Source organism: Chrysoperla carnea, chromosome 2, assembly GCF_905475395.1.
Source record: "Chrysoperla carnea chromosome 2, inChrCarn1.1, whole genome shotgun sequence".
NCBI lineage: Eukaryota > Metazoa > Arthropoda > Insecta > Neuroptera > Chrysopidae > Chrysoperla > Chrysoperla carnea.
Genome location: NC_058338.1, coordinates 13374753 through 13491191, shown reverse-complemented (window position 1 = coordinate 13491191; position 116439 = coordinate 13374753). Strand labels below are relative to the sequence as shown.

Here is a 116439-nt window from a genome sequence, read left to right as displayed (position 1 = left end):
TAATTACAATCATATTTACAATTACATTTTGATGTGGGTGGAGTCGTTTACTTCGTTCTTATCCAAGCGACGACAATGAGATCAATTCTGCACTCCCATTACTCATAAATTGTTCTCACTACCGCTGCCTGGATTCGAACCCGCAACCTAAGTCTAAATGGACAAACAGACAAAGGCAAAAGCCTTAGACCGCTCGGCCATTTAGGCTCTTTAATTATATTTAATATAATTTAAATCAAAATACTAAGGTAGGAATTGTTTTCTTTAAATTTAGGTAAATAAGAGCAACTATGGAAGTAGATACAAAAAGTCATGGCATTTCTCGATTTTTTCAAAGGGGTACCCCTTAAAAAAGTTGCAAAAAATCGAAAAATTTTTTTTATCTCCAATTTCGATAAAACTCAGTATATAAGGTAATTTTGACCCAAAAAGTTCAAAAATCGGGTGCATTTGATGACTGGTCGAATAGATTTTGAGATACGGACGAAAATCGATCCAATTATTGGGATATCTCAGAAATTATACATCCAATCATTAAATTATCCCGATTTTTATACTTTTTGGGTCAAAATTACCCCATCCACCGAGTTTCATCAAATTCCAAAACAAAATTTTTTTTTGCGTTTTTCTCGATTTTTTCAAAGGGGTACCCCTTAAAAAAATTGCAAAAAACCGAAAAATTTTTTTTATCTCCAATTTCGATAAAACTCAGTATATAAGGTAATTTTGACCCAAAAAGTTCAAAAATCGGGTGCATTTGATGACTGGTCGAATAGATTTTGAGATACGGACGAAAATCGATCCAATTATTGGGATATCTCAGAAATTATACATCCAATCATTAAATTATACCGATTTTTATACTTTTTGGGTCAAAATTACCCCATCCACCGAGTTTCATCAAATTCCAAATCAAAATTTTTTTTGCGTTTTTCTCGATTTTTTCGAAGGGGTACCCCTTAAAAAAAATGCAAAAAATCGATAAATTTTTTTTATCTCCAATTTCGATAAAACTCAGTATATAAGGTAATTTTGACCCAAAAAGTTCAAAAATCGGGTGCATTTGATGACTGGTCGAATAGATTTTGAGATACGGACGAAAATCGATCCAATTATTGGGATATCTCAGAAATTATACATCCAATCATTAAATTATACCGATTTTTATACTTTTTGGGTCAAAATTACCCCATCCACCGAGTTTCATCAAATTCCAAATCAAAATTTTTTTTGCGTTTTTCTCGATTTTTTCGAAGGGGTACCCCTTAAAAAAAATGCAAAAAATCGATAAATTTTTTGTATCTCCAAATTTGATAAAACTCAGTTTATAAGGTAATTTTGACCCAAAAAGTTCAAAAATCGGGTGCATTTGATGACTGGTCGAATAGATTTTGAGATACGGACTAAAATCGATCCAATTATTGCGATATCTCAGAAACTCTGCATCCAATCATTAAATTAACCTGATTTGTATACTTTTTAAAAATAATTCAAATTTCTAGACCCAGCGGTTTCAGCTGTGCGTTGATCGATCAGTCAGCTTCCATTCTTTTATATATATAGATAAGTCTATTTAGGTGCTGGGCATACCAATCATGCCTATATGGCTGGATTCTCGACAAATAAGGATTGGAAATATAATAAAAATAGACCATTTAATGCAAGAATAACGTAAATATATTTTAAAAATTTTTGCAGCTAAAAACAATATGACTGATCAAAACCATTTAGCAAATAATTTTATATAATTTATTTTAACATATATAATTATTTTAAATAAAAAAGTTATCACAATTCTAAGCAAAAAATTAATAAATACAAAAATTAAAATGATACATTTTAATAAAAACATTTCATTATATACAGAATATTGTTTAAAAAACATAAAATCATTTTTGAAATAAGAAAAATTAAAACATATCAAAAATATTTCTTGGAACATTCTGTACATAATAATGTAATACTGAATATAATTGAATAAATTAAGTTGGCTTGGAATAAATTAATAAAAAATGGATTAGTTTAATTGGATCTTCCATTAAAAATTTGTTTATTTTCCAACCTCATTTTTTCGTGCTTGAGAACAATTTGGTTGTGCTACCACTGCAATACCCATATCTAATGTATAAGTATCTATACAACCACTACACTTGTTTTTGACACACTGTAACTTTTCATTACAGACAATAACTGATTCTTCATTGTTGCAAAAGTCACCAGGTCCCTGAAGAAAAAATTAATGCAAATTGTTAAAATATAAGTCCTTCAGAAATTGTGAGAGTTTTTCTCATCACGAAAGTAAAAATGTACGCAAAAAAAAAACTTTTCGGGCCTGTTCATGTACTTTCGTTGGTTTAATATAAATCGCACTCAGTAGATTAAAAAAACTTGTGATAGAAATTTGGTGTAATTAATTCAGAGTTAAAATGAATTTTTTAACTATGTATTTCTTTCGTTAATCACGTAGCTAGTGCATTAATTAAGAAAATATGCAAGGATTGAATAATACTAGGGATTTCAATAAAACTTTATAAATACATTTTTTTGAATGTTAAAATGAATTTTTTAACTATTTCTTTCGTTAATCACGTAGCTAGTGCATTAATTAAGAAAATATGCAAGGATTGAATAATACTAGGGATTTCAATAAAACTTTATAAATACATTTTTTTGGATTAACAAAATTTCCAAAAATCACAAAAAAATTCCTAGGTCATCGGGCTGTTTTTTTTATTATTTTATCGTTCAAAGTTGACTGAAAAAATGATGAATCATATAGGTTATCCTTTTCAATTGGATATTTCTATATCAAAAAATCTAGAGAGTGTGATAAAAAACTATCTAAAATATTTAGACAATCTTGTAGTTTATAATAATACCATAAAAATATAAGGTTGTCGATGATATAACAACAAAAATTTAATTTTATTATGAGTTCATCGAAGATTCATCATTTGATGAACAGAGACGACTATAGTTACAGTATTGATGATTGAAAAGAGATAACTATATTATCAAAATTATAAGCAGTATTTGCACACAATATATTATATATTTTTGTGGTTGTGTGGTATTGTAAAGCTAAAAAGCTAAAAATAACACATTATTTGATTACAAAGCATGTACCGTGCAATAAAGGGCGCTAGGACTTAAAAAAATTGAACATTTTATGCAAGATTAACATATATATATATTTTCAATTTTTTTTTTGCAGTTACAATGATTTTTTTTGACAATATGTCTTCTAAAAATCAGTTAGCAAATAATTTTATATAATATATTTCAATATTTATAATTATTTTAAAAAAAGACGTAATAATTCATTAAAAAAATTAATAAATACAAAAATTAAAATGATACATTTTAATAAAAACATTTCATTATATACAGAATATTATTTTAAAATCATAAAATCATTTTTGATAAGAGTTTAAAAAAAAATTAAAACATATCACAGATATTGAAAACTGTTTTAAAAATAAATCTATTCAAAAATCTTTCATGGAACACTCTGTATATAATAATATAATACTGAATATAATTGAATAAATTAAGGTGGATTGGAATAAATTAAAAAAGAAAAATTGGAATAGTTTAAGCGCGTTTCTTCATTTAAAAATTATTTTTTCGTGGTATCGAACATGTTTCGACCATTCCAAAACCCAAATCTAATGTAATACATCCGGTACACTTGCGATCGACACATTGTAATTTTGAATTACATTTAATAACCGTATTACAGACGTCATCAGGGCCCTAAAATAAATAATACAAATTATTAATGAGATAAAAATAAACGACACGATAATAAACCGATAAGTATCGGGAAATACCGTTAGAATTGTTAAGGCGTTTTAAATAGAATGCGCCTTTCCACCAAATTTTAAACTAAATAAAAATAATACAAGTTATATTGAAGCAAGTTACTCTTGTCCATAATGCACTAAATTACAGGAGTTATTTTTTTATTTAAATAGGTTCAGTATCACGACATTCAGCCAATGCACAAAAACCTTACAAAAATAGGCGGGGGAAGTGCCTCCATTTTTAAGGAAAACCGTTGTAGGCTATATCTCCATAACCGTGCACTTTAGACCAAAAATGGTAATAGGCTTTATTGTAGATAATCAAATTACCTACCTTTTTTTGTAAAACAATTTTTTGTATCACTAACCCTTTATGACTAATACGACTATGACGATTTACTTATTGACTATTTGGCCGATTTCTCTTCTAATATTTCTTTAAACAAGAAAATGATAATAACTTAACTTTTCAATCTACAAATTTCCTAATATTTATATATACTCCAAAATTTTTGCAAGGGTGCAAGAAAAATCCGCTATATTATAAACAAATAGATTATCTTCACTCGGAGCATTGAATCGAGGGATAATAAATAAATAAAAACTTTAAAAAAAAAAATAGATCTACGTGGGTTTATCGGAACCGGAAATACAGACCTTATATTATGGGTTTATCGATATATACACGGCGTTTTATTTAAGAAACATTTATATTAATTCCTTAATTATTTACCTGATAACAAATATTTTTTCCACAAAGAATACTAAATTTCAAATTTTGGCCAAAAATACATTGTCCATTCATCATTTTCATGTCACTTTCATCGACTGCGTCACACATGTCTTTATAAAGCAATTTTTCACGCCTATGAAATAAATTATTTCACGTAATTATTTGTTTTTTTTTTTTTTTAAATTAAATTTTTGAAATACTTACAAACTAGTAAATGAATGCTGAGGTTGAGCCTGAAGCGTGGATATCAACATTACATTGAAAATAATTAAAATAGTTAAAAATTGATGCATAGTTTGGAATGTTAATTTAATTTCTGAAATAAAAAAATAAAATTCATTAATATTTTGCGAAATAATTTTAAAAAATACATTTTTTTTTAATCCAATTAAAAAATATCATTTTATAACTATTCAATGAAAAAATGAAATTTTTAACGATTTTTTTTTGATAATTTTACAATTTTTTTTTTTAGAAAGAATATAGAGTTCTTTAGGCCACCTGCAGTTTGTTTAGGTCAAATAAACAAACACATTTAACCTTGATCTTTTATCTTAAAATGCTGATTAAGGTGGCAGTATCTTTTTTCTTTTTTTTTTTGGAAATTTATGATAAAAATTCGATATCTAAAATTAGATGTAAAATAATTATTTAAATAAATCGGAGGTTGTTTGAATTTTGATTCTGAACTATTTCAGTAGCGTAGTAAACATTTTTATGCTGTATTCGAAAATGAAAGATATTACATCGAATAGATTTTTTGTTTAAATACCATATATATATTGAGATTAAAACTTCTTATCGGATTTGAATTACAGAAAATAAGCGTATATGCTGAATTATAAAACTTTGACTTTTTCTTTAATTTCTCATACTCTTTAAAAATGTAATTTTTAAGGCATAATCTTCGTCGTACAAAGAAAAGAATGTATTGAAATCGATAATTAGCTACGGTTTGACCCGATAAGTTTTAGAAAATACTTATTTGTATGTTTAGAAGATAATTTTGTATTACCTTCTTCAAAACTTGGCTATTGGATTTATCATAAATTATTCTCTGAGACAAAGCTGGAAATTATATTCAGAAATGTTTGTTAGAAATCTAGATTCAATGCGTTTAAAAAATAAATCTTTAATAGTTTTTGAGAGATTTGAAAAAAATATAAAGTAACCATTTGAGCAATTTTCATCTTATATAATTTCTGACAATTAGTTGAGATAAAACATAATTTAACAAGAAAGTTGGAGGGAAAATAAACAAAAAACTTTACAAATCTTTCACAGGGTTTCAAATGGTTAACGCGGACTGGATTACTTTTTAAATATTTTTGAAGTGAAAACTTCTTTAGCCGCGTTGAGAGATTTTTGAAAGAGGTTTAACTAATGGTTTCGCGTATCCTCAGAAGCGACATGCTCATCAATTAATAAAGTTCCTTGTTGAACAAATGAAGAAAAAAGGTTCACATCCGATCACTAAGTTAAGCAACACTTGGCATAGTCGTTACTCGGATGGGAGACCTCCTGTAAACACTATGTGCTATTGTCTTTTTATTATTTATAAGAGTATTTTAACATAATGTAAATATGTTAATAATTTCAATTTACAAATTATGAAATTTTAATTATTCTATAATAAATTCAAAAATTAGTATTCCAAAATTTTTAGTTTGCAATTCTGTCGGAACTCTCCATGACTTGATAGAAAATAATCATGATCTTTTTTTTTTCTAATAAGAAAATTTTAAAATCGAATTCGATTTTAAAATTAATAAGTTAACTTGAGAGCGGTTGATACTTACATATCGCTAAAAAAGAGCACCTGGTCAAAATTTGATTGATTTTTGTTTATTGATAGAAAAAAAAATTGGATAAACAATGAATTGTGTTATCCGAGATATTTACTATAAAATTTCCTCGTGTTAACAGATACCAGATATATTTACATAATTTAAAAAAAAAATACATTTATATCTTGTAAAAATATTTTTCATTCGACATATTTATTTAATCTTCATATTAAATAAATATAATAGCCTTTACAGATTAAAATAATAATTATAAGATATTTTTGTGCTCCAATTTTTTCTAATAAACACGTGTTTTATTGTAAATATTTATGTGAAGACTTTTTTTGAAAAACAGGATGAATTCTCCCGGTTTAATTAAAATCAAGATTAAATTTTTAATAATTTTTTCTTAATAATTAGTTTTCACTTAAGAATTTTAAAATGTTTTTTAAGGCGAAAATTACTAAAATATTGTGTTTATAATTTTAATACGATATAGTTGTGGAGATCCATACAATTCGGGAGTAAAAACTCCTTAGACTAAAAAGATAAACCATAAAATATCGAATCTTTAAGGTAATACTATCGGTAATAGACTTTGCATTCAAAATTTAATGAATCTTGGCATAGTTTTCCATTATTATATCATAATTAATCAGTTAAATTTTTAAGGGCCTTCAGAGAACTGAAAAAAAGATATTTTAACATTGATCCTTATGGGAAATCACAGATCTTATTTTATTTCACAAAACTGGACGTTCAGATTTTCAGTTCTCTGAAGGCCCCTAAAAAATTTAACTGGTTAATTATGATATAATAATGGACAACTATGCCAAGTTTCATTAAATTCTGAATACAAAGTCTATTACCGATAGTACTACCTTAAGGTAATAGCAATAATTTTTGTATATATAAGTATACGCAGGAGAATGGGAAAAATTACTTTCTGCCAAGGCAGAATTTGTAGAATAATAATTTTTCTAGAGGTTACAAGGGTGCATTTAAAAAAATTTAATTTACCTTGCGAAGTATTTTTGCATTGCAAATTTCCAAGAAACACAAAACACTTAATTATAAAAAAAAAAATAATTAAATTATTTACACCCCGAAAACAAATTTAATGTATCTCCACCAATAACTTAAACATAAAATGTTTGTGTAAAAGTCATTATTTATAAATCAAAGCACATGAAGATATAAGTCCAAAAATTATTAAAAAATTGGGTCAAAAATAATAAATAAAATAAAAAAACAAAAATTGATAATTATAATTTTGTTTGAATGTTTGAAGCTTTTGAGGAATCTCGAGTTGTTACCACGGCGTTCATAACATCCGTAATAATAAAAATTACTAAATAAAAAGATTAAATAAAAATTTTAAGAATTAAATTTTTATTTCATAAATATATTATCAGTGTATTTAGACCTTAAAAACCCAAACACTGTAATATATGTTAAAGCATCCACGGTCGGTATCCGTGGACATATAATATGTTATTTAAATAATTTCATATTTATCAGAATAAATATAAATAAAACTAGGGTTGCCTCATATAATAATTTCGAAAATCTGACAATTGAGTCCTTTTTAATAATAGTTTAACGAGTTTGCCTATTTCTAAAAAGTGTATAAATGTATTTGGAAAATCAATATTGTAAATTATTTTTTGAAACAAATGTATCTTTGTAATAACCAGTAAAATAAATCAGAATTTTCAAAGAATTTACCCAGTGGTGTTTTTACTGTATTAAATCAAAGCAGATAGAACATTACCGTCTATTTTATTTTTCTACGTCAAAATATTTCTACTGCACAATTTTTCTACTTAAACAAAACAACTATTAAATAATTATACGTTAAAATATTTCTATTTCTATACCATGTGTGTTTGTACCATCTAGGCATATACGTATCTGTAGTATGACAGAATACATCCGTTTAGTAATGCATCTAAGCGAGAGGTATTATATACATGTATTGAACATTAGTTGGAAGACGCTTGGAGAGTGGGAGTTTTTTAGTTAAAGATAACTAGTAAGTTCATCAATCCCACTCTTTGCATGCATACAACAGAAGATCTGTCGTATCGTATCTGTAGTCTTACAACACATGTATATAATACCTCTCGCTTAGATGCATTACTAAACGGATGTATTCTGTCATACTACAGATATGTATATGCCTAGATGGTACAAACACACATGGTATATTTCTACTTTTTAAGATTAAATTATACTCCTAGTAATATTAACAAGAAACCTATGATTTCATATTTTTCAATTTTCTATCTTAAATACTTCTATTCTCAAAGATCTATACTTTTATGCTAAAATTTCTTATTTTTTTTAAATAATTTAATTTTCAAAGAACACTACTCCTGTCATATTCAATTGTACGATGTCGAAAAATCGAAGGTACTCAAATATTTTGGAGAGAACGTGTATTAATTTCTCTTTATTATATTAGCCAACCTTTAAATTTTTCAGTTTACCCAACCCAAAAATTAAAATTTAGAGGTCAAATATATTGAAAATAAAAATAGTTTAATGAAAACTACTTAAAAGTAGTTTTATTTGAGTGGGAAAATTATGCTAATACAAGTGAAATTTACAAAATTGAAAAAAAACCCGACAAATGGGATTTATTCCTTGTCGATTTTTGGAAACTTAACTATGAAATGTTCTCAATCAAGTCGGTTCGACCGTTTAGGGGCTACGATGCCATTGAGAAACACACAAACGCACAAACACTTTAAACTTATAACATTCCTTAGTTAATCAATATCAAAGTGGTGGTCAAGGACATCAGATGAGATGAAAGGATACTTAGAGAGCTATCATTTTTTGGGACAAATTTTTGGAAATATTTTAATTGAAATTGAAATATTTGAGTTGACTTTGTTCTTTTGAATTAAGTAATTGTTTTACCATTTCACTTTTCAAAATGAATTGAGCCAGGTTTATTTGACCATTCATTTCCATAGTAATTATTTATATGCTAAACTTATACGTCATGCCTTTTCCAAACTGAATCGATTTTGAAGATCATCATCAATTTTTTAGTTTTTTCGAGAACGGAATTCTAATCAAGCACTTGAAACATAGCTAAGAACATTCTCCGTTAAATTACCATTAAAATGAGACCAAAAAAATTAAAATCGGTTCAACCGAAAAGACAGAAAAACACGCAGACACACACACATAGCGATCAAACTTATAACACCCATTTTTTTTTTTTTTAGTTCGGGGGTTAAAAATAAATCCTTATTAGAATATCTTTATGCCATTTTTTCATATCGCATTATTTGCTTAAATATCTTCAGCTATACATTTGTCAAATTTTTTGACTAGGAGAGAAATATACCCTTGGAAATTATATTAAATTAAAATCTTAAGCAATTTTAAAGTGAACGTTCTATCAAACAAAAGTTTTTGACCATTTAATGAAAACATGTGATGTGCCAACTATTTATTTCTATACAAAACGAGTATATTTTTTTCTTAAATTTAATTTTAAATAATTGTAATGATGTACTAATTATTACAAAATCTGGTGCAAAAAAATTTTCATTTTTAAATATAGACAAAATATTTACATTATAATGATTCCATTAAGTGTGGATCAAACCGTTTAATAAAAGATTCTAATCGAAATTTTATACAAAAACGAAAAGACTATGAACAAAGTAAACTTTTGAGTAATAAAATACAATTTTCCCCATTTTTGGAGGGAAATTTTAATAAATAGGAATTAAATTGAGCTTAGAGTACCACTAGCACATAATATAGCGAAGTCAGTTGAAATCTTAATGGATTTATGAAAATTTTTCAAATATTATTGAACTTAATTGAGAATCTAGAACCATTTATGAATAAATTTATAACCATCAGAAGTCTCTTCCTACCATTTATTTCGAAAACAGTAAGAGAAAATGTATATGAAAAATTTCAAAAAATGTGGGTATATTTCTAACAAAAATCTTCCATGATGTATCTCTCATTATAAAGCTTATCGTTCTGGATAACGACGTAAAATAGACTCGCGATCTAAAAATGTACCGCTTAGGAAGGAAAACAGACTAGAGAAATAATATTATTACTTTTGTTCGGTATGTAATTTGTATATCATATCTGTAATAAAATTGCTTATAAATAAAAATAAAAGTAAATTATTATATATTATTTCTATAGCCTGTTTTTACCCATACGGGTATCGTACTGCGGAATTCCTCACGGGTCGAGCTAGTATTCTAATATTTCAAAATGCTATGCAATGATTCAAAAATAATTTCTAAAATTCATTGGACAGTTCTCTCGGTTTTCGCTTTTCACTCATCACCTTCCGCAGCGATGTGCATTCAACATAGGCTTTGAACTCGACATCTGACTTATAGAAATGTGTGTGTCAACTTTGTTCCCAACAAAACGAAATAAAAACAAATTTTTGAGGCATTCCTATTTTGACCATGGAAAAAGAAATTATTCCGTATACCGCATACATAATGTAATATAAAAACGATAAAATATGTCTGGTATAATTGTTAATATTCCTTATTATCTACGGACCTTACAAAAAAATTTTTTAAATAAATAAATAATTTTTATAACTAAATATTACAATAATAACAATAACAATAATAATATTATATTAAATAAAATAAAAGTCTCTCTAGACAGTGTTCATAAGTGATAATTATGGTGTAAATTCCAAAAACACCACTTGTTTTTAAGATATTATACGACAGTGAGTAAATTCACCTATTTTTAACTATATCTATCCTGCACCTTTAAGATTTTTTGCTAGCCTATTACCCAAATAATAATTATCCAAATGTCCCGAAATTTGGCATGTAAAATCTTAAAATGAAAATACGTGCACATGTCACGCCTGCAAGATTAAAAAATTTAATTATTATGACATATTTATTAAATTTATACAAATAATAATGACACTATCTTCTTTTTATGCTTACCTTATGCATGATTTAGCTCAAAAATTCATAGAAATTAATTTAAAAATATTGAAACACAAGAAAAACAAATTAGTTAATAATTTTAAAAAAATTCGTAGAGCAGGAGCTGTGTTAGCTAAGTAAATTCCCTCAGAGATTGGAAATAAAATAACATATTTTTTTTTAAACGATTATTGGCGATTTAATTTTTCAAGAATTTTTATTACAAAAACTAAGCGCCTAGAAAAAAAAAAAAACAAGAGTATTTTTTTGCTTAAAACTGATATATAATTTTTTTTTGTCATCCCCCACCCCTTGTTTATCTGTCGATTTTTCTCAAATACCAAAATCCTTCTTCGCTAGAAAAGTCGTCAGAGAGGATAATCATGGATAACATTTTATTTCGAGTATCGTGGTATTCATTTCAATAACTAATGTATTGAATAGTTTAAAAAACGTTTTGAAGAGCTAAAAAAATGTACAAAATTAGATTGATGGTGATTCATCAAACATTCAAAATAATTTTATAAACTCATCTCCGTGCAGAAAGTGTCAACTTTCTTCGCGTTGTGCAAAACGAAATTCCCGCTTTCTGCCTCCGTCAAGGAGAAAAATAGTACACACACCACGACATTCTTTACTTTTGCTCTCTACATACTCTTTAGAATATATTTTAAAAGAATAGTGATTAAATTTTGAAGCCTTTTATAATCGTATGTATTTACCTTCGACGAATATTTTCCATTCGAAAAAAAAAAAATTTTTTTTTGTTAAAAGTACATTTACATTATTTTACATATTCATCAATTAGATATTTTATTATTACATTATCAATCGATAAATATATAATTTAATATTATAATGAATTATTGTATAATTAAACCGATAATATTATGTTGTATTTTATCTTTCTTTTTTATATAAAACCGTTTTATCTTTTTTACAATAAAACTGTAAATTTTAAACTCAAGAATAAAGAGAAATAAGTTGCTATAAAAAATTTATATTTATCAAAAATTATCTAAACATTGAAAACTATTATCAAACTTATTATATATTGTAATTTTCATACTAAAATTGAGAATTTCCTTACTAAAATCCAGTACGTACTTTTGACTAAATTTATAATACCTATATACAGAGCGTTCTGTTATTGACTGCAGATCGTCATCCTGCAGAATAAGCTCATAACAACGAAGGAAAAAGTTATTTTCCACTTTTGGATCTGAAGCCTACTTTGCGAGATAATAAATTAAATTAATATATCTTTAGCGAATAACAGTTCAATAACATTTTGAATGAAACCAATAAAACACTACTTAAATAGAGGATGTGTTTTATCATAGTGGAAGGCGTCTCTAAATGCAAAATTATTACAAAAAAAACTCTATTTGGCTACTTATGTTATTATAAAAACTAACCCAGTAAAACCTACACTGCTTTTCTTTGTAAATTAATGATGAGTGCCCCTCCTTCATGCATTTACCATGCACTAGACCAGCCCATCACAACTATTAATTAAAATTAATTTTGTTGTGACGGCGGGAATCGAACCCGCTACCCTAAGCATACCGCGGACGTAATTGGTTACTTAATCAACTGTGCTAATATAGCTTATATAGTTTAAGGAAAAACCCTAAACCATAAGTTAATAAATTTCCGAGAAATGGATATTATTCTTATTATTATAAGTTCACTTAATTATTATATAAGACAAGACAGAATTCAAAAATAGAAAACATATTCAGCAAATTTCTTTTAGAATACAGTACCAAATTACTTTTAGAAACTTTGAGTAAGGTTTACAAAGCTAATGTGAAGTTTTATGATACACCCTCTCCGAGCGACTTCCCAAGCGACTGTGCGAGCTACAATGAGCTACAGTCGCACATGAGCATTTATTTTTATTGATATTTAAAACAATTCCAAAATCTATTTATAGATTTACACATTTTTTTAAGAAATTGATATTTTAAGCAGACATGCATTAATATATAATTATTAGCATGAGATGATTATACTAATAATTAACTTATTATTATTTATAAATAATTATTAATTATTATTATAATTTGTACCATTTAGTAAAAGGTTAAGTTCAACAGTGCACGAGTTGAAGTCATCTCTAATTTATTATTATTGAATTTTATATATATGTATAGTAAGTATATAAAATAACAAATGGAATTTCCCGAAAAGTTTTTATTTTTGTGTATTTATTTTTAGATATACATAATAATTAATTTATATGACACTTTGTTTTAAAATACTTTTGATACTTAAAATCAATTTGGAAAAACATTTCAAATCCATAAATTATTTCAAAAATAAATCACATTTCAAATACTCAAATTACCTTCATAAATCAAACTTGACATAATATTTTATTGAAATTTTATTTTGAAGGATATCTGTAATTTTTGAGGGATGGCTCCTGTACGGAACAGACAGAAAATGGCATTAATTCGTATGGCTAAGCCACACCGCAAAGACTATAAAATAAAAATTGCATCGGGTACATGCTATTTTATTCACATATACAGACATGAATATAAAAGTGATATTTATACATTCTGCTTTGAATATGAAACGTAAAGATATATTGAAAATTTCGATTTTGATTTTCGGACACAGGAATACTCGAACACAGGAATACATCGAATACTGGAAAGTTAGGTATTTGGCTGCTTAAAAATTAAAGTATAAAAAGTAAATATTTTCTTGAACGACGAAATTTGCTACCATATTAAGAATTATTGTGTTAAGAAGATATTTTTTCTTCACTCAAAAATTGCAGACATTTGTCAAGTTGATTTATATTTCTCGTGATTAACGATCTCGAAATTGCGTCAATCGTTGAGTAACAAAACCAAGATGTGCTGAAAAGACGGCGTAAAGAAATTTTGCTATAATTAATAAGTGAAGTTATAGAAAATCACTTCAATATAATTTTATTTTGGCAAAAACCGGCGTCCGAAGAACAAATTTTCGTAAAATATCGTGCGCCGTACATAAGCTTTTGTATTTTAACATTTCTACGTCACGAACGTAGCACAGTATGCCTAATTAACCTTATATTTAATTATAAAAAAATATTTTTGCACGTGCTGGTTATTGATCTCAGTACACCTCTGTCTCAATATAATAATTAATATATCAATGTTTTAAGCAGTATATGGAAAGTTATTTTCATTATCTAGGAAATTGAATGTGGGGCCATAAGGGTCACACTCACATGAACTGCTTATCTTGAATTAAACACCTATTGAGATCGTTGACTGAAGAAATATTTACTTGTTATTAGAACATCTACTCAAGCAATATTTACTTGTTATGAGATCATCATATGACCCAAGGCACTAGGCACCAAAGAAAAGTGAAAAAGCTAAAACCCGATTAGGTTCACAAAAATTTTAAACAAGCACAAAGAGAACGTGGAGTAAAGGCTAAACATTATTAAAAAAACAACTCAATAAATTTCAAAAATAGAGGGAAACATTTCCGCACATAAATGTCTGTATGGCAGTAAAATTGCAATTAATTTTCCCCACGCTATTTATTGCAAATGTGAATAAACTAAATAAGTGCACTTACATTTAAATGCGTCATTTTTTATATACTTTTTTCAGTATAGCTAATGTGTAGGCGAGGACAGGTGTTATTTAAATGAAGTTGTATCGTTTTGATGGCAAACAAAATTGATTCATTTACTTTGAGATATAATTGATGACTTGCACGTGGTTCAAGGATTAGTTCACGTAAAATTTCAAAAAAAAAAAAGTAAATAGTAAATAGTAAGATTATATGCAATCAGGGATTTTATAAATTTATTGAAAAATATTGTATTAAGTGCACATATAGTTCAAGGAATTTTTTCAAAGAATTTAGCGAGACACTGTTTCGAAAAACTGCAAAAATTTTATATGATTCTTCAAAATATAATACTTGACAAATTTTTCGAAACATACTCTTCTTTTTCGAAACATTATGTAATAAATCTATAATATAAAAATGAATCGCTGAATATGTTGCTAAGCGCAAATCTCGAGAGCAGCTGAACTGATTTCGCTTTCGCTAATTATTTTTTTATAATATATTCTTGAAGTACGAGGATGGTTCTTACAGAGAGCAAAATTTAAAAAAATGCCTGAAAAAGTCTAAAAACAACACTTTTCTATATACCCAAGATTCGTAATAATCATTAAATTCAATTTGAACTTTAATTTACTATACCATAAAGTTTAAGTGTTAGAAGATGGGTTTCGGGAAAGCAAAACAATACAACGACTGCTTTCAAATGACTTTATTTGGAGCAAAAAAAGTAGTTCGGGAAAATTTCATGCCAACTTTTAAGGTTTGTAATAGTATTAAAAAATAAAAATAAAGAATCGACTATTAGGCGGTACGAAGTTTGCCGGGTCAGCTAGTAATAATATAACAAACAATTTAGTGTTTCGAGTATAAGGACGATCCCAAAAAAGTCAGGTGATGCAAATATTTGAGACTTACGTTTCAATTTTGAGGGTGGGTTCTGTTAGAATTTGGGAAGATTAGACGATAATTACGAGTAAAATTTTTCGATATATACCATAGTTTTTGAAATATTGATGCCTAATGACTTTGAGAAAATCACTTATAAAAGAAATTAACATAAATTCCATTCATTTCATCACTTTAAATGTAGATATTTTATGAAAAAAAGTGTCGCTTGTTTTTCTTTATAGGAAAATATTTAAGGCATACATTTAAAGATACTTCAATATAGGATTTATATTTTAAAAACGCTAAACTTTAACCGCTCAAATCTATAAATTTAACACCCTAAAGGATATTAAAAAATTAATTAAATAAAAATTATATAAACAATAATAAGCTTTTGACCACGAAGGGGTATCAGTATTTTAATTTCAATCTGTGTCTAAAGCTGGTGTTTCCAATTTGCGTTCAATATATTATACACACAAAGATGCATCAATTCCTATAACATTTCACTATATTGACCAAGACAGATATAGTATCAAGAATTATATTTTATCTATAAAGATTCAAGGTTTTGATCTCTATTAAACGTAATATCGAAAAATATATGTTTATGCCTACGTTCTAAATATTATTAATGAAAATATGATTACGTTTTTATTGTTTTCTTGTTTTCTCAGAAGTGGGCTGATCCCAATGGTGGTACCTAGATTTATGTAAACTTTTTTTCGTGTGCATAAATTAAAATAATCTGATAACGAATATTACTTATTGACAACATAAAACAAACATTTAAAGGTACTTATATGTAAAAGTGCGGCTTCACACAAAGAATATTTGCCTAAATATCATAATACCTACATCAAATATTTCTAAAATATATACACCATGTTCTGTTATGATTTGACCAAATCCAATTAAATAATTTTATACATTTTTTAAAATCCTTTCCATTATATTAAGAGAAATTTACTAATATCTACTGATTATCATTGGCTACTGGTTATCGAATAATAGTCAGTGAATGAACAAATTTATCAATTTGGCATACCCGTATGTACCAAATGAGGTCTCCAAATATGGAAAATGAGTTTTTTTTGTTTCTCTTGATGAGCTTATTTTGGTAAGGTATGTTTCTGCAGTCAATAACAGAACACGGTGTATAAGAAAAAATTTTTATATTTAAGGTTTTGTTCTATCTCTAACGATTTACAAGATGGATCCTACGAACCCAAGACCCAATTGACCTATATTGCACGCTATAAAAATTTCAGCTTGATATCATTTTTCGTTTTTGAGTTATCGTGTTGACAGACAGACAGACGAACAGACAATGGTTTAATTAGGTGATTTTGGAAGAGGTGGCAAACTTAATTTTTTATGTGATGTTTTCTATATCGCAAACATTCATTGTGTGTTGTTGGTCATCATGTGAAGCCGTACCTTAAACACTTACAATGTTCGAGAATGAACTGCGTCGTAACGTCAAATGGACGATTTATAAATAGAAATATTATTTACAATTTGATTTGAATGAAAACATGTTTTTCAAACGTTCACTTTAACGAATATCGCATACCATAACGATGACTTTCCTTTTGTCAAAATACTGAGAGGATTTTGTCAAAATCAGTTAGTTCATTTATTGAGCTTACCTATTCAAATATTTTTCAAAGGATTTTCAACAGGTAGTTAGGTTAAATGTCTGGTTTGTAAATTCAAATTTGGAAACTTTTCATTTTTTGAATGGAACTAGAGTTGTCACCTGCTCGGGTCCCGTCCGGTAGTGACGTGCCAAGGAGGTTTTGCCGGGCGGCTGGGATTTTGAAAATTTTGCTGGGCCACCGCGTTTTCAGGATCGAAAAAACAAAAATTAGCATTATGATTGCTGAATCGCTACCACGATGGATTTGACCTCAGCACTAGAGTAGTGAGAATTGATTTTTTTCATGATTTAGTGTTTACAGGACCCCCTCCCGCTTTTTACTGCAACTTTCCTCACCCACTTCACCATCTTTATAATGTGCCAGACGAGAGACCTGACCGAGGTGTAAATCCTAAATAGAACTCTGACTATGCAGTGTAAATGGAATAAAAAACAAGATAACTTATTGTCTGTAGCATTAGCGGAATATCATTCCTCCTATGACTTGAAAGATGCAAATAAGATAAAGATAGGTAAATTTAGAAATCAGAAAAGAGTAATCATGAAGCAGAGATAGCTCGTTTTCTAGAGTTCAAACTACCCTTAAAATTCACCGAAAATTCCTAAGTTTGTTTCTCGAAAATTCTGCTGCATAGTTGGTAGTTGTGGGAATGAGCCCCCTCCCTAAAAAAAGTCACTGCGAATTGACTGAAGATTGAATGTACAATATTAAAAATATAGTAAATTACTGTTGATATTTTGTATCACTTATATATTACTTTTCTACGTGTAGTTCCCCGCACGGGTCGACTAGTTTTACATTAAAATGTTCAATCCATGTTATTTTTTTCATGATTCATCATTGTAAATTTAAAAAATCTTGAAAACCAATTATAAATACTTAGAAATTAGTCGAACTGCAATCACATGACTGTCTCGTTGTACTCGTGATAGTCTACGTAAACTCGTGAGTAAAATAAATTCGGAAAATTCTTTGAAATGACCTGAATTATTCAGATCAGTAAAAATACATTGAGAAGCATGTATATTATTTATTATTCAAGAATCAAAATATTATTCAGTCGAAACATTTGACGTCAATTCAAAACAGCCACACACCTAATTCTAAAATGTGTACATATAGTCAATAATTGAGATATAAACAAAAAAAAATGTATTTTAGTACATCGAAATGTAAAAATTGAGTGGGTTTTTATATGATAATAATATGAAGATATTAAAATCAAAACTAAAAATTCAATTCAATTGATTTACTAGACATACCTAGAATTGACTAGCATGTACATGCATTTTATCAATTTTACCATCTATCTACAAATACTTCCGTTCAAAGAAATGCGACGGTCTACTAAAAGGTTAGGTTAGGTTAGGTTAGAGTGGCTGTCCTGGAGTGGTACACACTTAGACTACAGGCTCCGTTGTGATACCGAAAAAGGGTTGGCCCATCCTCGGCCACTTTTCCATGAACCATTTAGAGCTGTCTTAGAACAGCAGGAGAGCTTTGACGTCGACGGACTCCAGGTCGGAGAGGTCGTCAAAGAGAGGCTGCCTCAAGTAAGTCCATCTCCTCATGACAAGAGCTGGGCAGTGAAATCGAGCTTTTATAAAATAAAATTTTTTGTAGCATCAACATTTCTAAGCTTTACAAACTTGGGACTATACTTAGTACCTATACCTTGGTATATATATTACATATATACAGGGTATAACAACCCAAACTTTAACAGCTTAAATCTATCAATTTAATAATACTTTTCGCTACGGATTTATAAAAAACGAATCAATCCTGAATTAATATTCAATGTCAAATTAAAAAAAAGGTCACTCATCCAACGAAATAGACACGAATTTCTCAATCAAACAAAAATTTTGGAATGTTTTTTTTTCAACAAAGTCCGAATTTATTACAAAAAATATAACTAATCGTCAATATTAGTAAACCGCGGACTTTGTGCAATCAAAACAATCACACCAACACATCTGTAAACGATTGAAAAAGAAAAGCGGTTGTCTGTGTTTTTCAAATAAAAACAAAATAATTTTTATTTGTTAGTCATTATTAAACGAATCCATTCACCAATTTTAAATTCGTTAATTTCGTCATATTCGAAATAATCATCACACGACGACTTATTTACAAATATTATTTACGTTTTTATATGTTTGTTATTCGAAAACAAACCGTAGTTGACGAATAAAAAAAAATAAAAAATAAAAACATCTTTATTTTCGTATACAATTCAGTGATACGTTCTTCGATACCACCGCGATTATTTGATTTAGAATCGTTTAAGAAGTGAATCAGTACACAACAAACGCTTTATAAAATAATTAACTGTTTTTAATTAAAGAAATATTAATTTATTATATTGATATTACTATTTTTAAATAATTTTTTAATTTTTATTTGACACAATTTTTATTATTAGTAATGTGATTTTGAGTCCTCAATAAAATTATTTTTAATTTTGAATATTGCTATTTTAAAATAAAGTGTATTTATAAAATAATATATTCTATAATTATGGGTATGATAACCCGAGTTCGGGGTCGTTTGCATAGTATTAGTAAATTAAATCCTCAATATTATCAAGAAGAAAAAATTGCTCAAACAGGTAAAAAACAATTTTTTATTACGAATATAATTTTTTATGAATCTTATCCGAACGAGTACCTAGACATTTTTATCGAAATAATAAAAACTTTTAACAGTCTACTTTAATAACATTTTAAAATAATGTAGTGATCGTAAAAATTGGAGTCTTTTGGGAATACAAACACGGACTTTAGTTGCAATGAAAATGAAATAAATAAAATTTATAATCAAATGACTCCAACTGACTTGCAAGTTGCAACCTAATCTTTATCGTTGTGCAGGGTCTAAAAAGGCAGCATTAAGACTTTAACAAACAAGAAACATATTTTTGTGCCTTGGCGGAAAGTTTTGTTTAATTTTATTTTCCAAATTTGAGAACCTTCGAAAGTTTAGATTTATAGTTAATCTATAATTGGAAATATCTCAAAGATTACAAGATTTTTAGTAAATACGGTAAGGATCTAATTTACCATGCTTCCCAGATTTTTACATATAATCTGTAAACATTAAATTTAGGGAAAAAACTAATCAAAATTTAATTTCTGACGGACTATATCGATTGTAAATTATTATTATTATATTAATTCACAGTACGTAATAATTTCACTTTTGAGAAAAAAAAATCATTCGTAGTACCTCGCGACATTCTAATGAGGTCGCCTCTCCCCTCCCACTCTTCTACTCTCGTTATTCTCGTATTTTCTTTGTTATTATGTTGTTGTAAACATCGGTCAATGTCTTTGGTCAATGGCCTAATTCGCAAAAGTTTTCATGGTCGATTGTGAAATAAAGTCAAAACGTTTATTTAATTTATTGAAATTTATTTATTTTAATTTTTTTTTTATTCTGGAATTAACAACGATATTTAGGTCAATATTTAAAAATAAAAATAGAATTTATAAGAAATTATGCTTCGCTATAGTTGTTAGTTGAAATATATAGGTAACCAAATGCAAGTGAATCAAAATAAAAAAATATTATTTTTATTTTTTGGAACAACATTTCAAAACAAATTACGTTTTCATCAAAAACATAGTTTGGCTGTCATAGTTTTAACACTTTGCTTTTCGCATCTATAGTATCAAAACAAACAAAAAATAAAAAATAAAAATAAACAATCGTTTAACGGCTGTCAATAACTAATCAACATCTGTTTATTGTTTATCGAAATAGATACAGAATGTGTAAGTAGGTAGAGATACATACATTCTGATTTCTTTTCAAGCAAATGATTTCAAATTAAGTGTATTCTTTAATTGATAAAAAATTATTGTATAATAAATTTTATATCAGTCTGCGTATAATAAATTCGAGATATTTCGACAATTTTTTATTATATTTCGACAATGTTAAGATTTTTCAATTCCTGTGTTTTCCGAAATAATATCTAATTAAAAGGCAAACTAAATTATACACAAATAAACTTGCTACAAATCTTATGATTTCGTTAAAATTTGACAATAAATTGTCGAAATAAATTCAAAATATGAAAAATATGTTTGCGCCAAAGTTAGAGGTAGCCAATTGGACTGCGTCATATTCATATGTGACAGAACATTATAATCAATCAACATAAAATAAAAACATTAGCACCATCGCATCGATCTTATTGTATAATAAAACTTCCGGTGTAGGTACTACATCACACCGACAGTAGTAAGAAGAGTAGAATCAATAAAATTTAGTCTTTTTAGTTTTTGGAGCTTAAAAATCGTAAAAATCTATCTTAACAAGGGTATCGCAAGCGTATTGGTCAAGGAGAGGAGGCCAGAATGAAAATTTTTAGGACAAACACTTAAAACAAAGATTTATTAAGATGATATATTATAGGAAAAGCTTAGGCTAGACACTACAGATTCTAAGACGTTCTATAGATTCTAAGATTTTCCTGTGTAATTTGTATGTACTATTAATTTTTTTTAATTTTACGCTTCTTGGGGCCAGATATAAGAGAGCATTGGTGGTTGCGATACGTTACTTGATGCAAATTTTCTATTTCATCTCCCAGAATTAACCCTCACAACCATAATTCGATTTTCTTTAAGTTTTCCTGTAAACTTTGAATGAAGAGAATATTTCACGCTTTTCAAAGTAAAAAAAAAAGCTTCCGGCGGCGGAATAACTAACCCTTTTAATATGTCACATAGCACACTTGTCAGAATTTTCTTTAACTTTCTAACTTATCCTTAAAGTCAGAAGCGTTTATTTACAGAATACATTTATGATATCTAGCTCTATACGTATATAGGGGAAAGTGGTCTATAATGATCCCTCAGAGTAAAATTATCCCTAGTTGTTTTAAGTAAACCATTATAGCCTTCTAACATATTTATCGATAGATGGTTTCTGCGCGATTAAATTAATGGTTCAACAAATACTTTTACTTTACTTTTGAGAAATATTGAATAGTTCTAAAAATTTGAACACATCAAAAGAAATTTACATACCAACATTGTAACATTTGAATAAAGAACTCGAAAATATTTCGACGTTGTACATATGTAAAATATAGTTTGGCTGTAAATTACATTTTTTCTTAGATTGGTCATTTTAGACCACCTTCCCCTATTAAATCAAACTTTTCAACTATTTTCGTCAGATAGATTCTAAGAAGCTATCTGATGGCAGACGGACATACAGACAGACACGATAATGATCCAATGAATATGAACACCAAAATATATAAAAATGAATTATTAGATACAAATCGGTTTGTTTTTAAAATAAAAATTAGGACATGTTGTTTTTGAAGATATTGTACACAAAACCATACGTACATATTTATATTGTATTTAAATATTTATAAATTTCTTGGCTAAAATTCGAAAAAGAGTGGCGTGATATCAGAAAATATCATTGCTGTAGCCAACAACTACAACAATAATATTAATTTTTTTTTATAAGAATATACGTGAGTACACACACTGTCAAAAAAAAAGAATCAAAATCATTGAAAATAATCAAAGAAACGGTTGTTGAATTTATACTATACTTGTGTTAAAATTTCATATAAAAATCGCGAATATTATACTGATATTGACAAGATTTACAGCTTTTAATCACAAAATCATTTAAGATTGGTTGCAATTTTTGTTAATTCGTGTGTACATGTTCGAACGTAATAAAATGATTTGTTTTTGAGCAATATCATAAAATGCAATTAGTTTCCTTTCATTTCGAAATGAATATAGATTTAAAAAAAATTGTTTATTTTTGCTAAAAATATTAAATTACGAAATCAATTTTAATATTTGTGAAATAATTAAGTGATTTTGGTTTTTGAAAAATACTTGAAAATCAGATAGATAAGTATGTTATTGAATATATCCAAGCTCAAAATATATGAAATTTGTTATTTTATTTTTGATTCAAGTAACGATGTTTTTAAGTTTGAACATAGCTCGAAACATAAGAAAAATATTCTGTAATATTTATCTGACACAATTAGCATGAGTTACTTTTTGAAACGTAATTTGTATGTAATTGCGATTAAAAATGCTACAGTATTGTACAATAGTTACGAAATGTTGCCAAACGAGCACTTTTCATACGTTTCTTAATATATTCCCATTTTTGCAAAAAAATGGATAAATATAGAAGTTATTATAATCGATAAAGGAAAAAAAATTGTTATCCCCTATCAAATTTTCAAATTTTGAGGTTTTACGTTTCAAAGTGAGTAAGAGATAAAAAGTTGAATATAGATAAGTAGCTTCGAATTGTCTTGTCTATTAGTCTATTCGCTCCGTCCATGGCTTTTATATTATAAAGTTACCATAGAAACGACATACTACTTTATATATCTATATAATTTTATAGATGGACATAATATAAGTTTATGCACAGTAATTATGTTTGTTATTTAATTTCTAATGCAAGTACGATTTGACATTTACTATAACATTTACATGCAAATAATTGAGAATTACTCATTAATTAAATAGAACGCATGATTTATTGCAAATTTTATAAGATAAGAGCGCTGCAGTCCTACTATGCTCCCTGCCAATAGTTCCTTATTTCAGGTTATCATTAGCGTCTGCAGTACCAACTCTGTTTGATAATAATAAGGGGAAGAAAATGTTGAAAATCCATTTCTCAAAAAAACATTAACCACTTTCCCAACCCTTTAACATTATCGAATCAGGTTGGTCAGACACAATAAACCAATAACTTGAACCTTCCTATCAAGTGAAGATATTCTAAATTGCGTAATTCAGTTCCTATAGATATTTTTTACAATTTAATTTTTTTTTTTTTTTTGTTACAGTATGTCTTTTGTCAGTAGTATTTTTGATGCCATATGTGGGCCACAACAGTTTTATGGGTATGCCCATGTTACTCGCTTTTTGTAGTTGGTTAAACAATTACAGTTGTGTGGCCGCCCCATTATTGGTCACAGCGAAAGAAATATGTAATCCGGTTTCATCTATTGCAGTTACACATTTCAGAAAATTACTTATAACATTACAAGGTAAGTTTGATCTAAAATTATAAACAAATCCAAAAATTCCGGATATCGAATATTTGCGAAATCTAACTTGAAATTTCAAAAACTTCATGCAATAATTGTATTAGTTTCAACACTAGATCCTAAAAATATTATAAGCAAAAAAAAATAATGTATAAATAAGAAATATAATTTAACATTACCTGATAATGATGTGTAGAATGAAAAACTAAGTGAAGGAATGAAGGATTATGCTTTAAGCACAAGCCTTTTTATACAAAATACCTTTCAACTTACATATTATAATTAAAAAAAGCTCATCTCAAATGTAGGAGGACAATTTGATCGGATGAATTAATCGATATCAAAAGATAATAATTGAAATATAAATATACTTACTTCCACTAAAAATTATAAAAAATCATACTATATGCAAAACGAAGTTTACGCCTTTCGTTAATTGTTCAATTTCTCCCAAAATAACTAAGTTCGAAAACAGTTTATTCTATATTATTCAGTATATTATTAACTAGCGACCCGATCCGGCTTCGCACAGATGCAAACTATACATATAAACCTTCCGGGAAAAAAGTTCATGCATAATGTTCAAAGCAGCTTCAAAATCCCTTGCTTTGTTTAGAAAGTGTTAGTGGATAAACAGAGAGACGCGTAGGGCCACTTTCTGGTATACTATGTATAGATGTGAGTTCTTTACACAATAATTTCATCAGTTATGTAATAATTTTGCCTATATTTTTAATTATATAATATTTTTATAAAAAAATTATAGCAAAATTATAACTTACTTGATGAAATTATTATTTGAAAACTCATATAAATAATATAATGAAAAACAAGTGCAAATAAATATTTGACTGAGTTAATTGTTGAAATACCATGTATAGACGGTGTTGATTACAATTAACAAATATATACAATTTGCGCCCTCCCAGGTAAAAAGTGATGTTCTATCTCTAACGGTTTACAAGATAGGTCCTACGTTGGTTTTATTTTTCGCGAGATTTTAGATACGATTTTCATAATATTCAATGATGGAAGTTTTGTGATGTTTTATATTATTCTAACATCATTTTTATTTTTATAAAATTAACCCTTAACTTTAATAATTTCTATTATAATATACCAATTAATTATAAAACTGTTAAAGAAAATAATAATTTTTTTAAAACAGGGTGTTTTAGATTAGGTGTTACTAGTTGTATCATATACAGTGTGTCGCATTTAAGATGAAGACACCCTCACATTTTCGAGAGTCATACTCGTTAAAAAATTGCAAAAAATCGAAAAATTTTTTTATCTCCAATTTCGATAAAACTCAGTATATAAGGTAATTTTGACCCAAAAAGTTCAAAAATCGGGTGCATTTGATGACTGGTCGATTAGATTTTGAGATACGGACTAAAATCGATCCAATTATTGCGATATCTCAGAAACTATGCATCCAATCATTAAATTATCCCGATTTTTATACTTTTTGGGTCAAAATTACTCCATCCACCGAGTTTCATCAAATTCCAAAACAAAACTTTTTTTGCGTTTTTCTCGATTTTTTCAAAGGGGTACCCCTTAAAAAAATTGCAAAAAATATAACAATTTTTGTTATCTCCAATTTCGATAAAACTCAGTATATAAGGTAATTTTGACCCAAAAAGTTCAAAAATCGGGTGTATTTGATGACTGGTCGAATGGTTTTTGAGATACAGACTAAAATCTGCCTTCAGCGTAAATGGGACAAAATATAATTATTTTATTGGAAAATACCCTAAATAAATTGGTAAACATTGGTCAAAATACTAGGATTCAATTTATTATTTTGTTTCCTTTTTTGTAATAACTTTAAATCTTTAAAATTTAAGAAAAATTTTACATAGCTAAAATTGTAATTGAATAGCGACTGCCAGCTAAAAACCTTATATATTTTATTAATCATTCTGCTAATTGTTTCTAGAAGTTTATAAAGCGTTATCTCTGACCATATGTATTTTTCAAAAACTATCCTGTATTATCCTAGATTATAAATAATATTTTTAATCAATTATGTCAATCAAAATACGTCTTAATTAAAAAGCATAATATATTCGACATAACTTATGTTTAACAATTGACATTATAATTATCTTTTTATCTATTCAAGTGGAAACTAATAATAAAAGAAAATTGATATTGTTACAGAGTTAGCACAAGCCATGTGGGGTCCATTTTTAAATGTAATTCGTATGCTTTATGCACCAATTGATCGAACGGAGCGTGCATTTTTCCGAATGCAAAATTTATTCACTCTAATTAATCAGGTAATTATTATTATTTAAATTTTTTAACAAAATTGTAATTGTAATTACTTAATTTATCTTTCTTATTTTCGGTTTATTGTGATGGGATAAAGAGATGTTAACGTTTAAGGCATTTTAGATAAAGTTCAAATTTTCTTCGAATTTTTTAACTTTATGACGTCATCAGAATCCAAAAAATTTAATTTTGATCTATCACATCCAAATTTTATCCAATTTTGATAAACCAAGTATGTAATCCTACTAAATTTGGGCCGTACTTTTCAAATTTTTGATCAAAATTAACCTAGCTCTAATCGGTTTCAAGAATGTGGAGTCCTGGTCCCGAAATAAACCGCATTAGTGACAGCTAGCGAAAAATTGACATCACAGCTGAAAAGATTGACCCAAAATTAGTGGGTTTTAAAAAAAATTCCAATAAGATCGGATCAAATTTGCCTGTGTTATCAAAAAAATCAAATTTTTTAACCTAATGACGTCATCAGAATCCAAAAAATTTAATTTTGCTCTATCACATCCAAATTTTATCCAATTTTGATAAACCAAGTATGTAATCCTACTAAATTTGGGCCGTACTTTTCAAATTTTTGATCAAAATTAACCTAGCTCTAATCGGTTTCAAGAATGTGGAGTCCTGGTCCCGAAATAAGCCACATTAGTGACAGCTAGCGAAAAATTGACATCACAGCTGAAAAGAATGACCCAAAATTAGTGGGTTTTAAAAAAAATTCCAATAAGATCGGATCAAATTTGCCTGTGTTATCAAAAAAATCAAATTTTTTAACCTAATGACGTCATCAGAATCCAAAAAATTTAATTTTGCTCTATCACATCCAAATTTTATCCAATTTTGATAAACCAAGTATGTAATCCTACTAAATTTGGGCCGTACTTTTCAAATTTTTGATCAAAATTAACCTAGCTCTAATCGGTTTCAAGAATGTGGAGTCCTGGTCCCGAAATAAGCCACATTAGTGACAGCTAGCGAAAAATTGACATCACAGCTGAAAAGATTGACCCAAAATTAGTGGGTTTTAAAAAAAATTCCAATAAGATCGGATCAAATTTGCCTGTGTTATCAAAAAAATCAAATTTTTTAACCTAATGACGTCATCAGAATCCAAAAAAATTAATTTTGCTCTATCACATCCAAATTTTATCCAATTTTGATAAACCAAGTATGTAATTCTACTAAATTTGGGTCATATTTTTCAAATTTGTGATCAAAATTAACCTAGCTCTAATAGGTTTCAAGAATTTGGAGTCCTGGTCCAAGAATTAAGCATATAATTAATTCTTGGAACAGGCACACGATTCTGTTGCATTATACCCCCCTATACATAACCCAATCAATCCATAAGGAAATTTCGAAAAAACTAATTGAATCTGTTTGATTATTTTTCAGATTACGTTCTTTCTATTAGCCGATGCATTATTAAACACATACACGACATCGAAAAAAGCGGGACATGTAACATCATTATACTCGTTAATGTTCTATAATGTTATTTCGTATTGTACATGTTATATTAAAGAATTAATCGAAAAAGAAGACTGGTCACCATATGTACATATTACAAAAGCATCAAATGTTAAACATTTAGCAATGACAACAACGAAAATTGTTTTAGAATTTACAAAAGCTGTTACTTTCATTATAACTGTTATATTTATGTTGTTAGTATTTGGATTAGAACAAAAATTAGAAAATTATCAACCATCAACATGCTATACAATCATTACATGGCTGTTCTACATGTCCACAGAAAAAGTTTTCACAGATATATTCAAATCTGCAATTCAATTTTTACAATTAGATTATTTAGAATCATTAGAACTTTTATACACACCGGTATTCTTACAAAGTTTTACAATGGTGCTAACAGGAATCTTTATATTACCAGTGATGGTATTATATGGCAAATATAGAATTATATTAATGGCATTATATTTTAATATATATTTACGGTATAAACATTTAAATTTATTTGCATTAAATGATTTACGACAAGAACAAAAAGCATTGGTGCCATTTAGACATGCAACTAGTGAGGAATTAAATGGTTTCGATGATATTTGTGCGGTATGTTTAAGTCCAATGAAATTAGCAAGAATTACACCATGCCATCATTTATTTCATGCAGATTGTTTAAGACAATGTTTGAAAACATCAAATAATTGTCCTATTTGTAAACAAGAATATATTATTTTAAGATAATTTTTTATAGGTTTTAGTCAGTGAGTTTTTTTATTTTTACACAAAGTTAATTTTTACCTCGCTTAGTATTTGTTTCTATCACGTATGGCGCTAGTGTTTCAAACATTAATATGGTGGTCTGATTAACTCGCATATTTTTTTTATTGATTAAAGAAATGGAACACATATTAAGCGATACTATTGTACTGCTTGTTTTTAGATTATAAAGCAATTTATAAATGTTGATTTGATTAGAAATGAAAGTTTTGCATTGTTATGTGGTGAAAGATGAAAAGGTATGAGTTATTGTGAGGCAAGAGTTTAAAATTGTACATATTTAGTTTTAAGTGTTCTGCAAAGATCACATACCTGTTCTTTTTTCTAAATCTTACGGTTGGATGTGTCTTATAGACATATACCATCAATATTTCATCAGAGAAGTCCTCAATTAAAAAATGACCAGTGTGAAAATTTCTGGGTTCAGATGAGAATATTCATTGATAACCATGAATTTGATATTCAGAGTCATTTAAAAGAATGCATACGGTTTTTGAGAAATGTTTCCAAAAAAACGGTTGATTTTATTATGATGGATGACACTCTAATTTAATCTATTCCACTGTTTCTCGTCGTTTACGACCCCTTTTAAATTCAGTGACTCATTTTTCATTTGGTAATTTATTTGATGAAATATTGACACAGTTTATCCGATGTCATTCAGCATGAATAGTGGCACAGTTTATCCGATATCACTGTTATAGTGGCACAATTATCCGATGCCATTCAGCATTAAAAATGATCAATTCTAAACTATCGAGTTTTTTGAGCGAGCACGGTATAAGTCTCTTTCACATTCTTTGTTAGATGTATAATTTAAAGAATTTAAAATTATCCGAAAATTATTAATATTCAAGCAAAGTATACAATATAAAGTTTTAAAAATATTCATTTATACCTTACTCTGTTGATGACTCTTTGAATATAAGTCTATATTCCAAAGAACGAACGACATTTTATACTACCAACAAATGAGGCATGTCAGAGAACACCTCATCTTCAAGAACTTTCGAAGGTTAAAAAATTATTAGGCTAACCACAATTTAGCCACACACCAATTTCTAGAGCTGTATTTATCAATGACGTACTGTATGCTCATGGACACTCGGCTTGCCGCGAAATTAAAGATTTTTTAGGCTCCTTAAAAAAGAAATCCCCTTATGAAAATGGAGGGCGGTATGTTCTTAGAAGACAAATTTGTAGACAAGGTCATGACAACAGGCTCTCAAATAATATTCCTGACCATAGACCTACTAGCAAATTTTATATCTAATTGATAAAGGCGTTGAAAGGGATTTTTATCGCTAAGCTATTGGGCATTAAAGAATGATGGATAAAAGTTTTATTATCATTTGTAAATTGCTATTTTGTTAATGTACTTAGAGATATTTGTAATATCATGTATAAATGTGATTGAATTTATATTTTTTGTACTACATTGTATTAATAACTGTATTATATTAAAGAAATATTTATATACTAGTAATATAATGTATATTTGAGTTGAGAATTCCTAAATCTAATTCCCTAATGAACTTTTAATTACTCACGTAATTTTAACGCATTAGCAATGATTAGCTGTGAACTACCCGCTTCGCTGGGCAACTTCAATTTAAAAAACAAAGATTATTGTGCTATAAACTACACTTCATATGCCGTCACTTATGCTCCTTTTGTTCACAATTTCATCGATTTTATTATTTTGGCGAGGAATCCTGGCACGCTTTACTGTGGCACATTATGGTTGCTTAGAAACAGATGAGAAGTATCTAATAACTTTTATGAAATGGGATAAACCCTCGATAAAAGAGTTCACAACTTTTAAACGGTTGAAGTGACTTTCATGTAACTTACAGTTTTTTAATGTACACATCATGCCCTTTTATTTGATATCAGACTTGGGTATATCAAACGCCATATCCTCTCCCGCCATATCCTCTTGTGTCGGAGTTAAAGTTTTGTAGTGTGCACGTCATACTCTTTTATTGGATACGCCTCTTGGGTATACTTAATCCACCTTTTTTTCAGACAGATAGCTTAAATATGAAGTTCTTTCAAAAAAATCACTGAGAGAAAGTTTCATAGACTTGTTAAAAGGGAACCACTCACGAAGTTTCAAGTATATATTGATCATTTAACAAAAGGGGTGCTATCTCGCGAACTATGAACTTTTTGTCATTCTAATACCTTTAAACACTCCAAGGGATCAAAATCACTGAAATCACATATTTTATTCATTAATTTTAAATTCTGTTAAAGTAAAACTGTTGTTAACTAATTTTCTTTTTTATTTACATTTAAAACAGATTTTACAAATGAAATGACTACTGTAATAATACAAATCAACATCATAATCTGCAAATTAATCCCATTTTCTTGATATATCAATGTATTCACCATCCGGACTTTCATAAGACTTAATTGCTGGAGTGCGAACTGGACCTTTTGTTGTATACGGTAATAATGTTAAATCCATCTGTGAAAAAGAAAAATTATAAATCAAACTGTTGTGTTTCAAATTTAAGGACATTCTCCTTATATATACATGGATACATATAAGTATTTTGAGCAGGAGTAAACGTGCCACTTTTATTTTATGACCTGCAATAGAATCCTTTTTCAAATATTCTATTTACCTGTATAGCTTCTTGATAAAGTTCTTCTGATTCTTTACGTAATTCATCTAAAGCTTTTTGTTGCGATTGCATAATACGATCAAACATTTGAATATCTTTTAAATGTTGTTCCCGTTTGTAACGTGCCCATTGTTTTTCTAACAAAACTCTTTGTTCCAAAACTTCTGCAGATAACGGAGGCAGTTGTCGCTTATGTTGTCTAAACAAAAAAATAAAGAATATTAATAAGGCTTAAATTGTTAAAAACGCAGCCCATGCTTTTAATTGAAACTTAACAATGAATCTAATTCAGATATTTTAATAATTTCAGTTCGAACTAATTCTATGGAAGTTTTAAATTGAAGTCTTTTTGGAAATATTTATTCAATATGAATCAAATATGAAATGTATTAAAAATAAATAAGAGTGATTTAGTTAGAAGTGAGAGATGTACCCAATATCTCTTAAAAGTTCCCAATGTTATTTTTGCTTGAATATCAGTCGAATCTAAGAATTTAAAGCACGTGTCATCAGGCGCAAGGCTATTTTAAACAAAGATTAAATTAATTGTGTAAGTAAAAACTAACAAAAAAAGAAAACCGACTTCAAAAGAAAAACTTTTCCAAAACAAATTAATATGCACTAAAAAGTAAAAAAATAACGATAATATAATGTAGTTATTGTTATTTTTGGAGTCGGTGTCAGCCAAGGAAACAACTCTGACAGTTTGCTACATTAGCTTAGCTGACACCGACTCCAAAAATAACAATAACTACATTATATTATCGTTATTTTTTTACTTTTTAGTGCATTTTAATTTGTTTTGGAAAAGTTTTTCTTTTGATGTCGGTTTTCTTTTTGTTAAAAGTTTAACTTTAAAAGACTTTTATAGTTTTCTCATGGACGCCATTGTCAGAACTTGACCAAAATGAAATGGGACCACACGGGAAGCACCAGCTTTCAAATAGATAAAGAATCATTAAAATCGGTTCACCCAGTCGAAAGTTCTGAGGTAGCAAATATAAAAAAAAAAAATACAGTCGAATTGATAACCTCCTCCGTTTTTGTTTGAAAGCGGTTAAAAAAGAATATCTATTATTAGAATTTTACTACGGGAGGCGCTAATTTTTTAAACTACCTACGGGCCCAAAATGTCTTAATCCGCCTTTGATTATTTTAATATAATTAATATAAAAGTGTGTTGTAGACTGCTGAACTGGTGTATCTGATCGAGAATAGTCGAATTTTTAGGATTACGAAAGTGTTAATTTTCGTCCCGCTGTGCTAAACGAAGTTGCCGATTTCCGCTTTCGTCGAGCAGAAAAATAGCACACACACCACGGGAACGAATAAAGAATGTCTTAGATCTCATCTAGATGTATAATATACTACCCATTCCCTTTTAAATATTTGAAAAGGATATCCCGAAATCCGCTATAGAATCTGTACGAAGTTTAAGTTATTTTATTTCATCAATACTAAAGCAACTAACTTTTCATTATCGACCAAGTACAATGGAACTTCAAGTTCATCAATAGGTTTTAACTGACGAGCATTTTTTTCTAATCGACGAATTTGTTTTTCAATTTTCTTCTTCCTTCTTTCTTCTCTTGCTTTTATAATTGCTGGATCTAAACGTTTCTTCTTTTTTAAGGGTTCAGCACTAAAATCCACAGTAATATTTTAACTATTTTTGCTATTTATTGCTATGAAAGTAACTTACTATAATATTTGTGATACTTTAAAATAAAGTGGTGATGAATTTGTATGAATATGTCTGTTGGAAGAAAAATGTTGTTTTCCATTTGCAAGAGTTAACCTAAAAATTTTATTTTTACAAGATTAAATGAAAACAGAATTTTAATAATTTTTGAAGTAATACCTGGTTATACTTTGTATTAAGCTTTTCATGGACATTTTTATAATCAAATATTATACTCAATTAGTAATGAAGATCATTTGAAAAAGGAGCTCCGTCCTGCAAATTTTGATTGTAGTCCGGGAGCTCATTTATTCTATGCATATGGCTGGATTAGGTGCATGGAGGTTATAAAGAAGGAGAACGATCGCTACGCGCTAAAGCATTAGCGCGTCTGTCCCTGAAAATTTGTAGGATTTATAGTTCATTTTTCAGCCACCAGCCGCGCTGTCGTCGGTAAGTAGTATCTCCGAAGTTAGCTGTTTATAAGTAGAAGTAGATGAAGCTAGTACCATTCAAATTTATAAAGTAGTATAGATAAATTTATAAAGTAGAATAGATAATTTATAATTTATTCATTGGTAAATAATAATAATAATTAATATTAATTTCATTATTTGCTTTTTTTTCCTTTAAATGATATTATATACACGTATATTAAACGTTGATAGATCATTTGAAATTAGCGCACAACAGCCCGTTTTTAATGAGACAACGTAGCGATCCCAGCGCCTCACTTATTTTGTCCATATTTTGGGGACAATATTTTCTATAGCGATCGTTCTCCTTCTTTATAACCTCCATGATTAGGTGGTTGGCCAAACTGAGCGACCAGTTAGTTTCTGTCCGTGTAGCCAGCACCCCTGTCTGGTGTATTAATGTTTTTTCTTAAAGATACATAAGGTGCCATTGTTTGAGGATATAAACTAATCGAATTTTCTGTTCTGCCAAACACAGCCAATTGTCAACATCAGATGTTTACAAATCTAACCTAAAATTCTACACCAGCTTTTTAAAAATTGTCGAAAAGTACATAAAAATGATATAAAAAGCCTTAAAATTCGTAAATTCATTAAAAGTTCAAAAATTTTTAGAATTCTAAGATTAAGAAGCACGTTACTTTTTGGACATATTTTAAAACACTTCGAATATGGTGATCGAAAATAATGTATAACTATACCATAATTTTGAAAAATTCGTATTTAAAATGATATAATTCTATTTTTAAGATTTTCTTTTGGATTGTATTCTTTTGGAATTATGTCAATAATTAAGTTCGGATTTTTTAAAATAATGTATGTGTATTTTATGATTAAATATAAAGTCTAAAAAATTTTAGTTGCCTTTTGGATCACCTCCTATTTTACCAGACATAAAGGATCAATTGAAAGAATATTTATTACATCCCGATCGACTCCCAATTCATGATTATGAACGTTGTCAACAGTTTTGGCCTCGAGAACCAGATATTAACGATTTATTTTTCTTCGAAAACTCTCCCCTAGCCACCACTTTAAAGGTAAGTGGAAGTCATAAAAACGGATATAAATTGGCTTTAATACAGACATTTGCAAAAACTACCTAGACAGCAGAACAACTCCTTGAGTTAAACCGTGGAAATTTAAAAATACTCGAAGTCTATTTTATGCCTTCATCTTTTTTGTCTTTTTTACTATTAAAACTCCTTTACTATATTGCAATAGGATTAATTTAATTCGAAGTCATCAAGTAAATGCACTAACAGTTAACCTTTATGCATTAATTTAGGTCCAACGTCATCCCTTCACAGGAAAAATAATAGAATTCTGTGAAGTGACAGTAGATGAAGTTGGACTAACACCTAAAAATTCAACTTCTCTAAATCGTGCACCTGGTCCAATAACCGAACAAACTAGAGGTAATGCAGGAAACTATCCATTTTGGCCCGGTGGCTTTCCCGATCCGATTTCAGACATAACATTGGAGGAACAAATCGATTTGAGTAAAGGTACATTGTTTTGAGATTTCCAATAGAAAACAACTCTAAAGTTGAATAACTAGACTCTTTTATATACAGATTTATTATCAATACCACCTGGATTTTCACGCGGTTTACAATTTCGTGAAGATGGTTGCACTTTAGTAACCGATTCACCACCTGAACATGCTCCACATCAACAGCAAATCGAAAACGAAGAATCTCTTGAAGAATCGGTTGTAAATTTATTATCTGTTGTTCAAGAAGAAAATGATTTACTAGGTAAAATTCATTTAGCTGTTCATGGGATATTATAAGAGTCAATCTTTCGAAAGAGCAGGACTTTTTAAAATATAAATTTATAGTCTTAAAAGATAAATGTATTTTTCTCTCAGTCACATATAAGTGATTAGATTATCTTCTGAGACTTTGTGTGATTCATGATACACTCTGTATAGTATCACAAATTCTATAAAAATTTGTTCAATTTAGGTTTATGGACAGATAATAATCAAAATGTTGATAATACATCAACTAAACCAATTGATTCGTTGTCAAACTTTACTATTGATGATAAAAATGTTATACCAGAAGAGAGTTCAATCCCTGTATTAAATATAACTGGAACATCGTCACAATCATCTAGTACAAGACATTCACAATGGGCTGAAATGATTGACGTTAATAAACCAGTTACTGATTTTCATGAAAAAATACCTCATATGGCGCATAAATATAATTTTGAATTAGACACATTCCAGAAACAAGTACGTATTTCACTAGAAAAGGCGCTATAAAAACTATACGATTGAAAAGTTATACAAATGAATTCCTGCTTAATTTTAGGCAATTTTAAAATTAGAAGAACATTCGAATGTATTTGTAGCTGCTCATACTTCGGCAGGTAAAACTGTAGTTGCTGAGTATGCAATAGCATTGTCACAACAGCATATGACCCGAACAATATATACGTCACCAATAAAAGCGTTATCAAATCAAAAATATCGTGATTTTAAACATACTTTTAATGATGTTGGTCTAATTACTGGTGATTTCCAAATCAATGATACTGGATCATGTTTAATAATGACCACAGAAATTTTACGATCAATGCTTTATTGTGGTAGTGACGTTACAAGAGATTTGGAATATGTTATTTTTGATGAAGTTCATTATATAAATGATGCCGATGTAAGTTCAAATTTTTACCCATATAGAACTCTGCACTTTTCTTATAGTAAATGAAGTAAAGCAAAGGTCTCTACGGATATGAAGTCCAGGGAAGTCGAAGTTAAAACATAGGTATTAATAAACGCCTTCAAGAGCGTATACAATGACTTCCTAATAACTTTGTACCCGTTGATCTATTAATGAACGACTAGGTTACATAGATTCAGATAATTTAACTTAAAGTCATTTCCTACAAGGAAAGTGCAGTTTTTTGTTTTTAACTGTTTTTTTAATATCTGTTTTAAATTTCGAACGTATAATTTAAGCGTGGCCATGTTTGGGAAGAAGTATTAATATTATTACCAGATCATGTAACAATTGTAATGTTAAGCGCAACCGTCCCAAATACTTTCGAATTTGCCAGTTGGGTTGGCTATACAAAACAACGTAAGGTGTATGTGATTAGTACCCCCAAGCGTCCTATACCACTTGTACATTATTTATATACAGGATGTGGGGGAAGTACAAAAAATGATCGATTTATGATTGTTGATGCTGATGGTAATTTTAGTAAAATAGGGTAAGTAATACTCAAATTAATTTTTTACATCTATTTCGCTTGATTATTAACAGATGACATACGCTAAGCTACATACGTTTAGAAAGCCTTTGATCTGGACTCTCATTTATGACCTGTAAGAGCACTTATGGCGGCTCAGTTTGAACTGCCTCATTTTTTACCTCGTATAGCACAAGCAAAAAAATTAGTCCATACTTCAAAAAATTCTTTACATGCAAAAGAACAGATTAAAACCATTTTGAACTTTCCGTGATTTGATAAATCTACTACCATCTTTTTCTAGATATGACGCGGCTGTTGCAGCAAAATCAGCGAAATCAGGTAACGCAGCTAATCAGAAACAACAATATACCCAAAATCAAGAGAAAACAATGTGGATTGGTCTAATTGATCACTTAAAGCGAGGTGATAAGTTACCGTTAGTGGCGTTCACGTTATCACGAAAACGTTGTGATTTAAATGCGGATGCATTAAGTTCCATAGATTTAAACGACGCTACGGAAAAACATCGTGTTCACTCGTTTTTTAATAGGTGTATTAAAAGATTAAAAGCTGAAGATCAAAAATTACCACAGGTATTTTATTTGTTTATGTAAAGAATTTTTTTTCTTGAATAACCCAAAAAATTTATTACAGGTACTTAAATTACAAGAGTGTTTAGAAAAAGGAATTGGAGTTCATCACAGTGGAATATTACCAATTCTCAAAGAAATTGTGGAGATGTTATTCCAAAGTGGATTGGTTAAGGTAAAATTTGAATTATACAAAAACCTTCTTGATTGGAAGAAGGTTTAGTTTATTTCAGATTATAAGTAAAAATTATAAGCGAAATTTTTAAACAGTATAACGAAAATTTTTGTATATTTTAGATTTTGTTTGCAACTGAAACATTTGCAATGGGTGTTAACATGCCAACAAAAACAGTGTTATTTGATGCTGTTCGAAAATTTGATGGTAAACAAGCGCGTGATTTATGGCCGGCTGAATACATACAAATGGCTGGACGTGCAGGGCGTCGAGGCCATGATGATGAGGGTACTGTGATTATTATTTGTAAGGGGCAAGTTCCATCAATGGAACAATTGAAAGCTATGATGCTGGGTAAGTATTTAAAAAAATTATGTTTCATTATTTAAAAAAATATTAAAAATGTCTTTTTTAAAGGATAGACATTACATTAATTTAGCGTGCATTTTATTCAGTAGCGTATTTAGGATTTTTGTTTAACAAAATTTTAATAGTTTAGCGTTGATTAATGTTCTTAATATTTCTTGGTGTCAAAAGGGGTCCCTGGCTAAAGAGGGCAGAGGGAAAAACTAAGAGCAAAATCGTATAATTCTGAACTACTAAAAAATAATTCCTGAAAACTTCATGTTATGCTATCAAGAAAATTTTCTGAAATTACATTTGTTTCTTTTTGTTTAAGGTAAACCAGAAAAATTACAATCCCAATTTCGTCTAACTTACGGAATGTTATTAAATTTATTAAGAGTGGAATCATTAACTGTGGAAGGTATGTTATCGCATAGTTTTCGTGAAGTTGAGCATCGAACACGCGCTGTTATATTAAAGAAAGAACTGGAAAATACTGAAAAACAATTAGAAAATCTACCAAAAAATATTGCTGAACATTTACAAAAATTGGCATTATATTATGATGCTGCATCGAGCTATTTAGATCTTCGTAAATCTATTTGGGTTTGTATTAATTTAAATTTTTTTATTTTTTGCTTGGAAAATAAATTTATTTGTTTGATTGTAGCCTAATATATTGCAAAAATTTGCTTTAAAAGAATTAGTACCTGGACGATTATTGCTGATAAACTATAAACATCATATTAACAAATTAGCATTGTTGTTAAATGTTCAAAGTAAAAAAGATACGGCGTATGTGGTTCTGGTTTTAAATCACCAAAAAACTCAAGAAAATGATGATATACGATTAACAACGAAAATTTTACCCAATCAAGGTAAATTTTCCAATAGAGAAATTTTCATTTTGATCTTAAAGTTTTTATTTAGAGATGATCGAATGAATTATAGAAGGGTTTGCATGAAACACTGTTCTCTGAACCACGATTGAAGTACCCTTTGATATTCAAGGTCAGAGATCGTATACTTAGATATTAAAAAGTTATTTCATTTATTATATTAAATATTTTTCAATTTCCAAATAAATAAAACAGATTTTTGTTTATAAAAAAAGGCGGCTCTTTGATGCTTGCCTATGGGCGGCAAATTCGTAAATCCGCTCCTGTTCGAATTTAATTAAGTGTATGTAATTTTAGATACTAACAAGAATTTAAATAAAGAAGAAGAACCATCAGATGAATATTATAAAATGTTATCATTTGCATCTGAATCACTATTTCAACCAGATGGTGTGGGTGGTCACGAAGTAATAACAATTACATCAATTGATATATTTGAAATAGTTGCAAAAGTATTAAAAATAGACACAGATTTAGTGTTAAAGGATTGGGATAAAAGACAAATTGAACGATTCCGTAACGATCCAATTGGTAAAACATGCAATGAAGCAATACAAGAATTAACAAAATTAACACATAATACAAAAACAAAAAGTGCTATGAAATATTTAAATGTGATCACGGATTTAAAAGTGAAAAATTTAGAGATATTAATGAAAATGGATCAATTAACACAATTACAATCAAAATTAAATAAAATGATTGAATATACAAAAATTGCTAATTTTGATAAACAATTTGAAGAAGTTTATAAAAAGAAACATTTAGAGGATAAACGACGTAATTTAGAATATTGTATCTCACATCAAAGTATGTCATTGTATCCAGAATATGAGAGCCGTATTGCAACATTAATGGAATTGGATTATATTGATACACAACGCCGAAGTAAGTATGATTTGCTTTAATTGTGCCACTAGTTTAACAGTGACCATTGTTATTTTTTAAATCCTGACCCAAAAAAAAAGAGTGTTATAAGTTTGACCGCTATATTTATCAAATTTTGATAAACCTAGTATGTAATCCTACTTAATTTGGGACATACTTTTCAAATTTATGATCAAACTTAACCTAGCTCTAATAGATTTCCAGAATGTGGAATCCTAGTTACGGAAGTCAACACATAAATGATAACTACCGAAAAACTGGCACCACAGCTGAAAAGAATGACCCAAAATTAGTGGGTTTCAAAAAAAAATCCAATAAAATCGTATAAAATTTGCCTGTGTTAACAAAAAATCGAATTTTTTAAGTTTACGACTTTATGTATCAAACTTTTTACGTATAAATCATACGTTTTGTTTTGTTCCTCCTCTTTTTCTAATGCACCGGTGACGGGTGCCTCCTTTTGCCACGCCCTAGTTACAGACCTGCCTGTTTTAGTTGTGTTATAAGCTTGACAGCTAAGTGTGTGTGTGTGTGTGTGTGTGTATGTATATCTGTCTGTAGCATCGTAGCTTCTAAACGGATGAACCGATTTTGATTTTTTGTTTGTTTGAAATGTAATTTGATCGGCAGTGTTTTTAGCTATGTATTAAGTGCGACTTTAGAATTTCTAGAGAAACTGGAAAATATTAAAAACACTCGTGATCAAATTACCTTTCAAACAAAACAAAATCAAAATCGGTTCATTCGTTTAGTATCTGAGTTTGTGTCGAAGGTTTCATTAAATTTTAACTTTCGATCATATGTTATTAAGATTTTTTGAATTTATTGTCAGTTTTATTTTACAGTTAAATTGAAAGGAAAAGTTGCCTGCCAAATTGGTACAAATGAATTAATACTTACTGAATTAGTTTTACGTAATGTGCTAACGGGCTTACGTGCTGAAGAAGTAGCTGCATTATTATCATGTTTAGTGTTTCAAGCCAAAACAGATGTTGAACCAAATATGACAAAAACTCTATTAGAAGTAATTATTTAAAAAAAATACCAACTTCTTTTAAATTTTTTAACTTTTTTCTATTTTATTTCATAGGGAAAACAAGCAATTGAAAAAATTAAAGCTGATATTAAAGATGTAGAAAGAAAATATGCTATTAGTGATGATGAAATTTTAGCAAGTGAAGAATTAAATTTTGGACTAGTTGAAGTGGTTTATGATTGGGCAATGCAAGAAGTACGTTACTAAAAATTTGGTCCTTTCTTTTTAGTTTTGTGTTTTACATAATTTTTTTGTTTGTTTAGCCTTTTGGAAAAATTATGGAAAAAACTGATATACAAGAAGGTATTATTGTCCGTTGTATTCAACAATTAAACGAAACATTAAATGATGTTAAAGATGCAGCTGTTATTATTGGCGATCCAAAATTATTGACCAAAATGGAAGAAGCATCAAATTGTGTAAAACGTGATATTGTTTTTGCTGCCAGTTTATATACACAAGATGATACTACTATTAAAGTGTAAAAATGCTACATTATTTTGTATTTAATTATTTAATAAACTTGCTTTTGCTTAGCAAAATCATAAATCAGTATACTCTTATTTGTATAGAGATTATACTATAAAGCTGTATAAACATAGGAAACGCAAAAAGTAAATTCTTGATAGCAGCGAGAGAGGTAGAAAGAGGCAGAAATTGTAAACGTATTAGACATACGAAGGCATACTTTATCTGTCTCTCCCCAACTTTGCAGCTCTATGGTATTTGTGTAAAAAATTTAAATTATAAATACATTTAAAGTACGAATTTTTATTTTACTCAGGAGTAAAAGGTAAATTTTTTCCCATCAATCAGTATGTGATTAAATAGAATGTTCCAAAAATAGTGAACAGAAGAAAAATGACGGATATGGAATTTTTAATCTCCATGATGATCAAAAGTTCGAGCCCCCTTTTGAGTGATTTCTGTGCTCAGGCCAATCTCACACTATATATTTGTTTGTATCTAGGCGACGATTTTCTTTTACTAAATCTTAAAATTATTTATTAAATTTCTATTCAAAATAGTAATATTCTGTAAAAATTATTCGAATCATCGAGAGTCAGTCTTTATTCCTTACTTAAACATGGATGATCACGATGACGACAGTCGTAGTTTAACAGTTTTGCCAGCTGATGAAGAATATCTCGTTCCAATTTCAGACACTTTTGGTGTTTGGCCCCGGGTCAAGAAACAAGGGAAACCAGAATACGCATATAAAAGTCCTTCGGTAATACCAAATCTTACTGAAAAGGAACTGTCATTATTAAACTTCTATAAAAGAATCGGACTAACTACGAAACAAAAACGTGATTTACATGTGTTATTAATACGTATGTCATCAGTAAAGGATTTAATAGATGTATCAAAAGAAATTTTTAATGATGTTAAACATACTATTTGTTGTCCGGATAAACGATGTTTATGTGATCCGACTCATCAATTCAGGATATCAACTAAATACGCTTATCAAAATCACGTTGGCAAACGTACATTTGGTAAAGTATGTATTTGTATATATCTCTTAAGCAATTGTTTATATTTCAAAGCTCTAAATCAACTTATCAAAGAAAGTTCCAACACTGTCAGTCTGTCAACGGACCCATCAGCATCAACGGAATTATTTGAATTATGAATTTGGTTAGTCTTGTAATTAGGTATTTTGTTAAAGGCTGTCGATGATTTCGAAATTGAAAAATTAGCTGAATTAAAAAACACAGAAAATGAGTTAACTAAAATAAATAGAGAATTAACCAAACTGAGAGGAATAATTAAACATGAAGATGAAGATTTGAATAATTTTGTTGAATCATTACTGTTTAAAGATGTACAACATAATAAAGAAAAATTGCATTATTTAGAAGAAAAGTTACGTAGGTCTTATATGTAATAAGATTGATAACCACCTAAAACAGGGACCATATTCTTAAGTTTATGTGATACTTATTAGTCAATAGTTTATTCGAATGAAAAAGGCATAGCTATGTGTGACAGAAGAATTTTGAAAGAAACTTATGCGTACATCATACATTCGCCGCTATTTAGATGGACTATATACGCATACGCTTCCGTCAAAATAAATTTCTCTTGAAAAGGTTGTTAAACGAAGTTCAGTTGTCCACGTTCATATTGTCCATTTTATTAATTGGATAAGTTAGTATGTAATGAGCTCATTAAAAAACCTCTCATGAAATCATGAAAGATTTCAGATTATTATAAGAATATTATAATAATAGAATATTTTTTACTCCCTTATGTGACTTTGAGCACCGAGTTTTCCTAATTACATAAAAGAGGCTTTTATACATTATGAAAAGGGCAAATGACACTATTACCCCTTTTGGAACAGAACTTGGGTAAATATAATAATTAGATATTGAACATTTTTAAAGTTAAGAATACGTGTCATCCTGTTTTGTTTTTCTTTTTTGTACATTTAATAAAAATATATAAAATGGAATTAATGGTGTATCATTATTATTAATTATTTGGTCAATGGACACCGAAAGTAAAGCCAAACTCAGCTCTATAATTTATTTTTAGAAATGTTTGTTATATTGTTATATTTCACCAAAATAACCTTTGAAGGACCATAGCTCGGAAGGAAAGGATTTATGAAGGTTGAATCCACAAGACCTTTTGATCATCATGATCAAAACTAACTTAATCCATAGCTTTCAAAAAAATTTAACCGAAACCAAAAACTATGTATTGTGTCCGGGGTCCTCTGTTACTGGTGTAACCAATCTTGTGTGTATCTAGGCAACTACAGTTACCTGATAAAAAAAATTCGATTTCTTTGGTCTTTGTTGTGACACCGCATTAAATTAAACGTACCTATATATCAACTTTGCGTACAAAATTGTAATATCCAATAAAAATTATTCAAGTCATCCAGATTTAATTATGCCTTAATAACATGGATATGGCTCACAATGACGACAGTCTATCTAGTATCGATGTGATGTCAGTTAATGAAGATTTTATGATTTCAGAGACAGATATGGCAAAGAAATACAAACAAGAGTCATTGAAGCCAAAAGTTTTACCAGGTCTTAATAAAAAGGATTTGTTGTTTTTAAATTTATATAAAAGAATGGAAATGAATCCAGAACAAAAACGTGATTTTCATGCGCTATTAGTACGTTTGTCATCTGTGGCAGATTTTGTAAATTTATCAAAAGTTGTCTTTAATGATATTAAAGATACTGTTTGTTGTTCGGATAAATCGTGTTTATGTGATCCGACTCGTCAGTTCAGGATATCAACTAAAGATAGTTTTAAAACTGATGTTGCCAATCGTACATTTGATAATGTATGTATGTTCATATAATAATAAAAACTTCTTTCTATTTCAAAGATTTAAAGGCCCTGAATATTATAATCAGAGTTTTAAAATCCAAACTAAAAAATGTAAAATAAAAGAAATAAATTTAAAAATCTAAAACCCGACTGCGATAAATAAAAACTGAAAAGAATAAAACAAGTCTAGTAATTTACAAAGCGACTTTAACAGTCGGGCGCCATTATTAGGACCATTTGAGTCGGTATAAATTTTAATGGATCCCGACTGTTAGTCACTATTAAAAGTACTGGACTTGTTTTATTCTTTTCAGTTTTTATTTAACGCCGTTAGGTTTGTTGATTTTTTAAATTTAATGTTCCAATTCGTTTTGATAAAATTAGCTGAATATTTAAAAAAAATCACCTGTATGAATAGCATAGAATTTATTTTCAATTTACGATTTTCTCTCTGAAAATGGTGTGTTAAAGGATATGGATGATTTTAAATTAGATAAATTATCTGAATTAAAAGATACGCAAATGGAAATGGTTAGAATAAATAGAAAACTAAATAAACTGCGTGGAACAATTAAACATGAAGATGAGGATTTGAATAATTTTGTTAATTCATTATTGTTGCGTAAAGATGTGGCTTATAATAAAGAAATTTTATATTATTTAAAGGAAAAACTAAGCAAATATTTATAAGTTCATTTAAAATTTTCAAAATACTGTTTTATTCGAACGAAAAATATATTTTAAAAAACCCAGTTTGAGTATAGTTTTTTTTTTTGTTGATAAATTGATATATTGAAAATTTTATTTCAAATCAAAAATATGGTGGTTAGAATAAAAAGTTGAATGTTAATTATATGTTATTAAAATTTGAAAATTAAGTTATGAAAATTTGATTAAAAAAATTTAGCTATTTGATTATTCATTGATCAATATAATTGATAACTAAATGATATACATATTTCTCTAAAAAAAAATCCCCCATATAATTAAACGCATGTAATATATGTATAAGGGAGTTTTTAGTTTTCGATATGTAAAAAAACCTCATGCAATGTGTTTCTTAAAAAGGTAGTCAATAGGCAACTTGTATGACGTAAATGTTAAGTGTTTGTCAAATAATCAATAATTATTATATATGTATAACATAAACGTAATTCAAGTTGCCTAATTAATATTATTATCATAATTTTTTTTTGTCTATTTACAAGTTTCATTTTTTTGTTCATTTTCCAACTTTTATTTTATAAAATTCCAAGCTATAGTTGGGATGGAAGTTAAACAAAAACTTAATTATGTAAAAATAAAAAAAGCTAAATTATGTTATTATTACCTACATATTTAGTTATAAACTGATTATTTCGATTATTAAATACCTTCTTAATTAATTATTTATCATTTTGAAAGTTACACAATTATCTATGTATTTTGCTTTTTAAGTTTTGTTAAAATTTATTTTTCTCTTGGTATTGCGTTAGTAAGCACTTACTAGACGAAAAATGAAAATTTTAAAGAATCCATTATTATACTATTGTGTAACTGGAATGTATTATATGGGCATGTCATTCCCAGATATAAGTTTGGAACAAGATAAAGATGAAAAAAACAAATTAAAATCGTGTACTATTCAAAAATACACAATTTTTCCAATAGCAATTTCACTTTACATTTTAATGTTAATAACACAATTGGCTGATTTTTTTTTACATTTAGATAGCTTAACAAATATGACGTATAATGGAATTGTTACATTTTTTTTCCTGGTAAGTATCAAAAATATACCAAAGAACCTTCTCTTTTCTTATGTTTACAGTTAATAGTACAGGAAAAATAGCATATTTTGGCGACAAAACATGTACCACAATGAAACTTTGTTATTAAACTTTATCATGGCACTAGTAATGAAGATTTGCCGGGTTCTACCAAAATTTAGGCGTCCTACCCCCTCCCAGGGGAAAAATATCGATACATACAATTTATTTATACTCAAACTCACCTTCCTGAGCCTGCTATAAAAATTACAGTTTGATATCTCTTTTTGTTTTTGCGTTATCGTGCGCTCATGGGCGAGTGGACAGGCGGACAAACGGAAATATCTCATTAGGTGATTTTATGAACACCTATAAAACTTGGAACTATAATTAGTATTACTTGATATGTATTTCATAAATACAGGATAGAATATCTCCGTCAGTGGCATATAGTATAAAGCTTTTAATTTAAGACCGGCTTGTTGTTTAAGGTCAGCATAACTAAATTTCGAATTATTCGAAGTAATGGCTGTCAATATTTATTCAATGAAATTTACGAGAAAACAACATATGAAAATCAATTGGACCCAAATGAATTGGAAATTATTAAAAATGGTGTAGCTGATGCCAATAAAGCAAATCGATATCAATGGTTTCTGTATACTATGGCTTTCTCTTCTGCAAGTATACCAAATATTCTAAAAATACTTCTTACTGGTGAAGTTAATTTGCCAATGAAAATATGGTTGCCTTTTGATCCTAAAGAACATTTTCTATTATCAATGACTATCGAGATTGGTATGCATATTAATATTTAGGAAATGATTTAGGATACATGAAAATTAACTTATATGTGCTCATTCAGACATTCAGGCCTTCAGCAGTGCATTAAATACTAGATCTTTAAGCTAGGTTTATGTTTCTTTAACTTATTTAAAAATAAAATCATCTAAACAGCCAAAACTTAAAATTGCCCCAATACTTCAATCAATTTTCTGTGAGACTCATAGATGACTTTCTGTACGGAGGTGATAAGTATTTACTTTCTAGTGTTTGGCATACCATCGACAGTAATTGCTGGATTATTAGAGGCATTAGTATTAAATTTGATAATTCACGCTATTATTCAACTTCGTCTTATTCAGTTTAAATTTCGAGAGGCACTTTCGGAAAGAACATACGAAGAATCGAAAATGTATATTAAACTGTACAAATGTATTCAGTTACATCAAGATGTATCGCGGTAAGTTAGTATACTTACCAGTTGTGATGTACGTTGTCTAAGCAAATATTATCGATTTATCGCCTAAATTGTAGTGTTATGTACACAGTCGAGTAAATGAATGTAAAATAAAGGAGTTCAAGTTATTTTTTTATACTGAACAGATTTTAATCTAATACGGCTCTCATTTTGTTCATAATTAAATTTAGACAAACACTAATAATTTAATTTTTGACTTACCTCCCCCTCTTTTCGAGGGTTTGTCTTATAAGCCTCCGTGAAAATGTGAACATTGAAAACTGTTGCCGAAAAGTTCAGTTTTAAGCCAAAGGTCCTCAATATATTACGAATACTTTTAATGTTAAATAAATAGAATATGGTGTCCGGAAGTAGAGTATTTCTGTACCACTTTAAAGGCGTAAATCGAAAATTTACTGGCAAAAAGTCGATTCTTGGATCAGACTGTTTTTCCGATTAATATGTAGCTTAAAAGCAAACAGAAAACAATTTAAATTAAACTAATGTTTTTTTAGATATATTGAAGTTTTAAATGATTTGATCAGCCCAATAATGCTACTTGTGTTTTTATTCTATATGGTATTGTTTTGTGTCACAGGCTTTCAATTATTATTGGTATATATTTTTCATAAAACTCTTAAGAAACCACTGCCCAGAGCCGGTGTTTATAAGTGATTACTATCAGAATTTACTAATAGAATTACTTTTAAAAAGGCATTGAACTGTTGGGCTGTGGTTTATTATGAAAAATATTCAAAATATCTAAATATGTTTAAATTACAGACAGATCTTTTTACAATCGATTTTGCATGGATTTCGGTATTTTTAATGTCTAAAATTTTGGAGTTGTTTATCCTATATTATTATGGAGCAAAATTACATTTTGAGGTACGTATCTAAAATATCGCTTACCATAGTTAAAAACGCTTACCAGTTTTGTTTATTATATTTTTAACTATTATAAAATTTTAGAGTTTAAAAGTAGCAGACCAAGTCTGGGAAACTGATTGGTATATATTTCCTGCACAACATAATAAGAAACTACGCTCAATAATTATGTTTATTATATTACGAGCACAAAGACCGTTGCAAATTAAAGTTGGATCATTTTTTCCAATGTCCATGGCAGCGTATACATCGGTATTTATTCTTTTTATTTTGGAATATATCTACTTTTTCGAAAAATAATCTAAAAATTTTATTTACAGGCTATCAGAACAGCTTACTCCTTACTTACTTTTCTACGTAATTTTGTTTAAACTTCGAAACTTCAATCACTTATTAAACTAATTAATTACTAATATAAGTCTAACATCGTAGCATATACATTTAAAAAAATTAATGGTTCTATTGTATGTTATTGAAATGACAGTAGGTATCAGAGAATATATCGGTAAATTTACTGATATAGTCTCTGGTAGGTATTATATTAAACACGACACGGTCTATAGACAGCTTTAATAAAACCCATATATTTTATCTATGATAAAACCTTTGGCACATAACAAGCTTTAACACATAACAATTACAAAGCAAATTATGTACGTATTTACATCATCTGAAATTAAAGTCTATTTTCCTTTAACTTTCCCAAAATCTTTCTTGTTTCAGTACACCTCATTTACATATATCCACGTAATTTTTCTTCTATTAAAAATAAAATATTTTTTTGATAAGCCACATCTCTTTGTAAGAGCAATAAGTTAGAAAAATTACTGCTATCTTCGTCTTGATGTTGAATAATTCCTCGCATTTTGATTAATTGTTTGTTTATTCTCACTAACTCATTATTTGAAGCTTTTAATTCATTTAATCTTTTAACTTCATAATCTTCTGAGCTCTTAAACAAAATAATTCAAACAACCACATCAAAAAGTTGAAAACCATATCAACCATGTCAATGAGCTATAGGGTTGAAAATCGAAATGTCGATTGGATTAGTATCAAGGATGTGCCATTGGTTGCCAACCCCATTCTCCCTTATTTTATGGCGCGAAATAATGTTTTTGACTGTAAATGGCGGCATTGTCTCAACCATATGTGTAATACTCAAAGATTTTGTAAAAGTACTATTACTTTATCTATGGTAATACTCCTGTATAGCCAGCAGAGTGAGAGGTACGTGCAAAAACATCACGGTGCAGACGAAATATTCCTCTCACGCTCTAGATCACAATAAAAGAAAGTATGATTCCTGCGCATGCGCATAATATACAAAGTACTTTTGCTCTGTCTCGCTTGTTTTTGTCGGTCCCCCTCAAATTCTCATAGGAGACCATGGTCCGCTGGCGACATAGGAGTATTACATATATGGTCTTAACATATATGTAATACTTTGTAAGACAATGAACTTTTAAAGAACTTTTTATGTTCAAAATGTTTAGAGTACATACTTTACCAAATGTACGCTTAGAAACTCGTCTTTGTTGATTTTGACGACTAAACTTTGATGAGCGCCTGAATTGATTTGTTGGATCACATAAACATCGTTTATCCGGACAACATATAATGTCGCTAATATCATTGTATATATCTTTTGATAAATTTATTAAATCTTTTATAGATCCCATACGTATTAATAATGCATGGAAATCACGTTTCTGTTCTGTACCTAAATTTAATTGTTTGTATAAATCTAAAAATAACAATTCCTTTGTGTTAAGACTTGGAAATTTTTTTGGCTTTAATGCTTCCTGCTTGTATTCGAGTGTTTTTAATTCAACATCATATGTATGCACATTTGAAATTGCATGATCGTCTTGAGCTGGTATCAACGCAACGATAAACTATGCTCACTCTTGCCATCGTCATAATAATCCATATTTTGGCTAGAGATTTTTTAATGAAATTAAAAGTGACACATAATTTAAACTACACAAATCGTTAAACATTTTGTATATGGCAATAGTCGTTGCTTAGATACATTCATCTACAAAATTTATAGTCCGATCTAAAATTTATAACCGCACTATCGTAGATAAGTTTTAGGATTCCGTAGCCAAAAAGCAAAAGGAATTTTTATGTCTGCCTGTTACCCAGTAAATGAACCTCTAAATTCTTTCCTATAGCTTCGCTTGACCTAAAAATTTGGGATTAAGCTTTGTTCACCCTCTGGATCAAAAGTTATAAGGAGCCATTTAAATTTCAATATAAATTTTACAAGACCGAATTGATCTATGTTGCTCATTTACGAACTCGACCTCACTTTTTACGTCCTGATCAAGCTGTAAAAATTTCAGCAACCGGGAATGGACTAATTAATAATTAACATTAATAAATTTCGTCTTTTTTATTTTTAAATATATAAAATTTTTAAATACATTTTAATTATGTAATATTCATATGTTACCCGCCTCATCATAAACGTTTTCGACGCATGTGTATACAACAAAGAATAAACGTGGTGTTGACTGTTGTGTTATGTTTTATTTGTTTTTATCGAATTAGATTATTTAGTGGTTAACAAATTAAACATTTTTTATTTTAACAAAAAATTGTAATTATGAGCACAAAAACAGAAGATGACAAAAATTTAACCCTTGAGCCATTTCATTGTGAATTAAATATTCTCTCTCAATCGGATGGATCAGCTATGTTATGTGAAGGTACAAAGGATAAACCCAAAAATTTGTTTGAAATTTATAATTTCGTTACTCATTTTTATAGGAAAAACATCATTTATTGTGTCTGTTAATGGACCGGTCGATGTAAAATTACAAAAACTACAAATTGAAAAATCTACTGTTGAAATAATTTATCGACCGAAATTTGGTGTTCCAAGTGTGGATGATCGCTTTTTGGAAATGTTTTTACGGAATATTTGCGAAGCTGCATTGCATTCAAATTTATATCCACGAACAGCTATTACTGTTGTAGTTCAAGAAATGCACGATAATGGTGGTGTAAGTTTACAGTTTTTTGTATTTTTTAATTTTAGTTAGCGCCCAAATTTTCTTAACTCTGCTTTTTAGCATTCAAAATAATTTTATGAAACCAATTCGATTGCCAACCATTCTGAAACTATTTCAATGTCGAATGATTATTTCTTGGATCATTATTATTTATTTCATGAATTTGATTTTGTTTGGAATAATTAAAAACCAAATGTAATTTTTTTTATCTCCAGTAGAAATTAGCATGTGCCACAAATGCGTGTTGTTTAGCACTAATCAATTCTGGATTGTCAATGCGATTTCTGGTGGCGGCTGTGACGTGCATACTGGATAAAAAACAACAATTTTCATTGATTTCATCATCGCATCAATTACAACAACAATTCTACGACGAATATCCAATGGCAACATTTACATTTGTTTTTGAAAATATTAACTATAATATTGTGGCCTCCCATACTACGGGCACATTCACAGACGAACAATACACAGAGGCTGTTCATCGTTGTAAATTAGCTAGTGAGAAAATATTTGAATTCTATCGTAATATTGTTTGTAAATATGCGAAAAAGATTGGTAAACGGATGGATGTACAATAAAATTATATATAATTTTTCTAAATAATTGTTTCATTTATTATTTCGAGTTCCTTTTAACGTCATCTGTTTATGTAATCGAGTAATTTGTTTGAAATAAATATTTTTTGGCTGGTAGACATGCTTGGACCTTTTTTCTTTGCCGCAAATTAACTCTTCTCATCAACCTTCTCCAAAATTTGCTATACCCCGCTTATGTTTCCTCTAGCTATTTGGGCACTATCGAATCTACAATCTCCTTTGCAAAAAACAGGATAGAGCTCCATTTTAATTTGATAGATATCTGGTTCGGAACCTGCCACATTACTTGGAATTAATACCGTAGCAAAACTTGTTATAAACATCTCTTGCGTAAGACAGTTTTAAACATGATAATTTTTGTTTTTAATTTTCCATCCTATAATTCGAAAGCAGAATGGAAAGTAGTAAAAAAGGTATCAGTTCATTTCTAGGGCGAATGAGATGCAGTATCTAGTTTTTACATATGGGGATCTTTCGTGGTCAAACAGGGGTCATTTTTTCGTGCAGATTCTTCTTCCAGAAAAACAACTTTTGTTTGAAATATTTTTTCCTAGTTTCTGTAAGAATAGCATAGGAAAAAAAATTGCTTTTTCAGAAGACATTGGTAGACCGTGAAGACTTACTCATACAGCCTTTTAAATCTCCAATAACAGGTAAGCATTAAGGTGTTATTTTAAAAAAAGAAATATTTTTATTACGAAACTATTTGTTTTATTTCGAATTGTATAAAATACATAATCACTCATCACATTATTTACAGTTAATCCTTCAGGTTTAACAATGTCCGACAATATCAAAATATTCTGATATTTACTGTTAATAGCACTGTAGTATTTAAAAACCTTAATAAGGAATTTTCTTAAAAATATAACTAAATAATATTCAATTCTCAGTGGTTATCCATGAATTGTAAATCGGAAAGTAATAGTAAAGTGTTCGGTAACGGCCGAGGTTGTGGTGATAACACTGTAAACGTTTGTCTCTCTGTATCTACATTTGTTCTGAAAGAAAATATATTGTTTGCATTAAATTTTAAAAAAGTATTAATCTTTTTTATGAATTATGAAATTTAAACAACTAGGTAAACTTTTGGTAACATGTATAGTTTGATGCATAAAAATCTTAAACTTCAACTTACACGCAAACAAATCCAGCAACATTAGTTTGTACAACATCCTCTTCAAGTGATGCAGCAAAACTTACAGCTAATATATGATGTAGTATAGTTGGTCCAATTTGTACTGGTACCAATTTTAATTTATTATCTTCAGCTTTCATACCCAATGGCATACATGAGTCAGGTAAATCAGGTGCACCAATTTTAAATATTTTTGCTTCGTTCCATTTTACATCAAATGAATGTGGATAAAATGGTGTACGATTACCGTAGAAATATTCACGAACACGTGCATCACGGGCTTCAGCACGAACACTCATTATTCGCTCTACAACCTAAAATATATAAAATTTTGTTTTTATTAGGTCATGGGTTTCATCATAAGAGCCTGATCATTAATTTTAATTAACGTTAATACGTTTGATTAACGTCTACTCAAAACGTTAAGATATAATTATGGATGGTAGAGATAAGGAGAACCATCTGTGTATATAAAAAGTGTCCATCGAAAAGCAGCAAATAAGGGTGGCGCTGCTGAAAGTGTAAGTTTTAAAAGAAGTGCTCAAAATAATAAGAGTAAACAAGTTGTTCGAGAAGGATAAAGAATTTCACATAAAACACCTCCTTCTACACAAGCGCCATTCTGGTAAATTTTGTAACTGTTATTTGCTGTTTTTAGATGGACACTTTTGTACTTTAACTCCTATTTAAGATAGTTCTCCTTATCTCTACCCTCCATAGATATAATATTAAAAAATTTAACTTACACCACCACTTTTTGGTAAGAAAACTACTTTAACAAATGCAGGCATATCTCGTACTAGTTCATTATAAAGTCTTTCATGATCTAAAACTAATATTACGTCCACCTCAAATGCTTCAGCTGCATGAACGATTTGTGAATAACCCTGTGCTCTTACTGATCCACAAGTATTAATAATAACTCCAGACATTTTGGCTAAAAAACATGTAAAATTTCAATCATGCTAGTGCGCCATATGCTCTCACTATAGTTTAATATAGTTTAGATATAGTTTAATTTTTATAGTTTAATCACACATTAAAAATAATTATTTGGTTTTCTATCTAAGAGGTACTCTGGCGTTTTTAATAAGAACACACATCGTCCCTAAACAAATCAAAATTTTATTCCCAAAAATAGATAGAGCCGTGACGGAGCATAATTATCATGAATATTAATAGAGCCTTACCTTTTTTATGTGCTTGCATACGATCGGCAATAGTTTCAGCTAATCGAGTGACTAGGGAATTATATAAAATGGTATTTTGATGGGGCGAATTATAACCATAATGAAATACAAGAGGTGCTTCCTGAGAAAAACCATCTTCAACAGTTGCTGGTCGTTCAACTAGCAATGCACCTATTGTTCCGGGTATTGAAATTTGTCCTTGCCCCACATCTAAATCAACAAATATGGGACGCCTACCAGCACGTACAGCATAATTTAATAATAATCGGCATACGGTTGATTTACCTACATCGGTTGGTCCAACAACAATTGTAACTGGGCCTCGTTTACCACTTTTATCGGCTAACATTCGCATTTGTTCCAATGCCGCGTGACAATTTAAATACATTAACTGGAAAATTTTTTATTTAATTATTTGATATGAAACCTATACCGAAATAAGCGCCTGTGGCTGAATTTAAGGCGCCGATCTGGAGGGAGAGTGTGCAATGCAATGTTTGTCGATTATAGTTTTGAATTCTTACCATGGGCGTTTCTTTAGCTACATAGCTAACATCTGTTTTACCACGTAGTTCAACCGTACATCCATGCCATGTATAAACTGCAATTTTTGCTCCCGCGGTAAATTCATAAAATTTACCTTTAACAATTTCCGTACCAAAAATTTCTGCCATTCCATTTTTTAACTAAAAGAAATGTTTAATATTGAGATCTTACAAGGCAAATCACGAGTCCTTATTAATTTGTTACACAATTAAATGCAAAGAATAGCAACAAAATATTAATACTAACCTCTAAAATAACTTTTTCTTTTTTACTTTCTACTTCAAATCGTAATTCATGGTCAGGATCTAATTTAAATTCTTGTACAGGAGATGTTTTACTATCTTCTGTCATTTTTGTTAGCAAAATTCATCCAAACACTTGTAAATAAATTTATTTTACATATATATTTAATTCATTTGATGCTATAAATGTCAGTGCTTGTTCATGGGGGGGGGGTCATTTATATGGAGTATTCCTTTTGACACATAATTCACGGTGTATCACAATATTGTGGGTCAAGCAAACAAAAAAAAAAAACTTCTAAAACCGTCAACCTACTACTTTGTCATCGTAAGTCCGTGAAAAAAGTCGTAGCGAATTTTTCAAAATCCGTTGTATTTGTTTTGAAAAACATTTTCAAATATGCCATCACTCGATCTCCTGTTTTATTTATAAAAAAAGTTTTCCTGCGTTCCCAGACTCCCCTAAGATGACTGCGTGAGCGGCACTGTCGTCGAAAGGTTTATATTACAGCTCTCTTAAACTCATTAAAATTTCAGCCCTTTATCTTGAACCATTTGGAAGTAATTTGAGGGTTGCGAAATTTTTTTCTGTCATGACAGGAAAGGATAAGTGCACTAATCTGCAGAATTTCAGGATTATAAAAAAAAAATTTTTTTGCTTTTTTTTGTTAAAAAGTTACAAAGTTAACAATTTTGAGACCCTTAATATTATCCAACGAGTTTAATATGAAATTAGAATCAATAGACTCACTATTTGAAGCTCCTTCAAAGTTTCCACCTTCTATTTTATATAATATTGGAAAAAATGGAAACTAAAGCTTTGCCTTAATTTGCACCCTTATGGGAAAACTTTGATGTTTACGAATAAATGTTCAAAAAAAGTTACTTATTTTTCATAAGAAACATTTTTTGTGAACAGATATTTAGTTACATGCCATATGGAATTGAGTATCTTCGGTGAGCGCTCGTAAGTGCTCTGTGCTCAGTTTGTTTAAAACTTTAAACACACTAATGTTCAAAGGAAGGGAGAGCGCCCATGTCAAGTACATTTCCTTGGAGTTAAGTTTTCAAATAATTATTCATAAGTCATAACATCAAAACAAACAAGATTGTGGGTGTAATGTGTAAATGTAAAAAAGAAGGTGGGCCTCTCTGCTAATTGTAAAAATGACGCAAAATAAGATCTTTAAAGTAGAAATAAATGAAAATACAGCAAAACCTCCAGAATCGAATACAAGAGTGCCTTCAAGAATATTGCATTTTAGTGATGGGGACGTGGAAGTTTTCGACGAAGATGAACAAGAAACTCAAATAGCTCCACAAAACAAAGCTGTAATTGATCCAGTAAGTATCAATCATTTTAACATTACCTAGTGAAACGAGAAACGACTTCGTTATTTTCTTATGGGTACAACGTGCACAACCACAGTGATAGACTATATTATCTACAACAAATTTCATTATAAGCTTTCACCGTGGGCAAAACTTTCTTTCAAAATCACAATCAAAAATTGTTTTGCAAGATAATTAATTTTGATTAAAATTGTTTCATTTCGAATATTAATTTTACAGAGCAAATTGAAATGGGGTCCTTGGTTTGCACACAAAGCAATAAATACGGGCCAAACAGTATTAAGTGCCTGTGATTATGCTGGTGAAACGTTAGCATATTATTTAGGGATAACAAGTCCTAAATATCAATTTGAAATTGCGGAATATGAGAGAATGAAAGAACGCAAAAAACTAGAAGCTGAACAGAAGGAAAGGGAAGGATGGGTAAGCAATCAAGGCGAAGACGTTCAGACACAACAACCTCACCCACCAGACGCATTAGTTTAAAAATAACATGAAAATATCAAAACTGTAATTATCTATAGACAGAAATATTTGTTAACTTATTAAGCCGTTTTTTAATAAATTATTTATATAAATTTTTATTTTAATCAGACCATATTTTATAATCTTTGTTTCACCAGGTTTCATAATACAATCATTTGTTCTCAGCATGGTTGAAACTTTATAATAACAAAAAGAAAACCGACTTCAAAAGAAAAACTTTTCCAAAATAAATTAATATCTAAAAAGTAAAAAATAACGATAATATGATGTAGTTAAAATTATTGTTATTTTTGGAGTCGATGTCAGCCAAGCTAATGTAGTAGCAAACTGTTCTGTCAGAGTGTTTCCCTGGCTGACACCGACTCCAAAAATAACAATAATTTTAACTACAATAATTTATTTTGGAAAAGTTTTTCTTTTGAAGTCGGTTTTCTTTATGTTAAAAGTTTTTTTTATAGAGGAAATATTTTGACATCCTAAGAAAAAAGTCTGGGAAAGTTGAAAGGAATATAAAAAAAACATTACATAAAAATTAAATTGTTGAATTAGCGATGCAAGTATTTAAATATGATAAATAATTTATTTCAAGATATAAATATTAAGATATCCTATTTGACTTTTTCAATAATCAGCCAAATATTATTTATTTTACAGTATCATAAAATTGTTAAAGCTTTTAATTAGTATTTTAGGCACAAAATGTTCGAATACCCCCAGGACAAATTTTCGCAAAAGGAAAAATAACTTGATCAATAGCACTTCTCCTTAGCTATGAAGGAATCAATAAAGAATGATTAAAACAATTTTATTGATTCCCATATTCCTTTAATGTAGCCAATGTGTTTTCTAAAATTTTAATATTTTCAGTATTCACGTCATTTTCAGTCTTGATACCATTTTGAAGTTGTGTTACATTATCTTCCAATTGTTTCAAAAATTTTGCAGACTCGACCATCTGAAAATGCAAAGAACTTTTTAATTTATTTAAAAAAAAAATAGGTTGTTCAAATTTGAAGAAAATATTCCACTCTAAGATTTTAGGACAGAAAACTAAATTTAAGGAAAAATTCTTGGAAGTTAAAAATTTTTAATGACTTTGTTAATAAAGTCGCGAAGCACACCTCCCAATTTGACGAATTTTTATGATTTTATGAAGTACTAACCACGAACCCATATAACAAGGACGTGAAACTCGAGTGGAGAGGGTAGTAGGAAAAACGGCCCCTATCTGTGTGAGTCTAGTCCTCGGTCGTTGCGTACTTTGTACTGTGCTGTCTTTTGTTTTCAATCAATAGGGAATATTCATGAAATTTAAATTTGGTTCAAATATTTTTCTTCCGTAACTTTAATGACTGGAAATTTCAACTAAACCATTATTTTAGTAATTAATATCTTTTTAATTACTTAAAATTAATTAATAAAAGTACAAATTCAGTGAGGGCATTTAAAAATTTCTAAAACGGAAATTCAAATTTTTATACGGACGTGACATCAAAATACGTGCTTGTCAAATTTGTTGACATACTTTATGATATTAATTACTTACATTTTATATGGTATTTCATTAAATTATACGATTCTACAGCTTTTTATTAGAAAACATAATGATAACGAGTGTAAATTCTGTGTTGTAAATTCATTTTTTTAAAGTGTAATTTATACCTAGAACTGTCACCAATTGACAGATCACGTACTTATACGTCATCAACAGAGAGCGCCAAAAAACTGCGTAATTTTACTCTACTATATTAACAATAACCTACTTTTAACAAATCGTTTACATGATTTAAGGCATCATGAACAATGGATGACTGTTGAGTTAATTCATTAACATTCTGTGAAAAAACATTTGATTTATTCATCCTCTTAACCAACGTAAAATTACTAATACAATTTTCAAACTGCTCATTGTCCTCAAAATCGATCAGCTTTTGCTCAAGGTCTTCAATATTTGTATTCTGAGGTAAACTGAAATCTTCATTTGATGATAAGTCATTTTCCAATTCCCTAATTTTTTCTTCAAGATCACTATTTTCTTTCACAAATTCTTTGTAAAGTATTTGTTTCTTATCTTCAGAAAGTTGTCTTGGAGTTATATGAGTGGGTAGAACATTATGCTTCTTTTTGAAGACTTCTGAAAGTGTTTCTGATGAGAATGGTTTGATATCTGCATCTTCTTCACTTGTTTTAGAAAGTTGATTGCACGTTATAAAGAAAAATATCCGTTTTAAAATTTGGAACACTTCACTTGATTTAATACTGGATCCCGTGATAAAGTTTTCTGCTTCATTACTTCGGCAAAATCCATTTTCTATTAAAAACGGTTCGAGGATTGATTTTGTATCGTCTAATAAATCTCCCGAACCTGAATTATCGAATGAATTACCATTGCTTATTTGGTAGTAAGCCCATGTTAATAACTGAACCCTATTCTGTTTTGATAAGAGTGTTTTTACGAATTCGATGTCTTTATATTTAATTTCTGGATATCCTGCGGTAATTAGTACTTTTTGTAAAGATTCATATTGTTTCGAATTCATAGTAAAGTTACATTTGCTTCACGTTTTAAAATTTCAAAATAATAAATCTTGCATTTTAAACGTCATGTTTTACCAACTTTACTAATACCAACTTAAATTTAAAATATTTTCGTGTAAATTCTAGAGCAAAGATTCTAGAGCATTCCAGAAAATACAAATTATATTTCTAAAATAAAAATAATACATAGGTTCTAGAAGGTTCTTGTAGTACAAGTGAGAATTCGTTCCTCAAATTAAATATTACTGGCAATCATCAAAATTAGTCTGATTGGGTTCAAAAAAATAATATTTGAGAATGAACAATATTATGAATGTAAAAAGTTATTCAGAACCAAAATGAAAAGATCATTTGTTCTATATATTTTAATTTTGGAGAAGATTGGAAGAATTTAAAATCTTTAGACAAAAGAACTTAATTTTTTGGGTAAGTAATTTTGATCTTGCTAACAAAATCGTAAATTTTCTCACATATAAATAAATTGGTAATGAACGTACCCTAAATAATTAAAGTTGGGCGCAAAAACTACTACATTTAAACATGCAATGATGTAATTAGTGACATTTATTATAAAAAAAATATCGAGTCCATTTAAAAAACTGATAAAAATATATTTTTTGTAATTTTTTAGATTGATTTACAAGATCATAAATTTTATTTTCATTTAAAAATAATTACATACAGTCATTTATATAATTATTAGCCATCGCCTTGATTTGATGGCAGCTAATAATGCCATCATTTTCATAGACCTATGATATTATGATATGATGAATCGCGCAATATTAAAAAGAGAGAAGCATATTCATTGTACACCAAACACATACATGTTTACATCACAAAGAATAAAGAAATAATCATGTAAGAGGCACATTTAAGTTAATTTTGAAAACCACACAACTTTTGTTATCTACAGTTTATATTCTTGGTTTTTTTTTAACTCCTAATTTAAAAAATTTGGAGTGTTCATTCGTATTGAACGTATTTCTACAGTTTTGTATAGGGTGTCTTGAAAGAATGGAAATTTCTAATGTTAAAAAAATTAACACTCGCGATTTAAAAAAAATTTTGAATGATTCGTCCTGACTCGTGGATCTTGGAACCGGAGGAATTATATATACTCAACTACTATAAAGTTTTTCTACCATTGTAAAAAATCCCCAGAAAAAAATTTGGCTAAGATTTTATACATGCATAAAAATCCTTGGCAGACCTTATGGGGGGCTACGTTCCTTTCGAATCAAAGTCGGTGAAATATGTTGTAGATAGCGTCAAAATAAAAATTCCAATCCTTGTAAAGTAGCTTCAAACTTTCAAATAAAGCCCGGAAATTTGAAAACCAGAGACCTCCCAGACCAAAACCCTATTTCTATCGCCCTTAATGGAATATAAAAAATGCAATAAAAATTTATTATTGATAGATAATTTATTTCAAGATATAAATATTAATATATCCTATTTGAGTTTTTCAATAAACAGTCAAATATTATTTATTTTACAGTATCATAAAATTGTTAAAGCTCTTAATTAGTATTTTAGGCACAAAATGTTTGAATACCCCCAGGACAAATTTTCGCAAAAGGAAAAATAACTTGATCAATAGCACTTCTCCTTAGCTATGAGAAGTAATTTATTGAGAGAGACCTTTACTCTATCAAATTTCATTATTAGATTTTATAGAAATAAAATTTCGATGTGGTGATATACAAATATTCATAGTTAGAATTTAATTATTTTTAAAACATACAATATTGAAGAGTACATCCTGTATTTATAAAAACGCTTTAATGTGGCCGTGCATTCAGTATTGGTGATTGTGACTGTCGACTGAGGTGGGTCACTAGTTTGTTAATAAAATTACAGAAATGTATCTCTCTTTCTCGTACATGATACATTAGTTAAGTTATAAAACAGCACAGCAGTAAAAACATGTATATATGTCTATGATGCCAATGCTAATGCTATGTATGCTATGTGGTATGTGTTGTGTATGTATGTAGCACTGTAGCAGCTTGTGGAAGAATAAACCGTATTATATACAGAAATTGGGGTTATAATCTATGATGTGTCTACTATAGAAGCGAATATGAAATAATATGTCTGATGTCGCTTGTGTAAATTTCATAAAATGCAGTTAATATTTAAACAATTTAATGCTATGTATTATTTAGTTACAAATTACTTAAATTATTGTGCAAATAAGAATAAATTCAAAAGTGTTTAAATGCCTGTATGTGTAATTTTGGAAATAATGTGTGTTTTTTTAAACTATTAGAATTTGTATGGAAAAGACTGCCATTTTATAGTGTTTACTTGTGTGAATATTTTTATAAAATAATTTTTTACTCATACTTATAAACATTGAATTGAATGAATTTCATAAATAAAATACACTCAAGTGATTATTTATTTGCAATTATGTGTGACTTAAACAAAAGATCAATGATATTATAAAAAAAAACCGGGTAGCGTCAGTATCGAACTCAAACTAAAATCAATTGACCTGTCATTGTGTCGACTAAAGATATGTCTAATTAAACTTACATCAACTGTATTATTTTGGATATTTGATATTTTATTAATAAAATGGCAAGTCCGTCGCCACAGAGTAGTCCAATGCCACCGCCTCAGGCGCCTAGTCCTATGGGACCGCCATCACAAAGTCCAGCACCACCACAATCACCGCACAGTCCTTATCAAACGGGACCCGCACAACATGGAGGTCATATGAATGGACCACCACCACCGTCACATGGAATGCCACCATCAGGAGGACATATGGGTGGGTCAATGGGTCAAGGACCTCCTGGTAATAATCCGCAAGGTGGACATCCGGGTATGCAAGGATCCGGAGGACCACAACATCCATCTATTGGTGTTCCCCATTCACCTGGTGGACCACATATGAATGCTCAATCTCATCCAGGTAATTGTTTACATAAATTTTCAAACTAAGTAAATTACTAAATACAATTATTAGGATATGAAAGAAAATATTTCAAATTTTCAGTTTCACATTGGACGTAGGTTTGGCGTAATTAGAACCAATTAATAGAGCAGGCGGAATTTTAAAAATTTAAAAACAACTCATGCTAAATTTAAATAGTAATGAATTTACACGCAAGTCAGAGAAATAAACTTGACTCTAGTAATGAAAAGATTCCTTTGGCACTGTTTATTTACATTATACCAGAAGTTGATCATTTTTGAGTTAAGAAACAGTGGGTGTGGAAGGAGTGATTTTAAAATTGTGGGAAAAATATTTCGTAAAGCTTTGGTTAAATGAAACTATATGATCAAATATGCAAAAATGTTTTACCATGTTTGATCTAGTTCTACGGAATTTTTTTGCCGGTGTGTCAAGTGTATACTTAACTCGAAAATTCAACTCAGTTCCATGAAAATAACCCTTCTATTCCGCCCACCTCTTTTGTATCTTAAAATTGGTTAACTTTAATGTCTTCTATATTTTTGTTTTCACAACGGCATATTATTCTTGGTTATTGACGCATGATATCTATGGCTTTAGTTATAGTATTTACACTAAACTTAAACTATTATCTTAGGTATGCCACCTAATGGTCATCCACATGGGCCACAAGGACCTCCGCATCCTGGAATGCATGGACAACATGGCACTCCGCCACCAGGACACCACAATATGGGGCCAGGTAGTGGGCCCCCACCACATCATGTAGGCCCACAAATGCATGGTGGTCCGCCAGGTCACCCAGGGCCTGGACCACATCCGGGCCATCCCCCACAAGGTATGCAAGGACCTCCACATCCAGGAACACCACCACAGGGCCATCATGGTCCACCACCACCACAAGGACCACATGGACCACCACAAGGACCTCATGTAGGACAGCATGGACCGCCTCAAGGTCCACACGGAGGCCAACAAGGTCCACATGTTGGTCCTCCTGGCCCCCATGGTGGACCTCCCGGACCACATGGAGGTCCACCGGGGCCACATGGAGGACCACCAGGATCCCATGGAGGTCCACCGGGTTCACACTCAGGGCCTAGTGGCCCTGGACCACATGGTGCTCCACCAGGACCTCATGGACCTCCACATCAAGGTAAGATTACATATTCTGTACAAGTGTATTTAATTCGCAAGATTGGCTTTGTAATGGGGGACCCTAAATGCCAAGTGCCTAGGGGCTTCTGGGTCGTTAATTCTGAACATGTACTAAGTATTTATGGAAAATGTTAACGCATAATGTTATATAAATGCCCACGAAATAAGTTCCATTGAATTCTGAAACTTTAGTGACAATATATTCCAAAATTAAAATCTAGGAATAAATATCAAAATTTTGTTTATAATTGATTTATTTAAATAAATAACTTGTTCTAGGTCCACCTGGCAGTCATCCAATGCCACATCCTGGTCACCCAGGTACTCCACCACAATCGCATCCTGGCGGATTACCTTCACATCCTGGAATGCCAAGTCATATGCAACAAGGGCATCAAGGCGGTCCACCACAGAATCATCCAGGAATGCCGCCACAAGGACACCCTGGTGGTCCACCACCACAAGGGCATCCTGGTGGGCCACCTCCACCACAAGGACATCCAGGAATGCCTCCTGGGCCTGGTGGTCCACCACCACATGGTATGCCACCGGGTATGCCACAACAAGGAGGACAAAATTATCCGGGACATCCAATGACACCAATTGGTCATCCACCACAGGGACAGGTAAGAATGAAATTTTTTATACAGAAATTTTTATTTGGATATTATTAACAATTTTGTTGCTCACTTTCAATACAAATCTGAATAATCTTATCAGCTAGTATTTCGGTTCCTGCAGCCACACATGCAGGTTGTAGTAAATCAAAAGGTTCTCCTTTTATACTTTTAATAATCGCTCCAGCTTCATTAATTATCAATGAGGCAGCTGCTACGTCCCATATTTGAACATATTCAATTTCAAATGCATCCAAAGCACCACTTGCTACGTAACATAAACCTAATGTCGCTGAGCCTAACGAACGAACCCTGTAAGCGGAAAATAAAATGTATATTCATTATAGTTATTTAATTTATTTTAAACTTACCCTTGACAAGCGTTGATAATCTTATTTAAACGATAAGTATGTTTTTTATTAACTCGACATAAAAAAGCTTCACTACATATTAAAGCTGAAGTTATATCTACAAGAAAATATCGATATAAACATAAGATTAGCTGCGTGTTTGGTGTTAGCTGGGCGAATTAATCGTGCGAAGTCAAAATTCGAGCAATGAAAATGAAATATTTCAAAATCAGTGAAATTTTTAAACAAAAATTTTCTTCAAAGAGTAATTTAATCCGAGAGTGTCTTTAGATATGTTTCAAGAAAATCTGCTCAGCTGTTTGACGATTTTCACCTTTTTATACCATTTATATGAAATATATCAAGGTATATTAAGTTTAGTCCCAAGTTTGTAATTATACCATGTATATGAAATATATCAAAGTATACTAAGTTTAGTCTCAAGTTTGTAACGCTTAAAAATATTGATGCTATGAACAAAATTTTGGTATAGGTTTTAATAAAATCACCTAATTAGTCAATTTCCGGTTGTCTCGTCTGTCTGTCTGTCCATCTGTCATCACGATTACTCAAAAACGAAAAGAGGTATCAAGCAGAAATTTTTATAGCGTGCTGAGGACGTAAAAAGTGAGGTCGAGTTCGTATGACCCATCTTGTAAACCATTAGAGATAGAACAAAAGTTTAAATGTAAAAAATGTTCCTTATAAAAAATTAAACAACTTTAGTTTGAAACATTTTTTCGTAAACATCACTGTTTACCCGTGAAAGCGTAAATTATGCGCAAATTGTATAGTAAGTATTATATGGGTATATCAGTTATATGTGTGTCGCATGCATGTATGTGTAATGTGACAGACTAATCAACACTGTCTATACATGGTATTTCAACAATTAACTCACTCAATTGTTTGTTTTCACTTGTGTAGTTGATGAAGGTTTGTTTATACCTAGTTGATGTGACAATGTTCAAACGATTGAGCATATTTTCTTAAAACATAGCTAAGAACACTCTCAAATCAAATTAACTTTTAAAAAACCAAATGATTTCATCCGTTTAAGAGCTATGATGCCATAGACGAATCGATCAGACAACATCATATACCTGTAATTTTACTGCCTGTTATTGGTTTTTTATTTAAAAATGCGCCTTGATGTCGTATAGCAGAAAAGAATTCATTATGAAATGGATTATAAACAATTCCAATTTCTATTTGTTTATTAATTGCTAATGCCAATGATATACAACAATATGGAAATGTATGTGCTAAATTTAATGTTCCATCAATTGGATCCAATATCCATGTTGGTTCATTTGTTAGTACAATACTTGATTTTGTTTCAAATATTGTTTCTTCGCCAATAAATCTAAAAAAAACGAAACATTATTTTCTTCGAGTCAATAAAAGTCCTTTGGAATTTGGATCTGACGCACCGAAACGACGAGGGGTTCGTTATTTATCGTTATTAATTTTAGGTTTTTTTCGATTGATCTTAGACCATTTTTCGCCAAAGTAAACAAGCATTTACAGAGAGTTCTAAAATAGAGTTCTCTCTAAATTAAATAGAATTGAAATACTCGAATATTTTCGAAATTTTTGAAAACCAAATAAATGGCAACCGAAAGGTCGCCATAATTGTGGTGATTTTTTAAACTCTTTTAATTTAACAATTAATTCAGTTAATTGTTTGTTTTCACTTGTTTATTATTTGTGTTTAACGATACGTTTGATCGAAAATTAGAATTTCGTAAGGAATACATAGTTTCTGTTTGACCCGGTGATTTTGGGGCATCTTGTATAATGTCAAGATTGATAAGTAATCACACGTTGTTTCTTCGCTTTGGTTGTGGATAACTAATTGGAAACCGTGAAATTTAATGGGTAATATAACCAGAGATATTGACCTAACCTAGTTTCAATGAGTATATATAAAAATAAAACTACTATCTTCCTCAAATGAGTTATGATCGTAATAATCTAAAATCGAAAAATATATTTATTGAAAATGACGCATTATATTTATTTTCTGTCAAACTTTTTGATATCTTTTACTTTTTAAATTTCAAATTTGAAAAAAAAAAACCATTTACTTATGATTTGGATAGTGTTCCTTTAAAGCTCCAATTATAGTTCTTTCAATCTTTTTATCGTAGACTGTAACAATATCCGAATGTGATGTTTTTGCTGTAGTTGATTCCTTTGAAATAGTTCTTGTCGCATTTTGTAGTATCTATGGAGAAAATTAATATTTATTATAAATTTTCAAAGTAGATAACCTTAAACTAATTAAAAAATACTAAAAATCGGATGGACAAGCAAAATTTTCGTAAGTTCAGAAATTTCAGATAAAAAAATTTCTCGATTTTTTGCAATTTTTTTAAGGGGTACCCCTTTGAAAAAATTGAAAAGAACGCAAAATAAATTTTTGTTTTGGAATTTGATGAAACTCGACGGATGGGGTAATTTTGATCCAAAATTATAAAAATCAGGTTAATTTAATGATTGGATGCAGAATTTCTGAGATATCGCAATATTTTGATTGATTTTAGTCCGTATCTCAAAAATTATTCGACTAGTCATCAAATGCACCCGATTTTTGAACTTTTTGGGTCAAAATTACCTTATATACTGAATTTTATCGAAATTGGGCATAACAAAAATTTTTCTATTTTTTGCAATTTTTTTAAGGAGTGTACCCCTTTGAAAAAATCGAGAAAAACGCAAAAAAAAATTTGATTTGAAATTGGATGAAACTCGGTGGATGGGGTAATTTTGACCCAAAAAGTAATTTTTGATGTTATGAACGTCTTTTGAAGCAATAAAATAATAAATAAATTTTAGGACAAAGGCCCATTACAAGGAGTAACGAACTTTTTCTCATCACTGTATAACAATGGCACTGTATTAAAATAAAAATTTTATCTCATCATTCTGTACAAATAAATACAAATATTTTTTTATCTTTACAAACAAATATGCAATCAATTATTATCTTACTTTAGATTAAAAAAAAAACTATTTTTATTGTTAAGGTTCAATTTAGCTACTAAATTAAGAAAAATAGTTGATGATCGACCTGAAAAACTTGGAAAATCAGACAATTTTGAGAATCTGGGGATGTTAGAGAATTTTTATAACGGTTAGGGAAAATGATATAAAATACTAGCAGCCAATACAGAATAAATGATCTGATCATAAATTATAACAACATTTTTTTAAGCACAGCTTTGCTCATAGAAATTTTATTTGATTAATATAACTTCTAAGAATATCAGAAATTCTTATAATCTGTGATTACTCTCCTCAAAACTTTCTGCTTCATTCTGTAGATCTGACAGAAAGTTCAAAATAATGTTTTTTTGTTATCGTATACAGCGTGTTAATTAATCTCAACAAATTTATTTTAGTTAAACTAAAATTATTTACTGATCTTTTGTCAAAACCTAATTGATACTTCATTTATCGATAATCTTTTTTTTTTTCATCAAATCATCCTCAATAGATTAATAAAATAACATACCCTTAATCATTTTATGTTTAGGGATTCTCAATCGATCGGCTATTATTCAATATAGCTTAATTTTTGTTGCATCATAGATTTTATATTACATTACAAAAACAAAATTAAATTAAAGGAAAAACACTAATTGTGAAATAATTTTTTTTCTTTCTTACGCAAAAAAAGTATTTCACAAACTATACAAAAACGATCAAAGTTTTTTTAATCTTTTTTTTTTTATTAAAATTGATAATTCACTGATAATTTCACAATTGGCTACAAAAAAAATAACTTATATTGGATTTGTTTACTGGTAAACAACAAATTATTAAAAATATCTCCGAAAACAACATAAATAATTTGGAGAGTACCAATTACTTTAAAAGTTTGTCCTTCAATGGTAATTAGTTAATTTTTTTTTAATATAAGTAAATAAATATAGTAAATACCTCACCAGCTTCACGCACTAATCTTTCAGCAACTTGAAAATATTTTATTAAATTATCATTAGTACCCGCCATTTTTTTTTAATGAAAATGTTGTTTTAAATATACTTGTTTATAAAAAGATTGCAAAAATGAAACTGATGTTAAGTGTTTATTAATAAGTACCCTGTAGCTTGATCATCAATGAAAGCGTTACATATTTTTTAAACTTTGTCTATCTCACTCAGTTCGTCTAGACGGGGATGTACTAAAAAGTACAGGATGTTTCAAAAACTATTTGTAGGCATATTTCAGTGCTTTGTTTTTCTAATAATTCAAACATGGCGCCTCCAGTTTGCGAAATGTAATTATCAGAGAATTAAGCTTTTGCAGAATGCTTTCCACTTGCAATACCGAACGTATAATACAGTATTATGGAGGGTAGAGGTATGGAGGGCAATCTTAAATTGGGGTCAAAGTAAAAAGTATATAACTGAAAATAGAAAATAACAGTTCTAAAATTGACCAGAATGGCGCTTGTGTAGCAAAAGGAATTTAATGTGAACTTCGCTACCCTTCTCTAACAATTTGATTAGATTAGGATTTTGAAGAAATAAAACTTCTAATTTTCTTTGCTTAATCCACTATATTTTTTAATATTTTTATTAATCCTAATTATGGAATTCAAAATCCTAATTATGAAGTTCCGCAAAGTAAAGCTCTCTACAATTAATTAACTTGATTAGATCTTTATCTTACTACATATTTGCTTCCATTAAAAAAATTATGTTCAGCATCATATCAGTAATATTAAACCACTTCCGTTTTTAAGGTTATATTGTACAATATGAATCAAAATATTCAATCATATTTTCATTATATTGTGTGTATACTCTAGGGCATTTCTTCAATTGGGACAGTTTTATATTTTTTCTGTGAGTCCTTTTTTTGCTTGGCCCAAACACAAAAAATATCTGTTTGAGAAATTTTTTCCAACATTCTCAAAAAATTATAAAATTTATTAATGTTTATATAAGAACACAAACTACAAAGTTTATATAAAAAAAACTAGGAAAACTATTAGCAGGACTAGGGGAGTAAATATTGACACAGCACATTAAAATGTATAACGAAGTAGGTATCTTTTGTCTTTTCATTCAATGATAAAATCAGCTGAGTCTAACGGGTATAGTTTACATTTTTTTACTCGTAGCGCTGATACCTTAATAATATAAATTCAATATGATATAAAAATCTCCACGTAATTGTTTGGTACATTCTGTAAACATAAAAGGGTAATGTGTGATTGATTGTAATAAATCTTACATAATAATAATTATAACCAAATATTTATTATTTATACAATGATAATCGCGTAAATACAGTGTGAGTCACACTAAAAAATATTTAAGATACTTTATAGTACGTTTTGTTTACATATTTTTTATATTATTTTCTGTATTTATATAATATAGTTAAAAGGGAACTTTCGTTCGAACAATTTTTTTTAAACCAAACGAATTCGATACCTAAATTTTATTTCGAAAATCTTAAGTGATTAAAGCGTCTATATTTATAATCTTAAAAGATTCAAAATAAATTTTATTTAACTACAAATTTTCTTTTTGTTTTTAGAATCCATCTGGTCCAACAAGTGGCCCACCACAAGGACCACCTCCAATGCCAGGACAAAATCAAGGACAAGAAAATCTAAATGCACTGCAACGTGCAATTGATTCAATGGAAGAAAAAGGTTTACAAGAAGATCCTCGCTATTCACAGTTAATTGCGTTACGTGCTCGATCCAATGGAAATGGTCCACCTGATCCAAATAAACCACATTGTTTTAATTCCAATCAATTACAACAATTACGGTACATATTCAATTAATTATTCTTTAAATTTGAATTTTTTTTTATTGCACAGCACAAGTAAAATGAAGTAGGCATCTATTGTCTTTTCATTCCATGAAAAAATCAATTGAGTCTAACCGGTATGGTTTACATCATGGCGCTGACCATCTTAGCGTTAAAATCCCATTGCATATTTTATATTTTATGATATGCCTCAATCAACATATTTATTTAAAATTAATTTCAGTGTACAAATTATGGCGTACCGATTACTTGCCCGAAATCAACCACTTACACAACAATTAGCAATGGCTGTACAAGGAAAACGTCCTGATGGCCCCCCTCAATGTCCGACACCACCTCCATCGTCTCCGTTTCAACCAGGAAGTACACAAGTAAGTAATATGCATGGTTGATGTATGCTGACATTTCTTTCTCGAATGTAAGCTACATTTTGCGGTGTTTATTTTTCTCGAAAAATGATAGTTTTTTGATTTGTGTGAATGTGATTAAATATTTTTTTGGAGCGTGATTCAATATATATTTGAATGATTTATATAACGATTTAGAATGAAACCTTTTGTGGAATTTTCATGTCTTATATTTCGGTTATTATGAGTATGCATTGATTTGCCCTTTATTTCCACTCATGATGCCCTTAAGCAGAGACTAATAACTATAATTATACTCAGCTAATTTACCTGTAGATACGAGAAGGGAATAAAGCTGAAAAATTTAAATTTTACTAACTGCTAGTTAGCTACTAGTTAATTAGTATCTGCTTGTTAGATATTAGGCTTGGTTACATAGGATTAGTTGTTTAGTAGCAGCGAGTAAACTCGCCCAAAAGATGCTTCAAGTAGTAAACTCACCTAGTGTAATCCCCGCTTAAATGAGGCCCAACGATTGGTTACTTAATATATTCTAGTTCAACAGGCTGAGGAATTTAAAATCCATAATGCATTTTAGTCCGCAAGACAGTATCCTTTTTGTTAAATCATCTTGAAACTTCGTGAGTGGCTTCCTTTTGGCGAATCTACCAAACTCTCTACGACTTTTTTCGAAAGTGCTGAGTTTTCAAATGAGAATGATAACGTCATATCGTCGCTCTAAATAGTTTTAAGAAGTTTTTAGAAATTTAACGCTTTAACTTAAAACCTAATTACTGAAAATATTTTTTTAGAAGTGCAGATAGTCTATGGAGGTAGGATCCAGAAGAATATTCTTCTGGGGTTTTTGATTCGTAACGATTAAAAACTTCAAAAATGCTTAAACTCTCAAAATTTTCATTTAGAAAAAATGTATTGTGTACAACTAGTAGGGATATGGCAGCTGTTCTAAAAAAAAAAAGCAAAACATAATGTCTGTCGACTTTATAAGATAAGCAATTCCACACAGTGTGATCTCGCCTCGTATTGATTTTTGAATAGGCTACAAACAGTTTCATTTTTAATCGCTTAATGTATAAAAGGATTCCGCACATTTTTCATTTATTTTATGAAAAAATTTAAAGGTAACTTTGAAAATCATTTAATATGTGCGATATCCTTAGAAAGATCTATTCATTTTATTTTATTTATTTTATTATTAATTAATTTATTTTTGGGTACAATTACATGGTTAATTTGGTGGCCGGTTAATAAAAAAAATATTGTAGTTTTGATAATTAAAAAATATTCTTTTTGCATTTATAAAATTTTCAAATCGGCAATAATAATGTAATGCTTTTTAATATTTTGCTTTTTGAAAATTTCTTTTAGATCAATTCGGTTTTATTTTATTTTTATTTTTTTTAATTTGTAAACATTTGGATGCCCTAAATTATTTTATTTTATTATTTTTTGTAGTTGATGCTTAATTATTTTCAGGCATGGCTGTTTTTTCTAGGTATTAAAATTAAATAAATTTCTCTTTTATAAGTTATCAATGCTGTTATAAATTATTGTAATTTTGATTTTCTATTTGGCAGCTTCATTCAAATCTAATTTTTGGGTCGCGTTATACTCTTTATTAGATTTATATATTTTTGTATGGAAAATATGGCGTAATTATTATTTTATCGGAAATTGTCAGCCAAGAGAACGTACGCGATTTCAGATAAAGATTACGGTCCTCTTATAACTCTGCCGTCCTTGTTGAAACATATTGAAGTAAGTTAACGTTCTAAAACGGCATAACATCTTCCAAACTCATGTCAATTGACTCAATCTGTCTGACCTTTGCTTTAGTCAATTCTGTTTGACCTTTAATGTTCAATATTTTTGTCTGAAAATTAAAGCTAAGTTGAACTAATTAGTGCTGGAGTTTTAAGATTTTATCTAGTTATCGATATGCAAATAAAAAATCATTAAATCTTTGTATAAGGATATGAAAAAGGTTATAGAATTTTGCAGTCATGTTATCTTGAACAGGATCGTCATCTCAGTTTTTGCAATCAATGGTCTTTTAACTGAAAGTTTTTTAAATTCCAATTTAACCTCAAATTAAAAATATTTTGATTTGGTTTGATGTTTTGTTTTGAACTCTGCCTCCCTATACAATAATAATTACGCCATTCGACCATAAATTCATGGTCAAATCGATACAAATCTTTAAAACAAAATACATATTAAAATGAAAATCTCCATTTTTTTTTTTTTTGAAAGCGATTAATAATGACATAATTTGATTTGAATGAAGAGCATAGAATTCTTCTATTTTAGATTTCTAATAAAAATTTATTAAAATGATTTATAAAAATTTATTGTAATTTAAATTTATTTTGGTAATTAATTTGTTATGCTCATATCGAATGGCTTTTTTGAGAATTCAAAAATTTCTTTAAAATCGATTGAGCTTTGTATTATTCTATTTATTTTATACTATAGCTTTGCAGCTTTTTATTTTTTCATTATTCTATTAATCGATAAGCATTTTTTTAATTCTATTATATATATTTGGACTCTTGCTACAAGAGAAAAATTATGCTTGGCACTCATAGATATTTCATTAATTTTTGAACTTGTTGTTTTAATACATTTAAGGTCCTTGGATATGATTAAAGACCCGCTTTTAGTAAATGTGCAAAAGGGTAAAAAAAAAACAAATTTATTTTTCCGAAAAATACTCTTAATTTAACTATTTAAAATGAATGTAGGAAAAAATAACATTAAATAAATTTATTTTAAAAACGGAATCGAATTTCGTCTTACCTTTTTACATGTTTACTTTTAAGGATAGCGTATAGTAGACAAATTAAAAAATCTGTGATTTCCAAGTATTTTTCCTTGTTGATATTTTATGGTTGATATTATATTGCAGCCTCTTTTTTAAAATTGTATTTCATAATAAGAGTGCTTTGTAAAAGAACCAATTATGAAATACAACACATTATTTTTGATCAATTATCAATATTTATTTTTCCCCCAATGATTGCACAAAATTTCATTTATGTACGTGACCAGATGGTTAACTCGTTAACTGTATTAATCATAATCGAAGACTGTTGAAAATACAAAATTTCCGGTGCTTTTTGACCTTTGATTTTACGACTGAAACTTGAGCTATTGAAAATAAAAAACGATCTAAATGGAAATCTATCTATTCAACGAATATTTTGCTCCAAGTCTATAAAATTTGATAAAAATCGGTGACATTTTTTTCTAGATTTTGTTTAAGGAAATCACTAATTCTTTTAAAATGATTTCTAAAATGTTAATTTCAAATTAGCTATTGTTAAAATTAAATTAAAATTTTTGGATTAAATTTTTAATAAATCTTTTTTAATTCAGAATTTTTAAAGCTATACAAAGTTTTTAGATTTAAGCAAACAATGGCTAGTTGGACAGTATTTAACTTTGGTCAGTTTCAAAGTATGCTTCCCACTATACCCAAATAAACCAACACATTAGAATACTTTGTTTATTCTCGCGATATTTTCCATTGAGTACCTGTTAAATATCCAACACTTAAGAATTAATTTCACAAAAAGTTCAAAATTAATAACGTTTATAAACATTTTAAAACTGGAATATAAATTTAAAATCAATACTGCATGTCTGTCTTCCCTATTTGTTGCTCGAATCATTTTTATAAATCTAATTTGCTGCTCGAAATGAATTTTTTTTTGTATTTAATGTAAGAAATAAGATTATATCGTATAATTTGATTTTACTGTATTCGATTTTAAACTTTTTTTGGAAATTACACGTTATTGTATAGGTAAATAATAAAGACTCATCGCCAGCTAGTGGAGGTGCAGGCGGGCCTGGTCCAGGGCCTGGACCTGGAGAACCACCAATGAGTGGTAATAGTGGTAATGGCCCACCACCACCTGGTCCACCAGGAGGCCTTCCAGATGAACCAACATCAATGAGACCTCCAGGCCCCCCTGGTCCACAAGGTCCACCTACAGGACCACCAGGAGGTCCTCCTCAAGGTCCACCAGGTCCTCCAATGCAAGGACCATGTGGACCACCACCAATGCTACCACAACAATCTCAACAATTACCACCAACATCACAAGGACCGCCAATGTTGCCACATCCACCAAACGCAGGTCCTCCACCATCAATGCAACAATTACAACAACAACCACCTCTGCCACCACTTCAACAGCCACCACCGCAGGTACCATACTGTGTATCTGATGAAAGCATGAGTTGAATTTCCTTTTGAAATAATTATTGTGGAGATTTTTTTTTACAGAAAATAACAAATTTTTTTAAGGCATCCTTTTGTTTATAAATTTTTTGTACAAAAGTTTTTCAAATAAGAATTACATTGTGGGAGAATTTTCATAGGGCTTCCCATCCAAAACATTTTTGCATGTTTATTTTAAGCAGAGTAATTTTAAACTATATCGGAAAATCTAAAATTTACATTTAAAATTTTCTGCAAAAAAAGCTAGTGCATTAAAATTCAATCATGAGATTTCTAATAAAATTATTTCGACTCCGAACTACTGTTTAAAAAAAATGTTATATGTTTTTAATGACGTGAGTTCAATTTTTCTCGGCGATATGTGGTTTAAATTTTGGCTACGAGTAACTACCTTAAAATTTGAATATGCACTTCGTTTAGTGAGGTATCGGGTATCAGCCACTGTCGCCTTTGCTCATTCTGGCTAAAAATAAAGAATAAAAACGGATTACGATTAAAACCTATAGACCTTAGTTATCCTCATGTTATTGTTATAGTTATGAAAATTTTCTCTAATTAAACCTCATTTTTCCCCTTAAAATGTATTTTAAATGTTAAAGAAAAAAAAATTAGCATACTACATTTTAAATATTAATTATCATTCTAAACAGAATTCGCAAATGCCGAATCTCCCAATGGCACCAATGCAACAGCCAAATGGAGGGAAAATGCCACCACAAAATTTACCGCCAACGTCAATGGCTAGTGGTCCACAACAACGACCACAAGGACAACCACCCGCCACACAACCACAACCAAAACAAAATCGTATTACATCTGTACCAAAACCAGTTGGTATTGACCCATTAATTATATTACAAGAACGAGAACATCGAATACAAGCGCGCATTGCGCATCGGATACAATTCCTAGATCAATTACCAACAAATATGGCTGAAGATGTTCGATTACAAGCTGAAATTGAACTTAGAGCATTAAGATGTTTAAACTTTCAACGGCAGTTACGACAAGAGGTAAGAATATTTATTTTATTATTTAGTTTTTGGTGAATGATAGGGAAATTCTATTATAATTAGGTGTTTTTGTTTTTTAAAATTATTCAGACGTAATATTTCAATCTAAAAGCAGTATTACTTCTAAAACACTTGCCCAAAGTTAAACCTTCGGTCAACACTCTCGAAATCAGTTGAGGTGATTTACTCTCGATTAATCTTGATGGAAAGGAATTCGTGGTTCTCAGGTTGAATCTGGTTTTAGAAGTTATACACATCCAAAATCTGTTGATTACATTCTACCATCTTTGTAATAAAGATATCATCAAAAGAGAGAATTTGAAGAACAAGATCAAAACTATCAAAATAATTAAATGATTAAATAAAAGCAATAAACATACGAACATTAGAGAGTTAATAAATTTAAACTTGACCATAAAGCTTACAATGGCTTGAACAGCTTACGAAAGATCATAGAAGTTAACACTCATATTCTTCACCAAAATGTGTACAAAACCTCCATAACAGATATTGATTTTATTAGTTACCCGAAGGATTTCTTTGTTGTATCGGACAATCACTTTTTTACCGAAATATAAATAATTTTATTTATCTTTGTAGATTGTAAGTTGTACACGACGTGATACCACATTAGAAACCGCAATTAACGTAAAGGCATACAAGCGAACAAAACGACAAGGCTTACGAGAAGCACGTGCTACTGAAAAACTAGAAAAACAACAAAAATTAGAGGCAGAACGGAAAAGACGACAAAAACATCAAGAATTCTTATCTTCTGTGTTACAACATGGCAAAGATTTCAAAGAATTCCATCGTAATAATCAAGCTAAATTAGTACGATTAAATAAGGCCGTTATGAATTATCATGCAAATGCGGAACGTGAACAGAAGAAAGAACAGGAACGTATTGAAAAAGAACGTATGAGACGTTTAATGGCTGAAGATGAAGAAGGTTACCGAAAATTGATTGATCAAAAGAAAGATAAACGTTTAGCTTTCTTACTATCCCAAACTGACGAATATATCGGTAATTTAACTGAGATGGTGAAACAACATAAAATGGAACAGAAACGTAAGCAACAAGAAGAGCAAAAACGTAAGCGTAAACGTAAAAAATTGAATACTGGCGAAACAAATGGTGAACAACAAGCCGATGGCGAAGAGTCACAAGATAGTGATGGTCGTGTAACTGTACTTGAAACAGCCACTGGACGTACGCTAACTGGTGAAGAAGCACCTCTGCTCAGTCAACTACAATCTTGGCTTGAATCACATCCTGGATGGGAAGCTGTAGAAAGCGAAAGTGATAGTGACAGTGACGGTGAAGGTGATGGTGAAAATAATGAGGAAAATAGGAAAGGTGATGGTGAAGCTTCTACAGAGGAAGATAAAGCGAAAACTATTATTAAAAAAGCTAAAGTTGAAGATGATGAATATAAAAATCCAACTGAAGAGCAAACTTACTATAGGTGAGTAGCAGTAATATTCGTGTCAAATATTTATGGCTTGATTTCTTCCTTTAGATATTTCAATATCTGTACAACCAGTTCTAAACAATTTTTTTTTTCTTTTTTTAGTATTGCACACACTGTACATGAAATAGTAACTGAACAAGCCTCCATAATGGTAAATGGTAACCTAAAAGAATATCAAATTAAGGGTTTAGAATGGTTAGTTTCATTATTTAATAATAATTTAAATGGCATATTAGCGGATGAAATGGGTTTGGGTAAAACAATTCAAACAATTGCACTTGTAACATATTTAATGGAAAAGAAAAAAGTAAATGGTCCATTTTTAATTATTGTACCATTATCAACATTGTCGAATTGGGTATTGGAATTTGAAAAATGGGCACCCAGTGTCATTGTGGTATCATACAAAGGTTCACCAGCTGGTCGACGACAAATTCAAAGCCAAATGCGATCAACTAAATTTAATGTATTATTAACAACGTATGAATATGTAATTAAGGATAAAGGTGTTTTAGCTAAGGTAATTATTTAAAAAAAAATTTTTTTTAATTCAAATCGAAGTTTTTAGTTACTAAACTGAGCGAAAGAGTGAAATTGAACCTGCCTTTAGAACAGGATATTAAATTTAAGATCAACTCAGTCTCTTTCATACTTTCAAAGGGTAAAGATTGTATTATAAATTAGTCGCCATCGCGCGTGATAGTTATTCATTGATTGTTTTTTTATTTATCACTAAGTATCTTATTTTATAATTTTCTTTGTATAGTTACAATGGAAGTACATGATAATCGATGAAGGTCATCGTATGAAGAATCATCACTGTAAATTAACCCAAGTATTAAATACGCATTACTTAGCCCCACATCGATTGCTTTTAACCGGTACACCATTACAAAATAAATTACCAGAATTATGGGCTCTACTGAACTTTTTATTACCATCAATTTTCAAGTCATGTTCAACATTTGAACAATGGTTTAATGCTCCATTTGCTACCACCGGTGAAAAAGTGGAATTAAATGAAGAAGAAACTATACTTATTATCCGTCGTTTGCATAAAGTATTACGGCCATTCTTGTTACGACGTCTCAAGAAGGAAGTCGAATCTCAATTACCTGACAAAGTTGAATATATTGTTAAGTGTGATATGTCTGCATTACAACGTGTATTGTACAAACATATGCAAAGTAAAGGTGTACTATTAACAGACGGTTCGGAACGGGGTAACAAAGGAAAAGGTGGCGCTAAAGCGTTAATGAACACTATTGTGCAGCTACGTAAATTATGTAATCATCCGTTTATGTTCCAAGCAATTGAAGAGAAATATTGTGATCATTTGGGTATGCCATCGGGTGTTGTGACCGGTCCAGATTTGTTCCGTGCCTCTGGTAAATTTGAACTATTAGATCGAATATTACCAAAGTTAAAGGCCACAAACCATCGTGTTCTACTGTTTTGTCAAATGACACAACTAATGAGTATCATGGAAGACTATTTAAATTGGCGTGGTTTTATGTATTTAAGGTTGGACGGTATGACCAAAGCGGAAGATCGTGGTGACTTACTTAAAAAATTTAACGCTAAAGATAGTGAATACTTTTTGTTTGTGTTATCAACTCGTGCGGGTGGACTTGGTTTAAATTTACAATCGGCTGACACGGTTATTATATTTGATTCCGATTGGAATCCTCATCAAGATTTACAAGCGCAAGATCGTGCTCATCGTATTGGACAAAAGAATGAAGTGCGTGTGTTACGATTAATGACTGTGAACTCAGTGGAAGAACGTATTTTAGCAGCAGCTAGATATAAGTTGAATATGGATGAAAAAGTTATTCAAGCGGGTATGTTTGATCAAAAATCAACGGGTAGTGAACGGCAGCAATTCTTACAAAGTATCCTTCATCAGGACGATGCTGAAGAAGAAGAAGAAAATGAGGTAAGTTGAAATTAGTTTTTTCTCTTAAATATGTACAATATTTCCGTTTTCCTTCAATCGGCGCTTATGTATACTCCAATAAACGAGTAGGAAAAACAACGAAATCTCTAAATTTTGACCTATAGCACCGATTTCGATGAAAATTTGGTATTAAGCTTATTTCATCCTCGAGATCAAAAGTTATTTGGCTATATAAATAAAGCTCCAGCTACTGATAATTTTTAAATCTAACATTGATTATTTATAATAGCTCATGCTTCTGTTATCCAACAAGACCGTTTAATTTAAAAAATCAAACAAATTCAAGTTATTCAACAGCAAATCGAGCTAACGAAATTATGATTTAGGTGTTTGAAGACATAATAATACTATGAAAATTTTATGTTCAGGTTCCAGACGATGAGACTGTAAATCAAATGATTGCGAGAAGTGAAGAAGAATTTCAACAATTTCAAAGAATGGATTTGGAGCGACGGAGAGAGGATTCTAAATTGGGCTCAGCCCGAAAAGGGCGGTTATTGGAAGAAAGTGAACTGCCAGATTGGCTTGTTAAGGAAGAAGACGAAGTTGAACGATGGGCATATGAAGAGAGTCAAGATGAGACAAGTTTCTTGGGGCGTGGTACACGTCAACGGAAAGAAGTTGATTATACGGACAGTCTTACAGAGAAAGAATGGTTAAAAGTAAGCTTCTAAATTCGTAAGGAAATGCTTTATCAATATTTAACTAACTTTAATTATTCCTTAGGCAATAGACGAAGGTGGTGATTATGAAGAGGAAGAAGAAGAAGAGGAAGAGAAAGTGAAAAAGAAACGTGGCCGTAAACGAGGTCGTTCGAAGCGTGGTGATGATTCGGATCCAGAAGTATCTATTCCAAATTTAGCAAAGAAACGAAGGACAAATGATAAAAATTCTTCGTATTCTAATAAATCAGATCAAAGACTAAAGAAACAATTACGGAAAATTATGGATAATGTAGTTAAATATACAGATAGGTAAGTAAAATAATTTATTTGAAAATCGTCAACTTCATAAAATTTACAATATTTGTAAAATGAACACTCTGAAATCAGCTTAAAGTAAACGATTTTATCCATAAATATGAATCCATAGTTTCAAACAAAGTATGTATTAATAATTGTTTTTCCCTTACAGTAAAGAAGGCCGTTTACTAAGTGAACCTTTTATGAAGTTACCCTCTAGGGGAAAATTCCCAGACTATTATGAAATAATTAAGAAACCATTAGATATTAAAAAAATATTACAAAGAATAGATGAAGGGAAGGTGAGTAGCTCTAAGCATAGATGTGAATATATATATTGTAAGATTCAAAATTTAAAGAAAAATTTTTTTCTTTTAGTACTCAGACGTTGCTGAATTAGAAAAAGATTTTATGCAATTATGCCATAATGCACAAGTATATAATAAAGAAACATCCCTAATATATGAAGATAGTGTTGTACTGCAAACAGTATTTAAAAATGCCCGTCAAAATGTGGAATCAGAAGGTGAATCTGATAACGAGGAAGAAAATAAATCACGTATGTTATTAATCTTATTGATTTAATTTTACCCTATATCTATCACTATACCAGGAGATTGACACTGTACGTACTTGGCGGCAGGTACGCTGAACGCCAGCCTTTCTATGACGACCTCTCCAACCTTAAGCCCGGTGATTTCAAAGCACCCCTGCTACTCTTAAACAGCTCGTAATGGTTCATGGAGTTTTAACTGGGGATGGGTTAACTCTTTTTCAATATCACAACGGGCCTTTTGGTCTAAGTGTCTCACAGCCATTCTAACCTAACCTATGGATCTATTTTTTCACATGTTTAAATTTAAATTTTGTTATAAATTATAGGTGATGCAGTAGACGATGAAAATCAATCCGATGAAGATTCAACAGTAAAAATGAAAATAAAAATTTCCAAATCATCAAGTCGAAAATCAACAAGTAATCGTCGTAAACGAAACACGAAAAAGTACATATCGGATGATGATGATGATGATATAGATTAAAAAAAAAGAATCAAATAAAGAATCAAAGACAACCTCTGTGGTTTTTATTATTCAAAAATAATAATAATTGTACATGTATGTATGGAGAATGCTGGACTATTTTACTATATTCATTCTAATCTTCTTTAGAGAGAACTCGACTCGCTCATTTTCTGTCTACCCATTCTTTAATCCCATTACTATATTTCTATATTAAAATATATTTCCTTAATAAACTAAATCTTCTACTTCTGATGTTGATTAAAAAGATAATATGACGATATAATAAGATGTACTATATTGATGAATACAATTTTGTTTTCAATACTACGATTAATTCAATAATTCACTGTCTTTAGTTTCTTTTTATTTTCAATTAAAAACAACAACAAAAACAATTTAAAAAAAATGAATAAAATGTATATGTCAATAATAATCATATATTTATTTTTAAATAAATACAAATTTTTCTTTTATGTTCCAAAAATGACTTCGTTATTCATTTTTGAGAACATTTTTTGTTTTTATTTATCTTAATTTTAGATAATAATTATAATAATAAAACATAAGAGGAGTATCGTAAAAAGAGATTCTCTGGACCTCCTTGAGAACAAACAACCTGCCACCCGAAGGCGAGACGTCTTCGGGTAACAGATTCTATTTTAATCAGATGAAGCTATAGGATGCTGTCGATACTTTCCCAGGATTGATGGATCCAAGGTTCAGTCAGATCCGAACATTCTGAATCTGACACCCTGCAAATTCGTACAGATGCAACATGTACGAAAGTTTCATCGTTATAAGTGGGATCATCAGAGATCACCATGTTATGAAAGTGGTAATTCAATCGACAGTATCTTTCTCAACTGTGCTCTAGTAAATTTCAGGCGAGCACAGTCGAATAGCCTAGCTGTGGTATTAGTTTTAGATAGTAATAGTCAAGATTTAAAAACATCTATACATTTTTGAATTAACAATTTCCAAAATGGAGTATTTTTCTCTAACTAGAGGACTGCACAAAATCGTAAATTGATTTTGAAATGGGATTTGGCTTTGATTGTAGTAATCTAAAAAATTGACAAAATACAAAAACTAAATATCGATTGATTATCGGTGAGTGAACAATTTATACTTTTGGCAAATTGTGGCGTCGGCGAATCAGCTTCGATCAGGTGATTAGTGTTTGGTAAAGGTAAGTTTAATTATTAATTTATCCATTACTAGCTTTTGCCTCCGGTTTCGCCGCTCCGAGATTGCTTTTATCTACGAAATTTCTCTACTAAAATTCTTTTGGACTGGTGTAAGTAAATAATATCGGATTCTTTGAGAGCCAATGTTTTTGTTAAGATTTCATTTCTACTTGCAAAGTATTTCCATTTTATTTTCAAATAGAGGTGGTTCAGTATACCCCGCAAGTAGGGATACTGCGAAGAGTTGCTGTCTTTTTATATCAGTGGATGATAAAATTTTGGGGCGTCATAATAAAGGAAATATAGGCATATTATTATTACATAAATGATATCAATATGTTGAAATCGTGGAGATAATACCATAGAGCTGTATAGACATAGGAAGCGCATTAAGTGATTTTCAAAATATTTTAGACCGCCGAGTGAGAGAGGTAAAAAAGAGTCAAATTGTAGGCGTATAAGAAAGACGAATACAGCTGTACGCGTCTACTTCATTTGCCTGTCTACCGTCATACGCGCCTACTTTACCTGTGTCTCTCTGCTGGATCAACCGTTTGGGCGGCGGCTTTACAGCTCTCTTGTATTAACTCTATGGTGAAAACTAATATTTATAATATAATGAAAAGATTATAAATTAAAATATTTTTGGGTACGGCGCTAAATGCAGTTCTACACACAACAAATGGAAGTTATATTAATTTTTTAGTTTTAGGATAAAAAAACAACAATTGAAATTTTTTTAAAAACTTCACTTAGTTTTTTTATTTGATCGGTATTGTTGATTACATTAATGCATGGTCGTAGGTAATGATAAAATAATGTAAACCTATTATATAGGGTGTTATATAACACACATTTGATGTGCCCGATCATAATTAATTATATTTAAAACTCACAGGCATATGCCTATTAAAAATCCTTAAATTCATCAACATATTCTGACAGCTCAGTACTGCGTATTGGTCCTGATTCACTATTCTCCGTGGCTATCATATAATCATCCGGCATTCTGTTCGGTCTGTGAAATGGTTTTAATGTTTTATTAAATAATTCATTCCACTTGAAATGTTGAAACCATTCATGACATTTTATGTCTACTATACCGTTTTTTAAAAAACCGTATCTATGAAAAGACACATTAAAAGTAAAGACAAGGCTATAAACACTCAACATCAAAGCGTTAAATGAAAATAAATTGTAGAAATTCACCGTTTTGTAGTATCAATTTGTATGAGATGTTCTAAAAAATTTCTTAGACTTTTACTAAAATGTGATGGATATTGTATACGTCCTCGTAAAATGTTATCATATGTTTTTAATATCCGAAGGTCGTAAAATGGTGGCTGACCGTCTGCCATCTCATAAACAAGTACACCAAATGACCACCAATCAATAGCTTTTCCATATCCTTTATTTTTCAATACCTCGGGAGCCAAATAATCTGGTGTTCCTACTTAATTAAATTATTATTTTAGTGAATGGTAAAAATTTTTTGGATAGGTGGAAGCTTTTTTTGCGGATCACACTAAAGTCAGCGTGAACAGATTAGAACCAATAAAATGAGAAATCCAACTGACTTTCTCTATAGTATCGTTACCACGCAAGAACCACAGTGCAGAGCTAAGTTTTGAAAGGATAAGTTCCATAATAGATCAAGGATCCTCTAGGCAGTTGCCTAATCTGTTTAATGGTTAATCCGGCCTTGTGTACATCAAGGATAAGAGACAGTTGTTGTTGATGTTTTACCCATTCTGCCTGCTAACAATGTTTAAATTTTTACTTATTAACAAATTGTATCACTAATTCTTCAGAGGCTAATAATAGACGCTAACTTCTTCGTTAGATGTTATTTAGCAAATTTCACTTCCAGAACAAAACTATAGAAAATTCAAACTTTGCTATTCAAACAAATAGCAAATTCCATAGAAAAATCTTTCCTTCAATTTTGTTATCGATTTCAATAATTTGCAAGTAAATTACCGCATAAAGTATAGGTTCTACCATCATCAATTTTCTTAGCAAAACCAAAATCAACTAATTTTAGATAACCATCTTCAGAAAACATAATATTTTCCGGCTTTAAATCTCGATAGATAATTCCCATAAAATGTAAATATTCGAAAACCAATGCTATTTGGGCAGCGTAGAATTGTGTTTCTTGTTCTTCAAAATGTCCTTTTTTACGCAAATAGTTAAACATATCACCACCAGTAAAATATGGCATTCCTATTTTGTTAAATATAAAAGTTTAATTTACAATACCATTACTTACCATAATTGATAATGGGAATTATAATATTTAAAATTTGGGCTCATTTTAAATCAGCTGGAAATATGCAAAAATGTTAGTTTAGATACCCCAACGATAGGAAGAGAATCTATAAATTTTTCTCGATTTTTTGCAATTTTTTAAGAGCAAAAAAAATTTTTGTTTTGGAATTTGATGAAATTCGGTCTATAGGGTAATTTTAATCCAAAAAGTATAAAAATCAGATTAATTTTATGATTGGATTCAAAGTTTCCGAGATATCGCAATATTTGGATCGATTTTGGTCCGTATCTTAAAAACTATTCGACCAGTCAACAAATGCACCCGATTTTTGTCTTTTTTGGGTCAAAATTACCTAATATACTGAGTTTTATCGAAATTGGAGATAACAAAATTTTTTCGATTTTTTGCAATTTTTTTAAGGGGTACCCCTTTGAAAAAATCGAGAAAAACGCAAAAAAATTTTTTGTTTTGGAATTTGATGAAACTCGGTCTATGGGGTAATTTTGATCCAAAAAGTACAAAAATCAGGTTAATTTTATGATTGGATGCAAAGTTTCCGAGATATCGCAATATTTGGATCGATTTTGGTCCGTATCTCAAAAACTATTGGACCAGTCATCAAATGCACCCGATTTTTGTCTTTTTTGGGTCAAAATTACCTAATATACTGAGTTTTATCGAAATTGGAGATAACAAAATTTTTTTGATTTTTTTAAATTTTTTTAAGGGGTACCCCTTTGAAAAAATCGAGAAAAATGCAAAAAAATTTTTTGTTTTGGAATTTGATGAAACTCGGTCTAGGGGGTAATTTTGATCCAATAAGTATAAAAATCAGGTTAATTTTATGATTGGATGCACAGTTTCCGAGATATTGCAATATTTGGATCGATTTTGGTCCGTATCTGCTAGATAACTAATAAATAATTCGACTAAATTATAAATTGTAATTGTATCTTACCTATACCAATATATACACCTGACATAAAACAAAATAACATTTCGGTGATAAAGGGAAAATCAGCTGCAGATAATATTTCGATTTCGTTACGAACATGAAGGATTTGTTTGTATTTAACAATTTTTGCTTTATCTAACAATTTTATTGCATATTCAGATTCTAGCGACCTATAAAAATGTTTCGCCAACATTACTCGCCCGAATGTACCTTTACCTAAGGTTCTAATAAAATGAAAATCATCCATACGATATTCATCCATTTTTTTATGATCACTTAATCTAAAATGTAAAAATATAAAAGCATAATCAAGATCTATTATTGGGTTTTTCGTCTAAGATACTCTAATGTTTTTAATAAAAAAAACCCACATTGTCGCTAAACAACCTGTTTTTTTAAACGCACCACACTTAATTATAATTCGATTATGTTTGTTATTTTTTGTTTCGCCGAAATCATAATTGTATTATTTATATCATAGAAATACTTACTTGCTATAAAACTCTTTTTTAGCTTCAGCTAAATATTGTGAAAAGTCAACTAAATGCCTTAAAATACGCTCTTTTGAGCTTAGTAAATCTCCGTCGTTTGGTTGTTTCCATTTTTTTATGCCTGTATAAAAAATATTCTAAATATTATTTGTACTAAACATTTTGTAAATTATCTCACTGAGATATAATAGCCATTCTAAGTATAAAGCAGTATAATAATCCAGGGAATAAACAATAAATAAAGATCGAACTTCGGAAAATTAATCCGTATACATAAAGGTACCAAAGTTACCCGGGGTCAAAGATCAATACATTTTTTTTTGCGAATGTTTCATTAACGGTTACTGTTATATTAAAACTAAACTTTACAAATAGTATGCGTCTGGTTTAATGGAAAATATAGACAAAACCAAAATCTTTGTGTAAAACTTTATCGCAAATGTTTCATTAACTCTGCTGATTTCATCAGGGCCCAAAAAATATGTGTTTTACATTATAGTCGATGTCAAAAGAATTAAATTGAAAACATTTACAAATAATACATTAATTTCTTACTATATTCTCTGTAACGCTGCCATAATGGTGATTGAGACAGTGATTTAGGCGTATAAGATTGAAAATCTACACAAGAACTACTGTTTGTGTTCTGGGCTTTTTGTAGGCTTAGACTTTTTTGCAGGCTGGGGCTAGTCATCTCTTTTTAGTTGAAATATTAAAAATCGAAATTTTATTTATATATGTCTGTGTGACATTTAAAAATTGAAAAAAAATTTGGAAATTCTTAACTTTCTGATGGTTGCTAGTTGCAGATCAAACAAGACTTTTGTTTCCTCTACACATGGCTTAGCAATCAAATATTTTCGAAATATTCGGTTTTCGGCTATTGGCAGGAGTTAAATTAAAAAATTTTGTTTGATCTCCTAACTGCATGTTATCGAGTACTAAAACATCTTCAGAAAAAATTTCAATCCTTTCCGGCAACCCTTAGTTCAGTAAAGATTTCATGCGTGCATTTGGTACTCGTTAACACCCAGTTAGAGATTCAGACAAATTTTTTTAATTTAATCTCTTCCTGAAATTCAAAACCGAATATCTCGAAAACGTCAATTTTAGAGAAAACTACAGGTATTATCTTATTACCATCTATCAACCTACCAAACATCATGACAGTTAGGATTTTTATATACAAAAGCAAATGAGGCTTAGCTATTTAATTAATATTTTGCATAAAGAAAAGATAAAACTCACTCGTTAAGACTCTTTTTTTAAAAGATGGGGATCTTTTAATGGTAGTCATTAAAATTTGCGGAGAAAATTACCATTTCCAGATAATTTTCATATATATCGATAAATTTAAAGCTTTTTATATAGTTCCAAAATTTTTTATTTATTTTGGGTTGACATATTTCAATTTGCCATAAATGAGGACTGTTACCGTAGTTACATTTAAAACATAAATTTTATACTTCTATACTAAGCAAGGTGACCCAAAACTGTCGTATTAAAAGAACAGAGAATTTAAGACTTCACTATTTATCGTTTGTAAAATTCGCTGAGTATATTTTGTATACATTAACAGGTCCTACCGAACAAGGAGTGTATTGTATTTTGACCCGCTGAATCTGAATTTTCAGCTTGCTCATAGCTCAAAGTGGAGGAAATTTGTTATAAACAAATAAATTGTTTATACGGCTCTAGCTCGTAAGTTATTGAAAATTTAGTATACAAATACTGTACCATATTATTTTACATATAAAGACAAATATTTCCTTTTTTTCGCCTTGATAGGACCAATAGAACCGGAGATATGATTAAAATTGTAAACAAAAATGATAATGTATAAGATCGGCGCGAAGGGCTTCGTTTGAAACGTTCGTAGATTGGCCAATTAATAATATTTTTGTGCTTTAAGGTACTCATTTTAAAGGTATGAGTCTATATTTTAATGTTATGCACATAATAATACGTTTGATTAAATAACAAAGAAGCTAGCACGATTGTAAGGATTAAGTTTTATTATTTTTTCGGTACATTATTAGTTTATAAGTCGATAGCGAACCCTGAGCGAAAGAAAATCCCACATAATTATATATGAGAAAATTGCAAAGTTGTTCTAGTTTAATAATCTTTTTGTAGGCACTCAGCGCCTTCGCTATTCTATTCGAGCTGTCAAATTGGTCAATGTATTGTTTACATATTAAAAATTGAAAAAATCCATTAATCATTAATTATTTATTCATTGTCAGGAACTATTTTTCACACAAGGATTGTTCACACAAAAAGTATTCATGTTTTTTACAACATTTGAATCAAGAAGCGGGAAAAAGGTAAAATGGCGTCGACTGGGTACATGCGCCTACTGAACCAAAACTCGTCCTACATCGAGCATACCTTGTCTAGTTCTACCAAGGATCCAATGTACTCTTAAGGAGATAGACTTTAAATTACCATTTTTAATTTAATAAAACAAACAAATTTTTTAAATATAAAATATTTATTTTCCTTTTTTTATTAAAACAATATTCTTTAATGATTAGATTCTACATTAAATTATTTCGCAGTTTTGAATAGTTACATTGTGACGCATAAAATCTGACAACACTGAAATGTTTATGATGTTTATTTGACATTTTTGTTTCATTGTTTTGTAAATTATAAATTCTTCAAATTTGTTCTCTTAATTATTTATTCCTTTGCACTTTTTTGTAGATATTTAAAATCAAAGTTTTCCTGGGCATTCAGCGCGAGTCGCACGCGAGCATCGATTAATAACTCTGTGGATCTTATATTTGCTGGATACCGTTCGAACTAAGTATAGTCTTCAATCACCAATTATTCACTATTGGGGTAATAAACTTAAAACTATTCATCCAAAGGTTTCCATGTGACAACACCCATTTTTCTATTTAATTCAGCTAAAATAATCATGCATTGCAGTTGTTTATCGCCACTTAAATTTTGTATGGGTTCCTCTTCTTCTTCTTCCTCTTTTTTTACTTTACGCTTCTTCGGTTTTGGCTTAATAAGGACTGCATCATCATCGTCACATTCACTAACTCGTGATGACGTTCGGGTTTTTTTCACTTGTTTTTCGAACTCTAAAGAATCGTAGTAATTAGGTTTTTCACGTCGCACACGCGAGGTTCGCCGTCGTGTATCTGTTGATTGTGCGGGCGTATTTGACCCCTTTTTCGCTTTGAAAAACGAATGTCCACAACGACATGCTTTGCAAGCAACTGGAACTTGTTGCTCACATTTTGGGCATCCTTTCGATATCATTTGTTTCTTGGGCATAGTTTTTCTTAAAGATAATATGCCATTATTGAAATAACACTAATTAAAAAAATATTTTCTGTAAAAACTATAATGAAATATTATATTTTTCAATTTTATAAATAAAATATCTGACAGATTAATAAAAATTGTAAATTGGTAATTTCAAGTTGTTTGGCATATAAAGGTTCCGTTCAAAACAGGTCTATTTCTGAAATTAAATAAGGGTGTGTTCATTCTTTTTTAAATCTGCTCGATCGTTTTTATTATTGGCAAATTTGTATGCTCACTCTTAAGCCGGAGTTAATATACGGGTTTAGTAATTCTTGGCATTGATAAATTTTATGAACGATTGAACAGTATCAAAGATGATTATGCCGTAGAAAAAGTCATTATTTGAATTTAACTGGCAAAAATCCTTAAAACTTTTGAGTCGCAAAAATGATTTATGAGAGCTTGAAACTCACCTTGAGTTTAAAAAATCACGCAATACTTCATTAATTATTTTGCCGTTGCGGTTGTGACTTAAGAAACCTTCAAATACGAGTACTATAGTCTTGTTAATATATGAAAATCACAACGTCTTTGTTTTAATAGCGTGTGGCTTCTAATTACTTAATATTTCGATATTTCCTTTGTCGATTCCAACACAAATGGTGTCCAAACACCATTACTGCTCGAAATTGTGGCAAATGCAAAAATTTGGATTTCATTACTATTCTAAACCATAAAAATACGAATCAAAGAAAAGGAAGATCTAAAGAGAAATAATTCTTAAAGACTTAAACCGGGCGGTTAAAGGCAGAAAGCATATACAAATTCGGGAAATGAATGAATAATTTTTTTTTAAACGCTCTTATAATCGTTAAGAGTAATGGTATAATAATTTTGCCGTTCGAAAAACGTTTCATATCTGCGGCTTTCTTTTGTGGAGGGTCATAGACCTATGCCTAGTCATCTAGGCCTTAATTCGGGTTTAATTACTTGCATCGGACACAATTTTGATTTGTTTTCTATTACGACAAATTATTTTTATAATTTCATACACTCTGTATTTAATGAAGGTTAAGTACATAAAATACTTTTTTCAAATTTTCTCGCAAGAAAAAGATACCATTTCAATAAATCAATGTGCAATTTTAAAAATTATTATATTTAATCTAATCAGCTTTTATGTAATAATGTATAAAAAAATTTTTGATATTAAAACGTCACCTAAAAGTAATGTTTTCAAATATACCTTGGACTTTATTTTACGATTGAGTTTACAAGAAGCGTAAATTTAATATAAATTTTTTTTTATCAGAATAAGATAATTTTTTATAAATGGTTTTATAATCAAAAATTAACTGATTTACGGGAAAACCATGTGCAAAGTGACTATTAAAACGATGAATAAAAATTTTGTTAAATAAAAATTTTTCTTAATTAACCTATAAAATATATGTTAATTGTAAATGACTTGCAATAGCTGAAGTTGTTTAGTATTCGTTACAAAAATAAGAAAAACACAATGTTTGCATCAACTCGAGCATTCTTAAGTCGTCACAGACGGAAAATCATAACAGGTGGTTTAATAGCCGGTGGTATAATATTACTATCAAAATATGCACGAAATAAAATCGAAGAATGGCAAGAACGTAAAACTAAAGAATTTTTGGAACGTACAAGAAAATGTCAACATTTTGAATCAACCGAACGTACTTGTAACACCACAATTTTATCATTATTTAAACATTTAAGTGATTCCATTGTTAAACAATTATCCACGGATGAACTTGTTGCAAAATTAAAATCATCACCGGAAAATCGTGTCGAAATTTGGAATGAAATTAAAGTGATTGCATTCACACGAGTTACAGCATTTGTATATGGTGCTGTATTATTAGTCGCTATATCTCGAGTTCAATTGAATTTAATCGGTGGTTATATGTTTAAAAACACGGATAAAGTTACCTTGGCCGTTCAAGAAAAATATTTTTCGCTGTGTCAACGATATTTAAATGAAGGTACACAAGAAATGATACAAAACATTCAACAAAAAGTGAAAAATGTTGTAAATAAATTCGATTTAAAACAAAAAATGTCCTTACAAGATGTCGAGCTATTATTTTGGTCAATCCAATCACAATTAAGTAGTGATTTAAACGATCCCTTGTTGCGAATATCAGATTTTTTAATTGGTTCCGATGATAAAACGTTCGAAAATGACGAGATTTATAAGAAAATTATTAACGAAACATGCGATTTATTAGAAAGTGATGAATTACGAAATGTATGTAGTTCAAATGTTAGTCGAAGTTTTTCATGTTTAATCGATTGTATATCAGAGTATTATACAACGACATCGAACGAAACATCGACATCGAGTGAAAGTTCTGGATTTATTAATCCAAATAAAGTTCAAGTACCAATGGCGAAATTAATACCAATTATAAATGGTATTATTTTAACGCCACATTCAACGAGTGATGGTAAAAATTTTTCGTTTAATATTATACATGAGTTAGTGTTAAATGATCAATTTAAAATATTAGGTGCAAATATTTATGAGGCTTTCTGTGAGGATTGTAACGTTATTACGTCATAATTTATTTATATTTTATTTATATAAATTGTATCATAACAATAATTCTAGATTAATTGAGTTTTCGTAGAAAATCATGGAGGCTATAAAGAAGGAGAACGGTCGCTATAGAAAATATTGTCCCCAAAATATGGACAAAATAAGTGAGGCGCTGGGATTGCTAAGTTGTCTCATTAAAAGCGGGCTGTTGTGCGCTAATTTCAAATGATCTATCAACGTTTAATATACGTCTATAAATATCATTCAAAGGAAAAAAAGCAAATAATGAAATTATTATTAATTATTATTATTATTTACTAATGAAGAAAATTATAAATTATCTATTCTACTTTATAAATTTATCTATACTACTTTATAAATTTGAATGGTACTAACTTCATCTACTTGTACTCATAAACAGCTAACTTCACAGATACTATTTACCGACGACAGCGAGGCTGGTGGCTGAAAAATGATCTATAAATTTTACAAATTTTCAGGGATGGACGCGCTAATGCTTTAGCGCGTAGCGATCGTTCTCCTTCTTTATAACCTACATGTAGAAAATATTAACAATTGGTTATACACACTGATAATTAGGTACTCACTTTATTTTTAATAGGGTATTCCACTATTTTTGAAAAAGTACTTCAAAATGTTGATTTTGCTAATAAAAAGCTATCAATAATTTATTTCGGAAAAATACACAAGCTTTCTTGCCAAAAACTTAAATTAAATTTTAAACCTTTTTCAAACTGTCAAAAAAGCGGGCATCCAATTTGATGACGTAATATGGGTATCACTATACGAAATAACACAAATAATTTTGACAGATATGTTCATAGACATCTGATTATAATATAAATATAAATACTTATCTATGTATATATTATACCCAACTGTCTACACTGAACTAATTGATGGTCTATGACTCATACCGCTATGACATCACAGCAGGGCTTGCCCGCGTTTTAGGTCACGTGATATACAGTTTAAAAATTACGATTTTTAATTTTAAAATTTTAAAAGAAAAATGTGTTTTTATGATACGAAATCAGATTATTTTTGACTAACGATAATACCCTATTGCCTTTTTCTAGAATTTCTACCGACTTATAGAAAAGAGACGGTCAATTTTGTGTGGGTGTTCTCGAGTCTAATAATCTTATTTATAAACGTTTTATTTAACAACTCAATTAATTTAGAATTTTCTTATTGTAATTAATTTTAAGTTCCTAATTTTAAGAAGATCTTGTTTTCGATACCTTGGGTGGTTGTTCTTTTAATTTGTGGTTAAAAAAAAGTGTTGAAATATGATTTTAATAAAGTAGAAAACTTTTTTTATGTTTCTGTTTATGTTCGAATTTTTTTTATTCTTTCTAATAACTTTCAGATGCTTGGCGGTTCCAAATTCTTTTTCTAAAATTGCAAACTAACACATAATGTGCTCGAATTTAAATTTTGGAGTTTTACTATATCCAAGAAGAGGCATGCATGAACTAAGTGCATGCTTTCATACACGGTTGTTTGTCTACTACATCTATCTTCTCCCATTTTCATTTATGTGCAGAATGATAAACCTAAAATTTTTTCTCCAATTATTTCAAATTACGCAACATGTATATATTTTACCAGCCAGGTGAAATGTAATCGATCGAAGGTAAGTATTGAAGTTGTTTGAACTCTGCAGAATTTAGGCACTAAATGACAAAGCTTGATACTATTCCATTGACATTAGGTGCTTGGATGTTTTGTTGTCAATGTACATGCTGACATTGTATATTAAAGTTAAGTTGATTCCGATGATTTTGAAGCTATTTCAATCCCAAAACCAAAATTAAATTAAAATAAATCAAAATTAAATCTTTTGGTTACTTCGAAATCCAAAATAAAATCTATTTTTTTCTATTTTACACATCAAAATACAAATCTTAGTCACAATTGCGTCTTGTTCAAGAGCGTTGCGAGCCAATTGGTCAGGAGGAAGGTATGATCAACAGCTAAAATTTATAGTTGTAAAATTTAGTATGATGGGGTATTCATTCGAGTCTTCGTTGGCCTTGTTAATCTTTTTTTCAAAACAATATGGTAAAATTCTAAGATTACAAAGATTTTTTGTGAAAATTAATGATTAGAAAGTTGGCGTTGTTTGTGAAAATACGCAAGAGCCATCCGCAAGTCGTTCATCGAAATCAGGATTCAACATTTGATCGGCTTTTCCTTGAATCGTTAAAAAAAAACACGGAAATTATGTGGAATAGAAAAAAGTTTTATTTGTAAAAAATGATCTTATATAAGATGGTCTTAAAAAATTGTGTTCCATTACTTTTTTTTCGCCGGATAAGGATTAGTAGGATCTGGTGTTAATATTGTTGATGCTGGTGATGTATTTTTACTCTGTTTTTGTGTAGTTGTTATCGTTACAGGCGTTTTCGTATCTTTCTTTTTCATCATCACAAATTTATAAACTAAAAATGCCATGAATAAAGATCCAACTGTAGCTTTGGCAACCTAGAAATAAAAAATTTAATTTAATTTAATTTAATTTCATTTGAACTTTCAATAAGCTTAAAAAATATAGTACATTGGCACGCCCAGTAGTTGTATTGTTATTAAATAGTTTTGACAATCCTGCAAATTTAGATTTAGAAGTTTCTGTGCTGGTTTCATTTGCAGTGAATTTAGCTTCGTTTTCAGTGGATTTACTTTCATTTGTAGAGGTTTTGGCAGATTCATTTGCGGGGGATTTTACGTCGTCCGAGCGATTTGATGGATCCATATTTTAATCAAAAAAATTATTTTTGGATATTATTTTTAGGATGTTATACAAAAAATCATTTGGTGTCAAATGACATTTAAATAAAAAACGAATTGTATTTATTAAATTTTTTGTTGCTAGGTAATTTCATTTGTTGAAAATTTACTTACGTCCATAAAGTTATAAGCAGCAAAGAGTACTATATTAGATTCTTCCAATTGGGAATTTTATTTTATCTTGGTGATCATCGTTACTTTTGGTATATTTTTCATCATTGACAGTAGAAATTTCTGCTTTCTCCAACTTATCCTACAACAAATTATTTATAAAACTGTGCAGACGAATCTTTTCAAAGTTTTAAACAATTGTTTAAACAATTGTTCTTAAGAAAAGCCATTTTTTGTTTATATCAAAACAGAAGCAGTCATTTTCTCCCCTTCGAAAGAGCATTGTCAACTTTCGCCCTTCGTCCCTGTGTTAAACAAGATGCCACCTTCCGCCTCCGTCAAGCAGATAAATGTATACGCATCACGGGAGCAAGTAAAGATTGTCTCGACAGATCTCATGTGCATTGTCGCCCGGGGCGAAGGCGCTTGTGACTATTATTCTGTTTTTGTAAAAATAATGAAACGATAAAAAATTCTTTATAATAACTACTCGAAAACTCAGTCATAATAGGATGTGCATACCCTAACATAGGATGTGATTCGGATAACTTTAATTTAACAAGTGAAATTTACAAAAATTAAAAAAACTACTATAGTGTGAATTTTGTGGCTGTGAAGAACTAGTGGCTGAGAAGACACAGCTGGTACAATTAATAAATCATTCTTACATCGTCGTTGATACCATCTCGAGCATTTATCATTTCTGTAATCATCTTTTCAGCATCCAATTGGTTATCATCACTCTGAGATTCACTCAATATATTTGATACATCATTGGTTTTATCATTAATAAATGGTTGTAATGTATTTACAGTGGCGTCATCTAATACTTTGTTCTTTTCTAATGCTTGCATTTTTGGATCTGGATCTAAATTGGGCGGTTGAGTTGCTTTCGCAGGACTTGAAGTTGTACCAGAATCCATTGGCATAATTTTTGTTTTATTAAATAGACTAAATGTGTTTGCTTCTTTCATTTTTAAATAAGCATTGTAACCGACGAAGCCCATTACTCCTGCTATAAGAACCTGATAAAAGAAAAAAAAATTCGTTAAGAGTATTTATTAGGAGGACTTTGACAAAAGACAACTACTCGTTGTTCTAGGAAACAATCTCTTAAGAGCTATTTTATGGAATGACTACAACTGTACTGATGTAGAACTTATGATAATTTTGTTAAATTTGTGATTGGTAATTTCCTACATTCTGGAATTTGGTGTTGCTTTTGGTACATACAGTACCCATTTAGTATTTATAATTTAGGAAGATTTATAGTTTTTTTTTTTTTGTAAAATTTTATTCCGGTGGTCTATCAAACTGATTGATGAATGCGAATATAAAAAGAGCTAAAAACAAATCGGATAAAAGCAACAGTACTGCTAGAAAAATTCTACCACAAACCATCCTAAATTATTAACACTACATTATTACTTAAAAAACTTAGTCCATGCCTACTTAATTTCATGAAAAATGAAAGTTTTTAATTAAAAAATGTCATACCTTTTTATAATGAGTTTTTACGACTACAGGTAAATTTGCCAATTTGAATCCAAAAGGTGCCTTATTATCTCCCATAGGGTCATCGGGATTTTCTTTAGCCATAACGAAAAATTATGTAAAAAATTGACGTTTAAATTTATTGTTCCATTGTTGATCGAAATGGTCACTACGAAATATGTTAACAAATTAATGTGATTAATTTTTGGAAAAATTAATTTTTTAATTTGTCAACATATGTATGGAACTTTGTCCAAAAATTTATTGAAACGTTACTATGACAGTGAAAATGAAATGTATCATATACTTCTAAGATATTAATTCTAGATTTGATTGATAGCTAATTGTTCTATAGTAATACAATGAATAAGCCGGAAAAAAGTGTCGAAAGTGGGGAAACAGGGTAACGTGTTTTGTAACGTGTTTATAGGACTCCAAGGAACATTCAGCCAATTGAACCAAGTCTTAAGGTGGCATAGGGTTCCAAAGGGCGGACCAATTGGCGCCGTTTGTGAGTAGCGTCTGGGGCATGATGCCCTCCTTTGCCCGCCCCTCACTACAACACTGAGGTAAGGCTTAGTTATAACCGTTTAGGTCAAAAAAATCTAAGAAATAACAGGAAAAGGGGAAATGCAGTGGAAGTGGTAATTATGGTCTGATATAGAAACATTTTGCCACATTTTTTAAAATTGGTTAATAATTTGTGAACCACTGTTACAAGATGGTCACTTATTTTGCAATTTTAAACATATTTTTCCAGTCTCCTAAAATATTCCTTGAATTTACAGCCTTGTGATATTCAAGTTTTATATTAATAGAGCAACACTAAGACTAAAGCCGAAAGGGAAATGCATTTGATTTCAGAATGTGAAGGCCAATACTGCGAAAATAATAGGTAATGATTTGATTTTTGTAGGGTATATGATTTGATTTTTGTGGTATAGAGGAGTTATGGGGTCAAAGTTCTGAAATTTAGGGAGAAAAGCTAGAACAAAATAGGGACAATTATTCTTTTAAAATATCTTTTTCTTATTTATACATTTCTTTTTAACAATGTATGAATTTTTTATCGTTGGTTAGGTAAAATGTTGTTGAACAATCTTCCCAAGAGATGCAGCATGACATTTTATACACCCTGTAAAAAAATTGTGTGAAAGCTGGTTTAAATAGTTCAGGATGTAATCTGTGCTATATATAACTCATTGTTACAAATTTTACTATAATTATTCTTCCGGTAAACGAAATTGAATTGCTATTAAAAAGTACGTTAATACATTATGACATATCTAAAAACAAGGCAGTTTTATTATTTTCAATATCTTATTCTAGGAATATTCTTTACGAAAAGCTTCAATAGCTTTCTTGTAATTTTTAGCTTAGCTTACCGAAGTGTATTTACTTATTGTGTAATCATCAATGCCTTTACAATCACGAAAATCACAATGCTCTATAATATCCACTAAAAATCGTAATTGTAACTTTTCTCTACGATCTGTAATTTCTGCTGAATGTATCAATAATATATCTTTTAATCGTTTCAACTGCAAACAAAAATTACAACAAAGTACGGAAATCGCATTTAAAAAATACCGAATGAGGTACTTTTTAGGTGCTAAAATTAGTGTTATCAAAAAAATCGAATTTTTTAACTTTATGACGTCATCAGAATCAAAAAAAGTAATGTTGCACTATCACATCCAAATTTTATCCAATTTTGATAAACCAAGTATGTAATCCTACTAAATTTGGGTCATACTTTTCAAATTTGTTATCAAAATTAACCTAGCTCTAATGTGTTTCAAGAATGTGGAGTCCTGGTACCAGAATTATGCACATAAGAGATAGCTAAGGAAAAATTGTCATCACAGCTGAAAAGAATGACCCAAAATTAGTGGGATTCAAAAAAAATTCCAATAAGATCGGATCAAATTTGCCGGTGTTATCAAAAAAATCGAATTTTTGAACTTTATGACGTCATCAGAATCCAAAAAATTTAATTTTGCTCTATCACATCCAAATTTTATCCAATTTTGATAAACCAAGTATGTAATCCTACTAAAATTGGGTCATATTTTTCAAATTTGTGATCAAAATTAACCTAGCTCTAATGGGTTTCAAGAATGTGGAGTCCTGGTACCAGAATTATGCATATAAGTGATAGCTAGGGGAAAATTGACATCACAGCTGAAAAGAATGACCCAAAATTAGTAGGTTTCAAAAAAAATTCCAATAAGATCAGATAAAATTTTCCTGTGTTATCTAAAAAATAGAATTTTTTAACTTTTTGACTTTCTGTAAATAAATCTGCGTCTTTACATGATTCTTTACTAACTTTCTTTTTACGTATAAAACATAGTTTTGTTTTGCGCCTTATTTCTTATGAGCCGATGGCGGGTGCCTCTTTTACCACGCCTTAGTTTTGGACCTGCACTTTATAATTATTGGGCTCTTTAGAGTTAAAGAGTACAATTATGGCCACTCTCTACTTAGATGGGCACAGTTAACCTGTGGATGTACAAATCGATACAGAACCAATTAAAAAATCTTACCTCTGTTTTAAAGCTTGTAATAAAAATCAATGTTCCCGATAAGAACAAAATAGATTGAAACGTTGTAAATAAATTTGTAAAAAATTCCCGTATAAAATCACTTCGAATATCTGCATCAAACTGCCACATAATGACCATTATATAAACAATAATTATAAGATTAATTACAATGGATATGTAACATATATGAAAAAATGGATAATCGGTGACACAGCATAATTTAAATGTTGCAATTTTTAAGCCCAATAAATGTCTTAAAATATCATACTTTTCATCTATATTACGACAATCATTGAACATTTGATTAATTTTGTGATGCCCTTCAATTTTGCACCAAAAAATTGAATTCGATACCTCATTGTTTGTCCTAGAAAAAATTATCAAGTCATCAGAATCCAAAAAATTTAATTTTGCTCTATTACATCCAAATTTTATCCAATTTTGATAAACCAAGCATGTAATCCTACTAAATTTGGATCATACTTTTCAAATTTATAATCAAAATTAATCTAGCTCTAATGGATTTTAAGAATGTGGAGCCCTGGTCCCGGAATTCAGCACATAAGTGATAGGTAGGGAAAAACTGGCATCACAGCTGAAAAGAATGTCCTAAAATTAGTGGGTTTCAAAAAAATTACAATTACATCGGATTAAATTTGCCTGTGTTATCAAAAAAATCGAATTTTTTAACTTTATGACGTCATCAGAATCCAAAAAATTTAATTTTGCTCTATTACATCCAAATTTTATCCAATTTTGATAAACTAAGTATGTAATCCTACTAAATTTGGGCCATACTTTTCAAATTTGTAATCAAAATTAACCTAGCTCTTATAAGTTTCAAAAATTTGGAATCCTGGTTCCGGAATTCAGCACATAAGTGATTACTAGCGAAACACTGGTATCTTAGCTGAAAAAATGACCCAAAATTAGTTTGTTTCAAAAAAAATTCCAATAAGATCGGATCAAATTTGCCTGTGTTATCAAAAAATTGAATTGCTCATTATAAAAATTTCTGTTTTCCTAACATTAATCGAGAAATTCTTAAAAATAAAAATGATACTAACGAAGTTCTAACAAATTATTAATAGATTATTATAGATCGACACACGTTGTGATAATCGGGAGTTTCATTTCTGCCGACGTTTCAACTTACTTAATTTTTGCATCGCTCAGAATCATTTGATGATGCTTTAAATTCTCCGTTTGAAATACGCGTATAAAAACTGTTTGAAAACATTTAATCAATAACGAACAATATAGAAATTTCGTTGATGCACTTGTAAAAAAGACACCACTAATCGAACAAATAATTTTCAATGGTAATTGATCCATAAATAAAATCCAATCTGTTAAAGGATTTATTGAAAACCATATAATAAATTGTAAAACTGTTGTTACAGCATATAAAATAGCTGATATCTTTGTAAATTTCATCACATAATATGCATGCTCTTGACAGTAAATTTGCCCTTTACAATTATGAATGTACACAAATATATTAAACACATCGATAGTTAATTCTTGCGTTTGCAACATACATAAACATTGTAAGAGCATTGTAAGAATTGAGTTTAATGTGAATATGTAACCACTAAAACATAAAAAAAAGTTCAGTAAAATAAACTAACTAGTTATTTTCGGAAAATGGAAAAGCGACATATAGTATAATTTCAACCCAGTGGCGTAGCTCGCCTTGGAGGGACCCTGTATGAAAATTAGTTGGGGGCCCCAATGAAGCTTTGGGCTCCCTATCGATGGTATTTTCTTGTAATCAATTATTATAAGATAGGGATGTATTAATATGTTGCTGTGAGTTTACATGGTCAAATATACATTGCGTATGACCGGGAGACTCTGTAGCTCGGGGGCCCCGTATTATTGATACGGCTGACTCGACGGTAGCTACGCCTCTACTTAGACCTAGGTCTAGGTCTCCAAACTAAGGGCTGCAATACTACCCGATGCTTGACAAACCAAAGCTTCACGAGTCTTTAACTGTTTAATAACGGATGTTTAATAATAGCTATTATATGTATTCAACGGGCAAACTATTAACAATATACGTTATACCGACGATACGGTTTTAATTGCGGACTCAGAAGAAAACCTACAAATTATCTACAAATTATAATGTTGATAACTATAGTGAACGTGCGGGCTTAGAAATAAACACTAGCAAAACAGTAACAATGGTATTTACGAGAAACACTGAAAAAAGTAAATTAAACATAAAATATAAAAATACATCCGTTATTAAACAGTTAAAGACTCGTGAAGCTTTGGTTTGTCAAGCATATGGTCGTATTGCAGCCTTTAGTTTGGAGTCCTTGATCAAGGCTAATAAATCAAGTCTTGGTACCTAAACCTTGGTGAACTAGTAAACCAAAGTAGACAAGCGGAAGCTTGCCAACCTTTGTTCAAGGCTTGATTTGTTAGCCTTGGCCAAGGTTTGCCTTAGTTTACCAACCCTTGCCCAATCCCTGATTAAGGCTTGATTTATTATCCTTAATCAAGGCTTGAGCAAGGGCTGGTAAGCCAAAACTGGCACCACCTGATTCCACCCAATACTGAATCCACCTTAATTCCATCGACAAACTTGGCTTTTCCACATGGTTTGATCAAGATTACCAAGCAGTCAAATCTCTTGGCAAAATGACATTGATCAGAACAGAGCCGGTTTGAACCGACTAGCTAGATTCAATTATCTATCAATAATTTCCAATTAATGCAGTAGTGACATATGGCGGAAAAACATGGACGCTGGCCGAGGATGATAAAGAAAGATCGAGAAGATTCGAAGGGAAGGTAATCAGGAAGATATACGGAGGAGTGAAAGACATTGTCCGTTTTATCCAAGATCGCAGAATTGAATGGTTTGGCCTCATACAACGCATGGACGACTCCAAATACCTAAAAAGGTACTTAATGCCAAAATATACTACACATGGAGAAGAGGGGAGCCCCAAAAAGAGATTGATTATGAAGATCAAAGGATGGTGTTCTAAGGTTAAAAAAGATACTGAAAAGACTGCAATTTCCAATTAATCTACGAAAGGCCCCTTAGCCTCTTAGCTACATGAGAGTTTTATCAACCTGAAAAACCTCGATTTTATTATGTAGTTTTTATTTAATTGTCTGTATGTACTGATTTGATTATGTGGAATCATTTTTTCTGTTTTTATTTGCCTTTCTTTTGGGTTTACGCACTAACCTTAAATGTAATATAGACTTAATATCATCGAAACGATTGAAAATTTGTTCATACAATTGCCATAGTAAAATCAAAATTAAAGTATATTGATATAATTTCCACTTTATACTTTTACGATATAAACAATTACCAACGATATTATTAATATTATCCCATTTTATGGGTAACAGCCCAAAGATTCGTATCATCCATAAGACAATATGTAATGATTCACATAAACATGTTTTCTCAGTTACATCAATTTTGATATATTTTTTACATTTTTTAATGTAATTTTTTGAATATACCATAAATTTTTCTAAAAGACCCATGCCCAATTTAATTATCCGTGTTAGTCTTGTTCGAATTTATTCACGAAATAATATTTTTCGTTTAATTTCAATGTCGGTTTCGTTTCACATTTATTTGGTAATTAAAATTTAATCTAATGTCGTAATTAAAAATATTAAAACACTCTTAATTATTAATTAGATATAAGTGTAATTAATAGTACATTAACTAAGGATACACTGATATTATCGATTGAATTAATTACTCAAAAATATTGGAAATTAAAACCCTTACAGTATCTTATCATCAAAAACTAGCCGTTCCTAGGCAATTCTCTGAAGTTCTCTGAAGTTTTTGAGGAATGGATACCAAAACTAGAAAATACAAGTTTTCAAACGAGCTATTGCGGTTCTAAATTCAATAAACTGCGAAAATAGTCAGCGGGAGAAAGCAGTAAAAAAAAACAAAAGTCGATCGATCAGAATAAATTTTTCATTTTATTCTTAATATTTTTAATGGCAGTGTCATACAAAAGTTGTTTATCTGTTTAACATTTATGGTAAAATAATATTTGTACAAATATTATTTTTATAAATTTTAAAAACGAAATTATCCTTAAATTAATTATCTAAAAATTATATTTACAAGTTGTCACAAATTTTTATTTTAAAAGTATTTACAAGTTTTATGTACACACATTCATACTTTTCAACAATTTTCATCCATACTTCATTTTTTTGGAATGCTCATATTAATATAAGTACATAATAACACACTAATTGACAAGATTTAAAAAACTACAGGTAACGGCTCAAATTGCACATTCTTATCATGTTTCCTTTGACTTCCTGCAGTTTTTTTTTAAAAGTTAGTACCTACTAAAAACTAAAAGAAACGCTAAAAGTTACTACTACAATAATTGATGTTTTGGTTGATTCGTTGATAAAATTCATGTGCAGAGTTCAATGTGTACTTATGTGTTACTGTTATCTAAAGCAAACCGGTCCAACCAAAAATCCAAAGGCTTGATTGGGATTACCGTAGTCTACTGGATAAAAATCTATAATTGGTACCTCATGTAAACGTTTCGTACGGATTTCAAAAACTGTTTCACTTTTTGATTTTCCATTCTGGAAAAGAAAAGATAAAGGTTTTATTATATTTCAATGTATGTAAACGTTACGTCCTTATAAAGAAAAACAGAAATCTTATGATTGGATAGAAATGATTATCTCACAGCCCGATACGAGATTATGTCATAACCAGAGACTGATAGTAGTCGAACAAAGTGACTATAATACAGGATTATTATTTATAAGAAGTTTGGAAGAAACTTTTGAATTCACTGTCAAATAAGACTTACCTTACATCCATCAACCAATATATTTGGTTTATTACCAGATGAATATGAAAATTCTTCTTCATTCCCACTTAAAATTTTAATGGCTGAATTATAATTTTTTGCTTTGGAATTATACCATGCTGCGCTATTAATACAAGTATAAGTGAAATTTTGATGGGCACTCTGTGCAAGTAATCTTAAAAAGGTCATTTGAACAACACCAACTGTTTCGTATGTTATCTGAAAAACACCACAGTTAAATTTGGAAATATTTTTTAATATATTCTAGTTGAAAATATTTACCCTGAAACCACCACGTAAATTTGAGTACCAATCTGTCTGATCATCATGCTCTTTACGCCAGGGAATATTTGGCATTTGAGAACTGTGAATGTCAGGATATATGCAAGTTTCACCTTCGTTTGTCATATTACAATACACATAGATCGAATCATCTGGCATTCCTAAATTTGGATCAATCCAAAACCAACCTAAAAGAAATCAATTGTTAAAAGTAAAATTTTGTATTTAATTTCATCGTTTTCTTTCTGTTCAACAAACCATCTTTGTATTGCGGATGTCCATAATACAGATCTTTGCACGTACGGGCCGGATTATCTCTTGATCCCACTGGTTTACGTACACGATCCAGCTCCTGTCGCATTGCATAAATTGAACTGTACATATCCAAAAATTTGGGACCAACATCCTCTTTTGGATACGTTAAATTTTCTTCGGGATTGATGTCATCACCTTTCTTTTTGTTTATTGCATCCGCATAATCATTGTCCTCTTCCCTAAAATGAAAAAATCTGAAACATTGTACCTTAAACTTGTTTATGAATGCTTACGGTTCGGAACTACGCTTGGATCGTTGAAGAATGTCATGTTGGAACAGTAATTCGGGTGGAAGTAATGGCATTTCAGCAGGTGGACCTGGTGGTCCAGGTGGGCCAGCAGGGCCAGGTTCTCCTTTGATTCCAGTTGGGCCTTCAGAACCCTTAAGACCTTGCGGTCCCTCAGGCCCTACCGGGCCCATAGGTCCTTCATTTCCTTTTAAACCAATAGGACCAGGTGGACCCTAAAGAAACGAACAATTATACATTAATGAAACATAAACTGAGAAAAGTATATACATACAATTTCTCCTTTAACACCTTCTGGACCTTGATTTCCTGGAGGACCTTGATGTCCTTTTTCGCCTATATCGCCTTTTTTACCAGTAGGCCCCATATCTCCTCGATGTCCTTTTTGACCTCTTTTACCTCTATCGCCTTTACTACCCTTTAAACCTATCTCGCCATTTTTACCAGGATTACCAACTGGCCCTACTTTTCCCGGTGGTCCAACGTCACCCTATTAAATAAATTCTAGATAAAAATTGCTTCAATTAAAATAATTGCTTTAATCAAGTACGTACAGCTGGTCCTGGAGAACCACGTAATCCAGGTAAGCCTTGTGGGCCGGGGACACCTTGAACTCCACTGGGACCTTGAATTCCTGGTGGGCCTGGAGCTCCTTTATCACCAGATTCTCCGGGTAAACCAGTACTTCCTTGCATGCCTGCTGGACCTTCGGGTCCCTGAAAAACATTTATGTATATATTTTTCAAATACAACGTATTGAAGAATAAAGCATACAGGTTTGCCGGGTAAACCGGGTTGTCCCATTTTTCCTGGGGAGCCTGGTTCGCCAGGTGGACCAGTGGCACCAGGGCTTCCATCAGCGCCATCTTTTCCCGTGTCTCCCTTTGGTCCTTGTGTTCCAGGTTCACCAACACTTCCAGGGAAACCTGGAGCACCGGCAGATCCTTTTGGACCTTCCGGGCCAACAGGTCCTCGGGGTCCAGGAGAACCAGGAGTTCCCGGTTTTCCTTCTTCTCCTTTTTGCCCTTGTGCTCCACGCTCACCCTAAAATCAAGTTAATAATCGATGTGTATAAATTTTTTGTTAATTCTAAACTAAAATGATAATTACGTCTTTGCCATCTGCACCTGGTGGTCCAATGGGTCCTGGTGGACCTGGTTCACCTCTTTGTCCTTGAAGTCCTTCAGCACCAGGAGGCCCTTGAATACCTTGTACTCCTTTGACACCACGTGGTCCTTGTTCACCAGGTGAACCGGCCGGACCAAGAGGACCTAGTATATAACGTTTATTATATCGTTTTCTGAAGAAATTTGATAATAATTACTAAATTGTAATATTGTACCTTTCTGTCCGATATCACCCATGTCACCTTTAAGACCTGGTGGACCAGGTAAACCTTGTGGCCCTGCTGGGCCAGCAGGTCCGGATACACCCTTTGGACCATCTTCACCCTTTTGTCCTTGGCGACCGATTTCTCCTGGTGGTCCTGGTTCTCCGGGGGCTCCTGAGGGTCCTGGTTCACCTCGCAAACCTTGAGATCCAATTGGTCCAACAGGTCCCTAAGGAAGATTTTAAATTAGGTACAACAATTTGCTTTTTAGTAATAGTGAATAACTTACAGTTTCTCCTCTGGAACCTTTAAATCCTTTTTCACCGGGGGGTCCAGCATCGCCTTTGTCTCCATCTTCACCAGGAGATCCCATTGGCCCAGGAGGACCATCCAATCCTCTTGCTCCGGGAAGACCGTCTCTTCCAACAGGTCCAGGTGGGCCGATATCACCACGTTCACCTTTAAGTCCGGTAGCGCCTGCTGGACCAACGGGCCCTACTCGTCCTTCAGGGCCAGGTGGTCCATCTTTACCAGGTTCCCCTTGCTGGCCTTTGTCACCCGCAGGCCCCATAAGCCCCGGAGAGCCTACTTCTCCTTTTAAACCAGGTATTCCTGGCACACCTGCATGCCCCCGTTCTCCTGGAAAACCAGGTGGGCCAGAAGTACCTGGAGGGCCTGGCTTCCCTTGTGGTCCAGGGGGGCCCGGCGGTCCTTCTTTTCCTTGTTCACCAGCAATTCCTGGTTCTCCAGGCAATCCTGGATTACCTGGTATACCGGGTTCTCCAATTGGTCCTGGTTCTCCAGAAGGTCCTGCTGGACCTATAACACCAGGTGCTCCTACAGGTCCCACCGGACCAGTTTCTCCCTATCATGCAATAATAATTAAAAAAAAAGATATTATTAATTTAGACCTTTTGTAATACTTGAAAGTAACGAATATTTTTCCTGTTATGTAAAAAATTGCTTACTTAGACTTAGAAGGCTCTTAGAATAAGACGAAAATGAACACTAAAATATTTTTAGATATATTGACGGTTCGAGATATTGACAACTTGAAATGAGAGTATTTTTATATCGTTTGCGTATAGAAGAGAATTTTTCAACGAAATAAAACGAAAATCAATGCTATAGCATATTCGCATATTAACGATTTGACCCTAGACTTGAAAGTTGAATTTGCTGGCGTGTGTTAAAGTTGAAGAATGAGCCTTTATATCATATACGCAAGGGCATCTAAAATACATTTTCTAGCACGATAGTTTCGGATCACTATGATAATGTGCAGTTTAGTGATTTAAATTCCTGATATGACAAAGTTTAACGATGAATTTATGGCTGCGGAATCGTTCTTGTAGGTTATTTGGTTATAATTCGTTACAGTCACAGTTGCTATCATCTAATAAATAATTGGACGTATCTTAATCAAGAAAAAGGTGAAGCTGCATTGGAAGCAATACTCACAGGAGGTCCTCTTTCTCCAGGTGGACCTGGTAAACCATCTTTTCCATTAGTTCCTGGTGGCCCGGGAGGCCCAATAAATCCTCGAGGTCCATCTGGTCCTTGTAATCCTCTCTCACCTGTTGGGCCTGGAGGGCCCGGTTGGCCTGTGTCTCCTTTTGGTCCTGGAGTGCCTTCAGATCCACGTCTTCCACGGGATCCACGGAAACCCTAATATTATATTTTGTTGAATTATTAATATACTTATATTATAATTGTTTAATTGTACTTACTCGTGGCCCACTTTCACCGCGTTCTCCTGGTAGGCCGGTATTTCCCTTTTTAACGAGAAAAAGTAAGTAAGAAATATGTACAGTTATATTTTTTTTGGCATAATTATGTGATAAACTTACTCGATCGCCTTTTTCACCTATAGGTCCCATTTTTCCCGTAGCACCTTTATCACCTTTGTCGCCTGGATTTCCAGGATAGCCAGGAAAACCTTGTAAGCCTTGTTTGCCTTTTTCTCCCGGCATTCCTAACGGACCAGTTTCTCCACGAGGGCCATCAAAACCCTAAATATAGGAAATTTTTAAAATCTGCATATTTAACTATAATTCTTTCTTACTTTTGGTCCTTCCACTCCTTCCAGCCCAGGCATGCCTGTCGGTCCTACTGCACCTTTGTCTCCCTTTGGGCCATATTCACCTTTATCACCGTCTACTCCACGATCTCCTTTATCTCCTTTCTCCCCAAGGGGACCTCTTTTTCCTTCATCACCTTTGGATCCACGGTTACCCGGGAATCCTACAGTACCTTGTGGGCCTTGCGGTCCAGTTTCACCTTTAGCTCCAGGCATTCCTGGATTGCCTGGATGTCCTGGTAATCCTTCAGATCCTGGTAAACCCGGTAATCCAGGTTTCCCTTGTGGTCCCTAAAAGATTTGAGATTTAAAACAATCTGGTATTATTATTTATTTTAAATATATGTACCACTATACCCGTCGGACCCAATAAACCTTGAGGTCCTGGTGGACCAACTGGGCCTAGCGGGCCGGTTTGACCTGGTGGTCCTGGTTGACCAGGAGGTCCGTTATTTCCTTTGGATCCAGGAAGGCCTTCACTTCCAGGAACTCCTGGATTGCCTTGTAAGCCTGGGAATCCTCTTGGCCCCATGAATCCTCTTGGTCCCTAATATAATAACGTTTTGGTTAAGAACAAAATTGATAACTAAAATTGATTACACAAAAATCTTACCAATTCACCAGGCATTCCTGGTAACCCTGGTGGACCTTCCTCTCCTTGAATACCATCGTGGCCAGGCAAACCTCTTTCTCCTGTGCTCCCTGTAGCTCCCCGTTCACCTTTTTCGCCAGGGAGTCCAGGTACACCTCTTGGTCCTGGTTCCCCTTTGGCTCCGGGGGGACCAGTTGTACCCCGTTCGCCATCTCGACCAGAACGGCCTCTTCTTCCTTCTCGGCCAGGACTGCCAACTGGACCAGGTAAACCTGGTTGGCCCTAAATATTAAGCTATTACTTGCCAATTGAATGTATTAAATAGGAAATATATTCATACCGGTTCACCAACTTCTCCTGACTCTCCTTTTAAACCTACAAGCCCAGGAGGACCTTCTGGTCCTGGTACACCCGTTAATCCTCTTGGCCCTTCAGTTCCTCTCATTGCCATCTGTAAACCAACATTTTTTTCAATTTGTGTTTTAATAAAGAACGGTAATTTATATTACCATATGTTGTGACAGCATTTGTCGGAATGTTTCTGTATTTGGATCTGGACCTTTATCATTGCCTGAATTCAACTAAAATATTTAAGAATAAGTGGATTTGCTTTCTTTATAAACAAATTTAACAACTTACTGGAATTATAAAAACATGCCCTGGGGGTCCTTGTATTCCTGAGGTGCCAGCTAAACCGTCTTTACCAATGTCACCTTTTGGTCCTGGAGGACCAGGAGGCCCTGGTGGCCCTGGATAACCTCTAGGTCCTGGAATACCTCCATTTATTGAATATATACCATTATCACCATCTGGCTGAAAAATAGATACCGAATAAAAATTTTTTGTTTCTATTAATTAATATGAAAATATTTTGAAAATACATAAAAATTTGCTGGTGTTGTTTCATAAAGATCGTAATCAATATCTGGATAAATACTACTTGTGGCATTTAATGTACTTGAAGTTGTTGTTAAAGGTGTTCCATAACTAGATGTTAAACCAAATCGATTCACATCATATTCAGTAGTTTCAAAGCGTCCATTATTATTTTCTAGAACAAAAAATCATTTAATTAGAAATGTTTCTGAATATTTATGAATCTTTTTAACTTACCTGTTGAGGTGTAAACAAATACATTAGTATGGTTTATTGCATTACGGTCAAAATTTTCACTATTTTCTCCAGAATAAATGCCCCTCGAGTCTTCTTCAAATGATGTTCTAGACCCACCAGCTCTATTGTCTTCTCCATATCCATTGGAAGACGATTCCCCTAAAGTATATATTCTTCTTCGATCACTTTCGCCTCCTAATGAAACACTACCGCTCCCAGATACTCTGGAACCTTCATTTCTTTCACCTGTTGCAAATCCTCTTGAACTTGAACTTCCAAATGTTTGTATTCGTCTTCGATCATTATCTTCGCCCGATGAAGCACTTCCATTTCGAAATCCTCTATAACTATACGACCATGTTGCACCAGAACCTTGGGCACTGCCATAATCACAATATGGTGAGTACACATTACAAATTTCAAATGCAACGTCGGGAGTGTTCCCTAGTAACAGAGTTTCTACATCCCCCTGAAACATGTATGGCAAAAATTAAAAATTTACTTCAATAAGTTGGTATGTATTGTTAAATAATCTTACAGTAAAAAAATCTTCTTGTAACAATTTTTGACCAACTAAAATAATACCCTCGGAATTAATTTGTGAATCACTCTCTCGATATAACATTTTGGTTACTTGTGTGTCACAATCTAAAATAAGCGTAACTGCATTTCCTTTTACGCTAAACGCCAATCTGTGCCATCTGAAAATATTTCAAAATATCATAAATCTGAATAAATGAATAACACAAACTTCAAAAAGAATCAAATGCTATTAATTGTAAAAATAAAGAAGGGAAGCATTGATTTTTCTAAAACCTTTTGATATCATTTTAACATAACTTTAGATAAAAAGGCAGTACATAGTTGGTGTGGTATTGAAGTCGTGTGAGTGCGACCCCTGTAGTCCACACGACTAACCCCCAAGAGGGGGAAAAATGCCAATTACTTATAAAAAAGGTCTTGTTAACATTTATAGATCAGGTTTCGAACATGTTGAACATAAAAGTGAATTTTCCTCTTAACTTACTGTCCATCATTAATACTTTGATTGAAAAATATCAAATTATCTTCTGGTGGATTTCCATCAATGTCCTCATAAAAAAATGTGATGTCATTACCAATCGCTACCGAAATATGTTCATCGCCACTATTACTATAAATTGTAAATAAACTTTGGATATCAGCACCTGAAAAACAAAAGCAAAATCAATACCGAAAACTAGTTTTATGAAAAGTTTTAAAGCAGGAAAATAATTTACCTTCAGCTGCTTTTACTGTAGCTAATATTGAAAAATCTTGTGGAAATCCTGTTGGGTACAAATCCGCAGTGTTCAATGTTAGCAAAGCTGTTTCAGATAATCTATATGCAGATTTAGTTATAGTATAATTTCGTTTGATTTCTTCGCTAATGTTGTATTCACATATTCCGTATGCACGTGACACACCCGCTGGTAAATTTTCAATTTGTAGTTTTTCCAAAATATCCACAATACCATCTGCAAATAAAATAGATTACATAAAATTAGTTCTTTTCGCTTAGTGTAGAATTAAAATAAACGCTGCCCGTAGAAATATTTATAACATGACGCTGAATTACTAGATAAATTTTTTTATGTTCTTTATATAATAACCAGGTAAAATGTTTTTTAATAATAGCTTATAACATTTAATTAATAGTTTATTATTTAAATAGGTTTTGTAGGAATTGTTTTCAATGTTTATGCATCTGTTGTCGAAATATTCTAACCACCTTGAGCTCGTAGCTGGTAAAACTTGAATGTTAAAATCTAACTGTATATGAAAGAGATAAAACTAGAAGGCAATAAAAGCGAAATTCTTTTAAGGGTATTATCAAATATATTATGTGTCCCAAGGCCCAAACCCAATGCTTACTTGGAACTCAAACACGAGTCCCTTTTCGAGAAATACTAGAAAATAGAAAATTGAATTGTAATTAAAATCATGATTCCTAAATTCATAAACTGTTGATAGAGTTTCACTAGTTCATATACCTTTTAAACATTCATAAATATAACTTGAATATAAAATTGAAGTGCTTGGTAATTCAATTAAAATATTTTCAACCCGGAAGAATTGTAAAAAATATTGGAATATTAATTAATGTTACAAAAATAAAATATATTTATAATAATTGCATGTGACATCATTTGTATTAATTTATGAATGATTTATTATTTTAATTAATGCCATTATTAAATCGTACGCATAAAAAATTTGTTCATTCAAATTTTTGAAATTCACTTAGTAGGTTCCTTTTTAAAAGATTATATGTGCATTTATTTGTATATACCAGCTATGAATGAGGCTCCTTTTGCATGGATATTTTTATAATGATATGAGTCAATACCAGGCATGGGCAAACGTGACTCAGACAAGTCCCTCAGACTTCTGTAGCTATAATAAGAGTAAGACAGTGACAACCTAATCAGTGACAACCAAAAATACGAGTAAGGCAGAGAGACAACATATTTTTTTCTACCTATCTTATTACTATTAGAGAAACTGAGATAGGTAGAACAGTCGTATACCCGTCTCGCTATGAGCAATGCGGACTTGGATAAAGAGACACAGAATAAAGTTTATGGCACACAATAAAGTTATAACAATGGTGACTTCGACTTAAAATAACTCGCCCATGCCTGGCCAATACTTGAGTTTTTTTACCGAGGTCAACCTTGGGAATTGGAAAGTGTGTTTTCGAGCCTAATAGTTTATATTTTTGTTAAATATAAGTTATTTTAAAGCAGAATTAAAAGATCGAACTACTTAAATTTAAACTGTTCGCTTAAAAAACGTACTTTGTTTTTTTTTCAAGCTTGGCCTCGGTTAAATAACTCAAATGCCTTAGTATATTCCGCGTGCACATTTTCGAAAACACGCACAGAATAATGCATTTACATTTAAAAATACTCTAGTTTTTTTGAATTATTCTCATTTAATATCCATTTATATTAATTAATAACATTTTAAAAATTGAAATAGACTTAATACGAAAAGATTCAGTAGTATGACTATGATTTAAATCTGTGCATGTATTATGTGACCTTTAACCAACTGAGAAATTACTTTATAATTGTTCTAAATAAAACATTGCGTTGGAAAATGTTTTTAAATATAAATTCTTCATATTTATCCCGGTAAAAGGAAGCAGCGAATAGACATGATTCTCAGAATTTTGGATTTTTCATTCTAGAAAGTTATGAAAAATGAGTCAAGACTCTGACCTAGACGCTACTCGCATCAATTATTAGAATCCCTCGTCAAATTACTGTAGAAATATAGTAACTTTTTTAATGTTCTATTTTTTTTTAATAAAGACCAATTTTAAATCAAATTATCGCTTATTTTCACATTTTAGAGCCGTCGATAAGGTTTTTTAGCGATACACGTATGGTAACGCATTATTAACGTACTTCTGCGATTGCCCAATTCGGGCTGTGTACCCGCAGTGCAAATTTCGCAAGAGTACGTTAATAATGCTGTTATCCTATCAGTATCGTAAATAACTATTGTGTGATGACTAGCAGATACCCGCCCACTTAGCTGAGCAATTTCTCCTATAGACTATCACGTTATGGCTCTCACTTATCCACTCTTTTGTTCACAATTTTATGGATTTTAACTTTTTTGAAAAGAAAGTTTTGCCCATGATACTCGCTGACATTGTAACTTTCTATAGGTCCAATCAGTAAATTAACCTGATTTTTAAACTTTTTGGATCCAAATTACCCCATCCACCGAGTTTCATCAAATTCCAAAACAAAATTTTTTTTGCGATTTTCTCGATTTTATCAAAGGGGTATCCCTTAAAAAAATTGCAAAAAAATCTAGAAATTTTTTTGTCTCCAATTTCGATAAAACTCAGTATATAAGGTCATTTTGACCCAAAAAGTTCAAAAATCGGGTGCATTTGACGACTGGTCGAATAGATTTTGAGATACAGACTAAAATCGATCCAAATATTGCGATATCTCAGAAACTCTGCATCCAATCATTAAATTAACCTGATTTTTATACTTTTTGGATCAAAATTACCCCATTCACCAAGTTTCATCAAATTCCAAAACAAATTTTTTTTTGCGATTTTCTCGATTTTAGCAAAGGGGTACCCCTTAAAAAAATTGCAAAAAAATCGAGAAATTTTGTTATCTCCAATTTCGATAAAACTCAGTATATACGGTAATTTTGATCCAAAAAGTACAAAAATCGGGTGCATTTGACAACTGGTCGAATAAATTTTGAGATACGAACTAAAATCGATCCAAATATTGCGATATCTCAGAAACTCTGCATCCAATCATTAAATTAAGATTTTTTTTATCTCCAATTTCGATAAAACTCAGTATATAAGGTAAATTTGATCCAAAAAGTACAAAAATCAGCCTTCTAGACCCAGCGGTTTGAGATGTGCGTTGATCGATCAGTCAGCTTGAATTCTTATATATATATAGATATAGATTGAGTTTATCAATAAAACAATATATGCGTTTAATCATAATGTATAAATTATTTCCCTAATTAATGAATAATTTTAAATATGCAATTAATTAAAATCTGTAGTTAATAAGACTGCACGAAACAGTATGTCAAAATATTATAATAAAATGATTTGCTTTTTGACGCCATTATTTTTTTAAATTCATCGCCTGCAATTATTTTAATAGTTATGAGAAAAGTGCCCGGTACGATTTAAGCACTGGTATGTAACAGACCATGAATACACAGTCAATACATTTTAATTTTATTAATTATATTATATTTTATTATTTAAATATTATATTAGAAGCACTTATATATATATGAATTATGATAAATAAATCAAAATATGTGTCGTGCTTAACAACTAGGAAGGAGCCATCTAATATTGTGTCCTATTTAGGAATACATAGATCTTAAACAAGAGTTCAATGAACAAAATATTTTTATAACGATATTCACAGTGTTTAATAAAAAAGTAATTTAATATAATATGTAAATCATATATTGATTATTAGAGAGAGAATTTGGAGAGATATGATTTAGTTAATTGAATTGAAGTATGCGATATATATAGCAATTTAATTTAGAATTTCAATATAACGTCTTAATTATCTATTTATTACTAAATTAAGGATGTATGAGCATGACAACAATGTTTGATTTAAAGGCTCAAAATTTGTTTGTAGGTAGTCTTTTACTCAAAGAATATGTGGTTAAAATTTCAGCTTAGGTATCCGTGCAAATTTTTAAGAAAAAAGTCATTAAAAATCAATATAAAATACATTGGCTCTTATGGAGGAATCTCAAAAAACGACATATTTTGGAAGTTTTTGATAATTTTCATTTGGAATGAATGAAAGCAAATTTAAAAAGACTTTTTAATAGAAAGTAAACATATTAGCAATGAATTAGAAAAGAAAAAAACTAAGTGTCACCGTCCATATAAGGGATGTAAGAGCAGGGTAGATTAAGGGTTGAAATTATTTTTATCTTATTTTCAACTTTGATGATGAATTTTGTTATAACTTCATGAATGTAGACGAAAAATAAGAATAAAATTTTTCGATATGTGTCTTGGTTTTCGAAATATCGAAAGCTAAATAATTAAACAAAATTTTCAATTTTCGATATTTTGAAAGTTAAGCCAGATATCGAAAAATTTTCTTCTTACTTTTCGTCTTATATCGTCAAGTAATAATATAAATTTATCATCAAAATTGAAAATATCTATTTTTAAATTTGTGCCCCCACTACCATGCTCATACATCCTTAAGACTTGACAAGTGAAATTTATGAAATTTAATAAAATTAAAAAATCTTTTTCGAGTGAAAATTTCTATCGGCCCGTTAGATGATGTAATATATGTATAGTAAATAATATTTGGTTGGGTAAAATTTTATAGTTTCGCATCATCAACATGCTGTGAATATAAGCTACAGATATAACACCGTAACTACACCTATTCAATAATAAATAATGCTGTACAATTAAATATCAATTAAGTGATTCTGGTCTTTAACAACTTCTGATTAATGTTAATAAATGACGTTAATAATATCAATTAAAAAAACACAGTTATTCCAAAGTTTTAAGTTTTGACGAGTCTTCATGCCTATCTTTTTTTAAAGAAGAAACGTTGGTGAATATTTGAATTTATTTAATCCTATCCGCCCTCGTTACTGGGGAATTTCAATTTTAAAAACAACGGCCACCATTTTATCGACTTCATTTTCTTGGCCCTCATTTATTTCTCTTTTTGTTCACAATTTCAAGGGTTGAATTTTTTGATAGGGAATCCTATTTTTTGAAGATATAATACAGCACCTGTTACTTACTGATATTGTAGCATTCTATAGGTGAAATAATTTTTTTAATTGGATGAGTAGGGAATTCAAAAATAACAGATTGTCAAATAACTTTTTTTCCCTTTTTCACCACCAAAATTTCCAAAAATCCGTTCTTATGAAGCGTCTATATCGCAAAATGAGCAACTATGCTAAATTTGAATTTAATCGGGTGTATAGTTTTAGAGATCTCGTGATGAGTTAGTCAGTCAGTCAGTGAGTTAAATAGTTTTCTCAACGAAATTATCATTGTTTGGCTGAGATTCCTATACTTAGTACTCTCAACTTAAACTACAGGACAGATATCCGACCGATGAATACACTTTCAAACCATTGTATACAATTTAATGAGTTCGAATTAATGATTTGGCTTGACGTAGCTTATTTTTAAACCAAATTAGAATTTCAA

At 30.4% G+C, this 116439-nt stretch overlaps 15 protein-coding genes across 18 annotated transcripts in view; 6 read left to right on the top strand and 9 right to left on the bottom strand.

The window, feature by feature from the left end:
• Window positions 1-3560: 3560 nt before the first annotated feature.
• On the bottom strand, window positions 3561-24696 carry LOC123292412. Its single transcript, XM_044873062.1, has 4 exons — window positions 24673-24696; window positions 4744-4855; window positions 4540-4672; window positions 3561-3756 (listed from the first exon to the last, which is right to left on the bottom strand). Exons 2-4 carry the CDS (start codon window positions 4830-4832, stop codon window positions 3613-3615), a joined length of 366 nt encoding a protein of 121 aa, XP_044728997.1. The 5' UTR covers window positions 4833-4855; window positions 24673-24696; the 3' UTR covers window positions 3561-3612.
• On the top strand, window positions 19893-30470 carry LOC123292411 (E3 ubiquitin-protein ligase RNF139-like). Of its 2 annotated transcripts, none has more exons than XM_044873058.1 (4): window positions 19893-20038; window positions 24290-24493; window positions 26663-26781; window positions 28184-30470. In XM_044873058.1, the coding sequence occupies exons 1-4, from the start codon at window positions 19948-19950 to the stop codon at window positions 28994-28996; spliced, it is 1227 nt and encodes a 408-aa protein (XP_044728993.1). In that variant the 5' UTR covers window positions 19893-19947; the 3' UTR covers window positions 28997-30470. The 2 variants fall into 2 exon arrangements, with proteins under 2 accessions (XP_044728993.1, XP_044728994.1); XM_044873059.1 differs by lacking the exon at window positions 19893-20038 and adding an exon at window positions 23281-23328.
• An 827-nt stretch (window positions 30471-31297) lies between these two features.
• LOC123293318 (39S ribosomal protein L40, mitochondrial) lies at window positions 31298-33693 on the bottom strand. The gene is made up of 5 exons (XM_044874094.1): window positions 33530-33693; window positions 33371-33466; window positions 33140-33310; window positions 31669-31867; window positions 31298-31508 (listed from the first exon to the last, which is right to left on the bottom strand). Exons 1-5 carry the CDS (start codon window positions 33562-33564, stop codon window positions 31395-31397), a joined length of 615 nt encoding a protein of 204 aa, XP_044730029.1. The 5' UTR covers window positions 33565-33693; the 3' UTR covers window positions 31298-31394.
• Window positions 33694-34342: 649 nt separating this feature from the next.
• Window positions 34343-41454, top strand: LOC123291381 (helicase SKI2W). Its single transcript, XM_044871651.1, has 16 exons — window positions 34343-34514; window positions 34686-34865; window positions 35114-35333; window positions 35403-35585; window positions 35796-36070; window positions 36150-36494; window positions 36800-37053; window positions 37337-37628; window positions 37690-37800; window positions 37923-38154; window positions 38480-38751; window positions 38816-39023; window positions 39342-39932; window positions 40778-40956; window positions 41023-41163; window positions 41232-41454. Exons 1-16 carry the CDS (start codon window positions 34497-34499, stop codon window positions 41451-41453), a joined length of 3723 nt encoding a protein of 1240 aa, XP_044727586.1. The 5' UTR covers window positions 34343-34496; the 3' UTR covers window position 41454.
• Window positions 41455-48880: 7426 nt separating this feature from the next.
• LOC123291517 lies at window positions 48881-50134 on the bottom strand. Its single transcript, XM_044871827.1, has 2 exons — window positions 49653-50134; window positions 48881-49099 (listed from the first exon to the last, which is right to left on the bottom strand). The coding sequence occupies exons 1-2, from the start codon at window positions 49827-49829 to the stop codon at window positions 48881-48883; spliced, it is 396 nt and encodes a 131-aa protein (XP_044727762.1). The 5' UTR covers window positions 49830-50134.
• A 536-nt stretch (window positions 50135-50670) lies between these two features.
• On the top strand, window positions 50671-51773 carry LOC123293491 (exosome complex component RRP46). Its single transcript, XM_044874337.1, has 3 exons — window positions 50671-50864; window positions 50926-51161; window positions 51389-51773. The coding sequence occupies exons 1-3, from the start codon at window positions 50762-50764 to the stop codon at window positions 51749-51751; spliced, it is 702 nt and encodes a 233-aa protein (XP_044730272.1). The 5' UTR covers window positions 50671-50761; the 3' UTR covers window positions 51752-51773.
• A 724-nt stretch (window positions 51774-52497) lies between these two features.
• LOC123292132 (protein CLP1 homolog) lies at window positions 52498-55075 on the bottom strand. The gene is made up of 6 exons (XM_044872687.1): window positions 54890-55075; window positions 54622-54783; window positions 54098-54488; window positions 53654-53844; window positions 52908-53221; window positions 52498-52770 (listed from the first exon to the last, which is right to left on the bottom strand). Exons 1-6 carry the CDS (start codon window positions 54992-54994, stop codon window positions 52659-52661), a joined length of 1275 nt encoding a protein of 424 aa, XP_044728622.1. The 5' UTR covers window positions 54995-55075; the 3' UTR covers window positions 52498-52658.
• An 857-nt stretch (window positions 55076-55932) lies between these two features.
• On the top strand, window positions 55933-56828 carry LOC123293501 (protein FAM177A1-like). Its single transcript, XM_044874349.1, has 2 exons — window positions 55933-56229; window positions 56458-56828. The coding sequence occupies exons 1-2, from the start codon at window positions 56053-56055 to the stop codon at window positions 56722-56724; spliced, it is 444 nt and encodes a 147-aa protein (XP_044730284.1). The 5' UTR covers window positions 55933-56052; the 3' UTR covers window positions 56725-56828.
• Window positions 56829-57420: 592 nt separating this feature from the next.
• LOC123293493 lies at window positions 57421-59319 on the bottom strand. The gene is made up of 2 exons (XM_044874339.1): window positions 58488-59319; window positions 57421-57679 (listed from the first exon to the last, which is right to left on the bottom strand). Exons 1-2 carry the CDS (start codon window positions 59262-59264, stop codon window positions 57530-57532), a joined length of 927 nt encoding a protein of 308 aa, XP_044730274.1. The 5' UTR covers window positions 59265-59319; the 3' UTR covers window positions 57421-57529.
• A 2312-nt stretch (window positions 59320-61631) lies between these two features.
• Window positions 61632-81427, top strand: LOC123293922 (ATP-dependent helicase brm). Of its 2 annotated transcripts, XM_044874915.1 has the most exons (15): window positions 61632-62188; window positions 62829-63347; window positions 63629-63975; window positions 69876-70114; window positions 70341-70488; window positions 74294-74701; window positions 75385-75747; window positions 76348-77216; window positions 77325-77742; window positions 77989-79161; window positions 79551-79844; window positions 79909-80156; window positions 80317-80446; window positions 80523-80703; window positions 81027-81427. In XM_044874915.1, exons 1-15 carry the CDS (start codon window positions 61849-61851, stop codon window positions 81182-81184), a joined length of 5835 nt encoding a protein of 1944 aa, XP_044730850.1. In that variant the 5' UTR covers window positions 61632-61848; the 3' UTR covers window positions 81185-81427. The 2 variants fall into 2 exon arrangements, with proteins under 2 accessions (XP_044730850.1, XP_044730851.1); XM_044874916.1 differs by lacking the exon at window positions 74294-74701 and having other exon boundaries at window positions 61633-62188; window positions 81027-81425.
• Window positions 81428-83156: 1729 nt separating this feature from the next.
• Window positions 83157-86765, bottom strand: LOC123291515 (cAMP-dependent protein kinase catalytic subunit alpha-like). The gene is made up of 6 exons (XM_044871824.1): window positions 86627-86765; window positions 86072-86192; window positions 85584-85861; window positions 84334-84579; window positions 83563-83803; window positions 83157-83476 (listed from the first exon to the last, which is right to left on the bottom strand). The coding sequence occupies exons 1-6, from the start codon at window positions 86763-86765 to the stop codon at window positions 83263-83265; spliced, it is 1239 nt and encodes a 412-aa protein (XP_044727759.1). The 3' UTR covers window positions 83157-83262.
• A 1994-nt stretch (window positions 86766-88759) lies between these two features.
• LOC123293172 (UPF0547 protein C16orf87 homolog) lies at window positions 88760-89514 on the bottom strand. The gene has a single exon (XM_044873899.1). It carries the CDS (start codon window positions 89363-89365, stop codon window positions 88934-88936), a length of 432 nt encoding a protein of 143 aa, XP_044729834.1. The 5' UTR covers window positions 89366-89514; the 3' UTR covers window positions 88760-88933.
• A 1076-nt stretch (window positions 89515-90590) lies between these two features.
• On the top strand, window positions 90591-92091 carry LOC123293170 (peroxisomal biogenesis factor 3). The gene has a single exon (XM_044873896.1). The coding sequence runs from the start codon at window positions 90858-90860 to the stop codon at window positions 91932-91934; it is 1077 nt and encodes a 358-aa protein (XP_044729831.1). The 5' UTR covers window positions 90591-90857; the 3' UTR covers window positions 91935-92091.
• Window positions 92092-94284: 2193 nt separating this feature from the next.
• LOC123293171 lies at window positions 94285-96554 on the bottom strand. 2 transcript variants are annotated; one of them, XM_044873897.1, is made up of 4 exons: window positions 96333-96554; window positions 95504-95860; window positions 94839-94977; window positions 94285-94421 (listed from the first exon to the last, which is right to left on the bottom strand). In XM_044873897.1, the coding sequence occupies exons 1-3, from the start codon at window positions 96432-96434 to the stop codon at window positions 94873-94875; spliced, it is 564 nt and encodes a 187-aa protein (XP_044729832.1). In that variant the 5' UTR covers window positions 96435-96554; the 3' UTR covers window positions 94285-94421; window positions 94839-94872. The 2 variants fall into 2 exon arrangements, with proteins under 2 accessions (XP_044729832.1, XP_044729833.1); XM_044873898.1 differs by having other exon boundaries at window positions 94289-94421; window positions 94843-94977.
• A 6547-nt stretch (window positions 96555-103101) lies between these two features.
• LOC123292304 (collagen alpha-1(XI) chain-like) overlaps window positions 103102-116439 on the bottom strand; it is a 14227-nt gene continuing 889 nt past the window's right edge. The window contains exons 3-27 of the mRNA XM_044872899.1: window positions 110945-111181; window positions 110713-110872; window positions 110224-110386; window positions 109686-110154; window positions 109454-109623; window positions 109212-109385; window positions 109082-109153; window positions 108913-109023; window positions 108594-108854; window positions 108330-108527; window positions 107966-108271; window positions 107751-107912; window positions 107631-107675; window positions 107362-107568; window positions 106190-106765; window positions 105913-106129; window positions 105681-105841; window positions 105345-105614; window positions 105125-105286; window positions 104845-105060; window positions 104556-104785; window positions 104266-104501; window positions 104008-104195; window positions 103726-103944; window positions 103102-103492 (exon numbers count right to left, since the gene is read on the bottom strand). Coding sequence (XP_044728834.1) covers window positions 103349-103492; window positions 103726-103944; window positions 104008-104195; window positions 104266-104501; window positions 104556-104785; window positions 104845-105060; window positions 105125-105286; window positions 105345-105614; window positions 105681-105841; window positions 105913-106129; window positions 106190-106765; window positions 107362-107568; window positions 107631-107675; window positions 107751-107912; window positions 107966-108271; window positions 108330-108527; window positions 108594-108854; window positions 108913-109023; window positions 109082-109153; window positions 109212-109385; window positions 109454-109623; window positions 109686-110154; window positions 110224-110386; window positions 110713-110872; window positions 110945-111181 — 5354 coding nt within the window. The 3' untranslated portion in view covers window positions 103102-103348. The remainder of the gene's footprint in view (window positions 103493-103725; window positions 103945-104007; window positions 104196-104265; window positions 104502-104555; window positions 104786-104844; window positions 105061-105124; window positions 105287-105344; window positions 105615-105680; window positions 105842-105912; window positions 106130-106189; window positions 106766-107361; window positions 107569-107630; window positions 107676-107750; window positions 107913-107965; window positions 108272-108329; window positions 108528-108593; window positions 108855-108912; window positions 109024-109081; window positions 109154-109211; window positions 109386-109453; window positions 109624-109685; window positions 110155-110223; window positions 110387-110712; window positions 110873-110944; window positions 111182-116439) is intronic.

Coding starts and splice junctions, on each gene's coding strand:
- LOC123293501 (XM_044874349.1), top strand. CDS start 56,053: ATGACGCAAAATAAGATCTTTAAAGTAGAAATAAATGAAAATACAGCA. Junction 56,230..56,457: donor ACAAAGCTGTAATTGATCCA/GTAAGTATCAAT, acceptor TTAATTTTACAG/AGCAAATTGAAATGGGGTCC.
- LOC123293491 (XM_044874337.1), top strand. CDS start 50,762: ATGAGCACAAAAACAGAAGATGACAAAAATTTAACCCTTGAGCCATTT. Junction 50,865..50,925: donor ATCAGCTATGTTATGTGAAG/GTACAAAGGATA, acceptor TCATTTTTATAG/GAAAAACATCATTTATTGTG. Junction 51,162..51,388: donor AAATGCACGATAATGGTGGT/GTAAGTTTACAG, acceptor TATCTCCAGTAG/AAATTAGCATGTGCCACAAA.
- LOC123293170 (XM_044873896.1), top strand. CDS start 90,858: ATGTTTGCATCAACTCGAGCATTCTTAAGTCGTCACAGACGGAAAATC.
- LOC123293172 (XM_044873899.1), bottom strand. CDS start 89,365: ATGCCCAAGAAACAAATGATATCGAAAGGATGCCCAAAATGTGAGCAA.
- LOC123292132 (XM_044872687.1), bottom strand. CDS start 54,994: ATGACAGAAGATAGTAAAACATCTCCTGTACAAGAATTTAAATTAGAT. Junction 54,784..54,889: donor AAGAAAAAGTTATTTTAGAG/GTTAGTATTAAT, acceptor CATTTCTTTTAG/TTAAAAAATGGAATGGCAGA. Junction 53,222..53,653: donor TCTTACCAAAAAGTGGTGGT/GTAAGTTAAATT, acceptor TATATATTTTAG/GTTGTAGAGCGAATAATGAG.
- LOC123292411 (XM_044873058.1), top strand. CDS start 19,948: ATGGGTATGATAACCCGAGTTCGGGGTCGTTTGCATAGTATTAGTAAA. Junction 20,039..24,289: donor AGAAAAAATTGCTCAAACAG/GTAAAAAACAAT, acceptor TTTTTGTTACAG/TATGTCTTTTGTCAGTAGTA. Junction 24,494..26,662: donor ATTACTTATAACATTACAAG/GTAAGTTTGATC, acceptor ATATTGTTACAG/AGTTAGCACAAGCCATGTGG.
- LOC123291517 (XM_044871827.1), bottom strand. CDS start 49,829: ATGGGATCTATAAAAGATTTAATAAATTTATCAAAAGATATATACAAT. Junction 49,100..49,652: donor CTAAGCGTACATTTGGTAAA/GTATGTACTCTA, acceptor ATTTTGTTTAAG/AGCTCAGAAGATTATGAAGT.
- LOC123293318 (XM_044874094.1), bottom strand. CDS start 33,564: ATGTCCATGAAAAGCTTAATACAAAGTATAACCAG. Junction 33,467..33,529: donor TTAATACAAAGTATAACCAG/GTATTACTTCAA, acceptor TAAAATTTTTAG/GTTAACTCTTGCAAATGGAA. Junction 31,868..33,139: donor TACTTGGTCGATAATGAAAA/GTTAGTTGCTTT, acceptor TTTTTTGTTTAG/ACAACATAAGCGACAACTGC.
- LOC123293493 (XM_044874339.1), bottom strand. CDS start 59,264: ATGAATTCGAAACAATATGAATCTTTACAAAAAGTACTAATTACCGCA. Junction 57,680..58,487: donor ATGTAAACGATTTGTTAAAA/GTAGGTTATTGT, acceptor TTGCATTTTCAG/ATGGTCGAGTCTGCAAAATT.
- LOC123291381 (XM_044871651.1), top strand. Junction 38,752..38,815: donor ATCTTCGTAAATCTATTTGG/GTTTGTATTAAT, acceptor GTTTGATTGTAG/CCTAATATATTGCAAAAATT. Junction 39,024..39,341: donor GAAAATTTTACCCAATCAAG/GTAAATTTTCCA, acceptor ATGTAATTTTAG/ATACTAACAAGAATTTAAAT.
- LOC123292412 (XM_044873062.1), bottom strand. CDS start 4,832: ATGCATCAATTTTTAACTATTTTAATTATTTTCAATGTAATGTTGATA. Junction 4,673..4,743: donor CAGCATTCATTTACTAGTTT/GTAAGTATTTCA, acceptor TTTATTTCATAG/GCGTGAAAAATTGCTTTATA. Junction 3,757..4,539: donor GAAAAAATATTTGTTATCAG/GTAAATAATTAA, acceptor TATTTATTTTAG/GGCCCTGATGACGTCTGTAA.
- LOC123291515 (XM_044871824.1), bottom strand. CDS start 86,765: ATGACTAGCCCCAGCCTGCAAAAAAGTCTAAGCCTACAAAAAGCCCAG. Junction 84,580..85,583: donor AGGTGTATATATTGGTATAG/GTAAGATACAAT, acceptor TTAACAAAATAG/GAATGCCATATTTTACTGGT. Junction 83,804..84,333: donor TAGAACCTATACTTTATGCG/GTAATTTACTTG, acceptor TTAATTAAGTAG/GAACACCAGATTATTTGGCT.
- LOC123293171 (XM_044873897.1), bottom strand. CDS start 96,434: ATGGCTAAAGAAAATCCCGATGACCCTATGGGAGATAATAAGGCACCT. Junction 95,861..96,332: donor TAAAAACTCATTATAAAAAG/GTATGACATTTT, acceptor TTCTTTTATCAG/GTTCTTATAGCAGGAGTAAT. Junction 94,978..95,503: donor GAGATGGTATCAACGACGAT/GTAAGAATGATT, acceptor AATTTGTTGTAG/GATAAGTTGGAGAAAGCAGA.
- LOC123293922 (XM_044874915.1), top strand. CDS start 61,849: ATGGCAAGTCCGTCGCCACAGAGTAGTCCAATGCCACCGCCTCAGGCG. Junction 62,189..62,828: donor GAATGCTCAATCTCATCCAG/GTAATTGTTTAC, acceptor CTATTATCTTAG/GTATGCCACCTAATGGTCAT. Junction 70,115..70,340: donor AATCAATTACAACAATTACG/GTACATATTCAA, acceptor AATTAATTTCAG/TGTACAAATTATGGCGTACC.